Source organism: Schistocerca gregaria, chromosome 1 (genome assembly GCF_023897955.1).
Source record: "Schistocerca gregaria isolate iqSchGreg1 chromosome 1, iqSchGreg1.2, whole genome shotgun sequence".
Lineage (NCBI taxonomy): Eukaryota > Metazoa > Arthropoda > Insecta > Orthoptera > Acrididae > Schistocerca > Schistocerca gregaria.
Genome location: NC_064920.1, coordinates 1,098,154,092 through 1,098,298,270, shown reverse-complemented (window position 1 = coordinate 1,098,298,270; position 144,179 = coordinate 1,098,154,092). Strand labels below are relative to the sequence as shown.

General features: G+C 41.0%; 1 protein-coding gene across 1 annotated transcript; it reads left to right on the top strand.

Annotated features, from left to right (window-relative positions):
• The first annotated feature begins 39,101 nt into the window (after nt 1-39,101).
• LOC126282276 (probable peroxisomal acyl-coenzyme A oxidase 1) lies at nt 39,102-113,120 on the top strand. The gene is made up of 13 exons (XM_049981918.1): nt 39,102-39,977; nt 58,033-58,189; nt 58,324-58,492; nt 67,034-67,157; nt 80,155-80,274; nt 82,206-82,330; nt 86,662-86,822; nt 91,427-91,589; nt 93,348-93,538; nt 97,199-97,351; nt 106,867-106,972; nt 111,345-111,491; nt 111,691-113,120. The coding sequence occupies exons 1-13, from the start codon at nt 39,839-39,841 to the stop codon at nt 111,949-111,951; spliced, it is 2,016 nt and encodes a 671-aa protein (XP_049837875.1). The 5' UTR covers nt 39,102-39,838; the 3' UTR covers nt 111,952-113,120.
• The last annotated feature ends 31,059 nt before the right edge of the window (nt 113,121-144,179 follow it).

The window sequence follows — 144,179 nt, the reverse complement described above, 5'->3', positions numbered from 1 at the left end:
TCACTGAGACATTATTTTTCTGTTTTCCTGCGCTGTTAGGACGAGTTTCTTTACATTAGTAGTAATTGAGTCCTCTTGCACTCAATTTCCGGTCCAGATTGTTCAAAATGCTTTCTTCCAGAATTTTTTGTACTCTTGTACATTTGTTGTGTTGAGTCGTTGAAGGCAAAGTAGCTATCCTAGAAATATTGCGATTTTCTCCGGAACCGAGGAGATAACGGCTAATTGCAGGAACTGGTTAACTAACAGCAATACAGATGAAATTGTCTTCAACTACCCCTGCAAGCAGTATTAAATTCGCATGGGTTTAGTGGTGTTGAGGATTGTGCTGTGATTACTACTTTTCCTGTGAAGGTTGAATCGCTAAAGTGGCCGTCACCAAAATACACTCATGCTCATAAATTAAGGATAACGCTGATACATGGTGAAACAACGGTCTGGTGGGCGGTTTGCGGGTTTAAATCACCTCGGGGTATGTCCATGCGGTGCATTTGACCTGCGGTCGTCGCACGGTGGCGCTGGCAGCAGTCCACATACGCAGAGGTGTGTTGGTGCATGTCAGAGTACAGTGCAGCGAGTAAATGTGCAGACGTTTTCAGACGTGCTAACGGTGACTGTGTGTCGAAAATGACTCAAAGAAGACATATTGATGACGTTATGAGGGGTAGAATACTAAGGCGACTGGAGGCTGGTCAAACACAGCAGGTCGTAGCACGGGCCCTCCGTGTGCCATAAAGTGTGACCTCAAGATTATGTTAACGATTCCAGCAGACATTAAACGTGTCCAGGCGCTACAGTACGGGACGTCCACAGTGTACAACACCACAAGAAGACGGATATCTCACCATCAGTGCCCGCAGACGGCCACGGAGTACTGCAGGTAGCCTTGCTCGGGACCTTACGGCAGCCGCTGGAACAGTTGTTTCCAGACACACAGTCTACAGACGACAGAACAGACATAGTTTATTCGCCTGGACACCTGCAAGTTGCTTTTCACTGACCCCTGGTCACGGGAGAGCCCGTAAAGCCTGGTGTCAAGAACACAGTACATGGTCATTGGAACAGTGGTCCCAGGTTATGTTCACGGGCGAGTTCAGGTATAGTCTGAACAGTGATTATCGACGGGTTTTCACCTGGCGTGAATCAGGAACCAGATACCGCCCCCGTAATGTCCTTGCAAGGGACCTGTATGGAGGTCATGGCTTGATCGTGTGGGGTGGGATTATGATTGGGGCATGTACACCCGTGCATGTCTTTGACAGACGAACTATAACAGGCCAGGTGTGTCGGGATGTCATTTTGCACCAGTATGTCCGCCTTCGTGGCGTGCAGTGGGTCCAAACTTCCTCCCGATGAATGGTAAGGCACGGCCCCATCGAGCTGCCATTGTGGAGGAGTACCTTGAAACAGAAGATATCAGGCGAATGGAGTGGCCTGCCTGTTCTCCAGACTTAAACTTCACGAGCACGTCTGGGATGTTCTCAGTCGACAGTCGGCGTATCGCTGCACATCTCCAAACCTCTACGACACTTCAGGAGCTCCGACAAGCACTGGTGCAAGAATGGCAGGCTATACCCCAGCAGCTGCTCGACCACCTGATCCAGAGCATGCCAACCTATTGTGCGGCCTGTGTATGTGTGCATGGTGATCATATCCCATATTGATGTCAGGGTACATATCCCATATTGATGTCAGGGTACATGCGCAGAAACCAGTGGCGTTTTGTAGCACATGTGTTTCGGCACGGTTTTCTCAACGTATCACCAAAACTGTGGACTTAACAGATCTGTGTCGTGTGTGGTCCCTAAGTGACTATGCTGTTAGTGCCAGTTTTGTGTAGTACCACGTTGAGTGGAGCCACATTCTGCAATTTTCCTTACTTTATAAGCATGAGTGTAGATACCTCAAGGTCATGCCCGTTAGGTGCCGCGATCATGCACGAAGCACTGTGATTTGTCAGCTTCACAGCTTTGTTGCCACATACATACTGTAGCAACAATGGAGGTCAGCGCCAGCTACATTTTCAGTGTTGCATTGTAGGAAATACTTTAACCAGCCGCAAGTTTTCTTGAAATTATTTTATTGTTACATTTCTAGTTTCTGGCAGTGTCCATCGTCAGCTGGGAGCGTTGACTTCTTGTAAGTTTTACATTTATGTTCTAAAATGTAACAAAGTTTTTGTGATGCATAGTTTACAAAATATTTTTCAGTTTAGATTTGCGTATTAAAATTTAACGAAGTTTTTATGATTACATAGTATTACGCTTATGGATGCTGCATACAGTGTACTTAACCTCCCCCTTACAGATTATAAGACAGAGGTTTGGTTTTCTTTTACAAACCATACTGCTTCTGAATTTTAGGACGCAAATGTAAAATGAAAAATCTTTGGTAACTGGTAATGGTATAAGAAAATCATTTCAAGAAAACTTATGCTTATTGCAGTATTTCCTACAGTGTAATTTACGAAAATAGCCGCGGTGTTCTCCAAACAAAACGGATAAAATAATTTTCAGTGTAGCCGTGACGTGTGTTTACGTGAGGTTTCCGTCTTCCGTGGAAACGTCCACTGACTTCTGTTTTGTAGTGAGGATAATGGAGGAATAAGGGTCTGGACTGGTCGGAATTTGTGAAGGACAACAAGACATTCGAAAGATTGTCGTATCGAACTTAATGAAGCTTTTTTGTGATCCGGCCAACATTGAAGAAGCCAGGAATAATATAAATTTTGCGCAAATTCATGAAGTTACAGCAAAACCTCGTGATGTTTCCGAATCGACTACATTCCGTATTAGTAGTAGATAGCAACGGCAGAGTCTCAAGATGTGAGCACGTGGTTCATCTACGGAATTTGACGGTGTTAACAAAAATTTTGTGCGTGGACCTATACTGTTACCACGAGAACGGAGAGCATCCGACACACAAAAAAATACAAGGAGATCTCCGTGAAATAATTCTGTTTTTCGTCTTCTCCGCTAACTTGGTTTTGTGCTCAGCAAGAGTAATGATGGACGAAAATTTTTAATGGAATGCAGAGACACTGCAGCAGCAAGAGCGCAGTTTTATGTGCAATGCACTTATTGCGTAATGAGGAAAATAATCTTGTATACGGCTGACACATCTAGCTGGGACCTCGTCGGGACACTCTGAGGTGGAGAAATGAAGTAAAAAATTTGTTTAATATAATTACTTTTTACTTAGAACAAAATTACATGGAACTTGTTGCGCCGCGCGAGATTAGCCGAGCGGTCTGGTCGCTGCAGTCCTGGACTGTGCCGCTGGTCCCGGCGGAGGTTCGAGTCCTCCCTCGGGAATGGGTGTGTGTGTGTTAGTCCTTAGGATAATTTAGGTTAAGTAGTGTGTAAGCTTAGGGACTGATGACCTTAGCAGTTAAGTCCCATAAGATTTCACACACTTCTTTTTTTTTCATCTTGTAGCGCCAGAAATACTTTCGGAAGATTTTACCTTTCTCAGCAAATCTTTTTTTCCGTTTTACGTATTTGTAAAACTCCTTGCAAATCAGCTTGTAGTTAAATTGGCACTGTAAGACTGATTCCACAGTCCCTGGCAACAGTCGATTTCTTTCATCAGTCAACTCGACCGACGTCAGCGAAAACAATCTTCCCACCGTGGGTTGTCTGCGGTAATAGAAAACAAATACTTGCATAATTTTAGAAATTGGCATTTGCGTTCAGGGTTTTCGGTTTCCTTAGGAAAGTAAATACTCCTTTCTCCCACGGACTGTTTATAGGTACTTCCAGTATTCCGAGTCACGCTTCGACTCTTAAAAGATCCTCAGATACAAACATTCCCGAAAACAATTGTCGCCTGAAATCTTCAGACCATTTTTAGTCAGGTATATAATACTGTTTTTCATCATCACCCATGCGGGGTTTCAGATAGCGTCATCCAATAAATTACTTGAAATTTATTAAAAGGCTAGTCAATTTCTCTAAGTAATCAAATGCTATGGTATACAAAGCCATTGTCTCTTCTTCAGATTTCGAAATGAAACATTTCAGTTATCAGGGCATTATTCTTCTCCACGATTTTTATATATTTTCTCAAACAGAGCCCAATTTAACTGCAGAAACACGATAAAAATTTTACTGATCGGACGACTGAAAAATCCTAAAATTATTACAAGTGGCTTATCTTCGGCGTCAAAGAGCTGTTTGAATGGACTCCAAAGCCCAAGAATTCTCTCATCTGGCGCCATTAACGACAGCCATCGTGTTTTTGAGTAAGATAGGAGAGTCTGAGTTTGACATCAACGTACAAGCAGAAATCAAATCTTTCAGCTTCTCTGTCCTTGCCGTTTATATTGAAAAATAATTAAATATTTTCATGGGGATTATTTTAATGTCGACATTTAACACTCCAACAGCGCTTAATATAGTTTTCTGGAGAATATGGCCAAGGCATTCAAATCCTTCAACATTTTTTCCTACTACTTCTTCAGTTTGGTGAAACACGCTCCTCTGGCCACGTCGGTGAAGTCGTCCAAAGTTGGTATTGGTGTTGTCACCACAAAAAGCGATTAATTTATCTAATGGACTTCGCAGTTCTTTAAAAGTAGCTGGACAAACTTTGCAATTGTCTCCGACAACAGCTTCTGTTGGATTCCGTCAATTTCATTAAAGTATTGAACAACTAAGGAAACATCTTTTCAGCCATGTGGTTCGATGCCTCGGTGCATACGCCGTAAAATGAAACTTGTTGCAATTGTTTTATGCATTCCGACAAAGAGAGTGTGGTCCGAGAATATTTTTAACAATGACCGTAGCTTTGGTCCTGGCTGTAGACTGCTTTGCGGCGCCTTTGGAGTCAGCATACATTGCAGCACCCAGTTTTACGGCACAGTCAAGAGAACTGAAGACAGAAAGTCATCGACTAAAACTGAAGTAATATCCGGCGTTCCCCAAGGTAGTGTTATAGGCCCTCTATTGCCCCTGATCTATGTTGACGACATAGGAGACAATCTGAGTAGCCGTCTTAGATTCACGATTGCCACCCCAAATTACGTATCATGTCTATGACACTATCTCCCCTATTTCGCGATAATACAAAACGAGCTGCCCTTCTTTGCAGATGATGCTGTCATTTACCGTCTTGTAAAGTCATCAGATGATCAAAACGACTTGCAAAATGATTTAGATAAGATATCTGTGTTATGAGAAGAGTGGCAATTGACCCTGAATAACGAAAAGTGTGAAGTTATTCACACGAGTACTAAAAGAAACGCGTGACCGCCACAGTCGCAGGTTCGAATCCTGCCTCGGGCAAGGATGTGTGTGATGTCCTTCGGTTAGGTTTAAGTAGTTCTAAGTTCTAGGGGACTGATGACCACAGATGTTAAGTCCCATAGTGCTCAGAGCCATTTTTGAACTAAAAGAAATCAGCTATATTTCGATTACGCGATAAGTCACTCAAATCTGAAGACTGTAAATTCAGCTAAATACTTAGGGATTACAATTAAAAATAACCTAAACTGGAACGATCACATAGATAATATTGTGGGTAGAGCAAACCAAAGACTGCGATTATCGGCAGAACACTTAGAAGGTGCAACAAGTCTACAAAAGAGACTGCTTACACCACGCTTGTCCGCCCTATTCTGGAGTATTGCTGTGCGGTGTGGGGTCCGCATCAGGTGGGGCTGACGGATGACATCGAAAAAGTGCAAAGAAGGGCAGCTCGTTTTGTATTATCGCGAAATAGGGGAGATAGTGTCACAGACATGATACGTGAATTGGAGTGGCAATCATTAAAACAAAGACGTTTTTCGTTGTGACGGGATCTTCTCATGAAATTTCAATCACCAGTTTTCTCCTCCGATTGCGAAAACATTCCGTTGGCTTCCACCTACATTGGGAGAAATGATCAACAAGACAAAATAGGAGAAATCAGGGCTCGCACAGAAAAATTTAAGTGCTCGTTTTTCCCGCGTGCCGTTCGTGAGTGGAACAGTAGAGAGACAGCTCGAAGGTGGTTCATTCAACCGTCTGCCAGGCACTTTATTATGAATAGCAGAGAAATCACACAGATGTAGATGTAGAATCATGAATGTAGAAATAGGCTGTTATTGAATTTTGCAGAGAAATCACACAGATGTAGATGTAGAATCATGAATGTAGAAATAGGCTGTTATTGAATTTTTCGTGGAAATGTGATGCCTCATACCTACCTGTCCTCCATGAGTCACAGAGTTAAATCTGTTGATGTAAATGAAACTAACTGTTGCTGCTTTTGCCAACGGCATTGACCCAATGGTAACACCAGTACCAGTCAGATCACTGAAGATAAGGCCTGTCAGGCTGGGCTAGTACTTGGATGGGTGTCCATCTGGTCTGCCGAGCTCTGTTGGCAGATGGGTTGCAGTCAGCCCTTGTGAGACAAAGTGAGGAGCTACTTGATTGAGAAGTAGTGGCTCCACTAGTAGAATCGCAACAAGGACGCCACCCCAGGTTGCATTGTTGCCAAATTTATTGAAGATGGCGTATCCAAGATGGTGGCGAAACAAGTGTCGACGTCGCAATGACGTCTCGGCGTGAAATTCAAATTTTGGCGGGAAAATAGGTCAATTGGGCTATCTGCATGGAACAGCTAATGGCTCTGCGTTCTGTTTCGACTGATTCCCCATTTTGCAGTCATGTACGCGATCACTGTTTCGGTGCTAGCTATCCCCAGAAGGTGTTTCCCCTCCACAAAACTCTTTCTCTGTCTCCAAAAAACGATCTCAGCTAGGCATTATGTGGTGACCAAATGTGTACCAGTGGACAGATGGGATGGAAAAGATACCATCAATGTACAATAAGCATCACAGTTGATAGTGCGAACAATTTTAGCAATTTTACAGTAATTTCAACACCAACGAATGATGTGACAGCATGTTTCCCAATTTCAGTATCATTGCTAAACCACCCATTCTCTACATTGCAAGTATCATTGCGAATGTAGGTAGAAGACTGTGCAGCATGTCCATTCGCTGTTAATTCTCGAACATACACATCATCAAACTATACCAGACAGCGCTCTACATATTTCTAGCACCTTGAGTACAGTGCGTCATTTCGATCTAGCTCTATGTGGATGGAGTCACAGAACAGTCTTGCAGTCTTAGGATAAATTTAGAGACTGAAAGATCCCCTCGCACTGACTTTGAACAACCCACCCCAGCTGGCCGTGGTGGCCGAGTGGTTCTAGGTGCTACAATCCAGAAACACGTGACTGCTACAGTCGCAGTTTCCAATCCTGCCTCGGGAGTGGATGTGTGTGATGTCCTTAGGTTAGTTAGGTTTAAGTAGTTCTAAGTTCTAGGGAACTCCTGCAGCACCGTTGCCGATTTAATCTGCAGCTGACCAGAAGTAGACCACTACATTCCGCATCTTGTGATGATTGGATTTTGCCTAATCCTCGCCCATCCAAGTGTACGAGATTTCTCCAGATGCGCCATTTTGAAGGAGCTTAGCACCCCTTATCGGTGTATAGTAAAAGATTTAAAAGTGTTGTAATAGCAGACGATTAAGAAGAACAAGAAACGGATAGGCTTTATGCATGGTGGAGCTCCAGACAGACAGAGTGCGAAGCATTTTACGTAAATTAACGACACTATCAATTTTAAAGTATTGTCCTAGTGTCTGGAATCACTTTCAGGAGGGTACTGGTAACAGAGAACATAAACACATGCACTCCTTAGGCTACACGGTTCTGCACTTAAAAGAGGCTATAATGTTAGATCGCTTCAGTTTCTGACCTACGAGTGATGTAGAATGCAGCACTGTTAATATCCTACTGTAAGAAATATATTTCCAGCGCATGACGTACATCCTTACATCCTTCTTGCAGGTTTCTCTACGATAAACTATGGTAACATATTGTAAAATGAAAAAACTACTTCCTTAAGATAGCGGCTCTGTGTGATACATGCGCAATATAGCTTTCCAGATATGTCTAGCGTCTACTACTCACATCCGACCACAGTTCAGAAATTATACTATGCCTGAATCAGTCCTATATAAAATGATACGGGTATTGCAGTGTCTCACAAACACCTACCGCTAACTTAGAATTATCTCAGTTATGAAACTGAAGTCTCGATTTTATACCCTAGGTGCGACAGGAGTATGGAGTACATCGCATAAATCTTCATTCGTTTAGATTAATGTGTCGAAACAAGCGGGTCACACTGTAGGTAGGCTGTTTAGGTTTTCTTATTGGTAACGCCGCTTAGCGCTCGGTATGAAAAATCACTGGCTGTGCTGTGCGCAATCTGTGTTTAGTTTGCATTGTTGTCTGCCATTGTAGTGTCGGGCAGCGGCAGCTGGATGCTAACAGCGCGTAGCGTTGCGCAGTTGGAGGTGAGCCGCCAGCAGTGGTGGACGTGGGGAGAGAGATGGCGGAGTTTTAAAATTTGTAAGAATTGGTGTCACGAACTGATTTATATATTATGACTATTAAGGTAAATACATTGTCTGTTCTGTATTAAAATCTTTCATTTGCTAACTATGCCTGTCAGTAGTTAGTGCCTTCAGTAGTTTGAATATTTTATTTAGCTGGCAGTAGTGGTGCTCACTGTATTGCAGTAGCTCGAGTAACGAAGATTTTTGTGAGGTAAGTGATTTCTGAAAGGTATAGGTTAATGTTAGTCAGGGCCATTCTTTTGTAGGGATTTTTGATAGTCAGATTGTGTTGCGCCAAAAATTATTGTGTGTCAGTTTAAGCACATTCGTGTATAATTGTTCAAAGGGGACGTTTCATATGTCGACCCTTAGCCGAGGATACCTCACTGGAATCTTCTGATTTTTTTCCTTGTAGTTTGTGTAGTTAGTGTAGCCTTTGTTTATTGCTAGCGCCTTATCATAGAGAGAATTTCCTTTGTAGTTGCAGTCTTTCATTGTTGTACAGTAAAACAGTTGTGGCATGCATGTAGTTTTGCACGAAGTATTTCGCAGCTGCGCTTGCAATTAACTAGATATTATTTTCAGTGCTATGTTAATGTGTTCTCTTATTTTTGTTCTTCAAATTGTGTTTTTCTGTGTTGTCGTGTGAAAAATTGTGACAATAATGGCGTGTGAAAAACGTAACACTAGGCTCCAAAGTAAACTGAGAAATGACAGTGAAGACGAAAGCAGTGTGTTAGCGTCACCATCTAATGAATTCACTAACGTTCAAAGTAGTAATCTGGTAATAGCGCATAAGGAAATGGAGCGGGTTGCAAATAATGGTGTAGGAAGTGAAACAATTAGTGAACAGGGAAGTATTATCGATCGATCGGTCGGCAACAGCCCGCCTCAGGATTGCGAAATGACAGGACACAATCTTGCAAATACTGTAGATTCAGATTTTGCGTCCTCACCGTTTTCTCAAATAAGTCAAGACTCATTTTCTGTTTTTCAAACTGCGAATATTGCCGGTTCAAATGCATTGCCGAATAGCACTGAGGAACATGTTTCAGACACCAGTGCACTGTTATTACAGTTAATGCAACAAATGGGACAAAGGCTACAAAAGTTAGACACAACGCTTGAACAAAATCAGAAACAAATGGGACAAAATCTTCAAAAGTTAGACACAATGGAACAAAATCTTCAAAAGTTAGACACAATGGAACAAAATCTTCAAAAGTTAGACACCTTGGAACAAAATCAGAGACAAACACAGCAAAAGCTTCAAAAGTTAGACACAATGGAACAAAACCTTCGAAAGTTAGACACCACACTTGAACAAACACGTGAAGATTTAACTACTGAGTTACATAACATTGAATCGAAATGCCAAAAAATCTGTAATGACGTTAAAACACAAATTTGTGAGCATTTTCAACCTATTTTTTCGCGGCATGAAAATGCATTACAGAATCATGAAGCAGCCATAAAAGAACTGCAAACTATTGTTCGTGAAAATCACGACACCTTGCAAGCTAAAATGGACTCAGTTGCATCCACCGATTCGGTTACGCAACTTGCAAGAACTCAGGAAAACTTAAAGGTCACAGTAGATTCGATTTCATCACAAATGGACACTCTGAAACTTGGTTCAGAAAAACACACTGAGGAAATGTGTTCACTATCGGAGAAAGTAGCCGAACTTTCAGATCAGTTCACTAACTTATCTACAAAGGTAGATGATGATCTGAATGATACAGAAGAGTGCGAACAAATTAGGAAATTCAAACAAAGTCTGAATCAAATTAGTACGCAACACCAAAGAGAAATCCGGGAAGTACAAGATCAGAGGACACTCGCGCTCCAATACGGGAAGAGGGACATAGAAATACGGAACAGCCACAAAATAATAACACAGGGCACTTCGGAAATTATGAAAGAAATTGGCAAGGTGCACCGAATTTTGAGATGGAACTGCCGACACGACGTAACAATGAACGATATGCTACCCGCCGACACGATGATTTTGACTATAAGCTGTTCATTACTACACGTAAATTCAAAACATTTAAGAATTCTGGCAACGACATTCATCCACAAGCGTGGCTCCATCAATTCTCTCATTGTTTTCCTCCCAACTGGTCACTAGAGCACAGATTAGAATTTATGTGTGGCTACTTGGAGAATGAACCAGCTGTAAGAATGCGATCGGTCATTCACGATTGCCACAGTGAAGGAGAATTTTACCATGCCTTCCTCTCAGCATATTGGTCTCAAGCCACACAAGACCGAGTAAAACATGGCATCATAATGATGAAAAATTTCGAACAATCTGAATTTTCAAGTCTTGTGAAATATTTTGAAGACATGTTGCACAAGAATCAGTACCTGTCAAACCCATACAGCCCCTCAGAACTCATCCGCATTTGCTTAATCAAATTACCTGAACATTTACGACAGATTATTTTAGCAGCACGATGCAAAGACGACATTGAAGCTTTTCAGGGACTGTTACAAGAACTGGAAATTGGCACTGACAATCGCGGAACGCGAAAACAGGAACACAACAATTACAGGTCACACCTGTCACAATTCCGCGATGACAGAAATAATACACGACAAGGCTATTCGTACAACGTAAATCGTGACCAAAACGGACACCGCCCGTATGACAACCGTTGGCAGAGTAGTAATTATTACAGGGAAAGATCACCTCTCCATAGTAATGACTATCACAGAGACAACCATAGAAGCAGACAATATGGTAACCAGAACTATTATTATCAAGGGAGACGGAATAACTTCAGACGCAACGGTCCAGCCCGCAGTTACGATTCAGCTAGAAATTCTCCACCACGTGACCGACAAGAAATTAATTACAGAAGTTACCGACATGACGACAGACGATATGATCGTAACGGCAGACCTGAATTGCATCAGAACTGGCGGGATTCAAACAGAGCAGGGCCCTCTCGGCAAGGTGAATTTGTACAAGTTAGGTCTCCTAATCCCAATAACGACGCCCGCCAACAAAGAGACAGACAATGACTCGCACCGCAGGCAGCCACGTGCGCCGGCTGGCTCAGAGAAAAATAACATAGGCGCTAACCTTGAGAAAAACTCCAGTATTCTTTACCGACGTTTACCGCATGATAATTGCGCTCAAGTTGAAACTCTGCGTACTAGGAAGAGTAAAGGTTTACACCACATTTCACATGTAAAACCGTTTATTGAAATATAATCAGTTTTTTAACTTTGTCTTTCCCATAAAACATTTCACTTCACATTTATTGTATGCTTTGTCACACTGAGAAACTGTTAACATGCAACAATGTTTTGAAGTTAACTATCCAGTATAGAACCTAGGGAACATTTTTAAACAGAAATTACGAATGCATTGTTATAGTGAACAGACGACACGGTGTTGTTATTTGTACATTCTTGCTTGTTAGTTGCACGATTATGTAACGATTATAAGGCTTACATACTTAGAACATGTACTGTTAATGAGGTTTTAATGCAACATTTTGGTTTAGTTGAAAAGACATTCTTTATTTGAAGTACTTTCTGTGAGATTAAAGATGACTTAGCATTTGGTTTCTTTGATAGCTACACGATTATATCACGACGCACATTAGTAAATGTGTGACACAATTTACATTGTGCTTTTGCGGTGTATCTGTTTTATATCTGCACAGTTTTTCTGAATTCTTCAGGAAAGGAAAACATGTTTTAGTAGTAACTTTGTGGTATAGCTACAATGAGACAGCCTTTTCTGTAGCACAACAATACGTTACAGTACAGTACTTACTTCATCACGGCAATAAGCGTAGTAACTACGATATCTATATGCAAAGCTTTTCACTTTTGTTTATCATGAGGTAAGTACATTGACTTCTGCAGAACTTAGTTTTCGGAGGACGATAACTACGACACTTCCACAGAGATTATCTTACAACAAGACGCACAGTTTAGCGCTACCCTTACACGTATTTGAGTGATTAATTTTGTACTTAAACATTTATTCTTAAAGATATTTGAAGTACAATGATACAAAGGTTTTCCATGATACATTTCATTCCATTGCTGTAATCTGCAACACCTGAGGATATAATTACATTAATCCTCAGGGGGGTACACGTCTACTTTGTGTACCATGTGTTTGGCAAGCACAAGGGGCCCTAGCTAATATGGTATTTGCTTATACAACTTTACACATCGGTACCATATTTCTCTAACACATAAATTACACAGCTATCTGGTTATTTAACTGAGAAAGACAAACATTTATTTTACTACATCAGTGACAGATGTTTATGTAATTGCACCGTTGGATAACTTCACACTTATGAAATTGTATTTTGTCTGTACTTTGTGAACAGTTCATATTTTTCCGAACCATTGTGATATTATGAGAGCTTTGAATGATGTAGTTGGTATGGGATCATGATTTTTAAAGTACGTTTGAGGTAGATGACACTTTTGACATGAGCAGAGAATTTTTTTAGATTTGAAATTAGTGGAGGAAGCTACGACGATTTTGAGAATTTGACTAAGGTGTTATGATGTTGTTATTACGATGACTATGTGTATTATGCTGTTGCGGTATGTTTATGATAAATAAACTGATGCTATTTGATTATGCTTCGTATCTGTTATGATGAAAAATTGAAGAAGTGTCTACGAATATGTGTATATGTAATAAAGGTAAGGAATAACGAGTAATGGTTAGGGTCTCTGGTTTGTGAAAAAGGATGTTGGAAACCGCGAATCGTACTTTAATTGTTATGAAATGTGTGTATATGCGTGAATGTATCACTATGCTGATGAAAAGTTTTCTACAGATTTCTAACGCAAATTTTCAACCTGTGAAAATATTTTTATATTAGACTGCCACTGTAGCGGAAACTGGTGTCGTAATATTTCGGTAAGACAGTTAAGTGACCACCTGCACGTAATGCGTCGTGAGCACCCAGCTGGGCAACAGCCACCGGGAAACAAGCCTTTAGTGTGTGCCTTTCAGAGGCACAGGTAAAAAAAAAAAAAAAAAAAGCCATTATCCTCTCTATTGACATTCCTTTGTAGAAAGCACCGCAAATACGACACGCTCATTACTGAGAAAGATACTTACATCTGACACCTGATTATAACAAACGTCTTTCTACGAAAGTTGAGAGAATTCTACTAACTTATAAAATGTCACATGACTATTGAATGATATTTTTATGCTTTGTCCATAGTTGCTTATTTCATTTGATATCTGTTTTCCAGCTGTGTTGCAGCTTTGGTTTTATAAAATTAAATGCATTTGCTAATGTGAACACTTTCTGTCGACAGATCTATTAAATAATTATTTTATGATCCACATTCTGCGAAAAAGGAGCTCTTGGAATGGAAAGAGCAATAAGAAGCGACTAATAACAGTAACTGTATATATAATTTTCTTTTCAAGTACTTGGTAATTTATTTCATTGAATAAGTAGTGGTGCACCATTTTAATTATATAGACATTAAGATGTGAATATACATTTCCCTTATCTGCATTGTTGTCTTTAGCGTAATATTTTTTCTGCTTGAGCTTTGTCATGTTTAGGTATAATTTATAGCATTTGCTGCTGCTGCTATGTGCCAGGCATAGTGCTACTGAATGTCACTTTGTATTACTAGGTTCAGCCAATTTTATTACTGATTTATTTTTCTTGTTTACTGCGCATTGCCTTATATTAGTTGTGATATTGCTGCCTTTTTTTGCCAATTTCCATTTTTTAACATTGCTGTTTGTGTAAATTGTTTTGTGCCGCTGCTTTGCCTCGTCCCTTAGTTTAGCATCTGAGCTCAGTAGGTTTAAGTTAGCTTAAGAGGGGGTAGACTATATAAGAAACTAACTATGATGATTTGGAAGAAATGCATTGAGAAGCTATAAGTAAATGGTTTGGCTATAAGAAATGGTCTGGCCAAAAAAGTAGTGTACAGTGGAGAAAAACTATTTTTGAAAGAAGATGTGAGCAAAATACAGAAAGCATGCTTGGATAGGATATTTTTGGTGGAAACAAATGTTGAGATATGACGAAAGATCTACAGAATGAAGTTTTGGGTTATAATGCAGTCCCAAATGTTACACTGAAAACAAACCCTGTCCTTTCCTTTTGTGTTATCCCACTATGTGTTTGTGTACCCTTGTGTATTTATGTTCTTCCTGTCTTTATATGTTCATCTGTTATCCTCAAATATAATTTGCATTAATAATATGTCGTTTTCTTTGTAAATATGTTTAGAAATTATTTATTCTGTTCTGTTTTAATGCTCATGTGTGAAGTTGATGTTTCAAAACTTATTCTGATCTTTTATTTATGTACTTATGTCGTAATTTTGTAACACTGATGTATTTGCTATTTCGATTCTTTTGTAAAGCCTGTACTACTGCTAATGTTATCTGTATTGTTATGTTCTTTAAAGATGTATTTTGTACCTTTGTTATTGCATTCTTATGTTATAAAATTGTAATTGACACCAGTTCATCAAATTAAGTAAATTGTAAATTGCATTTCACTGCACATGTTTCTGTTGGTCATAGTATATGGACAATATGTGAGAAGTAGGGACTGATAGTGTTTGCACTTGCGTTAATAATTCAGTAAGGGACTGGATAACAGCATTGCTGGTTGTAAGGACATTTCAAAAACAATTTTTGTGAGTGCACAAGTGGTGGTTATGGACTTGCTATATTAACTGCAAGACTCTTCAATGGTGAATGTGCACCTGCACAGTCAAACCGATGGCTGCTGGCCATCTCTACAAGGACTACAGTGGGTCTACACCTTTGATGACCCACCAATACCATTATTTCTACAAGGACTGCAGTGGGTCTGCACCTCTGGTGGCCCACCAATAGTAATATCTACCAGGACTACAGTGGGTCTGCTCTGTGATGACCTACCTACCGATAGTCTTCAATGTCGACTGACTCTGCTGTGGCCCATTACCTGTCTGCATGTCGAGAGTCAGCACTGTCTTTCGTTGGAAGGACAACACTACTTCTTCAAGACTGCTTAGAAATCCACTACTTCCAAGTGCAATTTCTTTTATTGCTCAGACTTTGAAAAAAAAAACACTGCAATTTTACTATGATGAACGATCAGGACTGTCTTTATGGACTGTGAGAGAATTTTAGCTTCTGACCAACGTTGTATCAATAAGTGTGTGCATTTGATATCTTTGTTATAGTAATTATGAAAAATTTTATCAAATCATTGTTGGCCACTGCCCAAAACAATTTGTAAAAATTTTTTGTGGGGAGCATGGGGGCTATGTAGGTAGGCTGTTTAGGTTTTCTTATTGGTAACGCCGCTTAGCGCTCGGTATGAAAAATCACTGGCTGTGCTGTGCGCAATCTGTGTTTAGTTTGCATTGTTGTCTGCCATTGTAGTGTCGGGCAGCGGCAGCTGGATGCTAACAGCGCGTAGCGTTGCGCAGTTGGAGATGAGCCGCCAGCAGTGGTGGACGTGGGGAGAGAGATGGCGGAGTTTTAAAATTTGTAAGAATTGGTGTCACGAACTGATTTATATATTATGACTATTAAGGTAAATACATTGTCTGTTCTGTATTAAAATCTTTCATTTGCTAACTATGCCTGTCAGTAGTTAGTGCCTTCAGTAGTTTGAATATTTTATTTAGCTGGCAGTAGTGGTGCTCACTGTATTGCAGTAGCTCGAGTAACGAAGATTTTTGTGAGGTAAGTGATTTCTGAAAGGTATAGGTTAATGTTAGTCAGGGCCATTCTTTTGTAGGGATTTTTGATAGTCAGATTGTGTTGCGCCAAAAATTATTGTGTGTCAGTTTAAGCACAGTCTTGTACAATTGTTCTAAGGGGACGTTTCAACACATGAGATTGAAGTCCTCTGATGACTGAGAGGTTTGCTGTTATCGATCGCTAGTAGACAGTGCTTTAAGTCACATATGGGACATGTGGTTGTATACAGACCAGTATCAGCTGCAAAGCGATTTAGAAAAGATTGCTGTATGGTGTGTCAGGTGGCAGTTGACGCTAAATAACGAAAAGTGTGAGATGATCCACATGAGTTCCAAAAGAAATCCGTTGGAATTCGATTACTCGATAAATAGTACAATTCTCAAGGCTGTCAATTCAACTAAGTACCTGGGTGTTCAAATTACGAACAACTTCAGTTGGAAGGACCACATAGATAATATTGTCGGGAAGGCGAGCCAAAGGTTGCGTTTCATTGGCAGGACACTTAGAAGATGCAACAAGTCCACTAAAGAGACAGCTTACACTACACTCGTTCGTCCTCTGTTAGAATATTGCTGCGCGGTGTGGGATCCTTACCAGGTGGGATTGACGGAGGACATCGAAAGGGTGCAAAAAAGGGCAGCTCGTTTTGTATTATCGCGTTATAGGGGAGAGAGTGTGGCAGATATGATACACGAGTTGGGATGGAAGTCATTACAGCATAGACGTTTTTCGTCGCGGCGAGACCTTTTTACGAAATTTCAGTCACCAACTTTCTCTTCCGAATGCGAAAATATTTTGTTGAGCCCAACCTACATAGGTAGGAATGATCATCAAAATAAAATAAGAGAAATCAGAGCTCGAACAGAAAGGTTTAGGTGTTCGTTTTTCCCGCTCGCTGTTCGAGAGTGGAACAGTAGAGAGATAGTATGATTGTGGTTCGATGAACCCTCTGACAAGCACTTAAATGTGAATTGCAGAGTAGTCATGTAGATGTAGATGTAGATGTTGAACGCAGGCTATTCCGCAGTAGGACTCACAGCAGACCCAAGTTAACGTTCGAGTGTGGATCCACCGCGCGTTATATCTGGAGCAATGTTGGGATGCAGATCCACAATATGCCTCATCCAGGATAGGGTTTGAAGATGGATCTGCCACGCACAATGTATGGAGCAATGTTGGGATGCAGATCCACAATATACCACATCCCAGTTAGCCTTTGAATGGGGATCTGCCGTGCACTACACAGGGTGAGTCACCTAACGTTACCGCTGGATATATTTCGTAAACCACATCAAATACTGACGAACCGATTCCACAGACCGAACGTGAGGAGAGGGGCTAGTGTAACTGTTTAATACAAACCATACAAAAATGCACGGAAGTATGTTTTTTAACACAAACCTACGTTTTTTTTAATGGAACCACGTTAGTTTTGTTAGCGCATTGTTTCATTGTAAAATGTTAATTACATCCGGAGATATTGTAACCTAAAGTTGACGCTTGAAACCTCTGACGTTCAGTTGCGTGTTGTAACAAACACGGGCCACGGTCGGCGAGCAGCATCTGCAGGGACATGTTTACCATGACGACCGTGTTTACGAGTGTGGCTGTAGTGCACTGTTGTGTTTTGGTCTAGCTGTCGCAGTGTCCGCATGTAGCGCTTGCTGCTATTGTTATTCTGCATCGTCTCCGCATGCAGACCAACTGTAGTACACCGTGTTACCAGACGTCTGTGATAGTGTAGTGTTGTAGGAACTGTGACCATGGTGTATTTGAACTCTGGAAAGGCGGAGATGATACTCATCTATGGTGAGTGTCGACGAAATACAGCTGAAGCCTGCAGGGTGTATGCAGAACGGTACCGGACAGAGAGCATCCAACGCGCCGCACATTGCGAAACATCTACCGCCAACTGTATGCAACAGGTTTGGTCGTGGCACGCAAACGGGTCCGTAACAGGCCCATCACAGGAAAAGCGGGTGCAGTTGGTGTGTTAGCTGCTGTTGCCATGAACCCACACATGAGTACACGGGACACTGCGAGAGCCGGTGGACCGAGTCAAAGTAGTGTCATGTGCATACTGCATCGTCACCGCTTTCACCCGTTTCATGTGTCGCTACATCAGCAATTACATAGTGATGACTTTAATCATCGAGTGCAATTCTGTCAATGGGCATTAACAGAGAATGCGCTGCAGTTCTACCTGTTTAGCGATGAAGCGGGTTTCACAAACCACAGGGCAGTGAATCTACGGAACATGCATTACTGGTCCGTGGACAATCCTCGCTGGCTCAGACACGTAGAGCGACAGCGACCGTTGACTGTAAATGTATGGTGCGGAATCATTGGCGACCACCTCATTGGTCCTCACTTCATTGCAGGGCCCCAAACAGCTGCAACATACATCGCGTTTCTACAGAATGATCTGCCAACATTGCTCGAAAATGTCCCACTGGAAACGCGTCGACGTATGTGGTATCAGCATGATGGTGGACCTGCACATTTCGCAATTAACACTAGGCTGACCCTTGACAGGATGTTCGACGGGCGTTTCATAGAACGTGGAGGACGCATAAATTGGCCATCCCGTTCTCCTGATCTTACACCTCTGGACTTCTTTCTGTGGGGTACGTTAAAGGAGAATGTGTACCGTGATGTGCCTACAACCCCAGAGGATATGAAACAACGTATTGTCGCAGCCTGCGGCGACATTACACCAGATGTACGGCGGCGTGTACGACATTCATTACGCCAGAGATTGCAATTGTGTGCAGCAAATGATGGCCACCACATTGAACATCTATTGGCCTGACATGTCGGGACACACTCTATTCCACTCTGTAATTGAAAACGGAAACCACGTGTGTACGTGTACCTCACCCCTCATGGTAATGTACATCTGCGTCAGTGAAAAAGACCAATAAAAAGGTGTTGGCATGTGGACGTAATGTGCTGTTCCAGTCTCTTCTGTACCTAAGGTCTATCACCGTTCCCTTTGGATCCCTACGTAATTCGGTGCTCTCCGATACACACGATCGAACAGCGGAGGAGTGGTACCCAAGCGTCAACTTTAGGTTACAATATCTCCGGATGTAATCAACATTTCACAATGCAACAAACGGCACTAATTACGTATTTGTTTATATGTTCAGATGTGCTAACAAAACTAACGGGGTTCCATTAAAAAAAACGTAGGTTTGTGTTAAAAAACATACTTCCGTGCATTTTTGTATGGTTTGTATTAACCAATTACGCTAGCCCATCTGCTCACGTTCGGTCTGTGGAATCGATTCGCCAGTATTTGATGTGGTTTACGAAATATATCCAGCGGTAATGTTAGGTGACTCACCCTGTATATCCAGACCGATGTTCAGATGCAGATACACCACACGTCACATGTTGGATAGGGCTCGTAGATGGACCAACCACACGTTACGTCCAAAGACGTGTTCTGTGTTCGAAGTTGGTCCCACCAGCAGGAGGACCTGATCCTGGGAGCTGTCCGCGACACACAGACAACCAGAAAGCAGAGCATACACACTGAAAATGTGGAATCTGTGGGTGGAGGTGACTGGATGCAATCGAGTACAGTGCTATGCTACGCCCCCCCCCCCCCCCAATCAGAAAAATAGTGAATAGTGCATTTGCGCTAGGTGTTGGCAGCTGTACTACATTTTCAAGCAATTTTAGAACACGGAACGAGAGGCTATGTCATGATCGCTGGAGTAGAAGTGAAATAAAAAATCGATAGAATTGAAAAAAATGACAGAAAATAGTATAGATTGAGGTAAAATACACTGAAATGTGGGGAAATTGAGGAAGCACTTGTGCGCCTTCTGGTTGGCGCAGAAAAATTCTTGTACATAGGAACAAGTATGCAGCTGCAAGAGGAATCCAAGAAAATGTCGACGTGAAAGCGAAGGGAACTAGGGAAAGAGTCACTATTTTTTGCCCATCAAGGCAGTATTCTACTGTATGTCTATTGAAGTAACAGTGATACACATGAGTTGACTACTGGACTTTACACTTTTCAGGAAAACGGAGACCCATCTGCCTCTAAACTTACATATATCTGCATTATAGGATAACAGAATGGATGGGGTGACCGACTGAGATGGGGCTGTAACGAGGTACGATTTAATGGAAGACTGACGATACATTCTAGACAGAGAGAGAGAGATGTTTCTTCAGGTCATTGGACCATTTTTTCCGCTATATCGCTGCATCGGTCACGTGACATAACCTGTGTTCGACTCATATACAGCCACGTGTCCTGTGTGTGACTTAAAGCACTGTCTACTTGCGATTGATAACAGCGAACCTTTTGGCCATCATAGGACTTCCATCTCATGTGTGACGAAACGTGACCCTCCTGTTTTGTCACATTCCTCTAAACGAACAAAGATTTATGCGATGTACTCCATTCCCCTGTCGCGTCTTGTGTATAAAATTGAGACTTCACTTTCACAACTAAGATGATTCTAAGTTAGCGATACGTGATTCTGAGACACTGCAATTCCTGTGTATACATCTGCTTGACAGATGTGCTGTTTACAGAGTTAGTGGTGGCAAAAAAATGGCTTGGTTCAAATGGCTCTGAGCACTATGGGACTTAACATCTGTGGTCATCAGCCCCCTAGAACTTAGAACTACTTAAACCTAACTAAGCTAAGGACATCACACACATCCATTCAAACCTGTGACCGTAGCGGTCACGCGGTTCCAGACTGAAGTGCCTAGAACTGCACGGCCACACCAGCCGGCTTAGTGGTGGCATGATGTGTAATTTCACATGTCAGACCCCGCTACTATGTGTTTATCTGTCTCCTTGTAGGAGGTATTCTCTGTTACTATCAACCATTTTATATAGACTGACCCGGGCATATTATATATTTTCTAAACCATGATCGGATGTGAGCAGTGGAACCTGCAAGAAGGATGTTATGTCATGTGTTGGAAATATATGTCTTACAATGGGATATTAACAGCGCTGCATTCCACATGACTCATAGGTCGGAAACTGATGCGATCTAACATTATAGCCTCTTTTATGTGTAAAACCATGTAGTCTTAGGAGTGTGAGTGCTTATGTTCTCTCTTGCCAATACCACGCTCGTACTCATCCCAGACGCCAGAACAATACTTTAAAATTGATAGCGTAATTCATTTACATAAAATGCTTCGAACTCCATCTGTCTGGAGCTCCACCATGCATAAAAACCATCCGTTTCTTGTTCTTCTTATTCGTCTGCTATTACAACACTTTCAGATCTGTACACCGATAAGGGGTGCTAAGCTCCTCCGGAAGGGCGCATCTGGAGAAATCTTGTGCACTTGGATGAGCAAGGACTCAGCAAGGTCCATTCATTCACGAGACGCGGAATGTAGTAGTCTACTTCTGGTCAGCTGCAGATTAAATCGGCAACGGTGCTGCAGGGTGGGTTGTTCAAAGACAGTGCGAGGGGGTCTTTCAGTCTCTAAATTTATCCTAAGACTGCTCTGTGACTCCATCCGCATAGAGACAGATCATAAATCATGCACTATGCTGTAGGTGCTAGAAGTATGTAGAGTGCTGTGTGGTATACTTTGATGATGTATATGTTCGAGAATTAACAGCAAATGGAAATACTGCACAGTCATCTGTTTACATTTGCAGTGAGACTTGGAAAGTAGAGAATGGGCGGTTTAGCAATGATACTGAAAATGGTAAATATGCTATCGCATCATTGGTTGGTGTTGAAATTGCTGTAAAATTGCTAAAATTGTTCGCGCTATCAACTGTGATGATTATTATTACAGTACATCGACGGTGTCTTTCCCATCCCATCCGTCCACTGGTACACTATTGGTCGCCACATAATGATTGCCTGACATCGTTGGTTTGAGATGGAGAAAGAGTTTTGGATGGAGGCGCAACACCTTCTGAGGATGGCTATCACCGAAACAGTGATCGCGTACATGACTGCAATATGAGGAATCAGTCGAAACGGAACGCAGAGCCATCAGCTATTCCGTCACTATGACAGATGAGTTTAAATATAGAGGTCGTCAATCAACTTCGGACTGTAGTTTGGAAACACTCCACAATGCCGCCAAACTCTTCCAGCGTCCTTATGTTGTAACGGACCTTCAATTAAAATCAGCCAACGTGTGTGGTGTGTTATGTTAGCAGCAGTAACAACATGACTTACACAGAGCAACGTCTAGTTTTCTGCGAGAGCCAATGGACCAGAACGTGTTAATGGCAGTTTAGAATCTGACACAAACCTGGAAGTCGCGCGGAAAACAAAATGTATGGCAGTGTACAAAACGTGTTCCAGCAGGAAAATAAGCAATGTTTCAAACAACTACACAGTGTCTCTTGCGACTTAAAGTATAGTCTGTGGGATACAGGCATCGTCCTGCAGTACAGGTGGTGAAACTTTAAACTGATCTGTGCAGTGGATCTATACCTGTATATTCAATAGGATTGTCACATGTGCTCGGTGTCGCCATGCATGCGGTATTTGTTTTCGATGTATGGAAGGAGAGCGATGTGGTAAAAATCTTATCTAGTTCTCTAGTGGATGAAGTTAGTGGAGCTTTCATAGTTCGTAATTTTTCTATGTTGGATGGTACAGAATAACGATGATAGCATGTTGGAGTGAATGTGCTTTGGACTGCTGTAACTGTATGTAGTTTGGAAACGCACCACAATGCAGTAGCAAAATCTTTGTCCTCCCAGTTCCCGTACTGTCTTTTATATTACTTCATGTTTGCAGAAGCGGGCTTCGCTTGGCGCTGACCTTACAAATCTGGCACAGTTGGCGGAGCTACGACAACATGTTCCCATTTCCAATGAATGATCAAAACACAGTCCGGTCGCACTAACTCAGCTTAGCCTGTTTCTACGTGGGTTGGAGAAGGTGGTAGATATAGCTTTCTCCGACTTCCACTCAGTTCAAACTTAAATTGAGACAATCACATGCGCAAAGCTGCAGGGATGGTAGCACAGAGTCTGAGGGGCAATTGCACGATGCATAGGGACTACCTAAAACCACGATGGCATTTTACTGTAGCAGATAGGTTCGAGAAAGGTGACTCTTTTTCAGAACCACCTTCACAATTCTCTATTAATCCAATCTCGTATAGCACGCGGGAAGAATGAACACCTATATCTTTCCGTACGAGCTCTCATTTTATCTTGGTGATCGTTCCCCCCTATATAAGTTGGTGCCAACAAAATATTTTCGCATTCGGAGGAGAAAGTTGGTGATTGGAATTTCGTGAGAAGATTCCGTCGCAACGTAAAACGCCTTTCTTTTAATGATGTCCATCCCAAATCCTGTATCATTTCTGTGACACTCTCTCCCATACACGATAATACAAAACGTGCTGCCTTTCTTTGAACTTTTTCGATGTACTCCATCAGTCCTATCCGGTAAGGATCGCACACCGCGCAACAGTATTCTAAAAGTGGACGGACAAGCATAGTGTAGGCAGTCTCCTTAGTAGATCTGTTACATTTTCCAAGTGTCCTGCCAATAAAACGCAGTCTTTGGTTAGTCTTCCCCACAACATTTTCTGCGTGTTCCTTCCAATTGAAATTGTTCGTAATTGGAAACCTAGGTATGTAGTTGAATTTACAGCTTTTAGATTAGACTGATTTATCGTGCAACCGTAGTTTAACGCGTTCCTTTTAGCACTCATGTGGATGACCTCACACTTTTCGTTATTTAGGGTCAATTGCCACTTTTAGCACCATTCCGGTATTTCTTCTAAATTGTTTTGCAGTTTGTTTTGATCTTCTGATGACTTTATTAGTCGATAAACGACAGCGTCATCTGCAAACAACCGAAGACGGCTGCTCAGATTGTCTCCCAAATCGTTTATATAGATAAGGAACAGCAAAGGACCTATAACACTACCTTGGGGAAGGCCAGAAATCACTTCTGTTTTACTCGATAACTTTCCGTCAATTACAACGAATTGTGACCTCTCTCACAGGAAATCACGAAACCAGTCACGTAACTGAGACGATATTCCATAAGCACGCAATTTCAATATGAGCCGCTTGTGTGGTACAGTGTCAAAAGCCTTCTGGAAATCCAAAAATACGGAACCGATCTGAAATCCCTTGTCAGTAGCACTCAGCACTTTATGTGAATAAAGAGCTAGTTGTGTTTCACAGGAACGATGTTTTCTAAACCCATGTTGACTGTGTGTCAATAGACCGTTTTCTTCGAGGTAATTCATTATGTTCTAAAAAAACATTGTTCTAAAATTCTCCTGCATATCGACGTCAACAATATGGGCCAGTAATTAAGCGGATTACTCCTACTACCTTTCTTGAATATTGGTGTGACCTGTGTAACTTTCCAGTCTTTGGGTACGGATCTTCCGTCGAGCGAACGGTTGTATATGATTGTTAAGTATGGAGCTAATGTATCAGCATACTCCGAAAGGAACCTTATTGGTATACAGTTTGGACCAGAAGACTTGCTTTTATTAAGTGATTTAAGTTGCTGCATTACTTCGAGGATATTTACTTCTATGTTACTCATGTTGGCAGCTGTTCTCGATTCGAATTCTGGAATATTTACTTCGTCTTCTTTTGTGAAGGCATTTCGGAAGTTTGTATTTAGTAACTCTGCTGTGACAACGCTGTCTTCGATGGTATCTCCATTACTATCGTGCAGAGAAGGAATTGATTGTTTTTTGCCCCTAACATACTTCACATACGACCAGAATCGCTTTGGATTTTCTGCCAGGTTTCGAGACAAAATTTCGTTGTGGAAACCGTTATAAGCATCTCGCATTGAAGTCGGCGCTAAATTTCAAGCTTCTGTTAAAGATCGCCAATCTTGGGTATTTTTCGTCTGTTTAAATTTTGCAAGTTTGTTTCGTTGTTTCTGCAACAGTTTTCTAACCCGTTTTGTGTACCAAGGAGGATCAGCTCCGTCGTTTGTTAATTTATTTGGTATAAATCTCTCAATTGCTGCCGATACTATTTCTTTGAATTTAAGCCACATCTGGTCTACACTTATATTATTAATTTGGAATGAGTGGAGATTGTCTGTTAGGAAGGCGTCAAGTGAATTTTTATCTGCTTTTTTGAATAGGTATATTTTTCGCTTATTTTTCGAGGATTTGGGGATTACAATATTCAGTCTTGCTACGACAGCCCTGTGTTCACTAATCCCTGAATCGGTTTTGATGCTCGTTATTAACTCAGGATTATTTGTTTCTAAGAGGTCAAGTGTGTTTTCACAACCGTTTACTATTCGCGTGGGCTCATGAAATAATTGCTCGAGATAATTTTCAGAGAATGCGTTTAGCACAATTTCGGGTGATATTTTATGCGTACCTCCGGAATTAAACATGTATTTTCGCCAACATATCGAGGGTAAATTAAAGTCACCACCAACTATTATGGTGTGAGTCAGGTACGTGTTTGAACTCAAACTCAAGTTTTCTTTGAACCTTTCAGCAACCATCATCTGAATTGGGAGGTCGGTAAAAGGATCCAATTATTATTTTATTCCGGTTGCCAACAATGACCTCTGCCCATACTAACTCACACGAAGTATCTACTTGAATTTCGCGACGAGTTAAACTACTTCTGACAGCAACAAACACGCCTCGGCCAACCGTGTTTAGCCTCTCCTTTCTTCGCAAAAATTTCGGCTCAGCTTATATCCGGCTTTAGCCAGATTTCAGTGCCTATAACGATTTTAGCATCAGTGCTTTCTATTAGCGCTTGGAGCTCTGGTGCTTTCCCAACACAGCTACGACAATTTACAACCGTTATACCAATGGTTCCTGTATCTACGTTTTTCCTGTGTTCAGCCTGCACCCTTTGTGACTGAAGCCCTTCTTGTGTTTTCCCGAGACCCTCTAACTTAAAAAGCCGCCCAGTCCACGTCACACAGCCCCTGCTACCCGTGTAGCCGCCTCCTGCGTATAGTGGACAGCTGACCTATTCAGCGTAACCCGAAACCCAACCACCTTTTGTCGCAAGTCGAGGAATCTGCAGCCTACATGGTCGCAGGACCGTCTGAGCCTCTGATTCAGACCCTCCACTCGGCTCTGTACCAGAGGTCCGCAATCGGTCCTGTCGACTATTCTGCAAATGGTCAGCTCTGCTTTCATCAAGCAAGACTGGCAGCCTTTACCACTTCTGTTAGCCGTTTGAAACCAGAGAGAATCTCTTCTGATCCAAAGTGACAACATCATTGGTACCGACTTGAGCAACCACCTGCAGTTGGCTGCACCCTGTGCTCGTCATGGCATCTGGGAGAACCCTTTCCACATCTGGAATGACTCCACCCGGTATGCACACGGAGCGCACATTGGATTTCTTACCCTGTGTTACAAATACTGTAGAAATATCTTGTGGTGGCATGAGGGAGTTTCATACCACATTCCTTAGCTGAATCACTTTCTAAATTCGGTAATTTTATTACAAGGCTGCACGACGTGTAGCTGCACTGTTGGTCTGATAATATACACTCCGAACTATATTCAGTGTCACGGTATTCGTCTGGAAAAACCACTTAATTTGGAGGTAATGTCATACCTCGATTTATAAGGCCGGTATAGCTTGTAACATGGATACTTGTCTGCACCTGTAGAACCAAGACTGCTTGTGACAGTAATATGGTCGTTGCAATCGTGTTGCAAGACGATTACGCCACTCTTTCTCAGACACAGTGGTAGCACTTGCAGGAAAAACTAATGAGACATGTCCACCCATCGCTGATTTTCGGTCAGTATCATTTCGAATCGCCAGCAATCAGTTATTTGCGGAGTACTATACTTCGTAATAGGGGATCCATGATAGGTTCGCCTTGTGCATCAGGCATCGTAAGGAAGGTATGGATTTGATGTGGAGTACTGTGATAGCAAAGGGTAAAGTCTGTCAAGTCGATTTCCTAGGATGATTGTCTGCGCCCGTGGCCTGTTGCGGAAATGATTCACATTTCCGGCTAATGGTAGTTGACTTTGTGAATTATAGGGATGATTTTGAATCTGTTACATCACCAACATCGGTTTTCGTGAATGGAAATATCAGTTTCCTCTATTTTTTTTTTTTTTTTACGTTTTCACGTAAAGGTCTTCGCGGACAGGATAAGTTCCTAGTTACTCAGTGGTTTACAGCAAGCTACATCTCGCTAAAGTTTCGGGTTTCTAGAGAAATAATTTCCAGTCTATACCTTTGGAATAATAGTGTGCAAGCGATACTACTGCTGTGCGAGCGATATTGCTGTGTGCTTCATATCGAGAAGTATCGCATAAATGGTATGATATTCTGGCAAGCCATGTGAACTTACATATGTTCTTGTAATTACAGAGTCTGTAGATAGGTATAGAAATCATGCTAGCATGAAGGTCGGGGCCAGAAACAGTAACGCCTGTGTACCGAGGGGAAATGAACCCATCTTTGTGCAACAGTTCAGTCCACTGAGGGTGCTGTGATCTAGTGTTGGGAGTGACACTTGGCTGCGGTGGATGGCTGCTCGACCTTCTGGGAAAATATTTAGTGCTGTGACGAGTATACCTACAGTGCATGTGCTTATGCTGTCTGTCTGTGCGGTACATGTACAAGTGTCTCGCAGTCGATAGCTATATTAATGATCGGAATAGGGCGATTTTGTACGTTTATTACATCGACACAGTACGCAGTGATACTTTGTCGGGTTGGAGATCGGTTTCATGCTCTAATATTCAAGATTCTGTCCTCAGTGGCAGAGCAGTGTAATTGGGTAAGAGTCTTTCCGTGCTTGAAGATCTGTAGGCCACTTTTGCAGGGTTTAACTTTCAGTGCAACATGGCGATCTGTACAAAATATTTTTGCTGCTGAAAGTCTAGTCTGCAGAGAGAAAAAGGCGGACAGTGCTTCCACACAGGCAGCATCAGTAATTTGGTGGATAAATTCAGCAAGAGCCGATCATAATGCTCCATTCATTCACAAGACATCCTTTGTGCCAGGGCATAGTGGTGAGAATGTCTGAGTTTTGGAGTGTTTGTCAAAAGAAGGACTTAATGATTTCCAGGAAGAGTAACACATGATGGACAGGGTCCCAGGTTAGTACCACCAGGGGGAATGGATTCAGCATTATGCTGGGCTATTTTCGTAAAAGGGTTCTGTTAGGAGAAGCATCTCCATGTGGACAAGCTTAGACATCACGGAAGATCCTACAAAAACGACCATTAACTATTTCTGCGACACTTTACAATTTCAGAGAGGTCAACTTGGCTCTTATTTACATTGCCATGTTATATCAGTATAACATTGAGAACCTTTTAGATGCACCTCCGATGATGAGTCGCTATCCAAACATTTCGTGGCAATGTGTCAGACACGTTGGGCAAGTAAATGCGTGCACGGCTAGACACAGCTTTCATGTCCCATTATGTTCGCTAGGAACGTTGGGCAAGTAAATGCGTGCACGGCTAGACACAGCTTTCATGTCCCATTATGTTCGCTAGGAACAATCCCCCTGTGCTATTCTGGGAAGCACTGGAGCAGATTCCTATAGCGCGACCTGTGACGTCAGTATAACACAGAGAATGTTTTAGCTGCATCTGTGAGGGTGAGTCTCTGAGCAATTAGGTCTTCGCTGGACCGCAGGTAGAGAGGCATTGCGCCAGCAATGGTAAACACGTGTGTGTGCAGAGGGTGACTTGGCTCTTATTTACATACACATGTGACATCAGTATAACACTTAAAGAATTCTAACTGTATACCGAAAAATAGATGTGACTTCCACCTGCTGGCTGTACGCGACAGCGACCTGAGAGCAATGGCTCGGGTCCCTGCGTTCGTCTGTCCAACGATGGCTCACAGCGGCGGTGGTGGCGTGTGCGCATGTTGGAGCCACTGATACGTTCCAGTTGATGATAGTTCAAAAGCGTTTTTATGTGCAATGAGTGTTTGTGCACTACATTATTTTCGCCTGATTTAGCATTATGAGCATGTTGGCAGACCTTTATATATGCTTTATTTTGACAATTTCATGTGTAGTATACGTGTCTGGTCATGGGACAATAGCACCCTCTAGTGGCAGTACTGTATAATAGGTCAGTTGGACTCCGGGCCTCATGGTGAATACACTGGATGGAGCTACTGCCTCAAATTGCTCAAATGAAGATTGCCTGCAAAATAAAGACTTACGTCCATCCTTTCCAGCAGCCCAGCACATGTTGAGCCCTTTCCCTACCAAATCGTAGGAAGAGCTAGCGGTCGGATGACTTAGGTTAGTGAAGGTAGACCAACTGACCTTTCTCCCGCCATTTTATTAGGTTAGTGCCGGCCGGGATGGCCGAGCGGTTCTAGGCGCTACAGTCTGGAACCACGCGACCGCTACGGTCGCAGGTTCGAATCCTGCCTTGGGCATGGATGTGTGTGATGTCCTTAGGTTAGTACCTCGCTTTTTTATTTGGACCATGGGAAACAAAATGGCGGCCATTTGAAAAAATAGGGTTTTTTCATTGATTTTTCGACTTTGTCGGCCAAGTAAAAATATTTATAGTTGATGGATCGGAATAAAAGTGGTACAACTCCTAGACAACTTAGTTAGCTTCGTCGGAAACAAAGAATCATGCCAATCGGTGCAGTAGATTTGAAATTACCACACCGCGCGATATAATAATAATAATAATAAAATGTCATTTCGAGAAAAACGCATTTCAAGTGGACTACATTTAAATGCAATATTATGCAACTTACGTTCAATCTGCTATTGCGGATCCATAAACTAGTCATTTCTCTTCCTCATAGAGGGCGTTCTGCTCGATCTGGGCCATCCTGTGTTGCTCCAGAGCCGCTCATACCGCCGGTGACAAGCGGTTTTCGGCCGCTTGACTCCGGTGGTCGTCCGAATGCTTGGCGAACTGCGTCGAATATAGTCCCAGGGTGACGTCCATCGTTGTCATGGTCTTCAGAATTGCTGAATACCCTTCGTTGAAGCTGTTCATTGCCAGAAAAGTCGCAATCTCCACGGTCTTCGCTCCAGAATGCAAATGCTTGGGAGCTAACTTCCAAACACACGCGTTCAAACTTTCATTTGAATTTTGTGTGTTTCCTCCCAAGCGCCGGTACTATAACTCGTCCTCCGAAAGGAAAAAGCTGGTGCGTGAGAAAGGCCTATTTCAGGCAGGTGCATTTTTTTGTTCAACCATGAATAACAAACATTTCCGTTCCGTACTCGGAAAAACTGTTTCAGGGGTGGATTCTAAACACTTTAGTGGATCCAAAAATGCAATTTAAAAAAATCGATTTTTTTGAACCAAAAGATAGTAAACCTCCCCTGAAGGAACATCTCGTTCTCATTTGCGCGATCCAGAAGCTCTTCGCAGACTGCAAGGCGGTCTTTCTGGTCTTGACTCATGAGCCGAAGGACGAACTTGGCGGCAACACGATGCATTCCAAGATGCTGTGTCAGGATTTCATAACATGATCCAACTGAAATGTTACGTTCTTCTGCAATGTCTCGGACAGTCAGTCTTCGACTGACACGCACAATTTCGTTGTCCTTCCTGACATGAGCGTCGTCGGTGGACGTCGAAGGCGTCCTGAATGAGGGTCATTTTTAACTTCCATCCGGCCATTTTTAAACCGCGTGAACAATTCGTAACACCGACTACGGCTTACGTACTCATCAGTCATCACTGTAGGTGTTTTCTTGAATTTCAAGCAAAATTTAATGCAGACGCGTTGCTTCTCTAACTCTGCCACCTCGAAATTCGCAAACTGTGCGACACAATGCAGCACTGAACGACAACTAACAGTCGTACAACAATGAAACTTCCAGCAGTTACACATTAAACACAGGCGTGTGCAGGGAAGCCAAGCGCATTCCGCTACAACAAACCATTGGTGCGAAATTGCGAATGTTCCGGAATTATTTGAACAGACCTCGTAGAAAAATCTGTGGAGCGAGCACACCACACCCATAGACTTACTACAAATGGCTACGCCAGAATAGAATTGTCGTGTGACAATCGGCTGTCAGTTAGTCTTGAGTATCTACACATTTTGAGAAGTGTTCTCTTACAGATAAGATTTATGTATAGCAGTCTCGAGTTGTTAACTCCACATTTTACAGATCTCCAAGCCACTGTGCGTATCTTAAAATAGTCGTGACACCAAACTGTAGTAGGCCTAAGTACCTAATGAGAATGCGTAGAATGTTGATTAATTCTTTAATTCCCCTTGGCATGAACGAACAGTAATCATATCACACCAGAAAGCAGAAACTCATGAATTTCGTCCCTAAAAATCTTTCAATGTGTATTAAATTGCTGATTTGCTTCGTTCTCTAGTTCCAAAGCCAATGTTTCTTAGGGCTCTTTTACTTTGGCGTCGACCATACATTATAGGATGCCTTGTCGCAATGCCACTCCACCATAATGTATGAAAACAGATACTCAGCAATAAGATCAAGTGCAATACAAACCCAGAAATAGCTGTAGCTACCGTTTCTTTTCCTACAGCAATAAAATTTGCGACAGCTCAGTAAACAAGCAAAATGCTCATGCATTTATGTCTCCAAAGCTTTAAGCCAAGTTAATTCCAAATATCGCCATCGCGTGCACAAAATCTACATTATTTTAAGTGGGATTTATCTGTAATAGCGAAGTATTTTCATTCGAAATATGCAGAGCGCTTACGGCAAACCAGCCCATACCATAATCAGGTGACTTTGGAGACCATGTATGTCGGAACCAAATATTCTGTTCTGCTCCTCTAATGCTCTTACTCTTTGGGCTTGATGTCTCCTGGTAAAATTCTGTCATTTCGCTCCCAGTTGTGAGTTTGGCTTCAGTAATGCAACAAGACGATTAGTTTTTGGCTGTATTGTAGACTGAAGTTCCCAGTTTTGCCAGTTATGTTTCAAAAGTTGTAATCACAAATCCAGAAAAACAAAGGATAACTTCAAAGGAAAGTGCCTTAATTTCTCACGTTTGCATAAAGGGGTTACCCACAGTTCACAATACTTCTTGCAAACGTGACGTCATTTTGACGTCACACGCTGATAACAACGCTAGAACTGCTACATCGTCTCAGACGAGGCCCACGAGAAAGACAGCCCGTGGTGCATACTTCGGATCACGTGATACTGCAGGTCTTAACGAGTGCTAGAAGTCATATCTGGTCTCTAGTGGCCAACGGACTATTGCAGACGGTGTTCATAATTCTTGAATGCACGTTTAATGCATGTAAGCTCTTGGTAACACACGACACGGTAAGGCCTTTAATGCGTACTTTTTCAAGTACATATTGATTTCCCATTGGCCCTGCAAGGAGCCGAGCTTCGAGAAGTGGGATGGGTAAACCGACTACTGTGACACGTTCATTGCGAAGCCCGTATTTCTCGTGGGCCCCGTTATATCGAAGATGAAAACATCTGTCTATCGGTTTTCGTGACCATCCGATTCACAACACACGAAACGAACATGACTTTCAAAGCAATAACAGTCACTTCAAGTACAAAGAACTGGAGATGAAGCTGTATCTTTACTGCAGTGGACGTTAACCTTGAAGTTAACGCCATATTTTAAGTTCTGCGTTCATGTAGACTGGGCTGTGGGTAAGAGAGAAATTAAAATGTGGGCGAGAATTAACTCCGAAACGTACTAAAGAAGTTGTACTATTTTTCTAATATGCCTTCTGATATACCTTCAACCCCGAAAGTGAGACGGTTACTGATTTCCAAGCAAAACGTAGTTTCAGGAGTTGGCCTGTAATTACAGGGGATGGATAGCCACTCCAGTAGACGAATTAAAACGGCAGCTCATTTATCTTATGTGCAATGAATAAATGCTGTTTCAGAACACCAAGACGTTGAGGATCTCTCGAAAACGCGTCGGTATTGGTGCAATTTGTTGTAACAAAATTACGAGAAACGTGATATTGGAGGTTAAAGATGTACTTTAATTGAAGACATTTTTGCTTGGCAAAGAAGTGTCCTAAGAGACGTAGCTAGTAAATTTTCTTTTACACTTTATAGATGACTGAATCTAAGCCGACGTTTTAATTCTTTTGCAAAAGTGTCGGTCTTTTCTATGCTTCTTATTCTGAGTGGTAGTTTGTTTTACCAGATGATATCGTGTTTTGAATACTTATTCACATTTTCGTGTTTCATGCTTAATTTGTAAATTACTGACAACGAGAATTCACTCTTCAGAGAGAGAGAGAGAGAGAGAGAGAGAGAGAGAGAGAGAGAGAGCTCTTCTATTTACGTATCACGGAATATACTTCTGTTAACTTAATAAGGTATTCCCAGAACCTTGTGTAAATATGAAGGCGAAAAAAAAAAAAAGATTCAGATACGGCAGGACGCGAACCTGCTTTATTGCTACACAACACTCAGTAACTAACACATAGTCACTACTTCTTTTCAAAGGAATTTTCATGGTGCCTGAAGGGTGGGTTGGGAGCAAAGTGAACAGGGGTCGCAACCTAAGGTCTGGCCATCGTGTCCCTTTCCTTCCCCCAGGAAGCAGGGAAAGCATAGGGAGCGTGGAGCAGAGGTACAAAGTAAATCAATGATTTTGTTTATTTTATTTTATTTTTGTAAGTAATCAGTTAACTATTTTTTAATACCACGGAACATAGCAGGAAACCGACGTCGCGAGGAGGGGGGGGGGGGGCGGCGAGTCACCACACTCGGTGAAACTGTCGGCGCTTAGTTTTTGGGAGCAGAACATTCCAAAGAGCAGAGAATAACCAGTACTAAGGGTGGAATGCTGAAGATTAGATGGGTAGATCACATAACTAATGAGGAGGTATTGAATAGAATTGGTGAGATGAGAAATTTTTGGCACAACTTGACTAGAAGAAGGCATCGGTTGGTAGGCCATGTACTGAGGCATCAAGGGATCACCAATTTAGTATTGGAGGGTAGCGTAGAGGGTAAAAATCGTAGAGGGAGACCAAGAGATGAATACACTAAGCAGATCCAGAAGGATGTAGGTTGAAGTAGGTAATGGGAGATGAAGAAGCTTGTACAGGATAGAGTACCATGGAGAGCTGCTTCAAACCAGTCTCTGGACTGAAGACCACAACGAGAACAAAATGGGTGGAAATGGCATGGATCAACTCCTCATTGCAGTAACACACTAAATCCGAGGTAGGTTAAGAAACACATTACAAACAAAATTGGAGAAAAATTGTTTGTATTTGGTACTGCAGACAGCTGCATAATATCGTTTATTAAGTAAGTCCCAAAAATCGAGCACATTTTTCTCGCCATCAGCAAACAGGTAGTGAACTGTGTGTCCACAACTCACTTCACAGAGTTCGTCTTAGCTTGCCGAAGTATCCCAAGTCGCGAAAGAGGAGCAGGTGTGAGGTATCTGATGACAATCCGTAGGGCTAATTAAGGCCAGCATCTGTCGCACCAAGAATCAGACACATGTCGCCGGTCTGCACACGAAGCGATGTTCGTCCTTGTCCAGAGCATCACAGGTGACACACAACAAGGTGTCTGCAAGGTGAATTCCGTGAAGGCGAAACCAGCACACTTGCTTCCCATTAACCGCAAGGTACCATGCAGACTGGACGCCAGTGGCAAGATCAAAAGCGTACACCGATCGTCATACAGGACGCCAATCGATGTGGGGATGCTTCCCCTCAACCACATTAAGTGACCTATTTTGCTGAAGAAAGCTGTAGACATCCTTCGTGGACATCAAGTCCATTGGCAGTATCACAGTGAAACGGAAATAAAAGAAGGACGGGGGTGACAGCGATCGTTGTCCAAGGGTCTCCAGCAACAGGCTAGTAAGGCATGTGGGAAAATGGCGCTACAGCTCTGTCTGAGAGCTGGTTGAAAGGGCTGTCGCTCTGTCAGTGACACGATACAGGCCTAAACTGCCCTTATACTGTGAGAAGGTGAGGGTCTTGTACAAAATGTTGAACAGCAAGCAGTGGCAAACATATGAACCCAATGCTGATAGCATGCGGCGGGCCAGGGTGGCACAACGGGGAGGGTCTGTGCCACGTGGGGCATACATGATACCAAATATACATTTACATGTTGTGTCAATTGCAGAAGATAGAGGACTCATAAGCAGTGGTCTAGAAGTCCAGCTTGTAATTGGGATAGTAGGCCCCAGCAGCTGAGGGCAATCGTGCGCCACAGATCACCTGCGAAATCGTGTCCTGAGCATTTGATAGCAGCAACAAATGCAATGGAGCAGTGCTGTCTGCAGGAAGTCCCACACCTGTAGCCATAGCGCTCGATGTGGACATTAAGGCAGATACTAGAAACTTCACTGTAGGTGATAACCCATACCAAGGACTCCCTGACCTAAGCACCACTACGAAGAACGAGGATGAGATCATTCACACTACCAGTGCAGCAAAATACTTGGCCACCGAGAGACATCCCAGACCAATGACGGAGGCTGCAGAGCAATTGTTCCATGGCGAAAGCATACAACAGAGCAGAGAGCAGGCAGCCTTGGTGCACTGAATGATGTATCAAGAAGGGAGGGGTGAGATGGCCATTGTAGAGTACACAGCACATCGCTCCATAAAAGAGACACTTTTCAACGTTTATGGTAGTATCATGTATTTCAGATTGCGGAGCACCCCTTCCAGGTAGTCATGATCCACCTGATCAAATACCTGGCTGAAGCCAAGAGGGGCCAAACGTCCACGCACACAATGAGAGTGAGAAAGAGCGATTATATGTCAATAGCTACAGAAGGCAGTGCAGATGTTATTGGCATCTTCCAGACCGGTTTGACCAGGGGAAACCATCGAGGAAACTGTCTGGAATCTGCATAATAGGTGTCATGGAGTCCCATTAAATTTCTGTCCGCACCTGTGCCAGTAGGGGATGAGTCAGTCACGCATTAGCAACTTGTTTGTAGAACCTACCTGGATAGCATCATGGACTTCACCCTTCATGATGTCAAAAAGCAGATCCATCATTGTAGACCCCTGGAAACAAGCCAAAGGAGAGTCAGGAGATCGCTGTAATGTTGGCAGGGTGGTGATGTTGTGCAGAGTAAAACATAAATTAATATTTGTGGAGGACAGACCCTTTATCACAATGGGTGTCTATGTGCCCCCCATTATCAGTCAAAAGAACATTGATCAAAATCCTTTGACAGTGGCAATGTTGCACTATGACATGGTACACAGACGGATGCTCCTGTGCTAATCTGTCATGTGTGCATGTCTTGACCACAGTTCCTTCAAGATGACATCGAGAGATAGCAGTGAGCTGTGCCCTGGCACGATTAACCATCATCTGACACTCTGGTGAACATGACATCGTAGTACATTCCCAGAGGATGGTGAAGTAGAAACCTGGGTTTGTCATAACCACATTGTGAACTTCCTTCTGTAACCAATGAAGGCCTTGTAGAAGACAGGCTTTGCACAGAGCACCCACCAAGACAGGGCAGACTGATATGCATCATGGTGTTGACGACAAGCTGTCTGGTCTTGATGAGCTGCCAGAAGTTGGCTGAAGAAAGATGGACTGCGTACATTTTCCATGGTCCCCAGCCATGCTCCACTCTTTGGTAGCACAGGCTGATGATGCAGATATATGCATCATGGTCAGAAAATGCATTGGGCCAGATGTCAACAGCCTGCACTCCACTGATAATATTGAGGGAGATGTAAACACAGTTGAGGCGATTGGAAGAACGGCTGGTGAAATGCGCAAAACCCAGACTATCACCATTAAAATGCTTCCAAGAGTCCACAAGGTTGAGATGCTGGACAATTGCCACTAGTGCTGCATACGGAGAGTGATGCAGCAGTTGTCTTTGGTGTCTGGGTGCAGCTGAAATCGCCACCCGTGATTAAGGTACCCTGCCGACCCAGGAAGGAAATGGACAATGTTGATGAGCATGACACCAACAAATGTGAGAGCCATACCTCTGGCACCAGGGAGCTAGGCAACTGTACCAGCGAGGATGCTCTCACGTTAGAGGATTGTCACCTCACTACCAGCAGGGAAGTGTGTGCCATAAAGCCTTGGGCAGCACAAAACGTTGCAAGATGCAGCCTCCCGAAAGAGGACAAAGTGCACAGCATACAGTATTTCAAGGAGTAATACCAGTTTATGGTGCATGCGAATGGTGTTGACACTGACTATGGCTATGTGGTAAGTTTAAAAAGCTGCCATCGCCAGGAGAACAGGCGTTGCAAACACAGAGGAAGCACAGGGAGTTCCCTGTTAGGCAGGGGACCGACCCCCCCAAGGTGGTTCCATCACTCTGTACGCCTCCAGAACATCCATCCTCAGCACTAACATCATCTGTCCAAGGGACAGACATCTCATCGGGCTGGTTCAGTGAAACATTGTCAGAGTTACACCCAAAAGTAGCGTCAGACACAGAAAGGATGGCAACTGCATCTGATGCAGGTGGGGGAAGGTCAGTATCTGTAGATAGATGTTGACTGAAGGTGGAAGTGGGGGGGGGGGGGGGGGAGATGTCGCATCGTCCAGTTCCATGGTGTCAGAGGACAACACATTATCAGTAGGTGGGTCATCATCCTATACACACATCCAATGAAGGCTGTCACCAGAAGGGATACGGCACAGTCTCTTCCGATTCCTTGGCGACCATTGCTTCCTGACGTTGATCTGTGTCAGAAGGCAGTGGCTGTAGTCCAACACACAGCCAGATGACAGTAAAGCAGAGGTCGATACAGCTCTGTGGCCAACAACTATGGGGTTGGGACAGATGTTTTGTGACTACTCACAGCCATCGTCCATTGGTACTACCTCTGGCGGCAGTGAAGTAGAGACATACAAAACGTCCATCGCGTCGTCAAGAGGAGCCAAAGCTGGCTGCGACTGAATAAAGAGTGGGTGCAGCAGGCAGCCCCACTGCGTATCAGCAACATAGAGGTAACACAGTGGGCGCCACAAGGAGAGTGACGTCTCCAATCGGCGTCTGAACCAGTCTACGTCAGAGACATTCTAAACCGACATAACCTTTTGGCCACAACTCGAACAAGTGCGTGGCTGGGCATCGTGCATGACAACACCCTGCAGCTGGCAATTACCAAGTAGGCATGTGTTTCCTCAGTTCAGTTTTTACGTGATGGACATCAGTGAGGACACGGTATATTTCGAACGTCTTCCACGTTCCAGCGACATGACTGACAACGTTTCCGTACGATTTATAAGCGGGCACCACAACATCCAACGGCACCTCAAACTGGAATTCGAAAACCCTCAAAGTTCGGAGCCCAAAACCAGTGTTATCAACCACGCAGCTTCTATCTGGCGGTCAGAGTATCGGAACTTGAAATCGGTATCATGGCGCAGAACAGTACTTCATTCGGCAGCTTGTATATACAGAGGTACTACGGATCGAAAAAAGAATTCGGGGAAGAGCTTGTGGCGGGAGACCCATTTCGTCCCGTATAAATCGTTCTTCCTCATACGCTTTTGGTCGTTCATGATTCGTGGAAAAATTAAGTTGATCGTCGCTTGGCGACAGGGAAACGCCATGATGTTGGATGAATTAAACCGCGCTCGCTCGCAGACTGTCCACTACACCATGATGTGGTATTGATAGTTTACATTTTTAACTATAGCTTAGATCTCATGAAGGCTTTAACAGCCAATACGCCATTATCTGCCTCTTAATTATAACAAATCGTATCAAGAATGATGTGGATTCCAGTATGGTCATTAAGGTGTTTCTCAAACACCCAGCATCGAATGTTAACGAAAGTCTGTAGCATTTCCTGCGGTCTTCGATTAGTGTGTATGATGTCACGTTTGCAAAAAGTCTTTTGAACGATACGTACCTTGCATAACGTACCAATTAGTCCAGGGAATGCTTGTGGCTTCCAAAGCAGTACAATGTCAGAACGCAGGGAAGAGTTTGACATTTTTATCTCTTCTCAACTTCAAGAGAGGTCTTCAGGACTAGTATTATAACACAAAAATAAAATCTCTGTTTTATCTGATAGTTAACTGCGACTATATACCATTGTCAGAACTAGTTACAAGTGAGTTCATGTTGTAGAGTGATAGTTCATTAAGAAAACTAATAATTATTCAAAGAACAGATTTCTGATTATTTATAGAGCAACGCTTTAAACCTGCTTTGACTGATATTTGCTGCTAAAAATTCTACACCTTTAGGATGTATAATCTAATGTGTTACTGTTTCCCCCTACGCTAGAAATGCAATCTGTATTTGCGAGAAGATTTGTCACATTCCTGTCCAGTGCCACCACAATTTAGAAGGCGTTGGCCGCCCTGTTATGACGTAGCATATGTGTTGGTGGGGTGGTGGTGAGGGCGGAGGAGTAGTGTTGTGGAAAATTTCGCGCTTGTGCCAGAAATGGAAAATCTGTGCAGCGAAAGAATGCTGAGCTGTCAGCATAAGAAGAGCGTTAATGTGGTGATGTGCGTGCAATCACAAGCGAATGACATGAAGAGAGTACAAACTCCAAAGCGTTAAGACGCAAACACGTTTATCTGAATCCCCCTCTCCTGCCCTTGATCCTTGTACACTTGACAGGAGCAGTTTCTCTTCAGTCGTTTTCTGCTCGGGCGGAGAGGCACTTCACGCTCTAATCGCCAAGTGGTTGTATGTGTGTACAAAGGACGTGTAAAAGTTGTTAGCCAAATCGGACTGAGCGTAAGTCAACTCGCACTTAGCAGACGACTGACAGATAGCTGAAAAATTCCGTCCTAGTTGCCAACAACAGTTTTCCAGAAATATGACTTCGTACAGTGGCCGCACCATGAAGTGCAACGAGGATCTCGAAAATGAGAGGAAGAAATGCACGTTTGATCCACTGGAACTGACACACTTGCTTGACGGTGGCGAGGACAAGACGAAGGAGAGGAGAGACAGACGTGAGTAGCCACTACTTGGACGATTTTCATAGTCCTGATTGAGAAACATGTTAAATCGAGCACACACAGACTATAAACATTTTTCAAGTCAAAAATGTATTTAAAAGTAACGTAACCTTTCAGAGACCATACTAAACCCAAAGTGTCAGTAGTAGACGCTTACTTCGTTTAAGAGAAGAGAAAGACAATGTAAGTGGAAAATAATCTGTCTGTTGAAATAGAGTGCAACAGTATTTTTTAATATCTGCCACAGTAGCATTGTTCATCGAATTTTCACAAAAAAAACACACACATCACAGGATTGTGGTGTAGTTAAAATCATATTCCGTGTATCTGACAGCTACAAGTAACGCTAAAGATGTTATTTAATGCAAACACACTGTGATCAGAGCTGTAAGTTTTCCATTCAGCCCACAATTATTTTTAGTGTATTATAGGGCTACTACACACACTCTTGGAACACCAGTTTTTTTCCACTTTTGTGAATCCTATCTCACCACAGTTGTCTAAGAAGTTGCTAAAAAATATCAGCACATTTGAATCTAGTATCGCTGTTTATTAATGACAAAATCCCAAATGAAATGCAAAACCTCAGTTTATACATTTTATTTTCTATTTCATGCCAATCTACTTAATTTCCCCCCAATTCTGTTTCATCCATTTTTTAGGAAACAGAAAGTATAATTTGCAAATACTTGGAAAACAAATTATGTATTTATTTATTTATTCAGTGAAGGCAGGTTTGGTGTCATAGTACAAAAAAATAAATAGCTCAAAAAACTGGCCACAGAATATATAAGCATACTTTATGAGAATAGGGGAGGTGATCAGCTGTGACCTTAATACCTTTCCAGCATTTATTTGACATTATTTTGGAAAACCACAGAAATCCTAAAACAGAATTGCCAGTCAGAGCAAACTCTTTCCTTTCAAATATGGAATCAACACCTTAACAACTGCTGTACCTCATTCAGTTGGTCCATGTTGTACAATATTCTTAAATATAAACACAAGTTCTCTCTTTGTTATTTTGCACATATAGGTGGCAACCACTGTGACTCCAGAACCATGAGCTTGGTGCTATGTCCCTTAGACTAACTCCAGTCCATTTGGAAAGCTGATTTCACCCCTGTAAATATGCTGTTATTCCCTTTGCATATATTAATGTTCTTCCCTCAGTCCACCTGAAAAACTGAGTCAGCACAGCCCCCCCCCCTCCCCCAACCCCCCCCCCCCCCCTTCTGAGGATTGAGATGTTGAATTCAGGAAAATAACAAGATATTACTATCATGCATTGCAGATTTTGGCACATGATGCAATGAGCTGATGTAATTATCCCCTACCATTATTAACCAGCTCTGAATATTTGCAGTCAAAGTTTTAGCTGTCTTTTTAAACAGATTTGTTTTAATACTCTAATTGTTTTAATCACATTGGGCAGTTTATTACACAATTTTATTCCCTCATAGAAAATGTTGTCTTGAGTTTTTTGTTTGTTTTTCCAAGGTAAATTTAAGTCCAAACTGGTTCTCCTTCCATGATTATTTGTAGAACTGTTAGTGAAGTGCTTAGTAATGTTTCCCCCGATATGCACAACAGATTGCTAGATGTACTCACTTGATGCATAGAGAATACCCAGTTTTTTTAAACAGTTCTTGATAGTGAGTCTGATTGCTAATTCTAGTTGTTATTCTTTCAGTCCTTTCCTGTAGTTTAAAAACTGTATCCATGTTTTGCACCTATGATCCCCAGAAAAGAGTCCCACAGCTAGGAATTGAGTTTATATAGGAATAGTATGTCACCCCAAGACATGGTGGTTGCAAACTGAAGACAGAATCCTAATAGCAAAACATAGTGTGGACATTCTTTTTGCCAGAATACTAGTGTTTTCTTTCCACATTAACAGACAGTCAATATTCATCCCTAAAAGCTTCGTGTTTGTTACACAATCTGTCAGTTTATCATCTATTCAACAGAATTGTGCTCCCTCTTTATGCTGAAGTGTGTACTGTTCATTTTCCTTATGTTAAGTCTTAATTTATTGCCTACTGGCCAACTGTAAACATCCATGAGAGTTTCATTTACTTTCTCTAATATGAGTTCTGGTGTTTTATTACATGTTACTGTCCTGTGCAAACAAACCTTTTTCTCTGTGTCTTGCACTGTCTGAAAAGGCATTGACAAATATTAAGAGTACAGTTGCACCAAATACACAGTCCTGAGGAACAACTATGGCCATAAGTTTCTTTTCTGTCAATTGGATTACTAAAAATTATTATCATCACCCTGATTTCTAGGTAAGACTGGAACACTTGGTTGCTATTACATATTGTTGTTAAAATTGATAAAAGGAAGACAAGCACAAAGTTTTTTTTTGTGTGTGTGTGTGTGTGTGTGTGTGTGTGTGTGTGTGTGTGTGTGTGTGAGAGAGAGAGAGAGAGAGAGAGAGAGTAGCTAAAGCTGACACAGCTAACTAGTCGTAGCTATTCTTAACTGTTGATACAGCAAAAATAGCATAGATATTCTAAATAAATCTGGAATAGTGGGTAAGTTTCATCTCTAAAGCCCTTGGTCGTATTCTAAGACTACTGGTGGCTAGGTTTTGTATTTGTGTCCGTTTGCGGGCCCCGACAAAACTAATGTTCCCATGCTGCACTGTGAAAGGCAGTGTAAACACAGCTTAATTGTTGTCACCGGATCACACTGACCACATTGAAACTGCCGGTCAGGTGCCTTAGCATTGCGCAGATAGTTTGTAGAGCCGTGTGCTATTGTCGTATTGAAAAATGGCAGTAAGGTACTGTCACATGAGAGAGAACACATGAGGACACAGGCTGTCAGTGATACACTGTTGGCCGTCAGAGTTCCCTCAATCACTGCTGCCTGTGCTCTGAAGTCATATCTGATACTTCCAAATATAGTGATGCCAGGAGTAGCCCTGTTGCTGTGTCTCTATAGATTATTGGAAAAAATGGGACCTCCCACTAGGTCACCAACATACTCACTGATGATGATCATCCAGGGGTAGTGCAGAACACAATACAATGCCACTGATCAGCGGTCCACAGTTCCTGGTCAGAGCTCTACACCAAACACAGCTGTTTGTTTTGTGATGTTAACGGCAGCCTACTCATGAGACAGTAAGACAGTAATTCTCTAATCTGGCTTCTGCTAGACACTGACTGAGGCTGCAGCATGTCACAGAATGTTGCAGGAGGTTCACTTGTTCTAGATAGCAGATGTTGACTTTAAGGGGTTCCGATGTGCTCGGTGTACAGTACCATGATACCCCTCCCCCCCCCCCCCCCCACACGTTCCTCCAGATATGGTTGGTTGAAATCTTGACGGCAGCACGCCTGCACTTACATTCACATGCAGTGAATGCCCCAAAAATCTTGATTACATGAATCAACCAGCTAACCAGATGTTGATCTGTGATGATGCGCCTTTCAAACATTGTCCGGTAATGAAGTCATACTGTCTCACACGAATACGTGGTATCTCCATGTTCTTCAAAGTGATCACTCAACATCTGACACTGTTTATGCCCCTCATATATCCTGCCAGGCTTGGTAGCAACACTAAACACAAACAATACTAATGGAGTCTGGAGGCCATTCTACCCTTCTCAGAGAACTGCAACTCCATTGACTTTTATATCTGCCAGTGGTGTTTGTATACAATGTTGTGTTGAGATCTGACCGTGTCTTCTGCGCGTTTCACTTATTTTGTAAGGCATTATATATCACAATTAACTTTTATTCTTTCCTCTTATAGTTGTTGATATACCTGTAAATTGTACAGCCTCTTTAAATAAACAAGTGGATTATGCAAATGTTGATGCAAGTTAGAGCTGGAGTGTCACTCAGACTGTTACTCAGTCACAACTCTTTAAAAAATGCTTCCCACTGCATGAGTGTATACACGTTTTGTGTACTTGCAGAAAAATGTCATTGCAGGAATTTATTGCTTCCCATGTATCGGTGTACTGAAAGTTTTAAGATTCTGGAGCACAAAACACGTTATTGATGGCTTTATATGAAAAACTAGCTAACAAACTAGGCCTTACCCTCGTATTCATTTTGCCAATTTTCAATTGAAAATGAAAACAAGAAATGAACTGTACATGTACTGTAATATCAAGAAAATGCATTTCCAAATATTTGTGAAAATACATTTGAAATAATAAAATAATTGTACAGAGAAATATGCATAATGTCTTTGTGTGTCTGCAATGTGATTTTGTAAACACCTCTAAGCATTGCCTTTTCACAGCTCTGTAGACAACTTTTTCCTTTGCATACAGCCATTTGTGCTTCATAGTTGAAAGCTGTCAAGAGCACCACAAGCTGTCGGGGATTTTCTTAAGTTGACTCGACAGTAGCACTGTCTTAGTGGCAAAGAAAAAAATGTATTAAAATGTCCTGCATGATGTAGCAATTTTTCACTGATCGCATTGTTTATGATGTCATACCTCCTGAAATCTATGATAGGTAGATGGTTCGTATCCTAACAGTGATTATTGTGTCACAGTAAGGGATATCTGCACCAAGTTTGGTTGAAATTCGTCCTGTGGTTTAGGAGGAGATGAGGAAAAAAAAACACACACACACACACACACACACACACACACACACACACACACACACACACACACACACACACACACACACATTTTTTTAATATATGTATAAATTCTGTTGTACCTGGACATGCATTAAGCAATCATAAACATGTCATTTTTTACTCAAGTCAACAGTTGGCAAATATATTTATTTAGAGTAGCATTGCAATCCATAGACACACAAATAACCTCTTAAGATGCATGGAGAAAACTTGAAAACAAATGTTGCAGGTATGCCACTGATATAAAATTATGAAACATAACTGCTGGCCAGTACTTAAGCCTACCTACACTACTGCCAGTAGGTGTATATACGAGGGACTGTAAAAAATGGTCTTTACTTTTCATTCTACAGTGGATTCACACGAAAAAAGGGTGTCTGGCGTGTACCTTACTTTTCAGCCTAGTCTCGGTGCTTTTCAATGCACTTGGACCAGCGATCCAGAAACTTACATGATCAAAGAAGGTTTTCGGTTGATTGCAAAACCACTTTTGCACTGCTTTCTGCACCTACACATCTGAGGAAAATCAATGATCTTACAAAGCATTCTTGAGAAGCCCAAACATATTAAAGTTGGAGAGAGCAAGATTTTTGAATGTAGGGAGGGTGTTCCAGCAGTTCAAAATACAGTTTCTTGATGGCATCAGCAGTGTGGTGAGCTGTGTACTGGTGGATGTTGACATCGAACAATAACACATTCTTTACAATAGACTGTATGATCTGGTGAGAATTGATAGCTTTAGCTTATTTTCCAACAATTCACTGTAAGACATTTTGCTGATGGTTGTTCCCTTTATCATGTCCTCTTCTAGTTCAGGTCCATTAGCAATGCAAAAAAAATTGCTTGCAGAGCCTTTCCTGCTGATTGCAGAGTCTTGAATTTTTTCGTATTTGGTGATACAGTGTGTTTCTGCACCTTACTTCGATGTTTTGACTCTGGCTTATAGTGGTAAACTCACATTTCATCGAAAGTGAATCACCTTTGCTGTTGAAACAGCTGGGGTAAGAACTGGAATGTCCACATATTTTGCCTTGAGTTCTTAAGTAAGCTGTCTTGATACCCATTGTGCAGAAACTCTATGGTCCAGTATCAGTTATAGATGATTTGATAGGCAGAACCATGACCTACATCTGAAGAAGATGCTGCTGCGTCAATAGTAACCCAACTATCTGCTAAAACCATCTACTGAGCTTCTTGAGTCTTTCAGGCCATGGTGACCATTGATGGGTGTCCTGCTCCCTCTTCATGTGTCACACTATTAGGGGGGACCCAAAAGAAACCGGACTCCGAGGGCACTGCCACTCGTAGACGTACTGCAGGTTCTCACGTTAGATGGTGTTAAAAAAAAGCAAGGCAAGTGAGGTTAAATGTGAAGACAATGATCATTGTCTTTTTTTATGTTCGTGGAATTGTGCATTGGGAATTCGTGCCCCCTGGCCAGACTGTTATCCAGCACTTTTACTTGGATGTTTTAAGGCCTTTGCGAGAGGATGTGAGGAGCAAACGCCTGGAACTTTGGCGATCAGGTGACTGATTTCTGCATCACGACAACGCTCCAGCACACACGCCTTATGAGTGACCCACTATTTGGCATCTCAGAGGTGGTCTGTCGTTCCCCATGCTCCATATTTGCTGGACCTAGCCCTGTTGCGACTTTTTCCTATTTCCACGAATGAAAAAAACGCTGAAAGAGGAGAGTTTTGATGATGTGGAGGTGATAAAAACAGCTTCGCAAAGGGCACTGGACAATATCAAACTTGAAGAGTTCCAAACATGCTTCAAACAGTGGGAAAAGAGACTTGACAAGTGGATCGCATCTAATGGAGAGTATTTTGTAGGTGACTAGAGTAGTTTTGTAAAAAGATTCATCAATAATTTTTTATGACAACAATCCAGTTTCTTTTGGGTCCCCCCTCGTAGTCTAGCAACTTTTAGACATCTCAATCAGCAAATAAACACTGCCATGACATAGTACAGTCCCTGTATTGTACTGAAAATCTATGAAGAATTTCAGCTCCTTTCATCCCATGAAACCAAAGATCATCATTCATCTTTGGTGCAAACTTCTAGTAGAGCGGACATGTTTATGATGTAACTAAGAGAATGCAGTTAATGTGTTTGGTGTTGAAAGTCACATGCTTGACTGCACTGGTACAATTGTAAGCATGCATGTGCAGAAGGCAGTTGGCGAAATTTAACGGTGTGTTTTGATGAAAGTATAGCTAATTTATTGACTATCCTGCGTAAAAGTACAAAATGCTGCACTAGTTTTCAGAACTATTCTCTGTATGGGAAAGGAGGATTAGGTTGGCGAGGTTAATAAGGAAGGGTTAGTCTCCAGGATGAGAGGAACGATCTACCCTCATCTTACTACAGATCGGACAGCATGCTTGAGACAGATGCTGATGCCTAGCCACAAATTTCTGTGATGAAAATCAGGCATCAGACGAATCCTGACATGCAGTGAAGAGACCGCAATGCCATTAATATGAATACCATTTAAAGGATTAACTTGCCCATTTTCTTTGTGGACTATGATGCTGCAGCATTTGTACTGTTGTTCATAATGAGAAACCAGATTGATCAGTTGTTTATTGTCTGAATTGACACAGAGCTACTAGTTGCACTCCAGTTCTGTTGCGTCTTGTCATTGTGCCTACAAGCTCTAATTTGTCAGTAGTGATTGTCACGTGGTACTGTTGATCTCACACAACCACTATGGGGCAGAACTTCACAAGCTGACAGCCCTTGTTACAGTAACATATCAGTACAACAATGGTTGAGCATGAAGTTATTCTGCGATGCATGTTTACAGATACAGTGTCGCCTACTGACATGTGCTGAAAATTCGTTCATATAATTTGTACTTTTATGCCAGTGGCTGTATGCAGCTATTTTCCGTAGTCAAAAGAATACTGAGAAAAGAAGGTGTGAAGGTGGTGTAAAATCTTTGCTAAGAATTTTATGTTTGAATGACTCGTGATTGGGGGAATTAGTTCTGTGGGCCGGCAAGAAATTCATGAACAACTTTATTTCATCCATGATGATCCAGAATTTTCATTCCGTGGAAGTTTTTGCTGGAAGAAAGTTTCTTGTGTCAGTGTCCTTGGATAAAATATTCTGTCTTGCCACGTCCGATTTGGGTGAGAACGTGACCTTTCAATGGCTTCCCACTGCCCGTTATAAGAGTCGACTGAAAGGACTCTCACACTTTTCGGTGCTATAAGTTCAGGTCCCATTGTATGGTTTATAAGTTCAGGTCCCATTGTATGGTTTGACCTGCCACTTCCCAAATTCTACAGAAGTGCGGGCCGTATGGGGAAGGACGTCTTACGTGGTGCATGAGATATCCATAGTGTCCTTAGATTCAAACTCCTGAACCTCTTGTCACCTGCAATTCAACTATTTGGGTGAGGACACTTTCCGGGGTATGTTATCTTCTTCCATTGTCTCCTGTCCCCATGTCAGTATTGGATTTCTCGGCACCCAATATCCAGCACACTAGCCAGTCGGTTGTGCTGGGGCCATCATGTACCCATTTGGTGGTAGCCCCCTGACAACATAGGGATTGTACTGCTGATGCCTGAGCTGTGAACTCCCCACGTATGCCAAAGAGTAGATGCCTGTCTTCCTGGGGCACCAGGACATCCGGCAACGGCCATCATGCCAGGTGGTCTTTTCTATGGCTGGGTGGCACCTGTGGGGAGAGCCCATGATGGCAGTGCGTGGCATCATGGCAGATGACCCGCAATGAAGCAGACTGTCATCTCTTGCTGGTGACTGTACGATGCTAGCAGTCTCTAAGAAGGCCAAGATCGAGTACAATGCTGACAGATATGACCCTAAATCGTTTCCATCCCACACTACAATATGGGAGGAACTTAGGGCTACAGAAAGAAGAGAGCCATATTTGCTTCAGTATTTAGTCTGTAACAGAATGGATGGGCACTCCTTCCTTCCTATGAAGCCTCAATTTTTTGTTGAACATCTTGAGGATAAGTTTGGGGAAGTGACAGTGCTGTCCAAGATGAGAAGTGGGTGCAGTCTTGATTCAGACAGCATCCCCAGCCCAATCCCAGGTGTCACTCACTTGTGACCAGCTGGGTGATATTTCTCTTTCAGTCACTCCCCATAAAAGCCTAAACATGGTCAAGGGGGATATTTTCCATCGCAACCTCCTCTTGCAGTCTGACAACGAGCCCTGCATAGAATGGAGGGGTGTTAATTTGATCCGGTGCATTTACAGATGACCCAAAGGCAACAGGGCTGCTACCAATGCCTTCATCTTGGCCTTTGAGGGTGATTCATTGCTTGAAAAGGTCAAGGTGATGGTTTACTGCTATGACATTAAAGCATATGTCCCTCCCCCTATGTGATGCTTTAAGTGCTGGAAATTCGGGCTCATGTCTTCCCGCTGCACTTCCAGCACCACATGTTGAGACTGCAGACATCCACTGCATCCAGATACTCCCTGTGCTCCTCCCACTTGTATCGGCTGTGGAGAGCAGCACTCCCCCTGCTTGCCATACTGCACAGTACCCACTTTGGGAGGAAGCCTCTCCTCCCTCCCCCCCCCCCCCCCCCCCCCAAACGCAAGGTATTTCAGTATTTCAGTCCCCTTCCCCCAGCCAGAGAAGCAACAGCCTCCTCTGGCTCCTCTCATGCAGAAGGTGTCCCTTGGGACCCTCTCTCCGAAGGTCTCCACTAATGCCACAGGGGACACACACCAGTGGCTAAAAGAGTCAAAAGCTGCTGGATGAAGAGCTTCACGGTCTTCCTCTGCGCCTGAAACTACTTCAGAAAAGTCCTGCCAGCAAGCCTCTAAGGAGAAGCAAGAGGGCAAGCAAACAAAGTAGTCTGCTAAGAAAAAGAACCCTCTGGTGGCCCCAGCACCACACCTCTTTACCATTTCTGCACCTGTAGATGAGGTGGAGATCTCAGAGTTGCCTGAGGACCTGGATCTCACTGATGCCTCATTCACAAAAGGAATGGATACAAATACTCAAATGGGGGCAGCAGGTGACCCTGAGGCATAACCTGCCTCCTTGCATCTTTATGCCTTCCCAGCCTCTTGATAATGCCATCCTCCAGTGGAATTGCTGCAGCTTTTTCACCACCTGGCTGAGCTACGGCAACAGTTAAGCTTTCTGCTTTGCCCTCCAGAAAACCTGGTTCCCGGCAATGCAGACTCTGTCCTTCGCAGCTATAGGGGATATTACAAGAACCATAGTGATTATAATAAGTCTTTCTTAAAAGACATCATAGTCACCGTCGACTGTATAAAATATTTATTGTTACAATATTTTATACAGTCAACGGTGACTATGATGTCTTTTAAGAAATATTATATGACTGTGAATCCCAGCCATGAGAAGTTAATTACAATAAGTGTCAGGTGGAGTTTGTGTCTATGTCCTGAACTCAGTATGCAGTAAACATGTGCCCCTTCAAACCCCTCTTGAAGCTGTGGCTGTCAGAAAGGACGACACAGGAAATAACTGTCTGCAACGTATATCTTCCTCCAGATGGTGCAGTATCCCTGAACGCATTGGCTGCACTGATTCATCAACTCCCTAAACCTTTCCTACTTTTGGGAGATTTTAATGCCCATAACCCCTTGTGGGATGGCACTGTGCTTACTGGCTGAGGTAGAGATGTCGAAACTTTCCTGTCTCAACTCGACCTCGACCTCTGCCTCTTAAATATTGGGGCCCCCACACATTTCACTGTGGCTCATGGCACTTACTCTGCCATTGATTTATCCCTCTGCAACCCAGGACTTCTCCCATCTGTCCACTGGAGAGCCCACGATGACTTGTGTGGTAGTGACCACTTCCCCATCTTCCTGTTACTCTCCCAGCGCCATTCCCCCAGACATCTACCAAGATATGCTTTAAACAAGGCAGACTGGGAAGCTTTCACCTGTGCTGTCACTGTTGAATCTGCACCACATGGTACAATCAATGTGGCAGTTGAACAAGTCACTAGAACTACCGTTTCTGCGGTGGAAAACATGATCCCTTGTTCTTTAGGGTGTCCCCGGCGAAAGTCAGTACCTTGGTGGTCACTGAGGCCATTAAAGTGTGTTGGTGACCTCTACAGCAACATAATCGGCACACTTTCCTAGAGCACCTAATATCTTTTAAACGGCTCCGTGCCCTCATTCACCAACTTATAAAAAGACAGAAACAGGCATATTGGGAGAGGTACGTCTCCACCATTTGGTGCCATACGTCACCTTCCCTAGTCTGGACGAAAATCAGACATGTTTGTAGGTACCAGACCCCAACAGAAGTTACTGGCAATAATATCAATGGTGTGTTATCTACCTATGCAAAAGCTATTGCCGAACACTTTGCTGAGCACTATGCTTGAGCCTCCGCTTCAAAAAATTATCCCCCAGCATTTCACATCCTCAAATAGCAGATGGAAAGGAAATCCCTCTCGTTCACTGAACATCACAGCGAACCCTATAATGCTCCATTAACAGAGTGGGAGCTCCTCAGCATCTTTGCACATTGCCCCGACACAGCACATGGATCAGATCATATCCACAGTCAGATGAACAAACATCTCTCGTCTGACTACAAGTAACTTATCTTCATCATTTTCAACTGGATCTGGTGCGATGGCGTCTTCCCATCAATCCAGTGCTCAAATCTGCTAAAAACCAGCTTGATGTGGATAGCTATCGGCCTATCAGCCTCAGCAATGTTCTTTGTAAGCTGTTAGAACATATGGTAAGTTGGTGGTTGTGTTGGGTTCTGGAGTCATGTGGCTCCATGCCAGGGTGGTTTCTGGCACGATTGCTCTACCATTGATAATCTAGTTTCACTCGAGTCTGCCATCCAAACAGTCTTTTCCAGACGCCAACACCTGATTGCTGTCTTTTCTGATTTACGAAAAGCTTAGGACATGACCTGGCAACATCATATCATATCCTTGCCACATTATGTGAGTGGGGTCTCTGGGGCCCACACCCAATTTTTATCTAAAATTTCCTGTCATTTTTTACTTTTCTGTGTCCAAGTTGGTGCCTCCCATAGTTCCCCCATATCCAGGAGAATGGGGTCCTGCATGGCTCTGTATTGAGAGTCTCTCTATTTTTTAGTGGTCATTAACGGTCTAGCAGCAGCTGTCAGGCCATCGGTCTCACCTTCTCTGCATGCAGACGACTTCTGCATTTCGTACTGCTCCTCCAGTACTGGTGTTGCTGAGCATCGCCTACAGGGAGCCATCCACAAGTTGCAGTCATGGGCTCTAGCCTACGGCTTCAAGTTTTCAGCCGCAAAGTCGTGCACTTCTGTCGGTGTTGTACCATTCATCTGGAACCAGAACTTTACCTTAATGACTATCCACTCACTGTAGTAGAGACATATCGATTTTTAGAACTGGTTTTTGATGCCTGATTGACTTGGCTTCCTCATCTTCATCAGCTGAAGCAGAACTGCTGGCAGCACTTCAATGCCCTCCACTGTCTGAGCAGTACCAACTGGGGTGCTAATCGCTTTACACTGCTGGAGCTCTACAGAGCCCGTGTTCAATCCGGCCTACACTATGGGAGTCTTGTTTATGGTTCGTTGGTGCCCTCATTGTTGCGTTTACTTGACCCAGTGCACCACTTTGGCATTCAACTGGTAACAGAAGCTTTCAGGACGGATCAGGTGACAGCATCCTGGTGGAGGGAGTCCCTCCATTGAAGGTTAGGTGTGCACAACTGCTCGCCAGTTACATTGCACATATTCATAGTTCTCCTAAGCATCCAAATTACTGTCTCCTTTCCCCATCCACGGTGGTTCATCTCCCACATCAGAGGCTAAGGTCAGGGCTTATGATTGCGGTTCGTGCCCGATCTCTTCTGTCGGCAGTGGAGTCCTTGCCTTTACCACTTATACTCTAGGTCCATTCATGTACACCTCCATGGTGTATGCCTAGGCCGAAGCTTCGCCTGGACCTTTCACATGGTCCTAAGGACTCATTTAACCCAACAGCTATCTGCTGTCATTTCCTCTTGATTCTTGACATGTACCGGGACCATGAAGTGTTTCGATGGCTGATGCTTACGTTGGCTTTGCGTATGTTCATGGAGGACAACTTGAACAGCACTCCTTGCCAGATGGCTGCAGTTTTTTCACTGCAGAGCTAGCAGCCATTTCTCGTGCTCTTGAGTGCATCTGCTCATGCCCTGGTGAGTCATTTTTTTCTGTGTACTGAGTCCTTGAGTAGCGTATAAGCTATCGACCAGTGCTACCCCCCCCCCCCCCCCCCCCATCCTTTGGTAGCAACCATCCAGGAGTCCATTTATGTCCTGGAACAGTCCAGTCATTGCGTGTTTGTGTGGACCCCAGACCATGTTGGAATCCCAGGAAATGGACTAGCCAACAGGCTGGCCAAACAGGCTGCACGGAAACTGCTTCTGGAGATCTGCATCCCTGTACCTGACCTGTGATCATTTTTACACCGCAAGGGTTTTCAGATTTGGGAGACGAAATGGCATAATCTCAGTACACACAACAAACGGCGTGCCCTTAAGGAGACTACAAATGTGTGGAAGACCTCCATGCACGTATCTCACAGGGACTCTGTGGTTCTTTGCTGGCTCCGCATTGGCCATACATGGCTAACAAATGGCTACCTTCTCTGTTGTGATGACCCACCTCAGTGTCACTGTGGCTCATATATGACTGTCGTTCACGTCTTTGCCGGACTGCCCACTTTTAGCCACTCTGCAGTGGACTTTTAACCTTCCCAGCACCGTATCTTTGGTGTTGGGCGACAGTGCCACAACAGCAGATTTAGTTTTACGTTTTATTCAGGAGGGGAATTTTATTGTACCATCTAAGGACGGGCATTTAGCCTTCTCTCTGAGGTCGCCACTCTCCATCCATTTTAACTCTGTTGCACTTTCTTTGCATTTGTTTGTCTTTGTGGTCGTCTTTTCCTTACATGTGTTTGTCTCACCTTGTCTGTTTGGGGTGGACATTTTAATATGTTGCAGAGTGGCTGGCACATCCTCTTTTATTATTGTGATCAGCCAGCCCAGACCATCTGCTCTATGGTTTTAATACCTTCTTCTATTTTTCCTTGTGGTATATGTTTTCCTCATTTTTTGTTCGTTCCATTTGTTTTCTTTTTAGGTGTGGTGTTGCATGTTTTTGTACCTGGAACCTTGTTTGCATCAGGAAAAAGGGGCTGATGACCCTGTAGTTTGGTCTCTTTATATCCCAAACAAACCGACCAACCAACCAAGCAATCGATGGCTTCCCCAACAATCACCACCAGGAGCAGCTGACTGGTGAAGCTGCTAATGTGGAGGCCTTGTGTAACTAATAGTGGGGATTAAAAGCTTGAACTCTTAGGAAACAGAGAATACTTTATACACACTTTCTTCTTCCTGCTACAAATGGAAAGGGTTTCAATCTAATACAACTTACCCATTTAAAACATTTTGTAGACTTTGTGAAATATATCTGGCACTTTAGTTAAAAGTCTGCTCCAAGTGCTGATATTGATAGTGCTACAGCTTTCTTGGATTGTAAGGAGATCAAAGACTTAGTTGTGAACATGATTAATGTATAGTGTCAGAATAAATCACATTTCCCATGCCCAGTTTGCAATCCATTACTGAAATTTTTTACAGACTAAAAGCAACAAAGCTGCTGAAATGAAGTTGTTAGCAAGAGAATGCATGCAGAGGTAAACTCAGTGTACTGGAAAAACTGAATGAGTCAAGATTAAGATGGCATGATAATGCAAAACAGATGGAAGGAAACAGGAAAGCCAAGGAATTCCTTGAAATGATTATAAACCAGAAAAGACCTTTCAGACAGCCAAGAATCGACTTAGTAAAGGAGGACCTTGTGACAAAAGTGTTCTCCTTTGGGATGGGGTTCATGAGGAAGAGCTGTAGAACAATAAAGAACGGTGTAAAAGGCTTTTCACTTGCACCCAGGGAACTGGAGCTGTGACATGATGATAAAGACGAAAAGTATCGATCTATGGATATATTATTTTTGCTTGAACTACAAAACCCAGTTTTGTACATCATAGGACTTATGCTATATCTGCAGTGAAGAGGGAAGGGCTTAAACAGTGAAAAATCTGCAATCATTTGGAAGCTCGGCTTAAAAAACCACCATGCTTTATTAGACAGAGCTAGAAACATATATATTTATAATCTGAAACTGGTAAAAAATATGTTTTTCAATAAAAACTGGAACCACACACATTTATTATTAGAACATTGTACAGTATATTGCCAGGAAATATCCAGAATTACACAGAAGCTAAAGACGCCATCCTGATTGGCTTGACATAACTGTAACATTTCCACTGCGGCTTCCATTTGGATGGCTTTTTGAATGGTTGAGAGGAGTTACACAATCCAGTGCGCAGCAGCCTTTGTAGTGTTCAAAATATTGTGCATTATGTTGAAAACTGATCAATAACTGATTTTCGCTTTTTCCAAAATGGCCTCAATTGTAGCATGCTCGTCTTTGAACACTAAGATGCCGAATTATGTGCACGGAGAAGGAGATTTTATCAAATAGTTAGGAAAAACAGAAAACTAATTGTATATTACAAGAAATATTGTGCTGTCATATGGATATTGATCAAAACATTACAGAAATAAATTTGAATAATGTCTTAAATTAGTTACTCAGATAGTAAAATTAAATCTTTGTATACAGTAGTTAAAAGATAAACCAGGAATTAAGTTAAAGAATTTGAGAGCTCTCTTATAAAAGAAAACATGTAAATAATCAATTATAGCAGTCAATAGCTAACAATCTACTAATCACACCTTGGAAGAAGCCTAGAAGATAGGCATGCATAACTAAAGGAATGCATGTTATCTTGGATGAACAATCAACAGATGTAGAAGTAACTTCGGATGTGTGAGGGGAAAATGTCCTTTGCTCTTCATATTGTACTTAATGACCCTATAGATAATGTTAATATAACCTCAAACTTTTCATAAATGTTGCAGTTATGTATCAAAATAACTCTTTGAAAGAGGCTGTGCAAATATACAGTCAAACCTTGATAAAATCTCAAAGTGGTGCAAAGACTGATGGCTTGCTTTAAATGTTGAGAAATGTAAATTGTGAACTTTCCAAAACAAAAATGACTATAATATCAATGAGCCACAGTGGGAACTGATCAACTCCTGCTCATACAAATACTCATAAAATCTGTTTGGTATATAAGCGTCACTTCAAATAGAACACTTGAGCTTTTGATGGCTATCGTTAAAGTCATCAACAGGGAAAAAGAGCCACCAATTACTGGTGCTGAGATGGTGTGCTACTTATATAGGTGTGATAGCAGTGAGTGGAACTTTCCAGAGAGGACCAAAGTGCACAAGTGCAGGAAGGTGAATTAGGCACTCATACGAGATCTAGCCTACTGTGAAACCAGTGACATCAGTAGCAGGAGAAGCAGTCACCACATTCGGAACTGTTGCCCTCCCCCCCCCCCCCCCCCCCACCCCCCTCATCCACAATCATTCAAATAACCTGTCCTTGCTTTCGTTCAATGTCCAAAGTCCATCCCCCTGACCTACCAAGTGTACCCCAGGCCCCATTAAAATTTTGGTTTATTCTAATTTTGGCCTCCTTTATGATGAAAACCCAAAATGGCGATGTATAAGCCAAGAAACTCATCCTTCCAAATAGTATTCTGTGTCTGTTTTCCAGGCAATGTTCAGTTATGGCCAACTTCTCAAACTTGGCTTCTTTTTGCTATTCATGGGGTGTCCTATGTTGGTGGCGCCTGAAGCCATTTGTTGTGTCCCAGTTGCTATAACCATTTTCCCTGACACATTGTCTTTAAATGCTGCAGTTTAGATGGTAGATGAAACATCCTGGCACATTAAAACTGTGTGCTGTAGCAATACTCAAACTCGGGACCTTTCCCTTTCATGGGCAAGTGCTGTATCGACCGAATTACCCAAGCATGACTCATAACCCATCCTCACAGCTATACTTCCGCCAGTAGCTTGTCTCCTACTTTCCAAACTTCACAGAAGATATCCTGTGAAACTTGCAAGAGTAGAAGAAGGGATATTGCAGAGACATGGCTTAGCCACAGCCTGGGGGATGTTTCCAGTACGAAATTTTTACTCTGCAGCTTTGTGTGCACTGATATGAAACTTCCTGGCAGATTGAAACTGTGTGCAGGACCAAAACTACAACTCGGGACCTTTTCCCTTTGTGGGTACATGCTCTACCAACTGAGCTAACCAAGTACGACTCACAGCCCAACCTCACAGCATTACTGTATCCTACCTTGCAAACTTTACAGAAGCTCTCCTGTGGAACTTGCATGTCTCCACAATATCCATTCTTCCAGGAGTGATAATCTTGCAAGTTTTGCAGGAGAGCTTCTATGAAGTCTGGAAGGTGGGAGTTACGGTACTGGAGGAAGTAAAACTGTGAGGGCGGATTGAGAGTCGTGTTAGGGTAGCTCATTGGTAGAGCACTTGTCCACGAAAGGCAAAGGTTCCAAGTTCTAGTTTGTCTGGCACACAGTTTTAATCTGCTGGGCAGTTTCATATCAGTGCACACTCTGCTGCAGAGCGAAAATTTCATTCTACACTGTAGATGATTATTGTGAAAAATAACCTTGCTCTGCATACTGACATGTTAATTATCACTTTCTCATGTACTGGGTGGTGAAAGCTGTTTGTGCTCAAGTACTGTTCACTGTGCATTGGTTTTCTCTAATGATCATCCCCAGGCTCCTGCCTTCACTCATCTAAAACATGCAAGAAGGGTAGGTTGCCATTCCTCTCAATCTCAATAGTAAATTTAATATTTTGATGGACACCATGCATGTGACTGATGAACCACTGCAGTGCATTTGCACCATCAGGTCATATCATTAGAATGTCATCAACATAGCGAAGCAAGCAATACATGCAGCATCACTGAGTTCAGGCTAGCTTATCATTGTACCCCATGAAGTAGTTCACAACAGCTGGAGACAATGGAATACCGTTACTGTGCCTTCTGTCATGTCATGATATTCGTCCTGGTACAGGAAGTACATTGTCATAAAGGCATGGCACAAAACTAGACACTCTGAGATGTTAAGTGTTGGGCCTAAAGATTCAGTATGTCTTTACTGGCACACTTTCAGCATGACATCTGACAATATTAGATATCATTAGTGAAATACAACAGTGCATTAGGTATCTCTTGGCAGCTTTGATTTTTAACTGCAGAAGCTGCCTTGTGATGTTTCCTTAATGCTCTCTATACCCTTCTTGTTCAGGCTTGCGACTAGCAGCAGCAACTACTCAGCTATTCAATCCATTCACTAGGTACTGCTGGTGGACTTTTGAACACTATTATTAAAAAGTAAAATATACTTTTTAAGTCTTTGATTTGTTGTGAATCTTATAGGCTTTTGTTTAAACTTGCAGAACAGTTCTTCCTGTCGGATGCAGAACTTAGAGATGACGTTCCTAATGAATATCTGAGCCACAAGGAGAAGTTTGAGAATTCTATTAAGAAGGCTTGTGCATTATTCAAGAAAGTAAATGAGTCCAGTGGAGGAGGTGGAAGTGTTGATGGTTACAGGTATGTACTGTAAAATGCTGAATCTACTTCCAAAAAAACACCATAAACTCTCCTTAAATTATATGTAGCAATAAGGACAAAGTTCCATTTTGAATATCTTTCTATTAAATATTAACACTATTTTTCTCTTTTAGGCAAGTTTTGGGTGGTATGCTTGGCAGTGCGGTTCTGAATGATGGAAATCCATTTGCGCTTCACTTCGTCATGTTTATTCCAACAATTATGGGCCAAGGAAATGTGGAACAACAGGCATATTGGGTTGGAAGAGCATGGAATTGCGACATCATTGGAACATACGCGCAGGTATTTCTTCTGCTAGCTTTGTAATTTTTTTCATGTACTGATGTGTAAAAAGAAGCATATGCATAGCAATTATAGTGTACATTGAAAGACATTCTGAAGTTACTAGACAGAAAATTAATTTTGAAATCAACATTCTTTTAGTACACATATATGTTATTGGTATGTGGATGCTAACCAAGTATGTTAGTGTTTTTCGTTTCATTCCCTCAGTAACATATTACAATGAAAAGGTAACTTGCCACAGTTTTTATGTGTGGAAGTGAAAGGGGAGTGGGGGGGGGGGGGGGTGATTACTTCGCATGAGAGGGGTCACAAATGAGTTTAACAAGTACAGTATTTTTTGATGTACAAATGCAGACAGGTTTTGTGGGTAAGGAGTACAAAATTTAACATTTGAAATACATACGTGTGCATGTGCACCATTTTATGTACATTGTGCATGTCTGAGCATGGCATCACTTAATATTATGTCAGAGGTATGTACATGTACACAAATATTGTGACTTTGACACCATTTTTACACCAGAGGTAAATATCGTTTGGAAATAATAAGTACGGAGCTTGGCACTGTTTTTATACCAGAGGTGTGTGTTACACAGAAATAACAATTATATCTTTGACTTTCAGTCTGATTTAAGTAGTTTTCACTGTTGACTGTCACCAGTTTTACAAATCATTTTAATACTACACTCTGATTGGTTGGAGAGAGGAAAGGGAGGGTGGTTATAAAATGCAGTTGAGAGAGAGGATTTTTTAAAGGTATTTTATTAGTTGATTGATTAATTTTATTGAGTGATGATGTCACTAATAAAAATGATGACTTTATGCGTGTATATGTCGAGGTCATTTATGATGTATGCATGACGTGCATGATCATGTGATTACCTTGAAGGTCACTTCAGTGTCAGAGCGCACTATAATTCAAATACAATTAGACTGCAAGGTTCACGGGAGAGCTTCTGTGAAGTCTGGAAGGTAGGAGATGAGGTGCTGGCAGAAGTGAAGCTGTGAGGATGGGGCGTGAGTCGTTCTTGGGTTGCTCAGTTGGTAGAGCACTTGCCCGCGAAAGGAAACGATCCCGAGTTTGAGTCTCAGTCCGGCACACAGTTTTGATCTGACAGGAAGTTCCACAATTGGACTAGTTGGATTTTTAAAAATTCAATTATTTATTAAAACTACTTTCCAACTGGCTGCCTCCTTTGAATACTTTGCTGTAATTGGCTGGAGAGATGAGAGATTTTAAATTTCGTACTAACACAATTGGGCTATTTCCACCATTTTGGATTGTTTTGATTGGATCTTTCATTTTTAATACTTTGCTGTGATTCGTTGGAGATAGGGGAGGGGGAGGTGGAATTGGGGTGTGGCTTGCCACCGGTAAGGATCGCAACATCACTGATAAGGCTGGTAACATTTCTAGATCAATGACCTTGTACATCTGACATCACAAATGTAAACAAAGTGAACCAGAACATACATTGCATTCCCAATAATTACTTTTCACATAGATATAAGTTTAAGTAAACAATGAAGTTGTAAATATCAGTTTGCTTTGTACCATGTTAAAATTATGTCCACATATTTTGCCAGCAGATAGATCATTCATAACAACCAACATGTAGTGATTGGTGACATAGTGTGTGCTTAGGCTGTTCATGTTGAACCACTTACAACATTGTGTATGAACTCTGTCATCCTTAGCATGGCTACAATGGGAAGTAGAATAGTGATTGAGTGGACTTATATTTCAGAGATATGAAGGCCCACAGTCCTTTAGCTGGACCACTTCAGGCAAAAGATGAGATGGCCCATTGGTAAAGCCATCACTGACTCATTTCCCTTAACTTTCTCAAGTGGGTTATTGCCCAGTGTCATAATTTCCATCTCATCTATCCACCTTACCAACTCTTGTTCCAGGGAAATATTTTCCCAGCCCAAATATTAAAAATCCATTCACTTACATGTTATCTGTTGGCTGCACTTCACATCTGAGAAAAGTATAAGAAATTTTACCAAGTGCTGTAGTTAACGAACTGAGGTAGCACCTTCAAGATTAGATTTTCTGTGGTTTTTTCTAAATCATTGCAGGGATATGCTGATGTCATTACTTAAAACTGTTACAATTGATCTACGTACCCAATATCAAACAATCCAAACTTGTTCTCCATTTCTACTGGCCACACCATCATCATAGGACCTCAGACCGCAATCATATTAGTTTTTTAGGAATTGTGTACATTTATAAGGGGAAAGCTATTTTGCGAGGAAATGGCTGGTATTGTCTTCAAGGTAGTTGCTGCATATTGGACTTCACATCCTGGGCCCTCAAGGGGCCCACACCTCTTTTGTAGGTACATGGGCGGCACGCACGAGGCCCTGAGCTATTGCAGCCTTTCCCATTCGCTTCCCCATACCCACTCTTTCCCGACCTAGTCCCCCCCCCCCCTCCCCTCCCCTCCTGCACCCTCTTTCTCCTGTGGTGTTTTTCTCTACGAATACCCACCTATTCCCTCAGTTCTGCAATTCCTTGCTGCCTTGTGTTTCCATGTTTTTACTTTCCCTTTTTTTCAGCTCTTTCTGTTGCCCCCTAGGGTTTGACCTCCATCCCTATCATCTTCAGTGTTTTCTTCTCCCCCGTCCTTCCCTGCCATTGGCCTGCCCCTTCTGCAAGGTCACCAGGATGTGTAGTCTGTCCATCTCGTGGGGCAGTTATGTATCTATCTGGTTGAGCCCCCTGGCAACACAGGGCTCACACTTTTGATACCTGAACTGTACTACCTTATATATGCATTGGAGCTCATCTTTTTGGAGTACTGGAACTCCTGCCAATGACTACTGTGCCAGGCAGCCCTTGCTGCAGCTGGGTGGTGCCTACAGAGTGAGTTGTTATCGGAGCGGGTGGTACTTGGGCAGATACTTAGCACTTGAGAGAGAACCACTCCTGTCTGAAAAGATGGCCACAGAAGAGTGGCCAGAAATGTGGAGCTTAGCAAGAAAGCACCATGTTCTTCTATAACCATGTCTTCAGTAGGAACTGTTCTCTCCCTGCTCCTACATTTGCTTCCTCAAAACCTTCCCCTCCCCAGCCTCCTCCTGGGACTAGGGCCAGACATGCTGGCTTCGGGTGATGAAACCCTTCCCCATTACGTACCACTACTGGTCCGGGGGGTTAGAATAGGCCTGAGGTATTCCTGCTTGTTGTAAGAGGCGACTAAAAGGAGTCTCTCATGCTTCGGCCTGTATGTGATGGTCCCCTGTCGGGTTTGACCTCCATTTTTTCCGAATTTTCCTGAAGAGCGAGTCAATTGAAAAGGGCGCCTAACATAGTGCATCACATCCATCATGCACTGAGACCTCTCGTGTCCTTCGTCAAAGAGGGTCTGCACTTCCACTCATTTACCAGCCATTGGGTGTGGTCACCCTCCTAGGTGCAATTTCCTCCATCCACTGTGCATTATAATTTTCTGCGCTGACAATGATAATGGACCAATTTGCTTGGTTGCACCTGAGATCCAGCATGGTAGCCAGTCTGTTATGGTGGGGCGGCCATGTACCCTGTTGGTTGTAGCCCCCTGACCACACAGGGATCGCTCTGCTGATACCTGCACCATTAACTCCCCACGTATGCCAAGGAGTCATTATCATTTAAGACTGATTATGCCTTTCAGTGTTCAGTCTGGAGCATAGCCCCCTTATAAAATTCCTCCATGTTCCCCTATTCAGTGCTAACATTGGTGGCTCTTCTGATGTTAAACCTATTACTTCAAAATCATTCTTAACCGAATCCAGGTACCTTCTCCTTGGTCTGCCCCGACTCCTCCTACCCTCTACTGCTGAACCCATGAGTCTCTTGGGTAACCTTGCTTCTCCCATGCGTGTAACATGACCCCACCATTTAAGCCTGTTCGCCCTGACTGCTACATCTATAGAGTTCATTCCCAGTTTTTCTTTGATTTCCTCATTGTGGACACTGTCCTACCATTGTTCCCATCTACTAGTACCAGCAATCATCCTAGCTACTTTCATATCCGTAACCTCAACCTTGTTGATAAAGTAACCTGAATCCACCCAGCTTTCACTCCCATACAACAAAGTTGGTCGAAAGATTGAACAGTGCACAGATAACTTAGTCTTGGTACTGACTTCCTTCTTGAAGAAGAGAGTAGATCGTAGCTGAGTGCTCACTGCATTGACTTTGCTACACCTTGCTTCCAGTTCTTTCACTATGTTGCCATCCTGTGAGAATATGCTTCCTAAGTACTTGAAACCGTCCACCTGTTCTAACTTTGTTCCTCCTATTTGGCACTCAGTCCGTTTATACTTCTTTCCCACGGACATTACTTTCGTTTTGGAGATGCTAATCTTCATTCCATAGTCCTTACATTTCTGATCTAGCTCTGAGATATTACTTTGCAAACTTTCAGTCGAATCTGCCATCACAACTAAGTCGTCCGCATATGCAAGCCTGCTTATTTTGTGTTCACATATCTTAATCTCACCCAGCCAGTCTATTGTTTTCAACATAGGATCCAAAAATAATGTGAACAATAGTGGAGACAGGTTGCAACCTTGTCTTACCCTCGAAACTACTCTGAACCATGAACTCAATTTACCGTCAACTCTAACTGCTGCCTGACTATCCATGTAAAGACCTTAAATTGCTTGCAAAAGTTTGCCTCCTATTCCATAATCTAGTAGAACAGACAATAACTTCCTCCTAGGAACCCAGTCATATGCCTTTTATAGATCTATAAAGCATAGGTACAATTCCCTGTTCCACTCATAACACTTCTCCATTATTTGCCGTAAGCTAAAGATCTGGTCCTGACAACCTCTAAGAGGCCTAAACCCACACTGATTTTCATCCAATTGGTCCTCAACTAATACTCGCACTTTCCTTTCAACAATATCTAAGAAGATTTTACCGACACCGCTGATTAAAAAAATACCTCTGTAGTTGTTAGGTATGCCAAGGAGTAGATGTCCATTATCCTGGGGCATCGAGACTCCTGGCAATGGCCATCCTGCCAGGTGGCCTTTACTGTGGCTGGGTGTCGCCCATGGAGATCGCCCCAGTCGGAGTGTGTGGCATCACAGCAGATGATGCGCGATGAAGCGTACCATGTCATCACTTGCTGGTGATCACACACCAGGAGTCTCCAAGTATTCCACATCTCAGTGCAATGCAAGGAAGGATGACCCTAAAACATTCCCTCCCTGGCCACAGCATGGGAGGAACACCAGGCTAAGGATGGCAGCAAACATTATTTGCCTTAGTACCTCATATGTTCGAGGGGTTATGGGGTTCCTTTGTTTCAATGAAGCCTCAGTTTTTTGTGGAGCAATTAGAGGATAAGTTTGGGGAGGTGGAGGGCTTGTCCAAAATGTTGTCAGGGTCAGTCTTAATAAAAACAGTATCCTCTGCCGAGTCACAAGCATTACTCGCTTGTGACATGCTGGCGAATGTTTCCATTACCATCATGCCACATAAGAGCGTAAGTATGGTCCAGGGTATTATATTCCACAGTGACCTCCTTTTGCAGTCTGTTGAGGAGCTGCACGCCAACACACAGCATCGAGGTGTTCCTTCCGTCCGGTGCATCCATAGGGGTCTGAGGGATAATCAGGTTGCCACCAGTGCCTTCATCTTGCCCTTTGAGGGTGACACATTACCCGAGAAGGTCACAGTGATGGTCTACCGCTGTGATGTCAAGCCATAATATCCCTCCCTCGATGTGGTGATTTAAGTGTTGATCGTTCGGCCATATGTCATCCCGCTGTACTTCTAGTGTCACATGTCGAGATTGTGGACGTCCTTCACATCCCAGTACTCCATGTGCCCCGTCTCCCATCTGTGTCAACTGTGGAGAGCATCATTCCCCTTGCTTGCCAGACTGCAGGATTTTTCAGCAAGAAAGGAAAATCATGTAATATAAGACGCTGGACCGACTGACCTACACTGAGGCTAAAAGGAAATTTGAGTGCCTCCATCCTGTGGATATAACCTCCTCTTATGCCGCCTATGAGAACAGTTGTAGCCCCATCAGTTCCACATATTCCAGTCAGCTCTCAGAGCTGGAAAACTACACCTGCCCCCTTGATGGTGAGGGGCACTTCCTTTCATGTTGCTTCTGCACCACCTACCTTGGGACCACTGCCCCCCCCCCCCCCCCCCCCCCCAACCATCGGAGACACCAGTCCCCACTTCTCAGCTGGAGAAGTGTAAGTCTTCCTCTTGCTAGGAAGGGGTCCCTTGGGTCACTCCTTTCCCAGGTTTCTGTTAGTGGGAAAGGTGACACCCGCCAGTGGCTGTCTCCAGTCCCTGAGACTGAATCAGTGAAGCCCTCCCACTGAGAGAAACCCAAAAAGACCAAGGGAATTGCGCAGTGGCACCCACACCACCCCTACCTACAAGCTCTGCTTCTGAGGATAAGGTGAAGATTCTGGTGCCTGCTTAGGATCTAGATCTCGCCAGACCCTCAGACACAATGAATATAGACTGCTCAGGAAAAAAGTCGATGGCGGCAGGTGACCCTGAGGTGTAAACTGCCTCATCGAATGTTCCATGCCATCCCAGCCTCATGATAACACTATAGTCCAGTGGAACTGTGCTGGTTTCTTCCACCACCTGCCTCAGCTATGGCAATTGTTAAGCTTTACACCTGCTTTCTGCGTTGCCCTCCAGGAAACCTGCTTCCCGGCGATGCGGACGCCTACCCTTTGCAGCTACAGGTGATATTACAAGAACTGTAGCGAATATAATAGACTGTCAGGTGAACTTGGTATGTAGTGAGCCTGTGCCCCTTCAAACTCATCTTGAAGCTGAGGCTGTCCGGATACGGACAACACAGGAAATAACTGTCTGCAATGTATATCTTCCTGCAGGTGGTGCAGTACCCCTAAACATTGGTTGCACTGATTGCACAACTCCCTAAACCTTTCCTACTTTTAGGAGATTGTAACTCTCATAACCCCTTGCAGGGTGGCACTGTGCTTACTGGCCGAGGCAGCGATGTCGAAACTTGACTGTCTCAGTTCGACCTCTGCCTCTTAAATACTGGGGCCACCACACATTTCATTGTGGCTCATGGTAGTTACTCGACCATTGATTTATCACTTTGCAGCCCAGGACTTCTCCCATCTATCCACTGGAGAGCACATGAAATCCTGTGTGGTAATGACCAATTCCCCATCTTCCTGTCACTCCCACGATATCATGCCCACGGACGTCTATCCAGATGGGCTTTCAACAAGGCAGACTGGGAAGCCTTCACCTCTGTTGTCACCTTTGAATCTCCCCCCCCGCCCCCCCCCCCCCCCCCCCCAATATGGTGTCATCATTGTGGAGGTTCTCCTTGCAGGCCTCTTGTGAGGACTCCATCTTCCTTTACCGGCTCCACATCAGCCATACTTTGCTGATTCGTGATCATCTCCTCCATTGTGAGGATCTGCCCCACTGTCACTGTGGTGCCCATTTTACAGTAGTCCACATTATGCTGGACTGTCCTAACGTAGCTGCCCTGGAGCAGACGCATAATCTTCCCGATTCGCTATCCGTGGTGTTAATGGACTATCCCTCAGTGTTTGACCTGATTGTATTGTTCTTCTCTAAGGGATGATGCCTCATCCTTGTTAGCCATTGAGGGGATGCCAGGACACCCTATTACCTCCTCTGCCCCAAAAGGACAGCAGCTGTCTGGGCTTGACAGTCTGCCCCAGTCCTCAACTTATCTCCTTATCTCCTCTTCTTTCCCCTTTTTGCGTGCTCTGTTTGACATGGTGTTCTTCCTCTGTTTTCTTGTGCTTCTCTCACTCTGTCCATTCCTGTAGTTTTTTCCTAGTATTTTTGGATGGGGTGCCACTCGTAAGTTGCAGGGATATGTCCCCCATCGCACTTTTTGCCTTTTGTGCCTCTTTCTGGTCCCTAGACAGAGCACCTCACTCACTTTTCTTCCTTCCCCCCCTTTCTTTCTACTTCCTTGTTCCTTTCTCAAGGCTTTGTTGATATTTGGTAGACCTTGAGATTTTCTTTCCTTGGGTTTCGTCACTAGGCCCTTCTATGGTGTGTACTTTTGTTGATTTGCCTTTTCCATGTGTGTGTGTGGGGGGGGGGGGGGGGGGGCAGCCTGATTTCCTCATAGTTTGGTCCCTTTAATCACTAAACCAACCCACTCATTCCCCGGCTTCAGTATTGACAGGGATCCTGATGTCAGGCTGACATTATGGAAGAGCTGCACTGTTGATGACAGGTTGCCACCTCGTGCATTCATTTATAAGTTTGTATGTTGCCAGTTCTTTGTGATGCTAGTTGATGTAGATTTTTCTGGAAAAATTGCTTTATGAAAACATCAGATAGCAAAATTAGAATTAGTACTTGTTAAGATTTGTGCAACAATTTACAGGCATGGATCACTGAACAATATAGACAAATATGTGATAGTTAAGATTTATGTAATTGTTAGTCATTCATTTTAAACGTTAAGAAACTCTTAGAAGTTCCCTAATTTTAGTTTTATATCTTTCATTTTTCATTATTTTCAGACGGAATTGGGACATGGTACTTTTATTAGAGGGCTGGAGACAACAGCACATTACGATCCTAAAACTAAAGAATTTGTTTTGAATTCTCCTACATTAACATCGTACAAATGGTGGCCTGGTGGATGTAAGTTATGGTTTCATTTCCTTCACCTTTTAGCATATTTAAAAGTTTTGTTGATATAAATAGAGTATGCATCATGCATAAACATACACATTATCATCATAAAAAATATATGTATGTTCTCAAATCATATCATGATTGAAATATTGTTACCTTATTTTTGATGTGTACAACTGATTGGTAAATGTATTCACACAGAGCAGTTAAAATCCCAAGTGTTTTGAACAGATCTTTACGATGAGTTCGACTACTATTTTTGGCTATTATCCTTGAGACTCTCTTCTGGAGTTTGAAAATTGTGTTCATATTTTGTCCATTTGTTCCCCAAAAACAATGCCTTAGCTAAGAATTGAGTGTACACATGAATAGTATGTAACTAAAAGACACTGCATGTTACATACTGATGATAGGATTCTAAGGGGATAACATGCTGATGACATTCTGTTTGCAAGTACCTTTGTGTGTTCACACCATTTCAACTGAGAATCCATATTCATTCCTAGAAATTTTACATTTGTTACACAGTCTATAGAGGTGCCATCTACATTTAATTTAATGTCATCATTTTCCCCTCTTCAAACTGAAATTCAAAGCATTCATTTTCTTTATGTTCAATGTCATTTCATTGCTTGTTGACCAATCGTAAACTTCCTTGAGAGTTTCATTTGCTTTCTCTGCAAGGAGTTCTCAAGTTTTCTGGGTGACTATAATGTTCCTGTCATCAGCGAAGAGAATTTTTTCACCATGTCTAACATTACTGGGAAAGTCATTGATGTGTATCAGGAATAGTATTGGTCCTAATATGCTATCTTGTGGAACCCCTATATTAATGTATTTTGATTCTGATAAGTTTTTCACTAAACATTTAGATCTATTTGAAGTATGTGTTATCTCTACTCTTTGTAATCTATCTGCTAGTTATGAGCGAAACCAGTCATTTGCTACCTCTCTTATTCATAATACTTCTAATTTATTTAATAGAATCTTGTGGTCGACTGTATCGAAGGCCTTAGAAAGATCCAAAAATATCTTTGTCAAGAGCATCAAGTACAACTTTAGTGAATTCTACTAAGGCTGACTCCATATTTTTGCCACTTTGGAAACCAAACTGTGATTCACTTAAAAGATTTTCTTCCTTCAGGTAATTCATTAATCTGTCTTTCATAATTGCTTCTATTATTTTTGAGAATAGTGACAGCAGGGAAATGGGCTGGTAATTTTCTACGTCTTCTGCATTACCTTTTTTAAGCAAAGATACAACTCTGACCTGTTTAAACTGCTCTGGAAATGTCCCTGATGTGAAGGATTCATTTATTATATTTGTTAAGGGGCCTTGTATAATCTCTAAGCATTGTTTCAGTACACAAGTTTGTACTTCATCTAAGCCTACTGACTTTTTATTTTTTAGTTTTTGAACAGTTTTATTGACTTCATTCTCTGTGGTTGGAAGCGAATCATTGTATTTAGTGCAACATTATTTACAGGTGTTATATTTGCTTTGGGGAATTTTTGCTGTAACTTCTCTGCATTACCTGAAAAATTCTCGTTTATATAGTTTGCTAAGTGTTGTGGATCATTTATTACCTTATCCCTCTCCCTTAGCAGTATGTTATTCTGCATTTGTTTGCCTCTCCCCATTTCCTTTTTTATAACATACCAGACTGCTTTGCTTTTATTCTCAGCATTATATATTATTTTATTATTAAATGACTTTTTTGCAGAAATCAGCACCTTCCTATAGATCTTTTTGTATCTATGATAGAAATTTAAGAATTCTGGATCATTGCGACTCTCTTTCATGGAACTGAGGTATTTAAGTGTTTAGGAGGACTTCTTAATACCTGCTGTTATCCATCTGTATTTGTAAGATGTTGACACAGACATGCATACTTTTGGAATTGCTTTTTCAAAGTTCAGTTTGAGTAATGTTGAGAATTTCGTATTCACATTGGTTTCCTTATACATTTCATCCCATCTTTGTTTTGCTAGTTCTTTTGAAAAATATTTAATTTAGATTTCTTATAGATGTCATTTGTAGGCTTGTAGTTTAAGGAATGATTCATTGCCTGATTTTTACTGTTGTTATTTGACAGAGATTGTCTGATAGTGAGAGATCTTTTACAACTACATCTCATTTTTCCTAGTCCATATTTGTGGTCACATGGTCAATACTGATGCAGTCAGTGTAGTAACCCTTGTTGCACTATTGACCAATAGGAACATTCCAAAACTTTGAAGGATATTTATGAGAGTGCTGCTAGATTCATTTATGATATTAATGTTGATATTAATGTCCGCACACAGAATTATGCTGACCTTCGTACTTGAGACTTTATCTAGAACTTCTGTTAATTTATTGAAAAAAGTATCCACACTACCACTGGGAGATATATATACTTACAAAATGATTAATTTCTTGGTGATATGAAGCCCTTTTAATTCAATAGCTGATATTTCAGAATGAGTGTCTTCACTTACTGTACTGAGATCATGTCTTGATTTGAACTGTGTTCCTTTCCTGATATAAATGCATGATCCTCCACCCCCTGAAGCAGTTCTGCAGTAAGAGTTTGCCCTTTCATACAGTGATAATACTACATGTTGGATTTCTGTGTTTCTACCCCAGTGCTCAGTAATACAGACTACTGTACAGTTCAAAGTTTGGAACTCAACTTCTAATAGTTGTATTTTATTTTTTATTGATTGCATGTTTTGATGGAGGATTGTTAAGTCAGTGAAATGCCCCATGTTACTCTTTCCAATGGTTTGTTTTTCTTAGTGACATTTGGTATTGTGATATTTGGAGTGTTAAAATCTGTCTTGTGTGTGATTGTTTCAGTATTTTTTAAACTGCTGGAGATACTCTTTAGACAGGGTAACCTGTTGTCTGGATTTATCCTGAAAAAGACTTACTATTCGTACCCATGACCACATGTATTTGACCATTTGTGGCCCAATATTCACCCCCTACACTTTCAACTGTACCAGTCTTCCCTTCCCAGTCCTGCTTAGGTGTAGGCCAAGCCTAGTGAAACTCCATCTGTTGATAGTCCCAACAGGCACCAGAGAAACACGAGCGATGTTGGCTGCCCTCAGGGCCATACCTAACCACACATTGCTTCGCCTCACAGCTCCATCAAGCTGTGGTTGATCATGATTCCAGAACAGCTCAACAAAGTGTACGTTGGTGCCATGAGTCAGGGAAGCTATCTTTTCCAGGTCACCACCTATGTCATATGGCCCATCCTTGTCCAAACTGTTTCCCACCCCACCCACTATCATTACACGGACCTCTTTCGTAAAGTCCTTACATAAAGACTCTAAGTTCTCTATCACATGACTTAGCCCTGCATTTGGCTTGAAGATACTTGTAACCTGGTACACTGTCCCTAAACTTTCCTGTAACTGAGGGCCTACACCTCACCCATGGCTACTACCTAGTAGTAGCACTTTCTTCATCCTAACACTTTGTACATTCCTAGGCTTCTTGGCATTGGTTGAAGTGTGCTGCATATTTCCTGCTCCTCATTCTACCTGAGGCTCTTCTCGACTTAACTCTGGCAGTGTTGATATCTGTATTTGGTGTTGATGATAAACTGTCAGATTGTATTCTTTTCTTCCTACCCTCCATCCAGCTGCCAGTTCCCAACCATCGTCGTCCCCCCTATCCCCCTTGATCCCTATCAGTTCCTCCCTTGCTTCCACCAACTATGCCTGAAGGGCACAGATTTTCCTTTCCTGTTCCCCAATCAAAATGTTCCTACTGCATACTCTGCAGTTCCAGGAGAGAGCCTCTTCTGTTCTCCCAACATTCTCCCCACTGCATCCTCCTCCCCTCACCTCCCCCTCCCCTCACCTCACCTCCCCTCCCCTCCCCTCCCCCCCCCCCCCCCAAAGATTGGCAACAAATCCTTCTACTCACTAACCTATAATAGCTCCCACATTTCTCACTCATGGTAAGTTTCAAAAGAATAATTAAGTTTAAAGAATGTTTTAAATTGGTCAAGGACACAAGATTGACTGTGCGCGAAAAAAATAATAAATAAATAAATAAAACCAACAACAACAAAGGTCTTATGTGCAGTTGTTGTTTTTGTGCCGATTTAGAGATACAATGACAGAAGAATGAATTAGTAATTACTTTGCTTTTAGAGAATTTACGTTATCAAGCGTCAAGTTATTAAACATTTATAACTCGGAAAATTCAGGCCTAGATCATTTCTGTCTAAGTAGTAAACAATACAAAATGTGTTAGTTAAATACAATTTATAAATGTTTAATTACACTTTTATTGAGACAATAGACAATGATGAAACTAGTGTCTGTCTTTTTTTTAAAATAATTTCTGCACTATCAAGAAAACTTGCATAAAAATTTTTTGTGTTTATATTGCGCAAAATTTCTGGTTATGCTGCGATTATTGGGACTCCAGATAACATGAAGTTTTTTCAAGAATAAGCTCTGCTGGGTCGTTAATATTCAGTTGTGTGACAAGAACGGACACTACAGCAAGTATATGAAACAAAGAAAGTTTAAATTTGACACTATTTCTTCTTAAATAAGTTCTTTTAGGGGACGAAGAAAATACCTGTGATCTCACTCGGTGGCCGTGTTGAATTAAACAGCTTTTATTGGCAGCCCATCCTGTATAGCAGAATTGGCCAGTGCCTGCATCCAGGAACCATAGAGATGACAGAACATGCCACCCACAATTGTAGCTACAGCCAGCTGGAGCAGACTTACTGACATAGACTGTGTCAGCACAGCCCCACCACAAAGAAGCAACCAGCAGTGCGAGCTGTGGGTAGGCTGTGTGATGACAAGCCATGTTTGGCATGGCCTGGGATTAACCCAGGATCTCTGGTGTCAATGGAGTGCTAGACATTGACATCTACTGGAGGCCCCACCAGAACAGACCTAGTTTGATGCCTGAGATGTAAGCTGTCCAGCCATAATTTCAAGCTTTCTGACCGTATTTCTCATTGTTACCAATCAGACTAGGGGACAAGTGGCTTACTTCAGCCAAGACCACATAAAAATGAAATTGCTGCCGGACTGTACTTGGCATATCTGTAATTATTTACCACCAAAATTATAATGAGAGATGCTAAGATCCTTCTAGAATAAAAGATAACATATCTGACATTGATGACAATGGAAAACATGCCTAATTATATCAGCCATTAACTTCGATAATACTGACAAATTTGTGGTCTTGCGGTAGCGTTCTCGCTTCCCACGCACGGGGTCCCGGGTTCAATTCCCGGCGGGTCAGGGATTTTTCCTGCCTCGAGATGACTGGGCATCATCATCATCATCATCATCATCATCATCATCATCATCCATCCCCATTACAGTCAGATGAAGGCAATGGCAAACCACCTCCACTAGGACCTTGCCTAGTACAGCGGTGCGGGTCTCCTGCATCGTCCGCAACGCTCCTCGGAGTGTGGGACCTCATCGTCGTCACACTCCAAAACAGCCATGGATGGTGGAACATTTCTGTTTCAATGAAATATTTCCCTTAATGCAGTATCAAACACATAATAATCCACCTTGTGTATTTCTGATTCACAGCTATTTCACTACATGTTCACTTGACTGAGTCTGCCCCAATACTGCTACCGTGTCCTCGCTACTAACTCATACTCTTGCCATGACACGACAGGACCCTGTCTGCTGGAAAAAAGGTGAGAGACCACAGAATGTTTTAGAACGTGAGGCTCACCAGCTAGTGCCTGCTGGCGAGCATATCAATTATAGTATCCTTACAGAGAACATCATGCCAGCTGGCACTAGAAGGCCCATGACTGCATCTAGCAGCCAGTATTGATTATGGAGACAGTCAGCTGGCACTGAGGCCACATCATTGCTCTGGATGGAATCATAGACAGGACTGGACTCAAAAATGCAGCATGGCCCCAGCAATAGTTATGTCAGGAGTGCAGGATGACATTGGGGCAGGACAGGACAGGTCAGGTCTACCGTATTTACTTGAATCTAAGCCGCATTCGAATCAAAGCCACACCTGAAAAATGAGACTCGAAATCAAGGGAAAAAAAATTTCCCGAATCTGAGCCGCACCTGAAATTTGAGACTCTAAATTCAAGGGGAGAGAAAAGTTTTAGGCCACACCTCCAAATCAAAACAAAGTTGGTCCATTGTAATATGAGACATAATTTAGGTCGAATGAATGATGATACAGCTATAGTGGTTTGGTTCGAGTCGTAAGCTTAGCAGTTACGCTTCAGCAGGTAGCCATTGCTATGCGTCAGGTGCTCCGTCCGTATTTATACGGGTACCCTTCCTTTTTCATGTGCTTCGTCTGGTTTGAATTGATTGCTTATTTTTCTCTGATCTGATAAGTGCCGTTTTCTTTGTTATAGGTGTTTACGTCACTCTAAGCTGAAAATGCATTACTGTACTGTGTCATGCATTGTTTGTCAAATTCTGATCATGAGTGTTTATGGTCTGTCGCCGCCTGCAGCATGGCTTGCTTTTGTGCACGCTACTGCCACTTACAATTAAAAAAAAGAGAAAGAGGAATCGTCTCATTAGCGAAACAAAGACAATAGACTGCTATTTGTTGTTACTTACACTGCTGCTTTCTTTGATAATGATCATCAAGAACAAAATAACAGACTGCGTATGATAGAAGATGTTCTGAACGAAGGTTTAGCGAAAATTTTTCTCCATTTGAAAATATTTGCAGACACCTCTTTAGTACATTACAGTCTGCACAGAAATTAGAGTCATCTTAGATTTAAAAATCTAGTCAATTGCCGTCCTTCATTTCTGACTGTATCACTATTAGGCATAAGAATAATACGAATAAACATGACATGATACGTACATTCTTCCGCATTTGCTGTTGTCTCACTCTAGTTTTGTAGTTTATTAGGCAGGCAGGATTGAAATGAGATAGCAACAAACACGAAAAAATACATGGCAAAATGTTTATATTCGTATTATTCTTATGATGAAAAGAATACTGCATGTGATTCACAATTCATAAAAGTTCCTATTAGTAACCGTCTCTTCTCACAGGTAGGAAAAAACTCAGAATGTAGAGTTGGCCATATTGACAAACATCCCAAACAGTCTTGCCAGTCGGATTTTCGTAGTACATTGAAATGCTGCTACATTCGAAGATGAACAATACGGAATTTGTATTTACTTCGTTGGCTCATGTATGAAAATGCAGTGGTCGAAACTCGGAGCGGAGGAAAAAGCTCATCTTCCACCCTTTTTTTTTATAAATTTATTTACTGACGCAGAGGTTTTGGCACTAGTATTTATCTTTGTGCCTGCAAAGCATGCCTGTGTAGCGCTACATATATTCAACGGCAGAAGTTAGTTGTGGCAGCGCCTACCAACATTTTTCAGAACTTCTTCCTACTTTGCACTAGATTCTAAGCCGCAGGCGGTTTTTTGGATTACAAAAACCGGAAAAGAAGTGCGGCTTAGATTCGAGTAAATACGGTAATGTCAGGTGACGAGAGATGAGTCCCCAGCATGTGTGCTCCTCTGTTGGGCTGGAGACCTAGCTATACTTCTCCAGTCAGCATCATTGTGACAGGAAACCCTGCTTGTTCTCATGTGTGCCTGAAAATTGCTGCCCCAGGCATTGTATGTGGAGTGAGATGGCATCTCGTAAGGCAGCTTGCAGAGTTCAGGATGCAGAGTTAGCAGTATTGCAGTGCCTGCCACTGGGTTTTCATAACTGGCAACCAAATTGTGGTTCACTCAAGCCGATGCAACGTGACTTACAAAACACTCTCTCAGCCGATGCTTGAGAATCTCTAGTCAGTCTGGGATATGGGAGATACAAAGGAGTATGCTACATTCTGAATAGGGTTTATGGCTTTTTCCTCCCTGGACTGTTGTGTTATGTGTCTTTATTCACAACTGAGGTTTCAGCCTATGCCTTTCCTGAGAGACAGCTCACTAAGGAGTGTATCAGTGCAGAATCGTTCTTTTGTATAAATGACAAAGACTTCTGTCTTATAATGCATATGCAATTTGTAAACGTGGTTGAGATGAGGTCAGTGGCCTCTTAAAAGGAACAGTTATGCACTGACACACTTCAGTGAGCTGTCATTTGAGAATGACACAATAGGGCAAAATTGTGATTGCGAGTAGAAACATTTAATAACAACCCATTTGAAAAATTTTGTCATTTTTAAAATATTGCAGGACTGTCCATCCATATTAACAGAAAATAATTGCCTAGTTTAGTAAATTTTAGCATCACAGAGATGCTCATCAAACTTCTCCTGTGGCAGACACCATAAGATAGGCATTAGATCCCTCATATACAGTTTGCAAAGTAACAGTGATGGGAAAGTCGGAGAACTCTGAGGTCGTATGATGGCTTACTGACAATCTTCCTTGCAACATTTGCAAAGGGAACACAAAAGGTAGGTGGAAATGACAATAGTACCAAAAGTACTGGGTGATCAAAAAGTCCGTATAAATTTGAAAACTGAATAAATCACGGAATACTGTAGATAGAGAGGTACAAATTGACACACATGCTTGGAATGACATGGGGTTTTATTAGAACCCTCCCCATAAAAAAAAAAAAATTACAAAATTTCAAAAATTGTCTGACAGATGGTGCTTTATCTGATCAGAATAGCAATAATTAACATAACAAAGTAAAACAAAGCATAGATGATGATCTTTACAGGAATTGCTCAATATGTCCACCATCATTCCTCAACAATAGCTGTAGTCGAGGAATAATGTTGTGAACAGCACTGTAAAGCATGTCCGGAGTTATGGTGAGGCATTGGTGTCGGATGTTGTCTTTCAGCATCCCTAGAGATGTCGGTCGATCACGGTACACTTGTGACTTCAGGTAACTCCAAAGCCAACAATCGCACGGACTGAGGTCTGGGGACCTGGGAGCCAAGCATGACGAAAGTGCTGGCTGAGCACACGATCATCACCAAACGATGCGCGCAAGAGATCTTTCACACGTCTAGCAATACTCCCTTTTTTTTGTCTTCTTTTCTAATAAAACTCCATGTCATTCCAAGCATGTGTGTCAGTTTTTACCTCTCTATCTACATTATTTCATGGTTTATTAAGTTTTCAAATTTATACTGACTTTTTGATACTCACAAAAGTAAAGTGAAAAATACTGTTAGTATATTTCATCAAAATATTGGGGGATTGAAGAATAAAATTGATGAGCTTCTGCTTTGTTTAGAGGATATAGAAACCAAGAATGTAATAGATATACTATGCCTGTCTGAGCATCACGTTGTCACTGATATGCAAAAGGTTAGCATCAATGGGTACAAATTAGCTGCACATGTAAGTAGAGATAATATGATGAGAGGAGGAGTTGCCATATATGTCAAAAGCTTCCACAGTGCAAAAAATTTAGAAACTAAAAATTTTGTGTAGAGCAACATATGGAAGCATGTGCCACTGAACTTAAACTAAATGATGGCACTTTCATAATTGTAACAGTGTATAGGTCCCCCTCAGGGAATTTCCAGCTATTTCTAGAAAACTTGGATGCTTTGTTGTGCTATCTGTCAGACAGGGGGAAGCAAATTATCATTTGTGGGGATTTCAATGTTGATTCCCTGAAAGAGTGTAATAGGAGGAATGACCTTTTAGTATTACTCAGTTCTTTCAATTTGAGCTCCGTCATTGATTTTCCTACTCGGATAACAAATAACAGCAGTACATTGATAGATAACTTTTTTATAGACCAAGATAAGTTTAAGGACATAAATGCTTATCCTGTTGAGAATGGTCTTTCCGATCATAGTGCACAGCTTGTTACAGTACATGACATAGCTCCATGCAGTATAATAAATCAGACTTTCAAAGCAGTGCATTCAATTAACAATATAAATATTGCAAACTTTAGGGAAAGCCTACAGCAGCTAGACTGGGATGAAGTGTATAAGGAACCCAATGCAAACTTGAAATATAACTTATTTCACAATACATTTTTAAGGGTATTTGAAAATTGTTCCCAAGAAAATAGTTAAACATAATTCCAAGAAAACATATAAAAAACCTTGGCTAACTAAAGGAATAAGAATATCTTGCAACCGTAAAAGAGAACTGTATCTAACAGAAAGAGGGAGTACTGACCCCGAAATTGTTCAATATTATAAAAACTATTGTGCGGTACTAAGAAAAGTTATTAAAAAGTCCAGAAGCATGTGTATCATGTCTGAGATCAGTAACTCTGATAATAAAATTAAAGCAATTTGGAATATTATTGAAAGGGAAACAGGGCAACCAAGAGAAGAGGAAGACTTTAGTGCAATAAAACTGAATGACAAGTGCACTAACAAACAATCAGAAATTGAAAATATTTTGAATAATCATTTTTTAAATGTTGTGGAGAAAATAGGATCTAGATCTTCACTAGAAGAGGCAAGGCTATTAATAGAAGAGGCCATACCTGCGCAGTTTGAAACAACTGTAATTCCACCAACCTCTCCCTCTGAAATCAGTAAAATAATAAACTCACTGAAAAGTAAAAGCTCTTACGGAATTGATGGCATTTCCAGCAAAGTACTTAAAGCTTGTTCCCCACAGATAAGTAGGATTCTCAGCCACGTATATAATAGCTCTTTGGAGCAGGGTGTTTTCCCTGATAGACTGAAATATGCCATTGTAAAACCATTGCATAAAAAGGGGGATATGTCGGATGTCAACAACTACCGCCCAATCTCTCTTCTGACAGCTCTATCAAAAATTTTTGAGAAAGTAATGTATTCAAGAGTAGCCTCCCATATTTGTAAAAATAAAGTACTAACAAAATGTCAGTTTGGTTTTCAGAAAGGCTTTTCAACAGAAAATGCTATATATGCTTTCACTGATCAAATATTAAATGCTCTGAATAACCGGACATCACCCATTGGTATTTTTTGTGATCTCTCAAAGGCCTTTGATTGTGTAAATCATGGAATTCTTTTAGATAAGCTAAATCATTATGGTTTGAGTGGGGCAGTGCACAAATGGTTTAATTCATACCTAACTGGAAGAATGCAGAAAGTTGAAATAAGTGGTTCGTGTAATGTTAAAACAACAGCTGATTCCTCAAACTGGGGTGCTATCAAGCACGGGGTCCCACAGGGTTCGGTCTTAGGTCCTTTACTGTTCTTGATATACATTAATGACTTACTATTCCACATTGATGAAGATGCAAAGTTAGTTCTTTTTGCTGATGATACAAGTATAGTAATAACATCCAAAAACCAAGAACTAAGTGATGTAATTGTAAATGATGTTTTTCACAAAATTATTAAGTGGTTCTCAGCAAACGGACTCTCTTTAAATTTTGATAAAACACAGTATATACAGTTCCGTACAGTAAATGGCACAACTCCAGTAATAAATATAGAATTTGAACAGAAGTCTGTAGCTAAGGTAGAATTTTCAAAATTTTTAGGTGTGTCCATTGATGAGAGGTTAAACTGGAAGCAACACATTGATGGTCTGCTGAAACGTCTGAGTTCAGCTACGTATGCTATTAGGGTTATTGCAAATTTTGGTGATAAGAATCTCAGTAAATTAGCTTACTATGCCTACTTTCATTCACTGCTTTCGTATGGCATCATATTCTGGGGTAATTCATCGTTGAGTAGAAAAGTATTCGTTGCACAAAAATGTGTAATCAGAATAATTGCTGGAGCCCACCCACGGTCATCCTGCAGACATCTATTTAAGGATCTAGGGATCCTCTCAGTAACCTCACAGTATATATATTCCCTTATGAAATTTGTTGATAATAATCCAACCCAATTCAAAAGTAAAGCAGTGTGCATACCTATAACACCAGGAGAAAGGATGATCTTCACTATGCAGGGTTAAATCTGACTTTGGCACAGAAAGGGGTAAATTATGCTGCCACAAAAGTCTTTGGGCACCTACCAAACAGCATCAAAAGCCTGACAGATAGCCAACTAACATTTAAAAATAAATTAAAAGAATTTCTAGATGACAACTCCTTCTACTCATTGGCTGAATTTTTAGATATAAACTAAGTAAAAAAAAAAAACCCTTAATGATTAGTGTCATGCAATATTTTGTGTAATGTAATTTCTTGTACAGACATCTTTTATTAACCTGACACGTTCCACATCATTACGAAGTGTCGTATTCATGATCTATGGAACAAGTATTAATCTAATCTAATCTAATCTAATCTAATCTAATCTAATCCAGTAATTTACCCTCTGGCATATTCCATAACGTATAGATGTAGGTGGGGTAGAGTATACATTAACAGAAGAGAAACACCACACCTTACCACATATCCATCACTTGTCCTCTTTTTCATTTTTATTCATGTATCCAACAGAAGAAACTTTAATTTCCCATCATCCAAATTTACTAAGAGTACTAGCAAAGTTCAGTTTCTGTACTTCTTAATGATTACTGCTATTTGATCAGTTGTTATTCAGGTTGCAAATTTTTGTATTGAGTTTTCTTATTCATTTCTAAAGTTGTCTTATTCTTCTGCAATGTGCAGGCAACTTCCAAAGATGACTAGGTCATTGTTTAGTAATTTGACCATGTGTAGCTCGATAGTAAGTTCCAGACTACAATTCAAAGGCTCAGGGTTTGATTCCCTGTCAGAACTAGGAATTTTTCTTTTACTTTTCATTTCTTTTACCCTTGGCAAAGACTGAATTGTGTAAAAATGTCAGTTTTCCCCACAGTTTAGAGTCCATATTAAACAATAGCTCACTTACAACTGGCAAGGCAAATCAAAGGACAGAGAAAGGTGGGGCATACCACATCCTGTAGAACCATGCCTACTAAAGCAACCAGCCTTCATTTTGGAGATAACTTTACTTTTAATTTTTTTAAAGGAATGTTTTAGTAGTTAAAATGTCCTTTGTATGTTTTAAAATCATGCTGCATCACCATTAAAAATAAATCTAAAAATATTCCTGTTAAATTTCCAATTACATTAAGCATACATGAGTTTAATGGATTTCTGTTCTTGTTGCAGTGGGGCAGACAGCAAATTATGCAGTTGTCATGGCACAGCTTCACACAAAGGGCAAGTGTCATGGCATCCATCCATTTATTGTGCAGTTAAGGGATGAGGAGACTCATCATCCATTGCCAGGTAAATTTAATAATCCTTTACTGTGATTGTCAGTATTTTTAAGTTACAAATGTTCCTGAAGAGTGCTGGGCTATTGATCACACTTTCTTTTTGCTGATGTAAAATAAACTCAGATATGATTACTCACTGAAAGTGTGAATCAATTGAGAATAATGGATGAACTATATGAAATAGCATTGTCACATGCGATCCTCAGTCATTCTGAAATGCATTAATGGTGTACGTGCACACACATTCACGCGCAATGTGTAGTTTCTGGGAGCTTACACAGTGCTGTAAACAGAAAATTCATTGACTAATCTTGCTATAAAATGACTAGCTATTTACTGTAAATTGTCAGTTTGATTAGATTGTGATTTATGCAGTACTTCACCATAATGAATAATATATGGCAGACTGTAATTGAAAAACCAGCAGTCTGTTTGAAAGTGGTGGTTTTTCTGCTAATGAAATATGATGCACATATATTACTACATATGACAATAAATAAATAAAACAGTAATATAAGTTGTTGTGATATAAACAATGCTATCGTTAATACTATTGATAGTTACTATGACATACAGAATCTGTTGAAGTTTCACTCACGTACAGAGATCTACAGTAGTGAATGCCAATTGTGTGTGTGTGTCTGTGTGTGTGTGTGTGTGTGTGTGTGTGTGTGTGTGAGAGAGAGAGAGAGAGAGAGAGAGAGAGAGAGAATCAAACTGCACACATCCACATTACTAAGGCCTTGTTTGTCATGGCGTGGTAGAGAACAACTGCTTTTTAACCTCAAACTGGGCCATTTTGCTGTGAGAAGTTTCATCAAAGTAATCAACTCATTGTCAGTGGCAGTGGATGAGCGGTTTCCTAGGTCAGATATTGGACTGTAAGGTGCACCCAGGAACATATATAGATTCATATTGCAATTTAGCAATGATGAAGAGTGGATTGAAGTTTAAGAGAATTGTGAAGAAGAATCATTGAGGAAAAAAGTCGAATCCTGTAGTACTGAGGAACTAAGAGATGTTTTTGATGTTATCTGACTCTATTGCTACTGAGGTAATTAACACCTCAGTAGTCAGTTAATTTGAAGAGGAATGGATGTCTTTAAAAAGACTATCAACAAACTGGGTAGATAAACATTGGTAACAAGAGAAATACTTCAATTGATTAATGAAAGGAGATGGTGTATAAATGTTTAGGAAAAGACAGGAATACAACAATGTAAGTTACTTAGGAGTGAAATAAATAGGAAGTGCAGGGAAGCTAGGAAACAGTGGCAGTAGGAAAAATCTGAAGAAATGCAAAAACAAATGTTTGTCATAAAGGCTGATTCATCCTACAGAAAAGTCAAAAACAGCATTTGTTAAAATTAAAAGCAAGGGCATCAACATTAAGAATGAAACTGAAATTTCACTGTTACACACAAAGGAGAGAACAGATAAGTAGAAAGAATACAATGAAACCCTCTATGGAGGGAGGTCTTGCCTGATAATATGATGTGGGAGTTGATATGGAAGACACAGAAGCTCCAGTATTAGTCAGGCTTTATAGGGCTTTGCAAGACTTGCAATCAGATAAGGCAGAAGGGGTATAACATTGCTCTGGAAATTCTAGAGTTATTAGAAGTCACAACCAAATGACTATTCAAGTCAGTGTGTTGAATCTGTGAGATGGGGACATACCATCAGACTTGCAGAAAAATATTGTCCACACAATCCTAAAAAAAATTCAATGTACTTGAAACTGGCTGGGTGAGAGTAAGTAACAGAAGCAAAATTTCTTCTGTTGACATTTTTATTTAGTAAAAGAAAATTTCAGGCACATAACAATATTGTTACTTAGCACTCAAAATAAGTATTTTTACTGTACAGGTGAACACAGTTAGATAAGCTTTGAGTTAAATAATTAACAATGTGTGCAATTTTCAAACATTTTTCCAACAGGTATCGTAATAGGAGAAATAGGTACAAAGCTGGGGATGAACTGCACAAACAATGGATACCTAGGCTTCAAAAGTGTTCGTATTCCTCGAGAAAATATGCTGATGAAGAATTCACAAGTGCTTGAGGTAATCTTCCTTAAATATCTCTGATACAGTCTTGGCTTTTCATATCATTTTTTATGTTAGTATCATATGTCTAAAAGCATGTGTGTTGTCGGACAGATGTGTGGATGGTGAAAGGTCAAATACATCAAGGTACCAGTTATTTTAATTGGAACTACAATGACAGCAATTATATCTTTTACTACTATATAGAACTGTAGGCATAAGAACAGTGAGCGCACCCACCAAATGGCATGTAGACGTCATATGACAGAAGGGTTGTGTTCATGTTGCTAATCGGACATTTTTTGTAGGAGTTTTCATTGCTGAACATTATTTTGCCAGTCATTCATATGCATGTTTCGTACTGTGGTTTTGTTACAGGTATCTTTGTGTGCCTATGATGATAAAATGAAATAATCAAATACAGAAAGGGAGAAATAATACTGATGCATCATGCACCATACATCATCCACCTCAGAGTTGCTTATGAAATACCAATATCTACATCTCTGACAGAAAAAGTGAGGCATCTAGAAGGTTAGAGGGAAACAAAAGGAAACTTCTTAAGTTCAGAGGGTATATTTTGTTATTTCAGTGATTAGATAATTGAGTCAGTTTTACAAAGAACTTGGCAGTGACAAAAGTCACGGGATAGCGATACACACATACACCTGCAGCAGTCATACTGTGTACCCAAGGTGTAAAAGGGAGTGCATTGGTGGAGCTGTCATTTGTACTCAGTTGATTCATGTGAAAAGTTTTCCAACATGATTATGGCCTCAAGGTGGGAGTTAACAGACTTTAAGTACGGAATGGTAGTTGGAACTAGATACATGGGACATTCCATTTCGGAAATCATTAGGGAATACAATATCCTGACATCCGTAGTGTCAAGTGTGCAGAGAATAGCAAATTTAAGGCATTACCTCTCACCATGGACAATACAGTGCCCGATGGCCTTCACTTAACAAATAAGAGTAGTGGCATTTTCGTAGAATTGCCAGTGCTAACAGACAAATAACACTTTATGAAATAACTGCAGAAATCAATATGGGATATAAAATGCATGTATCCTTTAGAACACTGCAGCAAAATTTGGTGTTAATGGGCTAGGGCAGAAGACAACTGACAAGGAGTGCCTCTACTAACAGCACGACATTGCCTGCAGCATATCTCGTGGGTCCTTGATCATATTGATTGGACCCTAGATGTCTGGAAAACAGATGCCTGGTCAGATGAGTGCCGATATTCGTTGGTAAGAGCTGCTAGTGGGGTTCAGATGTGATGCAGACCACATGAAGCCACAAACCCAAGTTGTCAATAAGGCAGTGTGCAAACTGCTGGTGCCTCCATAATGGTGTGCCTTAGTTTATATGGAATGGACTCGGTCCTCTGATCCAACTAAACACAGCATTGACTGGGAGTGGTTATGTTCAGCTACTTGGAGACCATTTGCAGCCATTCATGTTCCCAAACAATGATAGAATTTTTATGGATGACAATGTACCGTGTTACAGATTACAGTTGTTCACAATCGGTTTGAAGAACAGTCTAGACATTTCAAGTGAATGGCCACCCAGATCACCCAACATGGAACCTGTCGAACATTTATGGGACAGGATCGAGTGGTCAGTTGGTGCACAAGATCCTGCATCAGCAATACTTTCACAGTTATGGACAGCTGCAGAGGCAGCACGGCTCAGTATTTCTGCAAGGGACTTCCAATGACTTGTGGAATATATGCCACATCAAGCCTCTGCACTACGCTAGACAAAACGAGGTCCGACATGATATTAGGATGTATTCCATGACTTTTGTCACCTCCATGTATGAGCTCCACTATCAGTGTGGTATTGCAGTCCATCTGGGCTGGATGCATCTACTGATGCAGGTGAAAAGGGTGTCCTAAAATCATTGTATCCTCTCCTGAAGCGAGCTGACCCACAACTGTTTCAACAGGTCCTTGATATCCTGCATTCTGGCACTGGGACAGAGTTGATGTCTGAGCCAGATCCACATGTTATACCGGGGACAGGTCTGGGGCCCTCGCTGGCCACGGGAATACCTCAGCCTCACATAGACAGTTCATACAGACATGTGCCATGTGTCAGCGAGCATTAAACTATTGAAAGATGGCACCACGATACTGTTGCATGAGAGGTAATACATGAGGATGTGAGAGGGCTGTGACACACTGTTGTGCCGTCTGAATTTCCAAAATCACTACCAGCCATGCCCTGAAATAATACCCAATTGCTTCCCACACTGTAATGCCAGGAGTAAAACTACTGTGCCTCTCTGTAATGTTGGAAAAATGGTATCCCTTCCCAGGTCCCTACATTGCTCACTCATGATCATGATCTTCGTCACTGAACACAATGCGATACTGGTCACAGGAGCTGTGGACACAAAAACGTTGTAAATCACTGCCTTAGACCATAGGTTTTTGGAATGAGTTCACCGTTGTTTACCTATATTGATTTCTAGATTTTTAGTTGTTTGTGTGGTAAATTGAACAATGTTTCATGAACTGGTAATTCTCTGTATCTTTAGAGTTTCATGCATTCCTGTGTTATTGCTTGTGGTTGTCAGAGATATGGTAGGCAAATACTGGCAAGTAACTGATAGCCATGGTATTGGTCTGGATTTACTTCTACTCCAAACAGGAAAACAGTATGTGATAACAGGATACACAAGTGCTTGTGCTGTAATTCCCAAGGTGTTCGCATTATATCCCCAGCTGACCAACTCTGAAGGCACCACATAGCTGAATGGGTGCGAGCGTCCCTGGCAGGTACATATCTAACGTGCTCAAGAAAGGTTGGGGGCACCGAGGATGTTGCCAAACTGGTGGGTCTTAGAGGGACCTTTGCTGATTTATTCACGCACATTTCTATGTTCCACTCCTCCGGAATCATGCTACAAGATGATACGAAACAGGAAGGCTGCAAAAGCATAAGAGCTCTTTGCTGCTTCAATCTTGTTCAAATTTCAAAGAATGATTTTGAACAGTCTCTAATGCAGCCACCCTGGACACCAGAGCAAAAATTACAATCTTACTACACTCCAAATGAGTCTGATCACATTCAGTTCAGTTGCAGCCCCAAAATGTCCTTAGACTAGGGTTGAATCATCCGAGGGATGTCAGCAGTGGTGAACATTGTCAAGAACATCATGAACTGTTGTTTTAGACTGCAAAATATGTGGGAATTCATACCCTAAGGGAAGGGATAGTTTCACTGTCGTACTTTATGCCACTTACTGAGGACTTTTTTTGTCATTTCTGAGCAGTAGGTAGGACGAAATCTTTTTCTCCGTCACCCAAAAGAAAATCGTGTGATTTCAATGCTGGGTGTTGCGGTCCTGACCTCCTTCACAGAGGCGTCAAAACAAGGGGGTGAAATGTGGGAAATGTGATGACCTCCCCATTGTGTGACATGTCCATGATGGTGCTGGGCAGAATTGTGGTGAAATTTGGTACCAGTGTGACATCATCATCCCATTTTACACCTCACATCAACTTCTGAGCTGTGGCCTCTTTTCGCATGTGTTGACACCTTGTTGGTTGAAGTGTCAGTGATTCCAAGAGTGATATCACCAGGCATTACGCTTTTGAACCATTACGAAGGAAGCTTCTAGGCATCTTTGAGCTAAATTTCAAAATTTTGGCCACTGTGGGAGAAAATTATGAGGCTTCAAAAAAGTGATCATTTTTTTGTGCATTGTAGAATGTCTTTAACGTTTGCATCATCATACATACTGTGACAGATGATGATTTATGAGGCCCACAGGATTGTTTTGGAACATTGCACAGCACATTTATTCAAAATGATAAAACAGGTGACTGATAATTTCACATAGCACATAAATACTAGAGATTTTGGTACAAAAATAGAACGGAAAATGTATTTCAGAATCCTCATTTCTGTTTGTTTCAATCAGATGCTAATGAACTGCAATAAGAATATTTACAATAGCATAAAAAATAGTATTAATAAAGAACTGAAAAATGTTTACTGCTACGCGGCACACTCAGAACAACCATCACTAATAGCCAGTAATTGTTTTACTATAGGAATAATTATGCACTTCTTTTAGCAAAATAATAAGGAAATACTGCTACAAAATTTCTTTTGTGAGAAGTGTAAAAATTGGCTTTTAGCCAGCACAGAAATAATGGAGTGTTATTAGGAAAAAAAAAAAAAATTGCCGAATTTCAGGAGATTATGTGAGTAATTTAATTGTGAATGTGTTAAAGCTATATTTATGTTTTAGCATGTTTGAGTTTTTCAAATTATCTATAGCCAAGGCATTCATTGCCAAATAAAACTGAGACCGACATTTCCTTTTAGGATGGTACGTATGTGAAGTCTCCCAGTGACAAGTTAACATACGGAACAATGATGTTTGTAAGAGTTGTTCTAGTACAGGATATGTCCAGCCACTTGTCAAAAGCAGTTACAATTGCTACAAGGTACAGCGCTGTGCGTAGGCAATCGGAGATGAAAGCAGGGTATGTGTGCTTATTTTTTTTGTTTTGTAGAATAAGCATTTTATAAGACATTGACTTTTTGGTTAATTCTATATGAATGAGGAGATTGTTGTACTTAATGAAATTCCTGCTGTAGCTTCTAAGTACAAGGGCATTTCAATATTTACACTATTTATTCCTATCATGCACAATGCACATCTGACATATCATTATGATTACAAGTGCATCATGCTTTGGTCTAGGTAGTAGGACAATTACTAAACATGTAATCACTATATAGTACAACCCATTTTCTCAACTGCTGTCATAATGTGGGTGGAGGAGATGGAGAGCGCTCATCAAAGACAGTGCTGGAGGACTTGGCTTCTGTGGAAGGAGGCCATAAATATTTTGGATGTTCAAAGGTGATTGGTGGCAGTGTGTGGAAAGTGTGCACCACCAAGAAAAACTGTGCACAATTGGATGGATGGCTGGAAAAATGGCAACACATCAATGGAGAAAGGAACCTGTCTCGAAGGAAAAGATTGGTAACACCAGTCAGCATTTTAAGAGTGAAAAAGTGTATTCAGGAGAATAGGTGCATAGTGTTCACAGAATTGGAGGCAGCCACAGGTCTTGCAAAAAGCACTGTGCACTGCATAGTGCATGAACACCTTAATCTTTTGAGTCCCAACAATATGAAAAGCGTAATTTTAAACAAACAAAAGTGTAATTTTAAAATTTTTTACAAAATCAACCTTTATTATTGTAGTGAGCATAAAATAAAAGAAAAAATCAGCCAACTGTAAACAATCAATTGACTTAAGGAGATCGTTTTACTTTGGAACCACTCTGGGACATAGTTTTCAACTAGCCATCATTTCATATGATACTTGTGAAAGCAAACTCGCATTTTTCGTTGGCGAAGTCCCACATCTTGGAAATTCCATGAACTCTTAAAATGTAAAACAAATTATAGTCCTGAAAACAAGAAAAAGTGGGCCTAAAATTTAATAAATTTTGTATCGCAAATTATATTGCACCAATGGCTCCAGTTTGAAACCACTCATAAAAGCAGTAGTACAAACTCAAATTACATTAGAATAAATTCACCATCGCCTACAATCACTAGCACAGTCTCCATGCTGACTGTTGCTCTCAACGCTATAAGTGACTGCTACAATGTACTATATCAGTAGAAGTACTTCACTGTACCACTAGATGTGTCTGTCTTGCAACAGCATCAGTGGCAGCGTTAGTTGTTTCATGGTAAAGGCACTGGTAATTATAAAAATAATGAAATAATAGTTTCAGGACGAAGCCACAGGCACTCAAAGGGTCAAACTCAGGAAGGTGTCCACCATGTGGATCCCCAAATCCCTGAATGCAGCACAAACACAACATTACAAAGACGTGCAGTGGCCTCCCTTCAATGCCACAACTAGGATCCGGAAGGTGTTGTATCGGAACTCAGGATTGGCAATGAAACTTGACTCTGCTACCATGGGCTGGAGATCAAAGCCCAATCAGTGCAATAGAATCATACAGGTAGCCCCCTGTTCAAAAAGTGCCTTCAGGGAAAAACGCATGGGGCAAGGATGGAACCCCTTAATTAACTGACTGGAACCAGGGACCACCATCAACAGCATGATGCATTTGGAGGCTCTTCGGAGGTTGCGCCATGCAATTCAAAATAAATGGCCAGGAAAATGGGTGAAACGTGTGCTCTTGCAACATGATAATGTCCATCCCCATCCAAGTCAGACAAACATGAGGGGTTCCAGGTACTGCGACACACACCATATTCTCCTGACTTGATCTCTCCTGATTACCACCTATTCATGGCTATGAGAAACCAGTGCGAAGACATCATTCCACAAACAACCAGGAACTTCGAGCTGGTGTCCTGCATTGGCTGCAACAGCACCAAAAAAGTGGATCAAGGAGGACATAAAGTAGTTACCATATTGGTGGTGTAAGAAAAAGTGCATGTATCTGCTGAGACAGAGATTCATGGTGAATATAAAAATTGTAGATCATCATGGAATGCCCCTCATATAATATTGTATCACTTGGCTAATAACAAGTTCCTCCCATTAATACTATAACTATCTCATTCATAATATATCAGCAGGCTTTAACCTACTGTTTTTGAAGAAGACTTGTGACTACAATGAAAAATCAGTTTTATAAGTGGTACATAAGAGAAATTTTTTGCAAATAAATGCTTTAAAGTCTTTCTCTGAAAATTATCAATATGAATTTAGACAAATTGCTACTTGTCACATAGAGGAGATGCTGAGCAATGGACAGGCACATTTAAAAGTAGTGCATTGGATAAACTATTTGACTAATTCCTTTTAGTAGTAGTAGTAGTAGTAGTAGTGAAAATTAATTTATTAACTACTGATTGCTTATCATACATTCACTTTTGAAGTTAACATTGTAGTTATTGTGGGCAACTGCCCTTGCTGACTGATTTTTAGGATAATGCAGAAACCCTTCAGATTGTCATAAAACATACAATAATAGTTCAATTTTCTGTTAATTCACACACACTGTACTCTAAATCTATTCAATTCATTTCATTCTTATGAGTCATATTCTTTGATTTGCAACCCTTCCTAATAAATTCACATACTGCACCAAACATACAGACGTTTATTTCTATAGAAGTGACTTATTGTTTCAAAATGTGTAATTCTGACAGACCTTGTTTTGGGTTGGTGTTATCAAAAAGCGTAGTACCAGTAATAGGCATTTGGGTGCACTTCTTGTTCATTTATTTATTTTAGGTTCCATAGATCCATAGTGAGGATGTCCTTGGGGCTGCAGAACTTGTTGTATTGACGATGACAACAACAACAACAACAACAACAATAATAATAATAATAATAATAATAATAATAAGTGACTAAATAATTCGTATTACACACTATTAGACTCTTGAGCCTTTTCTAGGTTGGATGAGTTCCCCAAAAATTGATCCTATATGGCATTGTGGAATGAAAGTAAGTGAAATATGCTACCTTTTTTATTACTACCTATGTCTGACACCATCCATATTGCAAATAAAAAAATGTTTAGACACTTTAACAATTCTGTGGTATGCTGCTCCCAACTGAATTTATTATAGGTTATAATCCCAAGAATTTAACACTGTCAATCTCTTTTACTTGTTTTTCATCAGATTTTAGACATGTACTGATGGAAATGTCTTAAAAGTTTTACACTGCGTATAGTAGGCATTTTCTTAGTTTAGTGACAAAAAGTTGGACATATGTTGATGATTAGATTAGATTAGATTAGATTAATACTTGTTCCATAGATCATGAATACGACACTTCGTAATGATGTGGAACGTGTCAGGTTAAAGAAAGATGTCTGTACAAGATATTACATTACACAAAATATTGCATGACACTAATGCTTAAGTTAGTTTTTTTCCCTCCCTTAATTTATATCTAAAAATTCAGCCAATGAGTAGAAGGAGTTGTCGTCTAGAAATTCTTTTAATTTATTTTTAAATGTTGGTTGACTATCTGTCAGGCTTTTGATGCTGTTTGGTAGGTGACCAAAGACTTTTGTGGCAGCATAATTTACCCCCTTCTGTGCCAAAGTCAGATTTAACCCTGCATAGTGAAGATCATCCTTTCTCCTGGTGTTATAGCTATGCACACTGCTATTACTCTTGAACTGGACTGGATTATTAACAACAAATTTCATAAGTGAATATATATATTGTGAGGTTACTGTGAGGATCCCTAGATCCTTAAATAGATGTCTGCAGGATGACTGTGGGTGGACTCCAGCAATTATTCTGATTACACATTTTTGAGCAATGAATACTTTTCTACTCAACGATGAATTACCCCAGAATATGATACCATACGAAAGCAGTGAATGAAAGTAGGCATAGTAAGCTAATTTACTGAGATTCTTATCACCAAAATTTGCAATAACCCTAATAGCATGAAAATTTCACTAACCAATCTTTCTAAAACTATACTTGATTTGCTGTTTATTGAAACATTATGTGTCATCAATAAGTAAACAGGTATGGGATCTTGTACTAGTACTGATGCAATGTGAATAAGTGTACAGAAGAAAAGTAAGGGCCCTAAGATGGAACTTTGTGGGGCGCCACAAGTTATTAGTTCCTTTCCGTATGTTTCCTATCCGAGTGACACAATTTGAGCCATTTTGCAGCATTTCTTGTGACACCATAATATCTCAATTTACTTAAACTGTGTACATTTATTCATATCATCCATATGAGAACTAATTACATGTGGCGTCCCACAAGGTTCCTTCGTAGGCCCTTACTTTTTCGTATGTATATCAATGACCTTTTGATGTTACATCACTGGATATTCTACCGAGTAGTAGGCTCTCCTACAAGCATTCCACATGAGCGAACCAACTGCGACTTTACATGATGTAAAGTAGTTTTCTTAGTAGTGGACATCTGTGTGACCTACATTCGAAAGCTTTCTGAAAGTCAAGAAATGCCAAATCCATTTGATTATCTGCATCTTTGTCTCTTAAAGACAGTACTTGAAGAGCACAAGTTTGGTTTCACATTATTCATGCTATACTCAAAATGTGTAAATTTGTAATTTATTAATCCTGTTTGTTTATTTTAGGCAAAGGGAACCCCAAATTATAGATTATGTTACACAACAGTACAAACTGTTCCCAAATATTGCCTTGTACTTCGCCCTGCGCTTTAGTGCCAATTGGCTTTGGGAAATGTATAACAGTGTCACATCTGAATTGGAGTCTGGTGATCTGGAAAGACTGCCTGAGGTAAGTCATTTCACATTTGTTTTTCACTTTCTTATGTACATGACTTGTGTAAAAAAAATTTGTTAAAATAATGAATAAAAATTAACTATGCAGGAAAAGATAGATTGCTACTTGCCATAAAGAAGATCATTAAGTAGCAGACGGGCACAATTAAGAGACTTTACACATTAGCTTTCATTCGCTGTCTTCATCAGAAAAAAGAAGAGAAAGACATACACATTCATTCACACAAGCAAACACACCTCACATAAACACGAGTGCCACCTCCAACATCTTGGATCGGAATGCAATTGTAGCGTAGAACACAAGCAGCAATTCTGGTCTGAGCTGCTGGAGATGATGGATATGTGTGAATGAATGTGTGTGTGTTTCTCTTCTTTTTCTGACAAATACCATGCCCGAAAGCTAATGTGTAAGAGTGTTTTAATTGTGCCTGTCTGCAACTTAACAAGTCATCTTTTGGTAAGTCGCAATCTCTCTTTTCCTACATTGTTGAGATTCAAATCTGGAGTTTCCAATGTCTTTATAAAAGACATTGGCAGCATGGTTATACAAGTATATCTGATGTCCTCCAGCACCAGTTATGGACTAAAATTCAGAAAAATAATTATTTTCTTTTACATAAGTGTGCTTAACTCTATTATGTTCCCAGAATGATAATTCATTAAGTACATATGTGAGGTACACCATTCGTTAATGTGGAAAATTACTTTGATGTTACAGTCCTGTTAAGGCATAGTCTTTTAGATGTTATGAGTTTTGTCTCATCACACGTCAAGCTTGGCCAGACAGTTCTCTTGAGTGGATCAAACCCCCATCCATTTTCAGCTGTAACCAACAGAAAATAACATATTAGCAACTGTTCTCCTCTGCTATTTATTATCCGCCATGCTTTCTTTGTAATTAACTGGCACACAATAAAAAAGTGACAGGGGTTGTTCGACTACAGTGTTTTCTGATGACACAAGCATCCCAATCTATGTCAAATTCAGCTGTACCAGAATTGTGAATTAAAGCGTGAATTTTGATTTATTTGTCTTGTAACGTACGTAATCTAAATAATTTGATTCAGGTATAGGAGACACATCAAATTGTGGTATAATTTCACCATAAACAAAGAACAGAAACTGCCTAAGTGAAGTCAAAACAGGCTGAAAACTGGTTTCACTCTTAAATCAATTTTACACTCTGCATGGCAGTGTGCATTGTTTTGAAACTTCTGGGAAGATTAAAACTGTAGGCTGGACCAGGACTCAAACCCAGAATTGTGCCTTTCATGTGCAGTGCTCTTGCTCTGAGACAGCCAGGCACTATTCATGATCCACACTCAAAGACAAGCTTAGGTTCAAGTCCAGGTCCACAATTAGTTTTAATCTGTCAGGAAGTTTCAACACAGCACAGGCTCAGCTGCAGAGTGAGTAATTCATTCCAGAAACAATCTCCTAGTCTGTGGCTAAGCCAATTCTCTGCAGTATCATTTTCTTCTTCCAGATTTGAGTTTTGCTCCTGCACACAGTTTTAATCTGGCAGGAAGTTTCAGTTTCACTCTTAATTTCACAAAAATTAATATTATGTCATATCAAACAAATAAGAATGACCCGTTATAGAAAGAAGGAAAAATGGTATTTTAAACACTGAAGACAATGTGTTTTATTTATTTATTTATTTATTTATGTGTCAAACGTATGTAAAATCAGTAAAAAGGAAAGAATCAATAAAACAACTGCAGATGTTGTTATAAGCTGCTTTTCTTTTCAGCTGCATGCAATGTCATGTTGTCTGAAAGCTGTTGCAACTGCAGATGCAGCTGCAGGAGTGGAAACATGCCGGCTAGCGTGTGGTGGTCATGGTTACATGACATCCAGCAATCTTCCCTGCATCTATGGACTTGTAACTGCTGCCTGCACATACGAGGGAGAGAACACTGTTATGCTTCTGCAGACTGCCAGGTAACAACTTTATAGTACTGCCACATGTCATTAGTGCCTTTGTATATTTGGGGAAAACAGACAAGTAAAGCAGAGTAGGAGTTAGAATGGTATAAAATGAATGAAAAAGTGCTATATTTATGATATGGGAATGTTTGACTTCTTTTAACACTTTCCTCTTTTTATTTATACTGATGAAGAATAGGTGTGTATAAATGAGTGGAACAGTAAAAGTTCTGTTAAAAAATCAGCAGATTGGAGGCCAAATGTTTCAAACCAGTAATGTTTAATTCAAAGGAAATTATAAGAGTTTCACAGCTTTTAACATTTATTTCATGCACAATGTTGTGAATATACCTCCTTTGAAAAGTAATAGTAAATAAATAATATTTATGGAATTAGTTTGTACTATTACACTAATTCAAATAAACCATTCCTTATAACATGTGCTCGATTTTTATTGGTTCAGAGATACAGCTATTTACCGAGATAAGTTTTCATTCGACACGTTAGTACTCCACTTTACCATGGGTTTAGTCATTAACTATCTTTTTCTTTTGATGTTCAAGTTGTGAAATAGTCAATAGTTAAAACTTCCAGGCTGAGAGGCTGTGGTCAATCTGTAAAACTACTTATTCCTAATGTTAATTTGCCAACTGTGGGAAACATCTTCTGAGGTGAGTCTTTTACAGATCAGCCACGGCCTCTTAGCCCCGAAATTTTAACTAATGAAGACGCCGGCCGTGAAAGCCAACATGTTATGATTGTGAAGTTGCGCTCGAGTGTAGATAATGGAATTTTTGGACCATGACTGTGATTTGCTGGCCAATTCCACTCTGTCATTTAAACATGCCACACACATTTAAAAATACGGAGTCTGCCAATAAGGCATCTGTGTACAGATTTTGAAATGAAAATCCTGCTGCTGTTTGAAGAGAATATAGTAGATGATTTTCTAACTGTAGAGCAGCAGATTCAAGATTGTTTACTTGTGTTTTTATTAAACTATGAGAGACTGGTGCAGTGTCCAGCAGTCATAGTTCATCTGAACATGCAAATGAACAAGGTGTGGATGAAGTTCAAAAACTTCTGGAACTTTGTCTATAATTTTTATTCTACGCTTGCCTTTTACTTATTGTGCATGGTATCCTTCAAAATAGTCACCTCCACAATTGTTACACCACTCCCAATGCCGTTTCCACTACTGGAAGCAGTCTTGGTATGTCTCTTGCTGGATCGTGCGAAGCACTGTCTGTGAATTTTCTTTTATTTTATATATCGTTGCAAATCTTCGTCCTTTCAACAGCGTTTTCAACTTTGGAGATAAAAAAAAAAAAAGTCCTCAGGGCCAGGTCTGGAGAGTAGGGAGGATGAGGCAGCACAGTGACTTCATTTTATGTGCAATAGCCACGCACCAGCAGGGATGAATGTCCAGGCACGTTGTCATGATGCAGGAGCCATGAACTGTCTCATCATATTTCAGGCCATTTCCTTCTCACATTTTCATGTAGACATCGCAACATGTCCATAATACCATTGATAAACAGTTTTTTCCTTTGGCAGGAATTCATGATGAACTAATCCTTCAAAGTCAAAGAAAACTATCAGCAAGGCTTTGACATTTGACCTGACCTGATGAGCTTGTTTTGATTTTGAAGAATCTTTCCTAACCCATTGTGGAGACTGAACCTTGGTCTCAACATCATAACTGTAGATGCAAGTCTCATCACATGTTATGATTCTCTTAAGGAACATTTTGTTCCCATTTGCATGATCCAAAAGCTCTTCACAGATTGCAAGGTGAAGGCCTTTCTGGTCTTGACTCGTGAGCCATGAGATGAACATGGCAGCAACACGACGCATTACACGGTGCCGTGTCAGGATTTCATGGCATGATCCAGCTGAAATCTTACATACCTATGCAGCCTCTCGGACAGTCAGTCTTTGACTGGCACACACAGTTTTGTTGACATTCCTGACATTAGCATCGTCAGTAGACATCGAAGGGCATCCTGAATGAGGGTCATATTTAACTTCCGTCTGGCCATTTTGAAACCATGTGAACCATTCATAACACTGAGTACAGCTTAAGCACATATCACTGTAGGCTTCCTGCATCATTTGGTGTGTCTCTGTGAAGGTTTACTTGATTTTCACACATAATTTAATGCAGACACATTTCTCTTGTAACTCTGCCATCTCTAAATTCACAAACTGTGCGACACAACATTCTACTCAATACAGCACTAAACAACAACTGACTGACATACAACAATGAAACTTCCAGCAGTAACACATTAAAACAGGTGTCGTGTGCAGAGATGCCAACTGCATTTCACTCCGACACAGCAGTGACCGTGAAATTACGAATGTTCTGGAATTTTTTGAGCAGACCTCATGTGAAGCATTATTAAATTTGTAGAATATAGTCCGTAAACAAGCACACACAGAGTTGCTACATGTATCTGTGTTTCACATACAAGAATGTGGCAGACATTATATATGCAGAGCCTGTATCCTTACCATTTACAGTGCATTCAGGACCTTCAAAGAGGATATGAAGGTGGACAACTGGAATGTCATTGTCAGCTAATTGCAAATCGGCAGCTAATCTCATTAATACAGTTTACTGGTGAAGCCACTTTAACTCGTGTCTGTATCCAGTAACACTGATAACTCACATTGTTGCTTGAATGACAACTCACATGCCTTTGTGGAGACACGTCTTCAAGAATGTTTCTCTGTAAATGTGCCATATGGTATAATAGACGACCAGTTGTTTACACTTCACTGAAAATTAGCTTCTGGCATTATCGGAAGAGGTTCCTTTGGCTACAAGGGTGGGTACGTTGTTCTGCACATTGTATTAGTTAGGTAAGACATCATATAAACCTAATAATCCCTGAAAGATGGATCAGCAGAAATTTCATGTTTCTTGCCCCTTTTAGATCTTTGCCTGTGGTGATAGTTGAAAGGCGAAGTTTACAAAGAAAAGGTAACCACACAGACAGAGAAGAGAGAATTCAAAAGCACATTTAAGTCATCAGTGGAATTTATTAAAATCAACTTTGAAGTTTATCAATTGTGTTTGTGTAAAAACCTTCCGTCAGTATTCTGTTTGAGTTACATTCTAACAGCCGTGTTTCTGTGAACAATAAAACTGGATGCATTGTGATATGGAATGTTTTACTTGAATTAGTCTATACTACCATCTCTTAAAATATGCTCCTCCTGAAATGGGCTGTATATCTGTAGATTTTTTAACTGATAAGTGATTCAGTAATTTCCATACATTTTGCTGGACAGAAATCCGTGGCTACAAATATATGCCCTGTTAAATGTTTCTGTCTCCCTATTTCTCATCCTCACTGACCCCTCCCCCTCCCCTCCCCCTCCCCTCCACTCCTCCTTACCTGCTCTCTCTCTCTCTCTCTCTCTCTCTCTCTCTCTCTCTCTCTCTCTCTCTCTCAACCCTATACACTTTGTAATGGAATGGATGCTTTGGTTGAACAAGTTTCAGTGTCAGCTGTCTTTTTATTGGTGTCTATTGGGCTGTTACTGCATCTCAACACAGTTACTCTTTATTTGCCATTACTCGCTGCAGTTTGTTTTCTGAAGATACATTATTTTGTTTTGCATTAAAGGCTGTTCAACTGTAAAATCATTGTTAACTTTCTGCAGGTTCTTGATGAAAGCATGGGGCCTTGCTGCCAGCAATCAGGCACTGACACCAACGGTGGCCTACTTACGCCAAGCTGTAGGCAGAGGCAGTGAGGGAACCTTTGAGAAAACGATGCAAGGACTCATCCGTGCATACTGGCAAGTGGCTGCAGGGTACGTACAGAAAACAATGAAGTTTTTACAAGGCATATGGAAGTTACGCTATGAAACTCAAACCAGTGTTTGCGACAAAAGTGATTGTCCTTTGGTTCACTGCAAGCAGGCAGATGGGACATGGCAACAAAGATACTTTCATTTCAGGATCATGCAGAAAGCAAAATGGATTTCAAGGAATCTTTTCCCCTCACATCCACCAGATTATGACCATGGATAGATCATCAAATACTTTTTGCATGTGGTTAGAAAATACTACAAACTTTCAAAAAATATGTAGATTCCACTAGGAACATATTCTGTACCTTGCACCAGGACTAGAAGAAAGTAAGTTTATTATTCCATCACTGTTTAACTCACTAAAGGCAAAGCACAAAAGTAGTGTGTAAATAAGAAGGCAGATGGTGGAAGATGTGGAGCAAGAGTACACAGTGTACCATGTGACACACTAGCCACTAGTATCATCCTGTTGCACTGACCTGTAGCATAAAGTTTGGGATGCACTTTGCTTGTAAAGTGATAGCTTTTTTGAAACTGTAGTCTTTATTATGGTTGACAAATGACAAAAAAAAAAAGAAAATAGAAAAATCTTCTGTGCCCAAACACATTTTTACCGGATGGGATGGGAAAGAAAGAGTGATTTTTGGGTACTGCAATGGATGAGATTTGAAAACCTGGAAGTTTAAAGGTGGAAGACAAGGTAATACACAAGACAGAGATTACTGATGAAACATCATGCATGAGTTAATAAGAGTGAAAAGCCAAGTGCATTGTACATAACAGAGGTAGGAGGGAGTTGGCAAAAAATAGATAAGTCAGTAAATGAAAGATGTAGAAAACTAAAATGGGGTGAAGAAAGGAGTAGCTACTTTGGAGAATTGAACAGATGCAAGAAATTAATATAAATTAAGGTGGTGAGAACCTAGGACACGTTGTAGTGGTTAGTTCCCACTTGTATAGTTCTGTAAAACTGGTATCTGGGGGAAGAATCCAGATGGTGTGTGTGGTGAAACAGGCACCAAAGTCACAACTGTCATGTTGTAAAGCATGCACTGCAACAGGATATTGTGTGTTGTCAGTGCCCATTCATTCTAACTATAACTTGGTGGTAGTCACGTCGATGTAAAAGGCCAAACAGTGTTTACGCAACAGCCAGTATATGACACGTGTCTTTTTACAAGGTTGCTCCCCCCTTTGATAGTATATGTTTCCCAGTTACAGGGCTGGTATAGGTGGTGGTAGGAGGGTGCACAGGGCAAGTCTTGCAGCAGGGACAGCCACAAGGATAGGAGCCATAGCATAGGGAGATGGGTGCATAAAGAGCATAGGGTCTGACAAGGATATTGTGGAGATTGGAATGGCAACGAAAAGGTATTCTAGGTGTGGTGGGCAAAATCTAAGACAGAGTGGTTCACATTTCAGGGCATGATTTTAGGAAGTCATGGCCTTGTTGAAGTAGCTAATTAATATATTCAGGACCAGGATATTACTGTGTGACATGTGATGTGCTCTGCAGTTACTTTTTGGAGGGATCAGCAGTACCAGGGTTGGTTGTGATGGCCAGAAATCTGCTTTTGAACTAGGCTGGTGGGGTAATGCTGTTCAGCCTTTTACAATGGCATGAATGCCACAAAGTTATCAGCTAGGGTGAATGGGCATAGGCAGAAGGTGTGCACTGGTAACACACAATATCCTATTGCAAAGCATGCTTTACAACATGACAGTCCAGTCGTAACCTTGGTGCCCGGTTTTGCCACAAGCACCATCTGGATTCTTCCCCCAGATATCAGTTTTACAGAATTTTACAAGTGGGAACTAACACTACAACGTGTCCTAGGTTCTTGCCACCTACCTGGCCATAATTTATGTTAATTTCTTGCATTTCTTCATTTCTCCCTTTATTCACTCCATTGTATTTTTCTGCATCTTTCATTTTCTGTCTTGTCTACCTTTCGCCATCCCCCTCCAACCTCTGTTGCGTACAATGCACATAGTTTTTAATTCTTATTAACTCAGGCATGATGTTTTATCAGTAATCTCTATCTTGAATATTATCCTGTCTTCCACCTTTAAACTCTCAGGTTTTCAAATCTCATCCAGTGCAGTCCCCAACAGTTAGTCTTTATTTCTCACCCCGTCCTGTATGTCTCCCTTGACCTGTGGTTCTGGGTGACTTTCCTGATATCTACCCCTTTTCCTAGACCTCTCCAGTCCTTTTCCTTCCCTCCTCTTCCTTCCCCTTCAACCCTTCTGCCTGAAGACTGAGCCACTGGCTCTGACAGCTTGTGTAATTATAACCTGCTTTTATGTGTGTGTGCTGCTGGTGCTCTCCTATGGCCTCTCTTCTAGCTAATGACATTGAATATGATTTAATTTTAAATGGCTCATGCGGCCACACTTTAATGTGATATTTACATCCCTTCAATAAATCCTTGTTTACTTGAAAATACTTTGGCATGCACATACGTAAAACTTCTTGTGTAATTCTTCTCAATAAGAAGCTGGCAAGTTACTAAGTCATCTATTTTTTCCTGAATTTTTAATGTGACATCTTGAACTATTTCTTCCTTTCCTCAAGACACATTTTATTTCATGTACACTGGTGCTTCAATATTATCTATTTTGTTTTGAATCACACTAATTCCTAATCCTGCAGATATGTCTCCTTTTCTTGTACTAAACTGACGAAACAAGCCTCCAATTCATCATTCCCATCACAAACACTGAAACACCCTCTTCCATAATAAATCTTACATCTTCTTTCTGCCAGCCAATCATTGCCAGAAGTCCAGTCCACAGACAAAGAATCAAGAATATCTGTCTAAAATCTTGCTTCTAATGAGTGCCCATCCAGTAACAGCACAACTTCTGTGCCCAGTTGCTGTAATGATACACACACTATTGACAGGAAAAACAGGTACCTCTTTTGTTCCCTGAAACTGTTCATGCAAACTTTAAGAAATTGCTGTAGTATCACTGTCAGAATCTAAAATTGCTGTAATTTTCTGTCCACTTACACTAAGTTCAATTACTGGATTCAACACTTTATTTACATTGTGTGTATCTTCTCTCAGTAGTTCAACCCTAATATCTTCACTTTCATACTTAATCATTTGTATTCTCCTATTTGACCCAGTAGACTTTCCAGACGTTCTGGAGCAGATCTAATTGAAACTCCTAGTCTGTCATCCATATCGCTGTGTGACAAATAATGCCAATCTCTTCCATCATCTACTATCTGCTGGGTATGTCTACCAAAATCGTTTTCTCTCCCCTCATCATTTCGAATCTGATCATCATTACACCAGTAATTTCTCGAATGTTCATCTCCTCTTGTGGCATTGTGTCGCTGTTGATTGTCACATTGTAGGTCCATAATTATCTTGCTGGTGCATCACTTCATTGAAACAGTTCATTGGGATGAGTTGAGTTCTACTCTGATCCACTCAGTGTTCCTTCATTATATATTTCTTCTAAATGAACAACAACCCATTATAACTCATCAAAAGCATCAAATTTTCACAATGTTGTTCCCTTTCTTTCCATGGTAAATGCTTTATCAAAATTATGATTAAATTATCACCACATAGGATTCTTCAGGTATTACTGTATTTCCAGTGATTTTGAAGAAATCCACGCATCGACTCCTTGTGCTGATCCTGAGTATACTGATTGGATACACAGTTCCCCCATGTCCTAGCACCTGCATGCATGTGCCTTATACAAAAATATCGATTCTTTTCTGATTCATTTTGAATTCATGCAAATACAACTTTAAATTGTTTCATGAAATCCACGGGATGTAACTGTTTATATTGGTCAAATTCTTTAGCTGTCCTTGACCAAGCACAGTGTTAACAAGGTTTTTACAACAACCTGTACCATGATTTTCTTGCATTAAAATTTCAATTTCTTGTTGGATAATGTTTGTATCTACTGGGGTATGGCATATTCTTACATTCTTAACTGTGCCAGTGTCTGTATTTTTGATCCTAGATTGAAACATTGTTACACACCTTGATGCTACTTTAATGACCGATTTCTTATTTTCTTGACACACAGTTTGAACTAGAAATACCTCCTTATTTGTAATGACACTGCTCAGTATAGCACATTTAATACTTCTTTTTGTGAGTTGACTTGTTTCGATCTTTTGATACTGTGCTGTAAGCTTGTGCATTACTCCTACATTTCTGAACAAAATTATTAAACTGAGCCTGAAACTCATTACAAAATTCACTACCTTTTGATCAAACATTTTGTCCATTTTTAGTATGTTGTTTGAATTTTTTGTTCAGATTTTGCTCATGATCATAGTTCTTTGTTCAAATCAGCATTCAGTTTTTGTAAAAACTGCATCAGTACATCCTCGTTTCCTACAACCTCAACTCTATTGTTATCTGTCACTGCATGGCTTGATTCAACATTTACAGTCAAGTTTGTATTTCCACTTCCTGGGGTACACCACTGTCCTGATTAAGATTGTCCTCTTTGTTGATTATGTTATCATTCTCTGTTTGACTAAACATTGTTGTTCAATTATATACTGCACACACAAATTATAATGAAAATGAGATTATTCACGGTCTACCAACATTGCTTGGAAGTCGAGGCACCACTAAAAATGTCTAATTCACTCACCATACACAAATGCTGGCAGTCGAGCTCTAGAACCATAGATCGTTTCAGACTGCGATGTCCTTGTCATTGTTCTTCATGTATAACAATACTGTCAGTATTTCTCCAGACCCACTATATTTACATTGCAGTCTCTCCTTGCTTTTCCAACAAACTTTCTGTACAGCTAATCTCATTAAATAATCCCTCCAGGGCTACTACAATGACTTATTTCAAGTGAGAAAATTGCTTGTTAAGGGCCCATGAATTATGATTTACTCAAACACTCAGTAAATATTAACACTTTTGATAACATTCAGCATTTCAATCTACATGCCACAATTTGATACCAATCACTTCCACACTGAAACATAAGCAATGGCTGATCGCTACACTATGGTAGAAACATTGCCATGTGAGGTCACTGCACCATCGCAAACTTTTAAATATGTTCTTACAGTTTGACATGAGCTGAAGCATAGTTTCACAGTATTCTATTTGGTAATGACCACACAGCCAAAATGGAAATAGTGGGTGTTAAATAAATAACTTTACAGACAAAGGCAACCATGATGTCCTTAAGGAATTTAGGAATATAGTACAACTGCCTACATATTTCAAAGACAATATTAGCTGAAGTACAGTGAGCACAGGAATTTCTAAGTAGTTATTTCTCCCATGATCCATACACAAACGGAAGGAAGAGTCCTTGATGGTACAGTCAGAAACACATCATATACTGCATTATGGTTTACAGAGTACACATGTAGATGTTAAAAGAATAATTTTCTCACTGTGTGACAAGTGAAAATGTTTGCTGGACCAGATTGGAACCCGGGATCTCCTGCTTACCAGACAGGTGTGTTAATTATTACACTATCTGGGATGGCTGGAGTGTTTTCGTAACTGCGCAGACTGTCTCAGCAAGCCTCACAGCCAACACACTTTACCACCGAATGCCACCTATCCGCATTAATACAACTGATTCGCCTAGCTGGGCATGGATCCACCTTCTTCAGTGTGGATACACAAGTACATCCAAGCATGAGGAAATGGACAGGGACTGCAGATAGACGGTGCTCTGTGGGAATGTGAGTCGGCCGTGAGGTGTGCCTTGGTAATCTGTGCAGTTGCAATAACACTGTGTCCCAATGGTGCATTGGTTAACGCACCTGCCTAGTAAGCAGGAGATCCTGGGTTTGAATCCTGATCTGGCACACATTTTCACTTGACGCGACTGGTTCCGCTTAATGTCCTGATGGATCTGACATCAATAACCCCTTCCTTTTCCTTTCTTCCCCCCCCCCCCCCCCCTTCAAAAAGTACATGCAACCACTATTCAAATCCAACCTGTAATCTGATGGAGAGACTTCTCACTTAAAAACCAAGGCACTATGTTGTACTTCAGTGTAGTTTTATCACAACTACAATAAGCATTTATTTTTTATAACTGTTTCTCTCTGATTTTGGTATCAATACTTTTTTATTGTGTACATTTAGGGCAAGGGATGAAATGCTGCATAATAAATGTGATCATTTATTTTTCTAATGGTATCCTCACTAAAGGATTCCAAAAATTTTTATGTACTAGTTAAATTTGTCATAAATTTTATATAAAAGTTAAATTGCTAAAACTATTTTTATACTACATTTTTCATACTAACGTATGTAAATAAGAAAACATGAAAGTTACAGAAAAGTTAAAATGTTATGTTGTACAGTTTATGTAGACTTGGGAGTAGATAGTAACAGTCCTGTTTCCTGGATTTTGTCACAGAAGTAATACTCATATCATCAGAAATACAGAATAAAGTACAAAATTTTAGTTAATACACTGTCAATTACTTCCGAGTTGGTCTCAAATAAAATGTATTTAGGCTTGTTAATAATCTGACATTAGTACTATGTACAGTGAGACTGTAAAGCATATTAAGCACAACTGTTAAATATGTGTATGCATTTCAGTAGCATGACTTTTATTTTCATTTATCTGTTACACAAACTTGTCAAATAACCAGCCACAATAACAGTTGGGGGTGATAAATTAATGCCAGGAAACATAAGTTATTTACTGAAAAGAATGTTGTATCTTCTGACGATAATTGGAGTTTCCAACACATAAGAAGGCAGCTTGAAGTTTAAAACAAAGTAATAAATAGAAGTGGACACTTCGTCCATCAGCAAAGTGATGGATGGTCAGCTGCTCCTTATATAATAGTAATCTATATGTTGGACATGTTTTTGTTCGTATTGCTCTGTTAACTGTGTGTTTTGTGTAACTGGCAGCCTTCTCTGTGGTCAGACTGATGAGATTCAGTTAAGTGATGAGACATAATCCTGTGCAAATCTCTAGTCTTCCTTTCTTCCCCCCCCCCCCCCCCCCCCCCCTTCACCACCTTCAATTTTCGTGTATTGTATCACAGCTGTGGATTTTGTGTGGTGTCTGTTCTTTTGGGCATGTCCAGAAGCATGGACACCATGCCTTCATATAATCATATAGCTGTCTTTTGTGTCTGGTGCAAGCTACCCTTCAATCCTCCATTGTGCGCTATAGTGGCCAAGTGGTAATAGCTATTGTGATTGTGGAGATATGAGTGCTTGTGTGGTCACCAGACTGTCTCTTTTGCATCAGTGGATTTTTAAAGTGAGAAACTCAAGATTGTTCTTTAATGTTCTTAGGTATTTATGAGTACTCTCTAATGTTAACAAATGTTTTTGAATGTTCTGCAGTATTCTCTCTAGATTATCACTTTGAAATTGCGTGAAAGAATAATTTTGGCAAGAAAAGATAAATGGCAGTCAGAAAAGCTCCTAACAGACTTCCTGAATTCAATGTTCCCAGTATGCCCTTGCAAAAAATGTTTCTATAAAACTACTTGAACCAGAGAAATTAGTGGAAAAGGAATGTCAGTATTGACACCGAAAATTCCATTCATTTCAATCTACCATCTTGTTTTAAAAGATTCCGGTTTCCAGTGAGATTAGTGTACAGCATGACAATCAAAAAATGCAATGGAAAACATTCCAACATTGCGGAGTGGATTTCAAAAGTCTTGTATCTTGCAAGGACAACTACAAGTAGCATGTTCGACAAAAAAACTTTTATTTCAACCTCAAAACTTATCCAGATTTGCATCCAAAAGCAAAGCAGCAAATCTTATTTGTGGCAACATAAGTTAGATGAATAGTATTGGACAGACAAGAAATCTGTGGCACAATGTGACTAAAAGAATTGATTGGTTGATAGGACATGTTCTGAGGCACCAATGAATCACCAGTTTAGTACTGGAGAGAAGTGTGAGTGTAAAAATCATAGAGGGAGACCAAGAGATAAATACATGCATATTAACATAGTAAGATAATAATCTGAATCCAAATTAGGACAAACAGAGTTCCTTGATCGTTTTGCATGTGTCATCCATCCCAGTGCAAAATATAAAATATGTTATCAGTGAATCTTCATGTAATATGTGACTAATAACTAGCCTAGCTATCAAAATGGCATTCATGTTCAAAGGCTTGCAGCAGCTGTGACCCAGATTACATTTATTTACTTTTTAGAACATTAAATTATTTTTACATATTTGGGATTGGACATTACAAACTGTTTTAAAATTACAAATCAGATTTCTGTGTACTAACTAGAAGTTTATCTGGCACATATCTTGATTGTGTGGTTGAGTTTAGAGCCTTGGTCAGAATGCTGACACTATCAGCAAATATTAAATATCGTTGTGATATCTGTGTAAGTCAGGATCAGATGGAGTCTTTGTATAGAATGTTGAGGAAGATACAATCGGTATGTGCAGATATTTCTGTTGATGGTGGGGATGGGGCTGCCGGAGGAGGGCGGGGGGAGACGCTGTGTACTGACACCATCAATATTCACTTCATTTACAGACTAATAATTGTAGCTGTTACAAGTAATATGTTCTTAGGTTGATTTGTACCTCCAAATACGCATGACACAAGCAAGACATTAACATTTATTTTCCCCTGGGTAACAGGTCAGGTATTAAAAATGTAGGTTGCAAAGCAGATAGTCTATACTGGCAGTAGTCGTCCACTTCATGGTGCAGTTACAATAACATTAGGTAGTAAATTATGTGATATTTTTGTGGGAAGACTGTTAGATGCAGAGAAAAAACAACTAAAACACTGAAGTGGGTATGTATTAAAGCACCAGTTATCACAATATCTGTACCTACACCCTGAATGGACGGGGAAATGAGTTTCTAAAATTTTTCATGTCACCCTGTTGAATCAGGACCTTCCTGTTGCTTATTTATGCTCCCAGAATGAGATTTTCACTCTGCAGTGAAGTGTGCGCTGATATGAAACTTCCTGCCAGATTAAAACTGTGTGCCAGACCGAGACTCAAACTCAGGACCTTTGCCTTCCACGGGCAAGTGCTCTACCAACTGAGCTACCCAAGCACGACTCACGCCCTGTCCTCACAGCCTTACTTCTGCCAGTATCTCATCTCCTACCTTCCAAACTAAGTTCGCAGTAGAGCTTCTGTAAAGTTTGGAAGGTAGGAGACAAGGTACTGGCAGAAATAAGGCTGTGAGGACAGGGCGCGAGTCGTTCATGTGTAGCTCAGTTGGTAGAGTACTTGCTTATTTATGCTGTTTAAAAGTTCATCTGAACCAATATTTCTATTCCGTGAATGTTGCTGATGTACAAATGAGATGTATGCAGACCGAACACATTTATTCACTTAGTGTGTGGTCTTGAATATAAGTTATTAATGATTTAGTTGAATTGAAGTATCACAAAATATCCATTAGTTGCTATAGCTTCTCTTGAATTCTGTTGTAGTAATTTTGTTTTATTAGTAACTGATGATATTATGTGCCAAAAATTGCACATTTTCAATGAAGTGTGTTTGTACACAGAAAAATTAAGCTTTGTCACCAAGACATGGAAAGGAGGATACGAGGTGGATATTCGTCTGAGGACGCCTGGAATATGACGTCTATAGAACTTGTACAGTGCGCAGAGGTGAGTGTGTCTTCAACTGAAAACAAATGACGTAATCCTTCTAACTTGCATTCGTAGTACTACTTTTACTCTGTAAGCTACATTTACTTATTATTAGACATTTTCAGGCTTTTTACTTTTTGTCAAGGGGAATGTTAATAGAAAGTACTTTAAGGGATTGACTGGAGATAATTTTTATTTGAAATCCAACTGAGTTTTATGTTAATTAGAGTTACTATATGCAAACTCTATCAAAGGAAAATTCAATCAAGAAAACTAATAAATTATGAGATTGAACTGCTGGCCATTACTTACTTTCAGAAGAGTGTATGTGTTGCACCTCCCATAGACAAATATAAAACCAAATGCGGCCCACTACCTAGATTTCAGAACTAATACTTACTTCCTCAAGAGGAGCGAGGGATAGTTTGGGGAGAGTTAAAAAGAAAGTGCTGCCTACGCATAACCCCAAGATGAGAGAGATCAACCTGTAGTGAGGACAAGGGTACTGTACACCAACACAAATCAGTATCAAAGAAAATGTTGCTTATAATAGAAAGTGAACTCCAATTAATTTTAGGTGTAAATTAAACCTAGCATAAACATGGCTTCACTAAGCAAGATATCTTGTGACAACAATAGTGATAACAAAAGTTTCTGGAGCGAAAAAGAAAAAGCATGAAATGCAGTAGTGTGTAAGACAGTAATGGTTAATATGCTGGAACATAGCTCAGAAAGCTTAACCACGACTGACAGTGATACAGATAGGAACTGCAGCTATTTTATGATGGCTGTTATGTGAATTTCCATTTTGGACTAAAAACTTAAATTTTCTAAATTGTACATAGTACCATCAGAAACAAAAAAAATTTTTAATGTGTTTTAGTTATTTGATCACTTCCACTTATTTCTGTACTGACTCATTTTCAGCCAACATTTTCTGACTTGAATAACATAATTTTTATTTTTAGGCAATATTGAACCATTAAAAAGGTTTTTTTAAAAAAGAGAAAAACAGTTACTTTAGCTAAAGCATGTTACACAATTGGAAGCTGAAGCATTTTACACAACTAGAAATGGAATACTCAGATTTCTTAAAGCTAGCAGATCATGACAGAATGTTGATAAAGAGTTCATTAATGTGAAGCCATTTTTTATATTTATTTGCTCTTACTTTGCAGAAGATGTCACAATAAAAAATGATGATAAAGTTTTAAATTTTTTAATGTCAAAATCATAGGTATTTGCAGATGCTCTCTTTGCTTAAGGAGTGAAGAAACCAGTTTGTTTTGGTCACTGTAAATAATACCAATAGTTATTAAACACAGACTCAAGTACAGTTGATACGCTGGCGAGAAAGCTACTAATGGTAAATAAAAAGCAGCTGTTTAGAATAACTAAGGAAGCAGGGTGTCTTTCAGAGCAGCAGCTTTTCGACTAATTTCAGCATGTTTGTTTTAACTTGTGTACAGAATTTACTTACAGTTAGTTGACGATGCAACGTACAAAATTAATTTTTCACTACTACTACTTTTTGTCAATGTATAACTGTAATTAATCTATAACCTTGAGGGCCTATGTGATGTAACAGAGCACAATGAGTGAATGAATGGATGAATGAATGAATGAAGAGACCTGAAGTCAGGAGAAGCAATAACATCTCTTTGACTGCAAGAGTCTGCTGTCTGATGGTTGGCACGTATCCACTTGTAAAGTTTATCAATCCATTTGGGGATTATCCACAGTCTGTTTGTTTTTGTGGCCTTCAGTCCGAAGACTGATTTGATGCAGCTCTCCATATTACTCTATCCCGTGCGAGCCACTTCAACTCCGAATAACTAGTGCAACCTACATCTTTCTAAATCTGCTTACTGTATTCATCTACTGGTCTCCCTCTCTCCCCCCAACACACTTCCTCAATTGCTAAATTAGTGATCCCCTGATGTCTCGGAATGTGTCCCATCAACTGATCCCTTCTTTTGCTCAAGCTTTTAATTTTCTCCTTTTATCAGTTAAATTCGATATCTGACCTGTTATCCAAGGATTCCTACAAGGTGTTGTCTTTTTACCTATGAAAGCCTTGTCTTTTTACCTGCTTGATCCAACGTTGCCTTCAGTATTTCATCTCTCAAAGCTACCCATTCTTTTGCTACTGTATTTCTTTCCCCTGTTCCAGTCAACCGTGGCCTGATTCTTTCTATGAAGCTATAAACAACCCCTGGTTCTTTCAACTTATCCAGATCTCCTTCCCTTATTTTCTACCTTTTTCCCAATTTATTCAGTTTTATGTGATTCTTCAGTTTCTCCCTGCGTATTTGTTGCTCGAACAGTCCACGGGTATACTGCAGGTTCATAGGGTCCAACACCCACATCTTCGAGACCGCCGGCGCGGACGGCGAAGAGAGCGGCCCGTGTCTGGAGGGGATTTAAATCGGCCACCCGCCCTCAGGAGATCATTCGGCAATGCACCTGATGATGGTGACATGTCTGATCGCTGAAATATTGTGCCCATTGGACACTATGAACCGGCAGTATACCCGTGTACTGTTCGAGCTATTCAGTTATGATCTATAGGCCATAACCTATAAATTGTGGTCAGAGGCCACATCTCCCCCTGGAAATGTCTTACAATTTAAACCCTGGTTCCTAAATCTCTATCTAACTATTGTATGATCAAACTGAAACCTTCTGGTGTCTCCAGGTCTCTTTCACACATACAACCTTCTCTTTTGATTCTTAAATCAAGTGTTAATGATGATTAAATTATTCTCTGTGCAACATCCTACGAAGCGGCTTCCTCTTTCATTCCTTTCCCCCAGCATTTTTCCTTCTCTTACTTTCCCTACTATCTAATTACAGTCCACCACGGACATTAATTTTTGTCTCCCTTAACTATCTGAATAATTTCTTTTATCTCATCATACATTTTCTCACTCTCTGTCATCTGCGGAGCTAGTTGGCTTATATACTTGTACTACTGTGGTAGGGGTGGGCTCCATGTCTATCTTGGCTACAATAATGCGTTCACTATGCTGTTCATAGTAGCTTACCACCATTCCTATTTTCTTATTCATTATTAAACCTACTTCTGCATTAACCTTATTTGATTTTGTATTTATAACCCTGTATTCACCTGACCAGAAATCTCTTGCCTCGGAACCTCACTAATTCCTATTATATCTAACTTCAACCTATCCATATCCCTTTTTAAATTTTCTAACCCACCTGTCCAATTTAGCGATCTAACAATTCATGTTACGATCTGTAGAATTCCAATTTTGTTTCTCCTGATGATGACATCCTCCTGAGTAGTCCCGATGTGGTGATCCGAATGGGGGACAATTTTACCTCTGGAATATTTTACCCAAGAGGACATCATTTAACCATACAGTAGAGGAGCTGTATGTCCTCAGGAAAAATTACGGCTGTTTCCCCATGCTTTCAGCTGTTTACAGTACCAGCACAAAAAGGACATCTTGGTTGATGTTACAAGGCCCAGGCAGTCAATCATCCAGATTGTTGCCCCTGCATCTACTGAAAAGGCTGCTGCCCCTCTTCAGGTACCACACGTTTGTCTGGCCTCCCAATAGATACCCCTCCATTGTGGTTGCACTTACGGTACAGCTATCTGCATCGCTGAAGCCTGTGAGCCACACCACCAATGGCAAGGTCATGGTTCATAAGGGGTGTATCGATAGTCTGTGATATTGATATCATACTGGTGAATTGTTATGGTGAGCATGGCTAGCAAATAACATAGGTGAATGCAATGTTTACAAATTACAACAATAGTTTCTTTAGCCTGTCTCATCAGTCCCAAATTGCTGATGATTGGAACTTCAGACTGAGTTCTCATTAACTTCTATAACCATAGTACAACAGCCTTTAGTAGTTCAAGTAACACATTTCACTGAATCAGATTAAATGGTTTGCAATCATATGTGGCAAATTCACTGCCCATGCAGACCTGCTCCTCCCTTAACAACTTCTGGACACACAGCGCCTCTCCCTGCCTTCAGTTACATGTGCAACCCTTCCTTCATTCCCAGAAATACCACCCACACCAACATTCCATGCATTTAGTTAAGGTTAAGCTTAGAGGCTGTAGTGTTAAGTGTTCATGAGTGACTTCTTGCTGTTAGTTGAATTCCATTCCCCGCCTTGCAGTACTAGAGCTAGAATTTTGAATAATATTATCATTTATCCACACCTTTTGTGTAACACACTTGTTTTTAACATTTGCCTCCTTCCCTTGTTCTATTTGACTGCATTCATAGTTTTGTTGATCACTGTTCAATGTAATGTTGTATTTGTTTGTAAGACTGAAAATAGTTTATTAATTCATAACTGTTGTCTGTAGATATTATAATTAATTTGTTGTTGATGATTGCAGTCACACTGCCGTGCATTCATTGTGGAAAAATTTGCTGAGAGAGTATCCAGTTTGGAAACATCAGATGCTCTTCGAGCTGTTTTGGCCCAGCTTTGTGAATTATATGCCACCTACTGGGTTTTGCAACGGTCAGGTGACTTTCTTCGGGTTAGTATACAACTTGATATTAGCATATTTATTTGTCAGAGGCTGTTAACTTTGAAAAGTGATATCATTCATGTGACTTCAGGAGGGCGATCCTACTATATCAGGTGTAACACAGTGTGTCAAAGAATATATTATGAAATTACATGTGAGGCCACTCTCATTTGTTCCTTTCATTTGAATATTTCTCTCTCATTTCCAGTTTGCTGGAGCCAAGCCTCAAGACATAGAGGATGTGCAGCTGTGGATGGAATCCCTCTTGACTTTAATACGGCCAAATGCAGTCGGTATTGTAGATGGTTTTGATATCTGTGATGAAATTCTGCGCTCTACATTGGGTTCCTGGGACGGCCAAGTGTACCAACGTCTCTTCGATGAAGCTTTAAAAAGTCCACTCAACAGAGAACCTGTCAACATGTCCTTCAAAAAGTACATGCAACCACTATTCAAATCCAACCTGTAATCTGATGGAGAGACTTCTCACTTAAAAACCAAGGCACTATGTTGTACTTCAGTGTAGTTTTATCACAACTACGATAAGCATTTATTTTTTATAACTGTTTCTCTCTGATTTTGGTATAAATACTTTTTTATTGTGTACATTTAGGGCAAGGGATGAAATGCTGCATAATAAATGTGATCATTTATTTTTCTAATGGTATCCTCACTAAAGGATTCCAAAAATTTTTATGTACTAGTTAAATTTGTCATAAATTTTATATAAAAGTTAAATTGCTAAAACTATTTTTATACTACATTTTTCCTACTAATGTATGTAAATAAGAAAACATGAAAGTTACAGAAAAGTTAAAATGTTATGTTGTACAGTTAATGTAGACTTGGGAGAAGATAGTAACAGTCCTGTTTCCTGGATTTTGTCACAGAAGTAATACTCATAATATCAGAAATACAGAATAAAGTACAAAATTTTAGTTAATACACTGTCAATTACTTCCGAGTTGGTCTCAAATAAAATGTATTTAGGCTTGTTAATAATCTGACATTAGTACTATGTATAGTGAGACTGTAAAGCATATTAAGCACAACTGTTAAATATGTGTATGCATTTCAGTAGCATGACTTTTATTTTCATTTATCTGTTACACAAACTTGTCAAATAACCAGCCACAATAACAGTTGGGGGTGATAAATTAATGCCAGGAAACATAAGTTATTTACTGAAAAGAATGTTGTATCTTCTGACGATAATTGGAGTTTCCAACACATAAGAAGGCAGCTTGAAGTTTAAAACAAAGTAATAAATAGAAGTGGACACTTCGTCCATCAGCAAAGTGATGGATGGTCAGCTGCTCCTTATTTAATAGTAATCTATATGTTGGACATGTTTTTGTTCATATTGCTTTGTTAACTGTGTGTTTTGTGTAACTGGCAGCCTTCTCTGTGGTCAGACTGATGAGATTCAGTTAAGTGATGAGACATAATCCTGTGCAAATCTCTAGTCAACTTTTATTGATGCATGCTGGAAATTTCAGGTAGAAGACCTGAAATTTTCCATATGTCAGGGGTGTTTTGTGTAATTGTTCTTTGGTCTTGTTATCAGTATTAACTGTAAAAATACAGCTGGACAAAATACAGCTGGACAAAATAAAACTTGAAAGTATTTTTTAATAATAGTTTGAATTTTTCTTATCAGATGCTATGTGTTTTCAGCTTACGTTTCACATTATTTCCTATATGCATCATTAACAATGTAACAAAATCCATGTGCAATTCTCTTCTTCGCCTGACTCTAATGCATTATGAACTGTGTGATCTGGTGCAGCTTTGAAGCAGTGGATTATTAAAATATTTTTAAGAGCCATTCTCAGGTAGCAGAGAAAGTATTATTATAGTAATTGCTCACTTGTACAGTCTTTGCTCAGCTAAATTTCTGTTTCAAGTGTTGATCATTTTTAGAACTTTTATTATGTTGCCAGTGGTCATAATTCTCATCAGACCCAGATTTGATCTTTCTTCTGTTTGTGTCGACATAGCTTTGGACTGCCTGTTTTGTAACAGGATTATCCAGAGAGTAAATACATGTTAATACAAAATTGAAAACTGATTTAATTTTTCACAAGTTCTATTTCCTCAGTTTCCCACGTGATGTGCCATATGCAAGAAAACTATTCTGTCACCATTTTGCATGAAAAGCAAGTTCAAATTGGCTGCATTGGCTCCAAATCCTCTCAGAGTATTAGCTTAATAACCTGACATAAGGAAGACGATTATTCCGAAATTATGTTGAAACCTGAGATGAAACTTGGGCAGCTATAAATACATCTCAGAATGAGTGCTAATGCTATCACATACACTTTTCATCCGAGAAAAAAGTTAAAAAATTAATTTCACTGGCAGGGAATGATGGAAATCATTCTTTGGCACAAGAAATGGATATTTTTCATTGAACGTTTACTTCAACAAAATATTATCAGTCAATCTACCATGAGAAAATTGTCACTCTGTCTATAACAAATGGTGAGAAATAAAGATATGGATAATTTGTTTATTAGACTGAAAGACTATGGTAGATGAGAACTAGTGCAATCCTTTGGGTGGGAAATTCTGGTGCAGCCATCATAAAGTACATTATTTCCAAAGTTGAAGTATTAGCTGTGTATGATGATTAGACTCCAGAGGCAATGATAAGACAAAAACAAGAACACTGTCTAGTTGACTTGCACCATTGGGCATTGATGTCAGTTCTGTTACAGCCTTTAAACTGTTTTTTAATACAAATTTTACGGAAGTTTTATGTTTGTCTGCCATATTCTAGTGGCCATATTGCTTGATGGCCTGTCCTCGTGCATGTCGCCTACCAAATGACAATGACATAATAACCAAATTTGGCCAATAGTGGAAAATAAACAATAATTACAGTTTATGGTGGAAATATTAGAGAAGGAATGTTGCTACTCATCATACAGCGGAGATGCTGAGTCGCGATAGGCACAAAAAAAAGGCCTTTGTCAGTAATACATATGCACAAAGCCTCTCTATACAAAAAGGGACACCAAGATGTCAATAATAACTGGCCAGTATCCTTGCTTACAGCATTTTCAAAAATTGTTGAGAAGGTAATGTACTCAAGGGCTGTTAGCCATCTCAACAATAATGGGATGCTTAGTAGATCACAGTTCAGATTTCAAAAATTGTGTTCCAATGAGACAGTAAAATACATTTCACTGTGCACATAATGGTCTCTAAATAGTAAAATGTAACCATTAGGAATTTTCTGTGACTTATCCAAAGCACTTGATTTTGTGAAGCATGACATTGTTACAGAAATTACAATTCTATGGTATAAATGGAACAGCACGTGAATGGTTTAAGTCATATCTGCAGAACAGGAATCAAAAAGTTTCTTTATATGATTTAAGTGATTTAGGGATGTTTGCCACTTCATGTAACTGGGGTGAAACTACATTGGGTGTTCCACAGGGTTCGATCATAGGTCCCCCTTCTGTTCTTGATATATGTGAATGACATCCCCTTCTCATGTGAAGCAAGAAGCTAAACTGACACTGTTTGCTGATGATACAAGCAGCATTATTTATCCACTAAAAGAAACTGCAATAGAAAATGATACAAATAATGTCCTTGGAAAAGTTATTAATTGGGTTTCTGCAAATGGGCTTGCTCTGAGCTTTGAAAAAGGTAGTGCATCCAATTTGCTGCTGCAAGGAGTACAGTTCCTTCAATAACACATCAACAGAAGTCAGTAACCAGGGTAGGGTATACTAAGTTTTTGAGTGTACATCTCATAATGAGCTGGAATCTTAATTGGGAAATTCATGTTTTGGGTTCCCTATAGCAACTTTTGCAATCAGAATAATTGCTAATTTTGAGAATATAGAAATTATTAAGCTAACATAATTTGCATACTTTCACTCTCTGATGTCGTATGGGATAATATTTTGGGGTAACACAACACTTAGGCAAAAAGTATTCATTGCTCAAAAGAAAAGTTAGTTAGAACAGGATGTGGAGCTCATAGCTGCACATATTGTAGTCATCTGTTTGAAAGGTTATGAATTCTTACAACAGCCTCACAGTACATTTACTCAGTAATGAAATTTATTCTCAACAACATGGACCAATTCAAAAACAGTGACATCCATGATTACAACCAGAAGAAAGAGAGACTTACACTACCTCTGCAACAGAGAAGGGGTAAAATATGCTGCTGTAAAACTTTCTAGTAAATTATGAGATGAAATAAAATGTCTGACAGACAGCAGTAATAGTTTCAAAAATAAACTGAAATCATATCTCCTTGACAGCTCCTTCCACACCACAGTAGAATTTGTGAATGGGAATAAATAAATCTATAGGTATAATATGCATTTTGTGCCATTTAAGGGAATGGGGTAGGTACTTAAAATTTTAAGCTTTTTTAAAAAAAAAAGAAAGAAAGAAACCTTGATTCATGTGTGCATTTTTTATGTACTTGACATGTTCCACATCATACTGATTACAGTGAGATTAACCAACAGAACATTTTACTAACTAACTTAGTCTCTTGTAGAATTTTGTAAAACGCTTATCCTCATGTATTATGACATTTCTGGAGACCAAAGGTCCCCTTTGTACATATTAATATGGATTACACAAATAATGATGTAGTCGAATTAAGTCGGGTGATGCTGAGGGAATTAGATTAGGAAATGAGACACTTAAAGTAGTAAAGGAATTTTGCTATTTGGGGTGCAAAATAATTGATGATGGTCAAAGTAGAGAGGATATAAAATGTAGACTGGCAATGGCAAGGAAAGCGTTTCTGAAGAAGAGAAATTTGTTAACATCGAGTATTGATTTAAGTGTCTGGCAGTCTTTTCTGAAATTATTTGTATGGAGTGTAGCCATGTATGGAAGTGAAAAGTGGACGATAAATAGTTTGGACAAGAAGAGAATAGAAGCTTTTGAAATGTGGTGCTACAGAAGAATGCTGAAGATTAGATGGGTAGATCACATAACTAATGAGGAAGTATTGAATAGGATTGGGGAGAAGAGGAGTATGTGGCACAACTTGACTAGAAGAAGGGATCGGTTGGTAGGACATGTTCTGAGGCACCAAGGGATCACCAATTTAGTATTGGAGGGCAGCGTGGAGGGTAAAAATCGTAGAGGGAGACCAAGAGATGAATACACTAAGCAGATTCAGAAGGATGTAGGCTGCAGTATGTACTGGGAGATGGAGAAGTTTGCACAGGATAGAGTAGCACGGAGAGCTGCATCAAACCAGTCTCAGGACTGAAGACCACAACAACAACAACATATCAGCTATGGGATAATGTTGGGAGCCCCAAGAAGCTGTTTGCCAATGATACTGTTGTATATGAAAATGTTTCAATGCTAGAAAATTGTAGCAAATGCGGGAAGACATGAAAAGGATTGAAACTTGGTGCAGGGTTTGGCAGTTGACCCTGACTGTAAATGAATGGAATGCGTTGTCCATAGACAGGTGGAAAGGTCATTTGTTGTATTGTATGAACCACCAGTGATTTAGTAGAAGTGTAATGAGCACACTGGTGGTTACTCCATGAAAAGTGTCAAGCCCTAATATGTTTAGTCTTCCTTTTTTCGGCAGAAAGAGCTACCCTTGATGTCAGTTATCTTTCTAATTTGATAAAACTTAGTTTTATCTGTAGTTACATTAACATAAAAGCCCCATAGGCTAAAGTGGTGACTACGAAAACTGTCAACAAGTAGTAGTATGGACAGGCAATTCAGATTCAGAGGCTTTACAGAAAATTGAGGAAATGCAACTAGGAAGCCTCCAAAATTAGATAAGGGAGCAACTTGAAGAACTTAAATTGAGAGTAGAGATACTAAGTACTCCAATGACAAGCACACAAGCATCAGTAGATAACAGCAGCATGATGAAAAATGAGCTACCGATGAAAATACAGACACCACAGTACATACTAGAAAACCAGAACTTGGTTTGCAAGAATCGAACTCACTTTTGGTCAGACTGAGTTCATCGAGGAGCACAAGAAGTTCAGAATGACAGTAAATGTGCATGATGCTGGAGTAGCAGCAAGGGGAGAGGGTGTGATACTCTGACATCCAGTAGAATGACCATATAAAACATTTAAAAATGTCACAGTTATCAAAATGCAGACACCGTATGCATGGTAAAAGCAGAAATTGTCGCCTGCAGCAATGACGACACACATGCTGTGCTGGAGGTAGCCAAGAGAGTACATGTGACCTTGGACAGTCCAAGTGCAGCATACAAGGCAATAATTAAGGAGGGAGCTGTATCGTAAGTGGTGGCAGTAGTACAGAAAATTCGACAAAAATATGTTTCTAAACAACTGCAACAGGACAAATGTGTTGGTCCACCAGCGTTTTGGGGATAGAGCTACAGTATGTTCATACCGATGCTTTTAACCAAAGAGCAGCAATAGGTGTGGCGAGCCATGACATTCGAGAAGAGCGCCTACGACATACAGGTGGGGGCAGTCTTAAAAATTTTCTTATCCCTTCCAGAAGGCTGTATGTCAGTCACATTAAATAACGCCGCTATTTCCTAGTGGATTGTGCATCAGATGTCGTACTACTTTTTGCATACTATCATTACGTTAATGTGATTAATTGCAGCAAATAAATCGGCAATACTTACTAAAATGATGTGCATCTTAGAGATAGATTTAACGCTCGAGCAAGGCAACTCCTGGACTCTCATTCTGGCAGAGGTTTCAGGAGAAATATTAGGTGCAGATTTTCTTTATGAAATGAAAATTGTAATAGACATCAATAAGGCACAGATTAAAAGAAATCACGAGATAATATTTGGCATATTGAGACAATGCACTTACCGAACCGTCAAGCATAAATACAGAGTAGTGTCATATGTAAAAAAAGGCCAAGAAGATGATAAGCATGCCCGCTCTGGTTTATAAGACTGTGCATCACATATACACCACACCAGTCCATCAACAAACTCGCAGGTTAGCATCTACATCTACGTGATTACTCTGCTGTTCACAATAAAGTGCCTGGTAGAGGGTTCAACCAACCACCTTCAAGATGTGTGTCCACCGATCGACTCTCCAACGTCGCGCGGGAGAAACGACTTAAATTTTTCTGTGCGAGCCTTGATTTATTTTGTCGTGATGATATTTCTCCCTATGTAGGTGGGTGCCAACAGAATGTTTTCGCAAACGGACGAGAAGATGGGTGATTGGAATTTCACGAGAAGATCCCGTCGCAACGAGAAACGCCTTTGTTTTAATGATTGCCACTCCAATTCACGTATCAAGTTGGCATTATTTCGCGAATAATACAAAACGAGCTGCCCTTCTTTAAACTTTTTCGATGTCATCCGTCAGTGCCACTTGATGCGAATCACACACCGCACAGCAATGCGCCAGAATAGGGCGGACAAGCGTGGTGTAAGCAGTCTCTTTAGTAGACCTGTTGCACCTTCTAAGTGTTCTGCCAATGAGTCGCAGTCTTTGGTTTGCTCTACCTACAACATTATCTATGTGATCGTTTCAGTTTAGATTATCTGTAATTGTAATCCCTAAGTATTTAATTGAATTTACAGCCTTCAGATTTGTGTGACTTATCCGTAATCGAAATTTAGCGGATTTCTATTTCTTTATTCAGGGTCGATTGACACTTTTCTCACCGTACAGATATCTTATCTAAATCATTTTGCAATTCGTTTTGTTCAACTGATGACTTTACGAGACAGTAAATGACAGCATCATCTGCAAACAATCTAAGAGGGCTACTCAGATTGTCTCCTACGTCGTTAATATAGATCAGGAACAACAGAGGGCGTAAAACACTTCCTTGGGGAACGCCGAACATTACTTGTTTTGCTGGGTGACTTTCCGTCTATTACTACGAACTGTGACCTTTCTGACAGGAAATCACGAATCCAATCTCACAACTGAGGCGGTGTTCCACAAGCACGCAGTTTGATTAGAAGCCGCTTGCGAGGAACGGTGTCGAAAGCCTTCTGGAAACTCGTTTTCAGTTAACCTGCTTACTACCGTAATAATTATTTGTTTTAAATCACTACTGAATGTATTTTAAAAGGTAACTGTCGTCAAACATGGAAAATAAACAATTCCAACATAATTTTGTGATTTTACAATGCATAACGTAACTAATAATTTTCTTACATTATTGGGGGGGGGGGGGGGGGGACTCCGCCCCCCAAACGAATTTTTGAGGGGGCTCGGACCCCCTCATGTCCCATGGAGCCGGCGTCTGTGCTGGTACATGTATCTAAAAAAAAATCGACAAGAATGTTTCCAAGTAAATTTATATAAAGACATATTTTATTTTTAAGGTAAAAATGAGTTGTAACTCGTAAATGCTTACATATTTCGCTGTTTAATAATCATACAAGTGCAGAACAATCATAGGAAGCAGTCACGTCCATTAAAGAGCACGTCCATTACAGAGCAAGCGTACGGGTCCGCTACTGGTGGCACAACCACATAAAACTAATCACAAGTAAAACAGTTGGCAAATCGAGATTCATTGGAAGAATTCTCAGGAAACGTAGTCCATCGACAAAGGAGGTACGGTAACATACAAAAGCCTCGTTCGACCAATACTTGAAGATTGCTAGTCAATCAGGGACCCTTATCAGATAGGACTGATACAGTAATTTGAGAAGATCCAAAGAAGAGCAGCGCGTTTCGTCACTGGTTCATTTAGTAAGTGTCAAAACGTCACAGATATGCTCAGCCAACTTCAGTGGCAGACGCTGCAGATATGGCTTACTTATAAAATTCCTAGAGAAGTCCACCAATATATTGCTTCCTCCTACGTACATCTCAAGAAAAGGACATGAAAGTAAAATTATAGAGACTAGAGCTCACTTAGGGACGGCGGTTATCGCGGAAACAAACTGTTTTCGGTAATATCGGTTTTTTTTTCATGCCATTTTAACCTGAAAGTTAAAACTGCTCAAAATAACCGGTTACTGAAATGACCGATATTTTGTTTTTTTTTTATTGATAGGCTATTATTATTTCCTGTTACAAACGCGTAAATCGAGAAAAGACAGAAAAATCTTGACTCAGTTTCAAGATATATACAGTAAAAATAATTAATTAAAATGGCAAATTGAAAAAAAATTGTCCATCCATATTTTGCTACTTTTCTCGAAAACTGACAAGTGGCTGAATACTACAAAAAATCACCAGTATTCTGCTATTGATTTTAATGTTTTGATACTGCTGTTATTGGGGATCATTCCACTATTTGGGAATTATAAACAGAGAACGCTAAAAGTTGAAAACTGAAGTCGAGAACTCTATTTTTCCTGTTAACCTGTCCACTTTCAAGGTGTACATGCAGATAGAGGCACATTATGAAGATACAGGTAGCAGATTCGCTACTTTTTATTTTCTGTTTTCATTGTATACTATGAAAGAATTGTTAAGTTTTTAATTTGTTGTTGTAAGCATAATTTCCTTCCTCTTTTATTATTTCATAGAAATGGCAGACAAATCTATAATCTTTTAATTAAATGAATTATTGTATTTCATTGGTACGTCATATCGCAAAAATCTTTCCAGGCTAGGGTTGGTGCTTCTGCAATACAACAGATGTCCGGCGACAACAACGAGGAACTACCATATAGATCGCCGCGCGGTCTTAGGCGCGGCAGTCATGGACTATGCAGCTAGTCCCGGCGGAGGTTCGAGTCCTCCCTCGGGCATGGGTGTGTGTGTGTTTGTCCTTAGGATAATTTCCGTTAAGTAGTGTGTAAACTTAGGGACTAATGACCTTGGCAGTTAAGTACCACCTACCTTAAGCCAAGACACACGGCAACGGGGACTTTATTGTCTAAATAATACTGTACAAATTCTTGTGCTATGTGATTTTTGCTCGTTTCTGTCGGCATTGTTATTAAAACAGCAGTGATCGTTTTTCCCATTTTCTATAATAAGGCAATATTTCAAACTAACACAAACGTTACGAATAAAAATTACTCTTGCTTTCAAAGGTTGTTTATTTAAAAATGAAAAACTTTAACACTGCTGTTGTGGCTAAATGATATTTCGGCTTTTCTTCTGTAAGAAATTTAAACAAAAACACCTGTTATAACGGAGACCAAACAAATACCGAAAAATACCGGTTAATCGGAACTTAAATCCCAGTATCGGTTTTAAGCGGTCGGTTTTCCCCTTCTCCAGATCTCACTCAGGCTCACCAACAATCGCTCCTTAACCGGGACCATTCGCCACTCGAACAGGAAGACGAGGAAGTGGCGGTGTTATACAGATTACCCTCCACCATACAACATAAACTGGCTTGCGAATCATAGGTGTAGATGTAAATAATATTTATTTTACACAGTGAAAAATTCAATTACGTCACATTGTTGGTGGCGTCATACCTATGAGTTTCCGATAGAATTGATACTAGGGTAGTGAACCCAAAGATTGACACGGCTTAATTGTTCGAGAGAACGAAGTTTAACGCCAGCATTACTCGAATTCAAACAATAATTGCAATAACGACGAAAAATCGCTCAGCGTTCCGAAGGAAAGCATTGTATAAGATGAGAGGATTATTTCAAAAATTAAAAAATAACAAAAACCATGCCACATAAGAAGAAAGTCGAGGGCAGCTGGACGTTGAATTTTCAAATACCTTGACCAGCACAAAATGTTTTTAAAAAATTGAATGTATGGGAATTCTAGGCGTAGCTTCCATTTACTCACGCGCAGCACCAGAGGTTTACTCGATTTACATTTAATAACGGCTCGTCTGTGTTTTGAAAGCAATATATGAAGACTTTCCTACTGACTTGCTAGGCCTAACGCAAGAAAGGATTTTCTGTTGGGGTTGTCTCCCTTAGCCTTTGGAGTTTCTCCTCCACCACAAGGCAGTGGTTACCTTGCAGTTAATCCCCAGAAAGGAGGGTTGCCTCATCTGCCAGCTACGCCGTTCCGAAGTCTTCCTTCTCCGCCGTCGCTGCCATTTAGGTCTTCACCCGTAACCCTGGGCATGGGTTCCGTGTTATACCCCACGATGAGAGAAGAAATTGAAAGAAAGAGATTAAGATGGTATGGGCATGTTAAGAGGGTGCATGGTGCAGACGCCCCAAAATTATGGAAGAACTAAAAAAGATGGATGGGAAAAGACCTAGAGGGCGCCCAAGAACACGGTGGAAAATGGGAGTGAAAATATCTGTAGAAAGGAGAGGTGTGGCCGGGCAGCAAGTGGAGGAAGAAAAGTGGTGGGAGGACCGAGCCAAATGGAGGAGACTCATCAGCACCCAGACCCGGCAGTAGCTGTAGCGGGATTCGGATATAAACATTTAATAACGGAACTGAAGACTCTCTTTATTATCGCTATTAAACAGGAGAAACGCAACGTCTGCAGGTCTGCGTTATTTTCTAATGCACGTTATCATCAGGAACATCAGAAATCTGGGATTACATGCTTTTCCGAGACGTTCTTGCAGAAAAATTACGATTAAGCATAGAGAAAACAACTACATTCACAGAAGAACGCGTATTTTTTTCCCCAAGAATAAATGAAATGCGTCGAATCCGTTTTCATTTTACACCGAGTAAAAACTGAGAAGTACATTCAGCTCCTGCAGCCTATATACTATAGCAACATTGTACCTTCGTTGTAAGCAGAAATGCCAGCGATGGTCCACAACACAGGTAGAAACACCACCAGCAAATGATAGCCACAACACAAACATTGTACCGGCTACCAAACAAACAGCAGGGAAACGCAAAGCAACCATTGACAGCCAGACGAAGTTGCAGAACAACAGCAACAAAAAGAAAACCCAGGACTCAACAGATGATCCCACCCCCAACTCAGAAGACGAAAACAACGAACAAATGGAGTACGAGATCCCCGTCTCTAACAAGTTCGAACTACTGCCCGATAACGATGCGGGAAATTCCAGAACAGGGGAAAAACAGCAAACAACCCAGACAAAGAGACTGCGTATTCCGCCGATCGTTGTCAAGGAAACATCCCAATACCTGGAAATAGTCAAAGCACTCCGCAACAAACTGAAAGGGGACCTCAAAACTAGAAGTCACAGTGACGAAATCACATATCAATTCTCACACCCAGATGATTTCCTAGCATTCAAGGGATATCTGACCGAAAACAACATACAATACTACACACACGACATGCACGCCTTTAAGCCATTGAAAGTAGTTATCAAAAAGCTACTACCAACCATAGACCCCAAGATCATTCATGAGGTCCTCTTAGATCACAACTTACCTGTCATCAAAGTAGCGCACATGACATCATTCGATGAAAACACTCAGAAAAAAGTGACTTTACGTCACTTTCAAGTTACACTTGAAAATACCGAAGAGGCGAAAAGAATATACGACCTCAAAGCAATGTTTCACATGCAGGTGACAGTTGAAACATATCGAAGTCCACAGGGATTGACCCAATGCCACAATTGCCAGGGTTATGGACATGGGTCGCGTAACTGCACCCTTCGTCCAAATTGTGTCAAATGCGGGCAACAACACAAAACAGCAGACTGCCTAAAGAAACCAGAAGCAAAACCAACTTGCTACCACTGCAAAGGAGAACACACGAGTAGCTTCAAAAAATGCCCAGTATATTTAAAACTCTTGCAGACTCAGCAAGAGAGAAAGAAAGCGAAAACCCCTGCACAAAACAGGCTGGAGGAGGAAAGAGCCAAACAAACAGTACAACTCAATTCCACAAACTTTCCAGCACTGCGGAAAACAAGAGGATGGGCAAAACCAAACAATACCCTCACAACAGAAGAAAACAGCAACACCTCCGAACCCACATCACAACCAGCATCAGGTATTGGTTCTGACATCAAAGAACTCCTAGGATTCATCACGCAATTTGACATTCCAAACATATTAAGCACAATCAAGACAGCAGCAGAGCAGCTAAGACAAGCACAGGACAATTTCACCAAAATCACAATTTTATTCCAAGCCGCTGTTAGCATTCTTGGCGGCAAATAAAGCAGTAAAAATCATGAATTGGAATGCCAATGGCATTATAACTCAAAAACACACTCTAGCGGAATTCCTAGATGAGCAAAAGATCGACATTGCGCTCATCACAGAGACTCACCTGCAACCAAACCAGACCTTCAAAATCAGGAATTATGTGGTCCACAGAAATGACAGACCGAACAGACCAGGTGGAGGAACAGCCATTCTGGTCAAAAACAAAATTGTACACAGACGTATCACCTCACCTCATCTCACTAGAATGGAATCAACGGCAATTGAAACAAGATTATTCAACAAAACCATTACCATAGCAGCAGCTTACAATCCACCTACAGGAAGGAGCATATGTCCGCAAGACCTTGAGAACCTTTTCCAAATGCATCAAAATGTTCTGATCGGTGGTGACCTAAATGCTAAACACAGATCCTGGAATTGTCATGCCACAAACACCAATGGCAGAACGCTCCGTAGATTTCTGGACAACAAGCCGAACATCTCCATCATAGCTCCAGACAGGCCAACACACATTCACTACGACACAAGATGCCGCCCAGACATACTGGATATTTTTCTATCAAAAAATCTGACATGGAATACGACAACCGAGGTGGTCAACGACTTGGACTCAGACCACCACCCCGTAATATTAGAAATCAATGGAAACCTGGTCAACTTTCATGACAACAGAACCATCAAGGAATCCACAACAAACTGGATAAAATACAACCAACTACTCACAGCATACACTCCAGAACTACCTCCTCTTCAATCAAAAGCCCAAATCAACAGAGCCATAGAAGAAATCACCACAATCATAAAGGATTGCAGCAAAAGATCTACAACAACAATAACCCACACCACAGGTAGAGACACACTACCCCCACACATCCGGAACCTAATAGAGGAAAAAAGAAACACCAGAAAGAGATGGCAAAACTACAGGGACCCAGCCGACCGACGAAAGTCAGAACAATTGGCCAGGAGGATCAAAAGAGAGCTCCAAAACCACCGTAGCGAGGCATGGGAGGAAACGTTACGAGAAGCAGAAAGGAACCAGGAAAAATTCTGGAAAATTCTCAAAACTCGTAAACTAAACGAAACATCTATACAGCCGCTCCATGGGGAACGTGGAATAGTCTACGACCCCACAGACCGAGCTGAAGCACTGGCGGATTCGCTAGAAAGGCAATTCCAAGCACCAGAAGCGGTAGATGACGAAAGTGATGACCACCAGGAAATGGTACTCAGAAGGGTAAACCGCATCCTAAGTGCCCCGATCAGAACATCTTTCAATCCAATAAACGCAGAAACCATATCATACCACATCAGAAACATACATCCTAAGAAGGCATCAGGCCCAGATTCCATCAAACCGCAACTACTACATCATCTACCTCCAGCAACTATCAATTATCTAACATCAATATATAATGCTTGCTTAAGATTAAATTACTTTCCCAAAACTTGGAAACAGGCCCGAATCATCACATTACCAAAGCCAAATAAGGACTTATTATTTCCGCAAAACTATAGGCCAATTTCCTTGTTAGACTTCCTAGGTAAAGTCCTCGAAAAGCTCATTCAAACGGAACTGAAGAAATTCCTAAAGGATAACAACATAATCATCCCAGAACAATTCGGATTCCGCGAAGAACACAGTACCATCCACCAGGTGACCAGACTCGTCGAGCACATATGTCAGGCCAGAAACATTAGACACAGTACTGGAGCAGTCCTGCTCGACATTGAAAAAGCATTCGATAAGGTATGGCATCAGGGTCTTATTTACAAGCTTCATCACTACAACTGCCCCAACCACATCATCCATATTATTGCTTCTTTTCTCCGAAACAGAGCATTCTATGTCCATGTACCAGGAGCGGCAAGTAACACTAGATCCATAGAGGCTGGAGTCCCGCAAGGCTCAGTGCTGGGGCCCATCCTCTACTCAATATACACAAATGACATCCCCAAACAGCTGGGAGGACACTTGTCACTATTTGCAGACGACACTGCAGTGTACCGCAGCAGTTCAAACCTGCAATATATAGTCACAAAAATAGAGCAACACCTACAATCCATCCAGAAATGGGCTAACCAATGGAAAATAACAATAAACGCGGAGAAAACCCAAGCAATACTATTCACATTCAAAAGAATACCTCCTAACCTACATATACGCTTCAGAAATAACAATCTTCCATGGTCAGACACAATAAAGTATCTAGGTATCAAGCTGGACAAGAGGTTGACATTTAGAGACCATGTCACACACATTTGTAACAAGGCTGCAGGAGCAATATTCAGACTGTACCCCATCATTAAAGGTAACAGAATAAATATGCGCGCCAAAAAGAAGATCTTCAAAACCATCATAGAACCAGCCATCACTTACGGCTCTGAAATCTGGTCAATGGCCGCAGACACCAACATAACAAAAGTACAAAGGGTGCAGAACAAATTCTTCAGAATTGCTGCTGATGCTAGCCGGTACCAGACAAACAGAGACATATACACAAATCATAACATACTCAAAATCCCGGAAATCATCCAACGAAAGTCCATAAAGTTTTTCCACCAAACCACGGATTCGAACCACCCACTCATCAGAAATCTGGGACAAAATCCACCCGACCCAAGAACGAGATTTCCCATCACGACAAACACCAGAAACTACAACATACCATGATAAACAGTATACAAAACAAAAATAAAATAAAATAAAAACATCATAAAACTCACTTAAACTTAAACAACAAACATCTACATACACTCATGACCCTATCATCCCATCATTCTGTTACCACATATCATCAGACAGAAGGCAGGGATCAAGACAGATCCGGTCCTTCGAACACAGGGGTTAAATACCCATCAGACCAGAAAAAAAAAAAAAAAAAAAAAAAGCAAGTCCCGCTAGCACTTAGATCTTTGACTGTTGCTCTCTTGGTATTGAGTCATCATTTACCAATTTCACAAAAAAAGGCTCTGAGCACTATGGGACTTAACATGTGAGGTCATCAGTCCCCTAGACTTACAAGTACTTAAACCTAACTAACCTAAGGACATCACAAACATCCATGCCCGAGGCAGGACTCGAACCTGCGGCCATAGCAGCACCAATATTACAGGCTGATACTTCCCTCCACGTAACATCTAGTACAAGTGACAGTTGAGTATTCACTACCTCGCTGTCGACCATCTCTATATCTCACAGTGCAGAAGACTTTTTTTTTTTTAATTCAACTTTGGCACGTAATTTTTTTTTAAACTTATGTGTCGGGAGGTAGCTTTGCATTGATCCGGAGACGATGCTATTAGTTGTAATTTTTTCTTATAAAAATTGACATTGTAGAAAAATATTAAACATTTGTAGGTGAGCTACTATTCACACAATGTTATACAAATTTAATTACTGATTGTTATAGTACAGTCTGAAAAATGGATCCACGCCTAAGCAACATTGCAGTTTGTGTAAATTATTCTTGGTTCCCTTTTCTCTTTGCTTGTACTAAACAAACGAATTCTTTTGCATTGTAGAATTTTCTCTGGTATAGGTTCACCCACATTTGAAAGTCTCGAGTTCATCAGGAGCGCTAGTATCAAACTTTTTAATGAATACATGTCATTTCTTTTATGAGAATCCTGACTGTAGTTTTCCACCTAATTGTAAAGTAACTGTTACCTGCTTTAGATTTCCTGTGACTGCTGCGTGCATTAAAAATGAGTTCAGTATTTGTGGCCTCAAGTAGAAATTAAAAGGTTATTCGCGATCATTATAGATTTTTGTGGACAAAATAATTTTGGGTGTTGGGCTGCGTCATTGTAACTACTAAAACCGATAAATTGCCTACGTTTCGCAGGCCCTGCTGCGTTCCTCTTCAGCGCTGTGCACTGGTGAAGCTCTCCGTCATTTTCGAGTGTCCGGTGGCTCCCAACGTCACAGATTGTTGATGATGTGGTCTTCAGTCCTGAGACTGGTTTGATGCAGGTCTCCATGCTACTCTATCCTGTGCAAGCTTCTTCCCCTCCCAGAACCTACTGCAACCTACATCCTTCTGAATCTGCTTAGTGTATTCATCTCTTGGTCTCCCTCTACGATTTTTACCTTCCACGCTGTCCTCCAATACTAAATTGGTGATCCCTTGATGCCTCAAAACATTTCCTACCAAGCGATCCCTTCTTCTGGTCAAGTTGTGCCACAAACTTCTCTTCTCCCCAATCCTATTCAATACTTCCTCATTAGTTATGTGATCTACCCATCTAATCTTCAGCATTCTTCTGTAGCACCACATTTCAAAAGCTTCTATTCTCTTCTTGTCCAAACTATTTATCGTCCATGTTTCACTTCCATACATAGCTACACTCCATACAAATACTTTCAGAAATGACTTCCTGACACTTAAATCTATACTCGATGTTAACAAATTTCTCTTCTTCAGAAACGCTTTCCTTGCCATTGCCAGTTTACATTTTAAATCCTCTATACTTCGACCATCATCAGTTATTTTGCTCCCCAAATAGCAAAACTCCTTTACTACTTTAAGTGTCTCATTCCCTAATCTAATTCCCTCTGCATCACCCGATTTAATTCGACTACATTCCATTATTCTCGTTTTGCTTTTGTTGATGTTCATCTTATACCCTCCTTTCAAGACACTGTCCATTCCATTCAACTGCTCTTCCAAGTCCTTTGCTGTCTCTGACAGAATTACAATGTCATCGGCGAACCTCAAAGTTTTTATTTCTTCTCCATGGATTTTAATACCTACTCCGAATTTTTCTTTTGTTTCCTTTACTGCTTGCTCAATATACAGATTGAATAACATCGGGGAAAGGCTACAACCCTGTCTCACTCCTTTCCCAACCACTGCTTCCCTTTCATGCCCCTCGACTCTTATAACTGACATCTGGTTTCTGTACAAATTGTAAATAGCCTTTCGCTCCCTGTATTTTACCCCTGCCTCCTTTAGAATTTGAAAGAGAGTATTCCAGTCAACATTGTCAAAAGCTTTCTCTAAGTTTACAAATGCTAGAAATGTAGGTTTTCCTTTCCTTAATCTTTCTTCTAAGATAAGTCGTAAGGTCAGTATTGTCTCACGTGTTCCAGTATTTCTACGGAATCTAAACTGCTCTTCCCCGAGGTCGGCTTCTACTACGTCACAGATCTGGGATCTCATTGGAAGAGTTTGTACTGGAGGGGCGGTTGTACGGTACGCTACTGCCGGTGCTGTCCTCATGGCTGATTTTGTTGAGTCTGGGGGGAGAATCCACAAACACTAAACCTTCTCCTTGGCCTGAAACATCAACGTCCACCAATAAAGCCACTTGTTGGTGAAAAGCACAAGTAGAATGTGGGTAGATGTTTAGTATATTTTCTTCCAAAATTTTGAAACAAGTATTTGGGTCTTGTTCTAGGAATGCACCGCCCAATTTCACGAGAGGCAAACCCGCCAGTATAAAAGGAGTGACTTCGAACGTAGACTACGCCAATGAATGCCACCTTAGCCACAAAGGTTTGCCTGGAGAACCTAACTAGTCGTCACGTGTAATGTTAAAAGAAAAGCACAGAGGAGATGATGTAGCAGCACCTTTTTAAAGGTGTAATCTATTGCGCTGAAGAAGACGCTAAATATGGAAGAAAACGAACACTTTTTGCCGCGCTGTGTGCTGTGTAATTCTGTTCAACGAGCGCTGCGTAACGTTGTGATCAGTATTAGAGAACAATGTTAGGCTGGTGTTACACTATCATATATCTTTCACAAAGAAATATGATCAAATATTAGTCAAATTTCTTTGACGTGACGCAAAAAAGGGGTATTACACTGTCGTCATATTTTTCGTCAAAGTTCAAAATGGCGGATAACAACTGGTTATTATGCCCTGCAGTTGCTGGTATCATAATTGCATTGTGTGTTTGTGTGTGTGTGTTTGGATGAAAAGCGGCGGAAAAAAAGGAAACATACTTGCGTGAAGCCGTAGGTATTACGTCACGTGGAGTGCACGCTACAGGGAGTCTGGCTCGGAGCTGTCCTTGCAGGAACCGATTTGTAACAGTTCGTTGTGTTACTGTAGTGCCAAAAGGATGGGGCCCCTCCACGCCCACACCAACGTGGTGACCAAACCAAAAGTTATGTTATCCATGCGTCTGGGTAAGACTACTCATTAACATGGTCCATCATGAGATAGAAAGTGGGCGAAAGCGATCGAAGTGTAGCAGTTGTAAGGGTAGAGGGGGAAAAAAATGCCACGGCAAGCGCCAAGGGAAAAAAAAACCTCTGCGACAGTAGGGCGGGTAGTGTGGGCAGTAGCGGCTTGCCAGCTGCGACACTGCATACAAGGTGTGGATGTGTTAGTGCGAGGTATCGTGCATCGTTACCTGTGTCGTTGCGGAAGCTCGTTGTGGGGCTTGCTGCAGTTGCTGCGTCCTTGTAACAGTTCTAGGTCGTCATACAATAGTGAACGATCGGTCATAGATCGGCTCACAGTGTAAGGGGTGTGGGTGGCTGGTTTGCGTGCTGTGTACAGTGCGGTTTCCCTGCGCTTGCCTGTTTTTCGGCGGGTCGAGCATCTGGGGTCCAGTAGTAGCTGTGTTGCAGTGGCTCGCCAGTGCTGTGGACCATAGATGTTCAGTTCCTTGCCATTAGTTTCTTTTGTCTATTATGTTTCCATCTACACTCCTGGAAATTGAAATAAGAACACCGTGAATTCATTGTCCCAGGAAGGGGAAACTTTATTGACACAGTCCTGGGGTCGGATACATCACATGATCACACTGACAGAACCACAGGCACATAGACACAGGCAACAGAGCAAGCACAATGTAGGCACTAGTACAGTGTATATCCACCTTTCGCAGCAATGCAGGCTGATATTCTCCCATGGAGACGATCGTAGAGATGCTGGATGTAGTCCTGTGGAACGGCTTGCCATGCCATTTCCACCTGGCGCCTCAGTTGGACCAGCGTTCGTGCTGGACGTGCAGACAGCGTGAGACGACGCTTCATCCAGTCCCAAACATGTTCAATGGGGGACAGATCCGGAGATCTTGCTGGCCAGGGTAGTTGACTTACACCTTCTAGAGCACGTTGGGAGGCACGGGATACATGCGGACGTGCATTGTCCTGTTGGAACAGCAAGTTCCTTTGCCGGTCTAGGAATGGTAGAACGATGGGTTCGATGACGGTTTGGATGTACCGTGCACTATTCAGTGTCCCCTCGACGATCACCAGAGGTGTACGGCCAGTGTAGGAGATCGCTCCCCACACCATGATGCCGGGTGTTGGCCCTGTGTGCCTCGGTCGTATGCAGTCCTGATTGTGGCGCTCACCTGCACGGCGCCAAACACGCATACGACCATCATTGGCACCAAGGCAGAAGCGACTCTCATCGCTGAAGACGACACGTCTCCATTCGTCCCTCCATTCACGCCTGTCGCGACACCACTGGAGGCGGGCTGCACGATGTTGGGGCGTGAGCGGAAGACGGCCTAACGGTGTGCGGGACCGTAGCCCAGCTTCATGGAGACGGTTGCGAATGGTCCTCGCCGATACCCCAGGAGCAACAGTGTCCCTAATTTGCTGGGAAGTGGCGGTGCAGTCCCCTACGGCACTGCGTAGGATCCTACGGTCTTGGCGTGCATCCGTGCGTCGCTGCGGTCCGGTCCCAGGTCGACGGGCACGTGCACCTTCCGCCGACCACTGGCGACAACATCGATGTACCGTGGAGACCTCACGCCCCACGTGTTGAGCAATTTGGCGGTACGTCCACCCGGCCTCCCGCATGCCCACTATACGCCCTCGCTCAAAGTCCGTCAACTGCACATACGGTTCACGTCCACGCTGTCGCGGCATGCTACCAGTGTTATAGACTGCGATGGAGCTCCGTATGCCACGGCTAACTGGCTGACACTGACGGCGGCGGTGCACAAATGCTGCGCAGCTAGCGCCATTCGACGGCCAACACCGCGGTTCCTGGTGTGTCCGCTGTGCCGTGCGTATGATCATTGCTTGTACAGCCCTCTCGCAGTGTCCGGAGCAAGTATGGTGGGTCTGACACACCGGTGTCAATGTGTTCATTTTTTCCATTTCCAGGAGTGTATGATTGAAAGGGCACGGCCGACTTCCTTCCCCTTCCTTGCCTAATCCAATGAGACCGATGACCTCGCTGTCTGGTCTCCTTACCCAAACAACCCAACCCAACCCATCTATGGTTGTGTTCGTAGTTACCCAGAGAAAGGATAAACGGGTTGCGCGAGTGTCTCGTGTTATTGTACAGTCGTGTGGAGAGCTTTTGGAATACCTGCAAGATGGTATGTAGCCGATATTCCCCGTGAAGGTCCAGCCAGACACTGAGGTATTTGACCTTCTCGCGGAAACGTATTGGGCGTGCAAGTAGTGTTACTGGGTTGCAGTGCTGATATCTGCGCAGTAGTTTCGGTCTCCTAGTGAACAGAACAGCTTCGCACTTCTCGACGTTTACTCTAACACGACATTTCACCAGCCAAGGCTCTGCCGCTCTGGGTGCACTCTGTAGTTGTGAGTTAATGCTAGACGGCTTCCAATCTTGCGCGAGAATGTCAGTGTCATCCGCCGTCGTGTTGCGTGTAGCTGGGAGGTCATTAATGTGAATGTTAAACACTAAGGGTCCTGGGATGCTTACTTGGGGTACTCCAGCCTGGATACCATGTCGTTTCGATTGTTTGCCCTGCACGTCGGTGTTGAAACTCCTGTCCGTGAGATACGAGTGTATGAGACATACGAGCCCGTCGGGGAGACCTGCGTCACTGAGTTTGCGTATAAGGCCGTTGTGGCATAGACGATCGAAAGTCTTTTCGATGTCCAGGAACACCGCCCCAGTTGCTTTGTTTGTGTTCTATCCGTGTGTTATGTATTCAACGACGCAGAGGAGTTGTTGTGTTGTCGAGTGCTGATTCCTGAAACCGAATTGCTCCGGTCTCAGGGTGTCGTTTGTGATATAACGCTTGGTGAGTCGTTTTAGTATTACCTTCTCAACTATCTTGCTAAGCGCGCTCAGCAGACTGATGTGTCGGTAATTTTGTGGGAGGGAGTGGTCTTTCCCCGGCTTCTTCAACATCAGGGCCTTGGCCGTCTTCCGAAGGGCGAGGAAGTGTTGGTGTTTAAGTATGGCATTCGTGATGTGTGTAAGGTAGTCTACTGCTTTGTCCGTGAACTGCTGGAGGACACGGTTTTGAATGCCATCGTGACCAGGGGCCGTCCTTGCGGTGGTATGCATGATGGCCCATTTGACTTCAGCTGAGCTAGCATGTCGCATGATGTTGAGCGCTGGTTGGGCCAGGATGCATCTGACCTCCTGTAGGGCCAACTGCTGCTGAAATTGCTGCTGCAGATGTAGATCGATGAGCCAGAGCCATACGCAGAACCGACGGTCTTTCCTATCGGTAGTGCCACGTGCCCAATGGAGCCCGGGCTTCCTACAACCGTAAGTTCTCGTGGCCACTGCTGCTAGCACTCGTGTACAGTGGCTGCATTCTTCACAAGTCTTTCTGCGGTATCACAGAAGGAACATCCAGTTTCTCGTAGCCCCATTGCACGACCTCTTTCAAACTCAGTGAGGCGTTGATAGTGTCATCTGTATCGCCTTAGAAGCATTCTTGACTAACAGCAACTCACCACGTCCAATCTCAAAGGTAACTAACGGTCACGACCGTTACAGCGCGTATTTAAACGAAACATGATCTGCATCAACATAGTGGTGCTAGTAGACGTCATCTTTCGGATGCAAAAACACGCCTATCAACTTTCGTTTTGTCGCACACCTCCTTCTTGGTGTTGCGATTCATTCCGTCAGTGCACGTTAATTACATATTGTAGTTCTAGAATTCTTTACAGAAGAATGTAAAAACTTGTAGAAGCCGACCTCGGGGAAGATTAATTTGGATTAGAAAAATGGTTCAAATGGCTATGAGCACTATGCGACTTAACTTCAAAGGTCATCAGTCGCCTAAAACTTAGAACTAATTAAACCTAACTAACCAACCAAAGGGCAGCACGCACATCCATGCCCGAGGCAGGATTCAAACCTGCGACCGTTAGCGGTCGCTCGGTTCCAGACTGTAGCGCCCAGAACCGCACGGCTACTCCGGCCGGCTGTTTGGATTAGAAACGTAGGAACACTGATCCTACGATTTACCTTAGAAGATAGCTTAAGGAAATGCAAACCTGCGTTTATAGAAGTTATAGATTTAGAGACACAAAAAAAAAGGTTCAATTGGCTCTAAGCACTATGGGACTTAACATCTGAGGTCATCAGTCCCCTAGACTTAGAACTATTTAAACCTAACTAACCTAAGGACATCACACACGTCCATGCCCGGAGCAGGATTCGAACCTGCGACCGTAGCAGCAGCGCTGTTGCAGACTGAAGCGCCTAGAACCGCTCGGCCACAGCGGCCGGCTGACTTAGAGATAGCTTTTGGTAATGCTTACTGGAATACTCTCTCTGAAATTATGAAGGTAGCAGGGATAAAACACAGGGACCGAAAGGTTATGTACAACTTCTTCGGAAAACCTTGCGGCAATTGTAAGAGGGAAGCAGTGCTTGAGAAGGGAGTGAGACAGGATCTTCGACGTTATTCAATCTGTACGTTGAGTAAGCAGTAAAGGAAACCGAAGAAAAATTTGGAATAGGAATTAAAGTTTAGGGAGAAGAAATAAAAACTTTTAAGTTTGCCGATGACATTCCAGTTCTGTCAGAGACAGCAAGTGGAAGAGCAGTTGAACAGAATGGGCTGCATCTTGAAAGGGGGATATAAGATGAACGTCAACAAAAGCAAACGAGAATAACGGAATGTAGTAGAATTAAAGCAGGTGATGCTGAACGAATCAGATTAGTAAACGAGACATGTAAAGTAGTAGATGAGTTTTGCTATTTGGCCACAAAAATAACTGATGATGGTCGGAGTAGGGAGGGTATAAAATATATACTGACAATGGCAAAAAAAAGCTGTGTTAACATCGAATATAAATTTCAGTGTTAGGAAGTCTTTTCTGAAAAAAATTGTATGGAGTGCAGCCACATATGGAAGTGACAGTGGACAATAAACAGTTTAGAAAATAGTTCAAACGGCTCTGAGCACTATGGGACTTAACATCTGTGGTCATCAGTCCCCTAGAACTTAGACCTACTTAAACCTAACTAACCTAAGGACATCACAAACATCCATGCCCGAGGCAGGATTCGAACCTGCGACCATGGCGGTCACGCGGTTCCAGGTTGAAGCGCCTAGAACCGCACGGACACATAGGCCGGCAACAGTTTAGACAAGAAGAGAATGTATGATTCTGAAATGTGGTGCTACAGAAGAATGCTGACGATTAGATGCGTAGATCGTGTTTCAGATGAGTACGTTCTGAATAGAATTCAGGAGAAACGAAATCTGTGGCACAATCTGACTACAACAAGGGGTCGGTTGATACGACATATTATGAGACATTATCACCAACTTAGTATTGGAGAAAAGTGTGGAGTGGAAAAATCGTACAAGGAGATCGAGAGATGAATACAGTACTGAAATTCAGAAGGATGTAGGTTGCAGCAGATATTCGGCGGTGAAGGGGCTTGTATACGATAGAATAGCGTGGAGAGCTCCGTCAAACCAGTCTTCGGACTTAAGACCACTACACTGTTCTTCGAGGATATAGAAAATTCGATGAGTCAAATTGACAGTACATATTTTACGCTTTAAAGTTTTAACACACATATAAACTAACGTATATTTTTCTTAAATGAAAAACTTGAGCTTGGAAATAAATTAAATATTTTTTCAAAATATATGTCATGCCATAAGTTACATGTAATACATATAAGTTAGTAAATTAATAAAATATAAGTGGCAGCTCTCATAAGTGATGATTTTATAAAACAGAATTAAAAACAGTGATGTTTTTTTTATTTTATAATGGCACTTACTGGAAAATTAATTTTCGTTGCATAATCTGGTTGTGTGTGAAATTATCGACATGAACGTGACTAACTTTAAGCAAGGCAGAGATTTGCAAGATAGGTAAGACATTGAGTAAGCATCCAATAACACAAGTCAGATTCCACACATCCGAAAACAGGTATTACTAAGGCTGAAAAATAAATTGGTATTGTAAGTTTCAGTAATCAGAAAAGTTACTGTAATATCTTGGTTTGTTACAGTACCATTCAGAAATTACAAATATATGATGTTAAAGTGTGGTGAGTAGAATGTTTGCTATGTATTTATGTATTGTAACCACTGCTGCAAAATACTAGCACGAATTCTTTACAGACGAATGGAAAAACTAGTAGAAGCCGATCTCAGGGAAGATCAGTTTGGATTCGGTAGAAATGTTGGAACACGTGAGGCAATGCTGACCCTACGACTTATCTTAGAAAATAGATTAAGGTAAGGCAAACCTACGTTTCTAGCATTTGTAGACTTAGAGAAAGTTTTCGACAATGTTGACTGGAATACACTCTTTCAAATTCTGAAGGTGGCAGGGGTAAAATACAGGGAGCGAAGGGGCTATTCACAATCTGCACAGAAAGCAGATGCCAGTTATAAGAGTCGAGGGACATGCGAGGGAAGCAGTGGTTGGGAAGGGAGTGATACAAGGTTGTAGCCTCTCCCCGATGTTATTCAATCTGTATATCGAGCAAGCAGTAAAGGAAACAAAAGAAAATTTCGGAGTAGGTATTAAAATCCATGGAGAAGAAATAAAAACTTTGTGGTTTGCCGATGACATTGTAATTCTGTCAGAGACAGCAAAGGACCTGGAAGAGCAGCTGAACGAAATGGACATGGTCTTGAAAGGAAGGTATAAGATGAACATCAATAAAAGCAAAACGAGAATAATGGAATGTAATCGAATTAAATCTGGTGATGCTGCGGGAATTAGTTTAGGAAATGAGACACTTAAAGTAGTAAATGAGTATTACTATTTGGGGAGCAAAACAACTGATGATGGTCGAAGTACAGAGGATATAAAATGTAGACTGGCAATGGCAAGGAAAGCATTTCTGAAGAAGAGAAATTTGTTAACATCGAGTATAGATTTAAGTGTCAGGAAGACGTTTCTGAAAGAATTTGTTTGGAGTGTAGCCATGTATGGAAGTGAAACATGGACGATAAATAGTTTAGACAAGAAGACAATAGAAGCTTTCGAAATGTAGTACTACAAATGCTGAAGATTAGATGGTTAGATCACATAACTAATGAGGAGGTATTGAATAGAACCTGAGAGAAGAGAAATCTGTGGCACAACTTGACTAGAAGAAGCGATCGGTGGGTAGGGCATATTCTGAAGCATCAAGGGATCACCAATCTAGTATTGGAGGGCACCGTGGAGGGTAAAAATCGCAGAGGGAGCCCAAGAGATGAATACACTAAACAGATTCAGAAGGTTGCAGTAGGTACTGGGAGATGAAGAAGCTTGCACAGGATAGAGCAGCATGGAGAGCTGCACCAACCCAGTCTCTGGACTGAAGACCACAACAACAAACAATAACATTTATGTATTCTATGTCCTTTTTGTAAAATAGAGTACTGATTTCGTTTAATGATGTGTTCTGCCGTGTAGCAAGGACTAGTGTTTGGTGTACCAACTACCCTGCGCAAAGTAACGAAAGGTAAAAATAGAGGTAATTTCCAAATGAATAAGCTGTCGTGAAAGGAAGTGATGTCGAAGCAACGCCTTTTAATCTGATACATTTGAGTTAGCTTCTCTGGCCACGAGTAGAGAGCGACGTTCCCTTTTTTCGTGGACTTGCGCAAGACCGTTGACGTCATGCGAAGCTGAGCAATGTTCCACGCTGTTCGCTCCAGCGTGGAAGCAAAGAACTTGGCAGCACAGCTGCACACCACTGCGCGTGTCGTCTGCGCTCTGACCTCAACACGCCCGGAAACAAATCACATCGCATCAGGAGACGTCGTCGCCTTGAGTGTCCTCTTAACAAGGCTGTCAAGTACTTTCCGTGACAAGATGACCCCAATGAATTTAAAAACCTAATGATATGTGACAAATAGACAATAATAGATAACGAAATTTTCCCTTTAGCATTCGACAATCATAATTAAGGTAGTCAAAAAGTACCATGAAAGCTGAAGAACCAGAGGTTTTAGGCAGCTTATTTTATATTTTATTTGTTTTGTTACAACAAATAAAAGAATCAGAATCGAACTTCATATCTCCTTTGAATTACATTTCTCCAGTCTTGCTGTATTTATTAGGTGCTGATCTACCGCTAGTTGGGATTACGCCTCGTACAAATGTTGTGCTGATAAAACAGGTATCTATAAGTTGTAAAACACGAATCTGAACACAGTATTCGTTTAGCTGAAACATTCCAAAAAATTCGTTTTTAATTAATCTGTTATATCGGAATCTATAAAAACCATGTCGCCTGCACATCCGTAGCTCAAAATACTTCACCATTCGAGAATTATCAAAAATGCTGTATGCAAAGTGACAAAAGCAGTCATCCCACTGTATTCGAGGTACGCACTACAGACCACAAGCTGACTCAACAAAATGGATACAGTGTGCCGACTCTGCTTTGCACTCGACATTTGTCTCATAGGTGACCGAATCACTTCATTTTTTCCTTTTTCTCCGCAAGATACTATCTGCGAATTTTGTTTGGGAACATGACCATATTTTTCTCCACTGTTAAAAAAATAATAGTAAGTTAGAATTCTAGCACGCAGTCAGTCACGTGCAGCACACAACATAGAAGGACTTTGCAGTTTTGCTGAGATTTACACCACAATTCGTCGCAATTCGGAAAACACGGTGCGTGTCAATCAAGAAACGATAAATAATTCTTTGTTACATTTCTTATGTGCATTTATCAGATTCTCATAATCGCTACGTTACGACAGGTTCTGAAATCTGGTTTTTCAAAAACCGATTTCCCAGTTGCGTTTCTGGTTGGTTATGTAAACATTCCAATATGGAACTGCGGATCTGGTTGCTAGATTTTAAGCTTTCACAATCGGTTTTCGGCTTTATGTAAACGTTTTACAGCTTTTGGGTCGTAATTAGGTCGTTAATCTGCTACTTGCTGCTTAAATCGTTGGCTAAAGCGGACGGAGTGATTTTCTGAAGGAAAATTACTAAACTTGGACCGACCAAGAAGTTATTAATTCACTTTATTTAACTGGCGATTTGCAGATTTTTGTCTTTATAATTTGAGAAGGGAGAAATGAACGTGGTTGTAGTTATTCAACTGTCAAAACATAAATGTTTGGAAACAACTCTTTTTCTTTCCCACAGAATCCCTGGCTGGCGACAAAATATGCCCTAATTCTATGTACATGATTAAAAAGTGTGTTCACTGATTAGGAAATTCTTTAGTCCTCCAAGTCTAAGAGTGTGATAATTTCGACCATTTTTCGCTCCGCACTTTTCCCGCAACGTGCATAATACAAGCGGGTGTAACAGAACAGTTTCCCATGGATTTACCGTTGTGGGTAAGACTTTTAAATATTATTTTCTTCTAAAGAGTTCGCTGACATTCTCAAGAAAATCGTACCCTCTGTTTATGAAAAAATTTCTGGAGGTACTGACAATCCCTTTTCATCGTGCTGCCGAAATCGGAACAGTACATTTACAAACACCTTCGTGTTAAGCAACATAGGTTCAGGAAATCGACATATAATCTTGTTGGCTAAAGCTGTTCTGCGGTTACGAGTAAAAAAATTACTTTTCGTCCTTCGAAAAGTTGTTCCGCATGTACGCGGCGAATGATAGTTATTATAATTATTTTTATGTATTTAGTTATCGGCGGAAACCGTCTTCCGTCAATCAAAACAGCTTGAATAACAAGCAGCAGTTAAACTACTGCACCTCGTTGTTTAAATGTGTCGGACAGGTAACTGTCATCCTCGCTATGTCGTCATTCATCAAGAGCCTTACATAAAGACGCTGAGAGGCAGGCCGAATATGATGAACGCAAAGTTAAATGGGTCATCGGAAGCAGTTACGTCACGTCCTGGTGACGCCTCCATATGCCGCCTCCATGTGTGTCTTTCTGCGAAAGAGCACTGATGCCTTTAAAATGACCCTACCCACTCCACAGTTTACTCGGTAACTCCGGATAGAACAAGATAGTGACAAGCGTGAGAGTGAGTGTAGACTGAAAAACGTTTTAAATTAAAACTAATTCGTGGGACGTGAACCTGAATGATTTTAATACACTGTATCTGCAATTGACTAGATCACCCAGGGCTTTGTGTTACCCCAGTACTGTTCACTAATACCTTGGCTGAAACCTCTGCAATGGCTTTCAAGCGAAAATAGAAGAACAGCAAGAGTCCTCACGTATTTTGGCGTAACAAAATACTCTCGTACAGAAGGCGTTAGAGAACGGAACCGAACTCCACGTATGTTCTAATATGCTTCCTGGCGACTTTTTTGGTTTTCGTAGCAGAAAAAGTTACAGAAATAATGTTCAGACTGTGCGTTGCAGGACTTGCGTTGTTAGTAGTTCTAGTGTCGTGGTTTGCTGTTAGGTGCCGATAGTGCGATACTGGTACGGTGACGTAGTCTTGAAACCCAAGCATCAATACGCATTACAGTTGTAGACAATCAACATGGATCTGGACAAGGTGATCCGGGTTTAAAAATGGTTCAAATGGCTCTGAGCACTATGGAACTTAACTTCTGAGGTCATCAGTCTCCTAGAACTTAGAACTACTTAAACCTAACTAACCTAAGGACATCACACACATCCATGCCCGAGGCAGGATTCGAACAAGGTGACCAGGGCTTTACTCGTCTCGTGAAGCTGTTTTAATCAAAACAACAGCAGCAATGTTACCGCTATTCGCGAGTATCGACGCGTTAAAGAAATACGGAGAGGTCCTCTTTTCGCACTGGGGTTGAAGAACAAGATTCGGAAGATCAAATTAATTCGCGATTTGAGATGTACACTTGGGAGAGGCCAACAGCGCCAGAAATTATTAAAGAAGTTATTGTTGCCATCGCTGGACGCAAGTGCGATCTTCAAGCTGTGTCACAACACCTGAACATTCCACGGTCCATCGTTCAAAAAGTCGGGCATCAGTAGTTAATTAATGTTCCACATATCACTTGAACAAGTCTTTTGTCGAAATGATGTGGAACGAGTCAGTTCACGCGATTAGTGTTAACGTTAAGAAATACGTTATTTTTTTAGTCCTATTCATGCAGCTTCACAAATAAGTTTTTTTTTCTGGCTACCAGTTTTTAAGTAAAAATTCGTCCACTTCCTGTACGGTTCCAGACTTTCATGAATGCAGATGGTAGTGACGTTGAGCAAAGTTTGTAAACTGAAATGTAAACATTGTATGCTATTAACAAGTGTTACCCCCTCATGTGGAAAATAAAATGCGTTTCTTTCAATGGTGTATTCGTTATTTCTCTTCTGCATGCCCTTATGAATTGCGAGCTAATATCCCAAAGATGTTCGGGCTCACATGCTGTTCCTCTTCGTCGAAATGTCTTGGCTCAAACTCGTCGCACTACACGCCCTAAATTAGACACTTACGGCAAGTTTGCGAAATACAAAGTTAACATAAAATACAATAACAGTAACAATAATATCAGGAAATAAATTAACGACCCATAAATGACGTAGACCACACAGCTGCGATCTAGTTAGGATAATGATTATTCAGAAAGCAAACTAATAGCGAAAGTGGTCGTGTTTAGAGTTATTGTTACATTCGAGCGCATATCCATTTGACACAATTCGATCACTCACAATCTCAAAGCGAAACACAATACTCCACCTCGATATTTACACGAAAAGGAAGAGTTCACTCCAGGTGAAATTTTGTAAGTCGCTTCACTTCCTAGCTGCCTAAAGACCGACTGTCGCGTCTCCATCCGAACGGTACGTTTACGCGTTTCCCGCGCACCGAACATCTTCGCTCAACTGACTAACGCAGTTCCCTTTCCTGAGGCCATCCATCTGAATGGCTACAGATTATTCTACATTACTTTACATTTTAACATATATCAATAATCAAAGCTTGACCACTTTCACGTTCTAAATAAGATAACAATAATATCCATTACATAATAAACGTAAAATTCTTTTACATAAAACCAAAACAATTTCCTTCTTAACTTTGAATGCCACGGCCAGTAGCCTTGCACCAATGTGCTTTCTCATAAATAAATAAAGAACGAAAGTAAGCATTATGCACTACACTTTACAACAAATACTCTATTACCTAATGATTTAATAAGGTGTCACACAGTCATCGTTCAATGCGTTTTATGTGGAGGAAATTACCTGATGCTTAACTGAAAGTACTGATAATTTAAAATTTGCTATATCTTTTAAACAAATGAAGTTACAGAGTTGATATTTACAACGTTTGCAATTTTAATGATGCGCTTCGATATGAAATGTCGATAGTTAAAGCCGACTAAAGCGTTAAGATTTTAGCATTCAGGTCTTTGTTACAAAACTTGTGAATTTCACTTTAACAGTGAATCCTAAACTATTATAGGTATGATCACTGTTCAAGTTTTATTGGGATCACCATGAAAATTTATGAAGGATGGTAGCTTAAAATTACTGCGGCTTATTTCCCTGAATTACTACAGAATTAAATAGTTTTCATAAATGTTTCCCTATATGGCCGATCTTAGGTCCGCCATATTTAACACTGCTATGCTTCCCTGGGTTTCCCTATGACGTAGGTTCTCGTCTGTCTATAGCGCTTAGGCCTCATTCAGCACAATAGACGTCTGTGAATTTCCCCATCTCGTGGCGAAACTGCCCTCTTTGTAGTACACGGTCCCGGACGACAGGGCTCGTTTCACAATTCCTGAGGGCTGACTCTTTCGGCCATATACTTAAATGAGAGCGAAATGCTCGGTAACTCATAAAATGTTTGCACAAAGTTTCATTATCCTTGGATTACTCGTTTTTCCTTGAGGCCCAGTCAGGTAACGAGAGTTTAACAACAACAACCGTCATCTGAAAAAAAGAGAATGGTGCCACCTGACCGTCCATCGTTAGACGCACTGTTGTGTACTACTTCACACACAGCAGTAAGGACAGTTGAGCTGCAGAATAGTGCAGCAGCTGTTGCAGTAGGAAACATGAACAGGAGCAGAAATTGTTAGCGCACAAGGAAGTACAGTAAACAGAAACTTTACTTAACTGGTAGCCTTGTTCAAGTGTACGAGGTGCGTTTGAAAAGTCCGTGCAAAAATAAAAACTACTTACGTGTCGGGGTGAACCTTTTTTTAATTTTTCGACATAGTCTCCTTTTAGACTTATACACTTCGTCCAACACTGTTCTAATTTGTTGATCCATTCCGAATAATAGTAATTGCCCAAGTCTGCAAAATAGCTATTAGTTACTGCAAAATCTTTGTCCCGCCTGGCATTGTTTCAAATTGAGGAACAAACAGTAGTCCGAGGGAGACAAGTCTGCAGAATAGGGGGGATGTGAGACGAGTTGGAGCCTATCTCCATTACTTTTGCGACCACAACTGCTGAGGTGTATGTTGGTGCATTGTCGTGATGGAAAAGGACATTTTTTGCGGTCCAGTCGCCGGTGTTTTTCTTGGAAATCTGTTTCAGATGGTCCAGTAATGATGAATAATATTCACCTATAATATTTTACCCTTTTCCAGGTAGTCGATTTGGATTAACCCTTGCGAATCTCAAAAGACAGTCGCCATAACCTTTCCGGCCG

What these genes read in the sequence shown, in the direction of transcription:
- LOC126282276 (XM_049981918.1), top strand. Translation starts at nt 39,839, where the DNA reads ATGACTTCGTACAGTGGCCGCACCATGAAGTGCAACGAGGATCTCGAA. An exon ending in GGAAGTGTTGATGGTTACAG is followed by an intron (nt 58,190 to 58,323) that starts GTATGTACTGTA and finishes TTTCTCTTTTAG; the next exon opens with GCAAGTTTTGGGTGGTATGC. An exon ending in CAATCGGAGATGAAAGCAGG is followed by an intron (nt 86,823 to 91,426) that starts GTATGTGTGCTT and finishes TGTTTATTTTAG; the next exon opens with GCAAAGGGAACCCCAAATTA.